The sequence below is a fragment of the Micropterus salmoides genome, unplaced genomic scaffold (assembly GCF_014851395.1).
Source record: "Micropterus salmoides isolate LMB-PRFRI ecotype aquatic unplaced genomic scaffold, ASM1485139v1 Ms_hic_scaffold_16, whole genome shotgun sequence".
NCBI lineage: Eukaryota > Metazoa > Chordata > Actinopteri > Centrarchiformes > Centrarchidae > Micropterus > Micropterus salmoides.
Genome location: NW_024040707.1, coordinates 7,632,052 through 7,744,344, shown reverse-complemented (window position 1 = coordinate 7,744,344; position 112,293 = coordinate 7,632,052). Strand labels below are relative to the sequence as shown.

At 39.6% G+C, this 112,293-nt stretch overlaps 5 protein-coding genes and 1 non-coding gene across 8 annotated transcripts; 3 read left to right on the top strand and 3 right to left on the bottom strand.

Moving 5' to 3' along the window:
* The first annotated feature begins 1,096 nt into the window (after positions 1 to 1,096).
* On the top strand, positions 1,097 to 17,252 carry hipk1a (homeodomain interacting protein kinase 1a). The gene is made up of 16 exons (XM_038721902.1): positions 1,097 to 1,136; positions 3,168 to 3,898; positions 4,842 to 5,215; positions 5,335 to 5,458; positions 6,240 to 6,359; positions 6,463 to 6,549; positions 6,702 to 6,883; positions 7,071 to 7,221; positions 8,462 to 8,666; positions 8,874 to 8,992; positions 11,990 to 12,138; positions 12,286 to 12,438; positions 12,794 to 12,964; positions 13,067 to 13,260; positions 13,451 to 13,581; positions 15,848 to 17,252. Exons 1-16 carry the CDS (start codon positions 1,097 to 1,099, stop codon positions 16,253 to 16,255), a joined length of 3,339 nt encoding a protein of 1,112 aa, XP_038577830.1. The 3' UTR covers positions 16,256 to 17,252.
* Positions 17,253 to 19,547: 2,295 nt separating this feature from the next.
* Positions 19,548 to 26,971, bottom strand: sdf4 (stromal cell derived factor 4). 2 transcript variants are annotated; one of them, XM_038721904.1, is made up of 7 exons: positions 26,787 to 26,971; positions 25,548 to 25,858; positions 23,614 to 23,750; positions 23,361 to 23,474; positions 23,088 to 23,246; positions 22,375 to 22,550; positions 19,548 to 21,108 (listed from the first exon to the last, which is right to left on the bottom strand). In XM_038721904.1, exons 2-7 carry the CDS (start codon positions 25,850 to 25,852, stop codon positions 20,932 to 20,934), a joined length of 1,068 nt encoding a protein of 355 aa, XP_038577832.1. In that variant the 5' UTR covers positions 25,853 to 25,858; positions 26,787 to 26,971; the 3' UTR covers positions 19,548 to 20,931. The 2 variants fall into 2 exon arrangements, with proteins under 2 accessions (XP_038577832.1, XP_038577831.1); XM_038721903.1 differs by having other exon boundaries at positions 26,682 to 26,970.
* A 1,794-nt stretch (positions 26,972 to 28,765) lies between these two features.
* On the top strand, positions 28,766 to 47,218 carry c1qtnf12 (C1q and TNF related 12). Of its 2 annotated transcripts, none has more exons than XM_038723477.1 (8): positions 28,766 to 29,930; positions 39,144 to 39,248; positions 39,349 to 39,460; positions 39,611 to 39,795; positions 41,849 to 41,957; positions 43,089 to 43,182; positions 45,230 to 45,308; positions 45,393 to 47,218. In XM_038723477.1, exons 1-8 carry the CDS (start codon positions 29,769 to 29,771, stop codon positions 45,489 to 45,491), a joined length of 945 nt encoding a protein of 314 aa, XP_038579405.1. In that variant the 5' UTR covers positions 28,766 to 29,768; the 3' UTR covers positions 45,492 to 47,218. The 2 variants fall into 2 exon arrangements, with proteins under 2 accessions (XP_038579405.1, XP_038579404.1); XM_038723476.1 differs by having other exon boundaries at positions 28,767 to 29,948.
* An 18,577-nt stretch (positions 47,219 to 65,795) lies between these two features.
* On the top strand, positions 65,796 to 71,049 carry olfml3a (olfactomedin-like 3a). Its single transcript, XM_038723754.1, has 3 exons — positions 65,796 to 66,093; positions 67,627 to 67,939; positions 69,917 to 71,049. The coding sequence occupies exons 1-3, from the start codon at positions 65,839 to 65,841 to the stop codon at positions 70,699 to 70,701; spliced, it is 1,353 nt and encodes a 450-aa protein (XP_038579682.1). The 5' UTR covers positions 65,796 to 65,838; the 3' UTR covers positions 70,702 to 71,049.
* Positions 71,050 to 75,305: 4,256 nt separating this feature from the next.
* syt6a (synaptotagmin VIa) lies at positions 75,306 to 111,494 on the bottom strand (the record flags this gene model as incomplete). Its single annotated transcript, XM_038721800.1, has 7 exons — positions 75,306 to 75,442; positions 77,087 to 77,237; positions 78,322 to 78,493; positions 79,458 to 79,578; positions 86,248 to 86,809; positions 87,953 to 88,343; positions 111,464 to 111,494. Coding segments are annotated over 7 exons (1,500 nt in total), but the record flags the coding sequence as incomplete, so codon positions are not given.
* trnar-ccu lies at positions 99,202 to 99,274 on the bottom strand. The gene has a single exon. It is a non-coding gene; the product is annotated as a tRNA-Arg (tRNA).
* Positions 111,495 to 112,293: the final 799 nt, after the last annotated feature.

Sequence of the window (112,293 nt, the reverse complement as noted above, 5' to 3'; positions counted from 1 at the left end):
TAGTTTTAACTACTTTATATAAGCTCCAGTTAGGAAGTTTAGTGCAGTGGTTCCCAACTTAGGGGTGGAGCCTTCTCTAAAGGGTCACAACAAAAATATGTGTGGTTGTGAGATGATTATTGGGGGAGGAGAGAAGAAAAAGTTCAGCTGGACAAATTTGCATTCATATCTTTGGACATTTCTCTAATGTTTGCAGTCTTTTGTGAAATGTTGGATGATTTTACTTCTTTGAGCGTCACACAGTTATTCAAATGAAACCATCTGAGAGGTTTAGAGGGGGAAACACATCTGAAACGTGGCAAAGGGGCCCAAACTAGATACAGCCTTTTTGTAAGGGCTCACAACAACAAAGTTGGGAATCACTGATTTAATCAATTTATTGTATATTATAAAATCTTAATATAAACATAAATAGTACTAATAATTACACCTGCTTAACAAATAAATGTAACGTTAGTGGAGTCACGAGTTGCTACAACTTTCCTTCTGAAATGTAGTTAAGTTAGAAGTTTTAAAGTAACTGTGTAAAGTATAACGTTAGTGTAAAGAAATACTGCAGTAAATTACAAGCACCCTACTTGAAGTTACTTGCTGGTTACTTCAGCTGCAGATATTATCGATTCTAATTTGTAAAAATATATATACGGTGGTGCAACATACTGAAACCATGAAGACGATGTTTGGCTCCATCACTGCGGTTCTCTGTATTCATCCATGGCGACCAACGATCAGCGGCGCCGTTGACGTCTGTCACGTCCGGTCACGTCTCGACTTTACGTCGGCAGGGTAGGAAGTACGCCGAGCAGACAGTCCGTGATGATCTGGTGATGATGGAGCTCTGTCGAGGCGACAGTGCTCGTTATGATGATATCTGACACTTCCAGTCACATTATGCATATTTCGTTAGCTTGAAACGCGATGTGACTGCGGATTCGAGTCAGACATGACTCGGATGCTTGTGGCCAGCTAGCTAGCTGTTAGCTTAGCCCTCATCCATCCTGCTACGGTGAGAGAGCTCCAGCGGGCAGCTAGCAGCTGAGCTGATCCGCCGCTGCAGCACCACACAGAGCCCGGCGAGAGGATGGGGAGGCCTTAAATGACAGATCGGCGACGGTGTGTTCAGTCATCAAATTCAGGTATTGTCATTCATGATTAGGTAACGCTAAGGTACTGTCAGACAGCAGCTACATTTATCGCAATGGCGTGCACAGACCCTTGAAGGGGCAGGGGCCAAAACCCCAAACCCTGACCCCAGTGTGTGATCTAGGTGGGGCATAGTTAGCATAGGTAGACAGGGCTGGTGGGAGCACACATATCAATAAAATGTCACAAGTTGATTATGTTGTCTGATAAGTCTGGTGGTATTATATTCTTTTATTATCATTAGTCTAGAGCTGGAACAACTAAGTTAGTTGATTAAACAATTAATGGACGAGTTGATTATAGAAAAATTTATTGGCAACTATTTTGATAATCAGTTGTTTCCGTCTTTACAAAACATCCATTCTGTGTGAGGAGTTTCTGTTTTTCTCTTTCCTATCGTTGTAAACTTATATATTTTGGTTTGTTGGTGAGACAAATCAAGCAGTGAGATGTCACAATGGTGGGTGTTTTTTCACTATGTTCTGATGTTTTAGATCAAAAGATTAATTGTAAAAATGTGATGAATCTTTAGTTGCAGCTCTCTGTCAGTCCATACCTTATTCCTCTGTGCCATGGACGGCCTTTGTTGACAGGAAAGTATTTTTTAAAAGCTTCAATGGCCCACATTGTTGCACTAGGTGAAATTTCCTTCATGATAATAAACGTGGGCACTGTAGTTTATTTTGATACAATCGCACACACACCGACCTACTGCTGTAAATACTCACCAGATCAGTGATTCCCAACTCCAACCACAGAGTATTTCTGAAGTTGTCAGGGGGTACATGGAAAGATTGTGGGATAGCTCTACTAATTTGACAAAATAGAAGTGATAAATACTACAGTGCCTAGCGCATATTTATATATTATTAATTTGGAAGTCTTTTAAAGATTTACATCTTAGGTAGGGTATTGGGAACTGGTACTGGTTTGGCTCAAAAGTTTGGCTTAGCAGCGAAATGCAACTCCTATATTTCCTGAGATTTTGGGCAAGGGAGGAGCACCTCTAACATGACGAAGCATCTACTACAGTGTGAATCTGAAGGAATACACCATTTTCAATGTGCTGCGGTCTCCCAGCTACGAAAACGCCCCAGAAACAGCTAATGCTAACAGTAGCAACATTTTACGCTCCGGTACAAAAACACAGCTGACATTCACTTTTTATACTGAAAGTAAACGATTGATGTCTACAAATTATTCCAATATATATTTTTCTTAGATGCTAGTCTGCAGAGACAACCCTATAGTACAGAAACTCCTTTCACTTTAACTATGAAGGGGAAGATGAGCAAGGAGAAAGTGGATGAATGTCACAGAACAGTGAAGAACCGAGATTCGATAAGAACCGGATTTGATAAGTAGAATCAGAATCAGAATCGATAAAATTGAAACGATACTAAACCCTATTTACATCCTTAAAAGGAACGAAATGGCTTAGGACTGAGATCCACACACAGGCTAGAGAAGTAAATATACTGAGAGATCGACTAACACATTGTTGGTTTTAGTCTTTTAATGGAATTTGTAATACCATAATACCAAAATACAGAATATTGCCAGTGTAATCCTTTATTATTGTAATCTGCAGCAATCTAGGCTAAACGGAACTTCTTCAGCCATGTAATGATTATTTAATTTGAAAGCCGTGAGGGGGAAGAAACTTTTTTTCATATAATTTTTATTATCGTTTCATCTGCAGATCATTTTTTTTAATTAATCAATTAAACTTCTGGTCTATAGAACATCAGAAAACAGTCAAAAATCACAATTTTGTACTACCTAAGGTTGTCGTCATCAAATCACTTGTGTTGTCAGTCGAAAACCTAAAAATATTCAGTTTACTTTACTGTTTTTGCTTAAAAATTACCTAAACGATGGTTGACTAATCAGTTCATCGACTAATCGATGCAGGTCTAGATCCAGTTTTCTATCATCAGTAATGACAAACTCTTAATTCCACGTGTGTCAACGTCTTAGATGTCCTATTGACGGTTGCTGCTGCTGTTTAATCTCATCCACAGACATGGCGTCGCAGCTCCAGGTGTTCTCCTCTCCCTCTGTGTCCTCCAGTGCCTACTCTCGTTCAAAGAGGCTCAAAGTGGAGAACCCTACATGGGATGTGTCCAACCAGCTAGGAGATAATGGTTACTACCAGCAGAGCCCCACCCAGGGAACTGCACCCTCCACTTCTGGCTCCAACTTCAACCCAGTGTACAACTCCAACCAGGTGCAACCGCCGACAGCCGGCTCCCGGGAGCAGACAGTGGTGCGGGCAGCAGACAGCACAGGTAGCCTTCGTGGACCTCCCTCCTCCTCTTCGTCCTCCTCTTCCAGCCGTCGTGTGAAGGATGCCGAGTCCTCCTCCCAGCCGTGCGACCTGTATCACAAGCAGTACAGCTTGAAGCGGAAGAGCGAGGAGGTGGACAGCAGCGACAGCGTCCAGATACTGGAGGAGCTCTCAGCGCCTGTGGTCTCAAACCGCACTGGTGGTGGAGGGGGAACCACCACAGCTCAGTCCATAGCACATTCCACTTCTACCACAAAGAGCAGCAACTCCCACAGCGAGGGCGACTACCAGCTGGTCCAGCATGAGATTCTGTGCTCGATGTCCAACAGCTACGAGGTTCTCGAGTTCCTGGGACGCGGCACCTTTGGCCAGGTGGCAAAATGCTGGAAGCGGGGCACAAACGAGATTGTGGCAATTAAAATCTTGAAGAACCATCCTTCTTATGCTCGGCAAGGTCAAATTGAAGTGAGTGTGTTGTGTTAAAAAGAATAAAAACTCCAGGGATGACATATTCCTTTATAACAGTAAACTTGGGCAGCGTAGTTTATTTTGACACAATCCCACATACACCACTCAATTATTCTTTAACCCTTAGCATCCAATTCCCATATTAACATCCATTAAACTGTAATTGTTTGGACATCCATAGGTGCAGTGCTAATTCAGCATGACGACTAATGGTGCAAATCTGACAAAATGTAAACAAACATAAGGCACAAAAAAGATCATGCCACATTCATGTCTTGTAGGAAGGATGGTAGAGATGGGAAAGATTGCCATGCTGTGATTTCAGAGTTGGTCTTGTGAGGATTAAAATACTGTACACTGACAAAATAACAACATTACATTGAAAATTGATGGTCTTTGGTTGTTTGGAGGCGTCCATATTTGTTTTCGTTTTTGCACTTCAGTATTAGTGTCATGTCAGATATATCTGAGCTTTCAGAAACATTTTGCCAGTTTTAATTACAACTTGGAACTTGACATTGCTCTCTAAATATCAGAATCTGCCATTGAAAAACCGACATCGGTCGACAGAACACAATTACACCAAATAGAAGTTGACAAAAACAATAGGATTGACACACATTAGTACTTTCATCAACTCTGGTTGTTTTTAAATGTGCTTTATAAATAATCTTGACTTGACAAAATCCATGAACTTTTCTCGTTTTGCATTGTAAGTACTTGTTTTAATACAGTACCAAGGTTTAGTATGCCAGCATGGCTGTTATATTCCCTGAGCACTGACACTCTCCTCTGTCCCTTCTGTCCAAACCTGTGGACATACAGGCAAAAAAACTCAAATCTATTTGATTTTAGCTGAGTGAAAAAAACAAAGGGTCTTCAGTATTATCCATTAATGAATATCATAATATCTTCGTCTTCCTCTCCCTCCTCCCTACAGGTGAGCATCCTTAGCAGGCTGAGCACAGAGAACGCCGATGAGTTCAACTTTGTCCGCTCATACGAGTGTTTCCAGCACAAGAACCACACGTGCCTTGTGTTTGAGATGCTGGAGCAGAACCTTTACGACTTCCTGAAGCACAGCAAGTTCAGCCCGCTGCTGCTCAAGTGTATACGACCTATTCTGCAGCAGGTCGCCACAGCACTGATGAAGCTGAAAAGCCTGGGACTGATCCACGCCGACCTGAAGCCTGAAAACATCATGTTAGTAGATCCTCTGAGGCAGCCGTACCGAGTGAAAGTCATTGATTTCGGCTCTGCCAGCCACGTGTCCAAAGCAGTTTGCTCCACCTATCTGCAGTCACGGTACTACAGGTGAGTACGTTAGCCTGGACTGTACAGAAAAGACTTTGGATAATGACATCGTTGTGTTTGTAACATGAAAATTACCTGCTGTGTGATCTTGTAATTTGGCAATTGTGATGTGCTTGCAGAGCTCCGGAGATCATTCTGGGACTTCCTTTCTGTGAAGCGATCGACATGTGGTCTTTGGGATGTGTCATTGCTGAGCTGTTCTTGGGATGGCCCCTTTATCCTGGTGCCTCAGAGTATGACCAGGTCAGCTGCACCACTGTCATATATATACTTATATACATACTCTGAAGTGACTCTTATTTTCTTTCTCAATAGGAAACGTTAATAAATCATTATACATTTAAACATATCACAAATATTTTTTTAAATGGAATAGTTTGACATTTTTGGGAACATGCTTAATTGCTCGTTTTCCAAAAGTTGGATGAGAAGATTGATACTTCTCTCATACCTGTCCCTTCCATATCTTCTTTTTCTGTGAATTTTTCTTTATTTTGCTAAATTCTTTTGTTTGATGTTATAATAAGCCATGTTAGGCCTCACATATTTCTTGACAGGTTGCGGTGACTTTCTGGAGTCTCTGTTGATTGGGCCTGGCTAGCTATTGCCCCGTTTCCAGTCATTATGCTAAGTTAAGCTAATGGGCTGCTGGCTGTAGCTTCATACTGAACAAACTAAAAAGAGAGTGGTATCAACCTTCTCATCTAACTCTCGGCAGGAAAGCGAATAAGCACATTTTCCAAAATGTTGAACTATTCCTTTAAATGGTGTTTTAGCACTTACTCTGTGAGTTCAGCGTGACAGTTTAGCTAAAATAATGACCTTTCACATTGTTTGCGTATCAATTTTGTATGCTTTTCACGTGGATTTAATGTGTAAATCAACAAGACCACATTCAGAGGCTGACAAAACCAGCCCTCAGGTGGTGTTAACTGTATAAACTACCAATATAGGTCACATGGTTTACATTTGTCTCAATCTAGCTGCTGACTTCTCTTATTTTTCTTCCAATTTTCTCTCTCAGATTCGTTACATTTCACAGACCCAGGGACTTCCAGCAGAGTACCTGCTGAGTGCAGGAACCAAGACCAGCCGTTTTTTCAACAGAGGCCCTGACTCGAGCTACCCCCTCTGGAGACTCAAAGTGAGTGACTCCGCAGTGACCGCACATCATTTCTGAGCCGTTCTGTCATAAGCAAATGTACAGTACATTTACTGAAGTCTTGTTGTGTTTTCTTTTTCTGCAGACACCTGCAGAGCATGAGGCGGAGATGGGCATCAAGTCAAAGGAGGCAAGAAAATACATCTTCAACTGTCTAGATGATATGATGCAGGTGAGGAATGAGCTGTTTAATTTCAGATCCTGCAGGTGACATTAATGTTGTGGCTTAACCCCACCCCGCCTCCTATGCACAGTACTTTCAATACTAACCACCTGGACCTTTCACACATTGGAGTTTGACGAACTTCCTGTTCCCCTCTGCAGGTGAACATGACGAATCTGGAGGGGACTGACATCTTGGCAGAGAAGGCAGACAGGCGGGAGTTCATAGACCTGCTAAAGAAGATGTTGACACTAGATGCGGACAAAAGGATCACGCCCATGAAGACACTGAACCACCCCTTTGTTACCATGACTCACCTGCTGCACTTCCCTCACAGCTCACAGTAAGCCAACAAGTTCAGGATTGTTCTGATGCTCAGCTGTAGAGGTTTTCAAAGATGATCAGTAGAGGTGTTACATTTATGTTTTTGTAGTTATGATCAGTTGAAATGAATACTGTGGTTTAGCATTGCACGCTAGTGCCCAGGATTCCACCTGTGCGCCTGTTTGATATTTTTTACTTTTTTGTAGTGTGAAGTCCTGCTTCCAAAATATGGATATATGCAAACGCAGATGCAGCGCCTTTGAGAACGGAAAAAATATGTTTGCTAGCAACAATACCCCAAGTGCAGCCACCAACCTCACTGTCACCTTCAGTAGCCAACTAAACCAGCACAATCAGGTGAGAACTTTTGCTCTAATCTGCTTCAGGGTCATTTTGTTTTTTATAACATTATTCTTGTTGATTCAGTTTTTACTTGGCAGGTTATGTCAGTTGCTTTATAAAGTTATGTCTCTGGGGCCTCATTTATCAACCGTGTGTACGCTGACACCATGTGCATGCTCTTTTCTACGCATAGAATCTGATTTCTTCTTGTGCTAGAGTGTGAGTTCCTGAACACGTGAATTTCCATTTTTATTTGAACTACAAGGTAAAAATGTATTTCAATTATTGCCTCTATTTTGGCTTGTCTCTAGTACTGCACCACTGAGCACTTGTGGCTGCATATGAAAGACACAGAGCTATTAGTGACATTCAATTGGATTAATCTGTATTACTTATGAAGTATTATGCTTTAGTACCTTTCATTTTGATTGATTTAACTAAACTGCATATATGTTTTTTTATGCTAAAAGTGCAACAATTAAAAAACAAATTAAAACAAATCTGTAATTGCAATAAAGTGGTACTACAGTTGACCATCACGTCAATTGAAATTATCTTCCCCCGTTCTGTATCTTATTTATCTTTGTACAAGCCACTTATGGAAATTTCAAATTTTAACAGTTTTGTTTAGTGAAATTTATTGTGAAAATATTACTGTAGTGATCTTGTTGTTTATAGATAATAAGCGCAACGTTACTTCAATGCATTTGACGAATCGTGCATACCGCAGCGCTCGCAGTCTAACTACATTTGTTCATAATAACTAATTATATAACAACAAATGTAGTGTGGAAATAGTGGGATACAAAATAAAACCATTGACAATGCAGCAACAAATATTAGACTTTTGTCCATAAGTTTGGCGTAAGATTGTGAAACTTTCCCAGACGCCTGCTCTTGGGTACAGTGTCTTAACCTTGTTGTCTGTGATGTTTTTTTGTCTCAGTCTTTCTTGGCTGCTACTTTTTTCCATGAAAACCTTCTTTGGTATTCAGGGGGCATTTCTGTGTGTCTGTCCACATGCAGGTGCAGCTGGATGTAGAACAGATGAGATTTATCATTGCTCATTGCATGAAGTTACCTGTGCATGTTTGATAAATACCAATTTTCTGGTTTGTACTGACAGTTCTTATGCACATATTTATAACTTAATCTACGGATGCTTTGTTGAATGAGGCCCCATGACTTTCTTGCTGAGCACAACTCATTCTTTCAGGCATTGAATACAGTATTTTCTGCATGCTGTGTCTTATAGATGGCCTCTGCAGGAGGCCAGTCCCTGTCCCTAAGCAGTAATGTCCCATTGCTGAACTACCAGCCTGGCCTCTACCAGCAGGCCACCATAAACATCCCTGGCTTAACCCAGCAGGGTGTACCCCTGCAGACCAGACCCACCCAGCTCTGCACCCAGACTGAGCCCTTCCAGCAAACACTCATAGTTTGCCCCCCCACCATCCAGGGTGAGAATGCAAGATGTTAGTGTCTATTGTCTGAAATTACCAGTTGTTCTCCAACCTGCAACAAAGGAAAGAAACATTTTACTGATATTTTACAGATAACTTTATAATCCATAAATGTCTATATCTATATTGTACATTTAGTATTTTGTATAGTATTATGTAATTGATTTTTAAATAATATAATATGCCTCCACCTTTTCCTAATAGGTCTTCAAACATCCAATAAGACCTCTGGTTATCCAGTGAGAATGGACAACTCAGTACCCTTAGTTCCTCAGAACCAGTCATCCCAGTCCCTTCACATCCAGCCCAGCATGCTGGCACAGGTAGGACCCCGCCGCTTCACCACTAGGGTTGGGCTTCAATGGATTTTATTGAATCTGATTCCAGGATTGAAACCACTCATTAAAATGATCAGCATCAGCAGTGGTGAATTGCAACCAAGTAAATTATATTTGTAATATTTAGTAAAGTACAATTTTGTGGTACTGGTATTTGTGTATTTCCATTTCCACTACATTTATCTGAAAGTTGTACCTACCTGTTACTTTACATATTAGTATTTTAAATAAACACTTGTTAAATACACTGTATTATTAAAGATTAAACCAGTGGTTCTCAACATTTTTGGTTTGGAACCAGTTATAGCCGTGTCTAGTTGGGGCCCTTTGTTAAGTTGCAGATTTAGTTATTTAGGAATTAAATAGAAAATAAAAACAAGATCAAACAGGACAGTAAAAGTTACAGTGCATGTAAGATATTAATCAAAAGTAAGAGGCAGCAGCAAAAACAAAATTCTTCCAGATTTATAGTGTATAAAAACTGAATGCTGCTTCTCCATGTCCAAAACCCAGATGACCTGAGAGATCTGGATGGTTCATAACATAGCAGAACATTAGAAATGTATATTGGCCCTGAAACATTCAGTTCTTTATAAACCAACAGTAATATTTTAAAATAAATTCTTTGTCAGACAGGAAAAGACCTCAGAACTGGAGTGATGTCATCCACCCTTGGTCTTAGTAAGGTTTCGAGTAGCAGCGTTCTGAATCAGCTGCAGCTGGCAGATTTTTTTGGGAGACCTGTAAAAAAAAAAGTCAGTCAAGTTGACTGAAGATAAGACAAAGGGACATTTTCCATCTGAACTTCTAAAATGGTTCTAAAGTCCAAAATATGAATACCAGTTTGTTTAGAAGAACTTGAATCACCTCATGACCCCTCATATTTATGGTGATTTGTCAGGTAAACCAGTGGAAAATGAAAAGCTGCTATCAGAACGTTTTGCGCATTGCTAATAAAAAAGACCAGAGAGAGAGATAAAAAGGTTTCAACCTCAATATTGATGACCCTCTGCAGCTGTGCTTTGGTTTGTGTACATGTTGTTGATGTTTGTTTGTTGTTTTATGCCAAAAACATGCTCTCCTTTCCCCTCTCTTCACAAATCTAAAGATCTCAATGATTCTGAAAATCAGTATTCTTGTTCTGGTCAGAAAACTCAAGTAACCTTTTTTTTTTAGGATTGAGTAACATAAAGCAGGTCTATTCCAAATGTTCCCTAAGTCTGTTTGGATATCTGAACACCTCCACTCCTTTCACCCTCCCCTGACACCTCCTCCCAGGCCTCCCTTCTGGTAAGCAGCTTGTACACCTCGGTGGCTGCAATGCCGCCTATGGGCTCTGTCCGGCGGCCAGTTTGCTGCAGGGGTGAAAGCCTATGTGGCTTGCAGTATCAGAACGTCTCCATGCTGGTAAAACTTCATCATCAAAACTGCCACCTTGGTTGAAATCTCTTCTTTCTTCGTTTGGTTTGTACTTTTACTCGCAGCTTTGTGGGCCAGATGCATAAAACTCTGAAGATTCACAACTAAAGCAGACAGAAACATGCAGACGCATACTTTGTCTGATTTGTAAGGCACATTCACCAAGTACACTTGGTCCTATTTTTATGAATCTCACATCCACTTCCCCCCACCCATTAATTAATGTAGAAACGCACTTAACATCAGTTTTCATAACGATACTTGTGCCTGCTCCACCACTAATTAGATCTGTCAATGAAAAGAAGAGTAATTAAACTGATTGTGTCACATCATTAGAAGGCCGTCAGGGAAATAATGGCTCAGATGTAATAAAAGTAATGATAAAACTCCTCATTCATAAGTTAAGTTTATAAATGTGCCTTAGAACACTTTGTAGACTGCAAAAATAAAAACAGTGAAATTGGCAAACACCCTCACTTTATAATTAATCTCATCATATCACCTGCTGCTATCTCAGCAAAAACTGTGTGCGCGCCTGATCTGTATTATGCATGAGGCTCATTATTCTTTTTATGAATATGGGATATGGTGTGTTGGCACCCCTTAGTGTCCCCTTTTTTCCCTCCCTAGGTGTTAAAACAAAAACATGTTCAATGCAAGTTCATTTTGGCTGTTACTGATGCTAATACTGTTTAGTTTACTCATATTTGACTAAAATACGTGATGCAGTGTCTAAATAACACTGTTTTATAAATTAATTTATACATAATTCCTTATATTTAATAGACAGACCATTAAAGAGAGTGGTATCAATCTTCTCATCCAACCCTCCAGCGCATAGGCATATTTCCCAAAATATCAGAATTCCTTTAAAAGCTTATTTGCCAAATGCTGACTTCCACACTGTAACCCCTAGTGACACAATTTTGTAAATATCAAAAATCAGAAGATTTTAGAAATTCAAGTTAAATAATCGGTCCAAAAGGATCATGAGTGTCACATATCCACTACGTGTAGAGCTTGTGCGCCTCCTTGTGGTAGATTCAAAAAAGACACCGGCAGACAGCAATTCACACTGCTCCTTTTCAACGCTTTAGACATGTCTGCTAATATGTTTTTATAACAAAATTTCAGGAGTCGTCGCTATCGCAGTGAGATCAGTGCTGATAACTTCGGTCATTTCCTTTTTCCAATATAACACATTCCTTTCAGTGTCAGGTTGGCTGACTGGTTTCTGACCCTCTCTGAAATGTGAAATGTTGTGTTTTACATGTCTTTTTATGAAGCTTTGGTTGGTATTTACTCTCCTTTAGCACATGTCCTTCTGAGCAGTAACACATACACAGGAATACGTCTGGAAACCAGTTGCAGATGGTGGCCATGCTCCGTCATCTGGAGTTTGGTTCAGCTGTCAGTATGTCAGGGCTTAATTTTAATGCGACATCTGCTGGATGGAAAATAATCCCTGGCACCTATTCTACTATGGTCAATAGACTGCTATGTCTCTACTGAAGTTTCTGAAGGACACTTTTAACGTGTTTATGTATGTGTGTGTGCATACAGCAAGGTTGGCCAGCAGGCACACAGCAGATCCTCATCCCTTCCACGTGGCAGCAGATGCCAGGCATGGCCATCCACAACCCTGGGCAGGCTGTAGTGCCCGACTCACCCGTGGGAGCCTCTGTCTCCGACAGTCAAGCCTCTGGCTGGAGGTGAGTAACAGGACTCTTCTTTTCATTTACATTTAAAACCAAAGCTTCATTATAATTCTGGAATGTAATAGAAAGTTTAGTAAATGTAGTCATACAGAAGTGATGCGGTTTAAATAAGCAAGTTACATTGGTTTGTCCTTTTCATAGGGGTCGTCATGGAAGCCAGTATGATGGCGTCAGCCAGCAGGACTCTGGTGTTGGCCGTCACGCTGCCTCCCAAAGCCACAACTCGGGGGCAGCACAGTCAAGAGCCCAACAGGGCAAGAGGTCAAAGGCTCGACATGCTGAGAGCAGAGCCAGGTATCCTGTCAGACAGTCACATTATTATTAACATGTTGTTGGGGGGCCGGTCGTACTTAGTTGAGTTGGTTATTTCATCCCTGGTTTCTCCACGCACCTCCAAGACAGTAGGCCTGCAGCGATTTTCATTAAACCATTAATCTTCTGTCAGTAAATAGTGAAAAATACTATTACTTACAGTCATACAGTCTGTTATTGGTTATTTGAAAGAAGTACATGCTATAAAGAAAACAAATAGCTGGCAGGCTACTTTTGTTTCCATTTCTCAGCACGAAGACGTATCAATTTTTAAAATATTGAAAGAGATTTATTATTTGCAATAAAGGCAGTGATGGAGCATCTCTCCCCCTTCCAGGCCTGTATCGTCAGTGCTGTCTGCCACCACTGTGGTCCAAAACACTCCAGCTTTTGCTGGTGACCAGTCTCAACCCATCATCATCTCTGACACACCTAGTCCTGCTGTCAGCATCATCACCATCCACAGCGACTCTGAAGATGAGGATGACAGGAAGTTCCCTGCATCCTGGTGAGCTCATTTGCTGTCTCTAGAATTTGCATTTTCACACTTTGAGTGACATTGAGGTCTTATTCTGCTGAAATTGTGATTGGCTCTTATTTTCTCTTGCAGCTCTGGAACTAGCCAAAGGACCAACGTGATCAGCTGTGTGACGGTACATGACTCCCATGACTCTGACTCCTCCACCAGCAGCCCCCTGAGCCCCAAGACCACATCACAGCCCACCAAGTCTCTGGCCATCATAATGCCCTCTGTGAAGAGCCAGCCAGGGGAGAGCACAACCCATAAGGCTCCAGCAGCTTCAGGTCCTCGAACCACACTGAATCCACATTTAATTCGATCCAGCCATGTATATTAATCTCTAGTCTTTAAATATATTAAGTGGATCCAGCACTCAGTTTGACAGGTTAAACTGAAATGACACAAATCCATTTTTCTTCAAGCTGCTGTCTCTTCTTAGTGCTCACAGTTTACTGTCTGGTTTTGCACTGGTAGATCAAGCTACAAGTGGCTCTGGAAAGTCAAAGAAGAGTTCAACTCAGCAGTCCAGTCGCCCAGGAGATCCCAACACTGATCGCAATCAACGGGCTGCATCTAGCAGATCTCAGCCTCTTAACCTGAGTCAGGTAACATATTTCCAATAGAGCTAATGTCTGCTCCCAAGGTGAATCCATAGAGAGTCTGGTTCTGTCCCAATACTCGACTTGTATAATATATTTCCAAATATTGCCACAGCACCGAAGTGCCCATTAAGACTGCAAGTGTGTCAAGTTGAGCTCAGGCGCTTTATTGGTAAAAAAACAAATAAAAAACTAGGATTTTTATTACAAGTCTCATTAAAGAATAAACATTTTGCATATTAGATCATTTAACTATTGACTGTTATGATTTCTGCCATACTTGCCTACTCTTAACAGCCAACCATTTCCATAATTTTCAAAGGTCATAGAGTACAGCACAGCGCTGCTCTCTTGGTTTTATTTTGATTAGCCAGCGCCTTTCTGACTGTCAAACAGAGAACCATTATTTGGTATGCTTACATTAGCTAGACAACCTCCTGGAGTGGTATTCAGAGCCAAGTATATCTCACCATTCACAATGGTCTACTGCGCCAACAGTCCAGTTATTGGCGGTAGTGCACATATAGGCTGGTTTTAGGACCGACAGACATGAAGTTTAAGTTTGTGACATGTTGGATTCCTCATGAATATTATTAATCATGTGCAAACACTACAGGGTTATGTCAAAATATCCAATGATGGTAAATGTGTCCCACTGAGCTCTGATAACCTTCTACACACTTGGAGTCTTAACGAAATACGTTACAGTCTGTATAATAGAGGATGACATAGCCTCCGGGTCTGTAAAGTGAAGCGAATGCGAAGTGCCTGAAACCTGCAGTCTTTCTAATGTCCAGCAGGGGTCGACTCCACTGGTTGCAAAAAGTCAGATTGCAGACATCTATGACAAAATTAACTTACTTCTTAGTTGATTCATTAGCTTGGTAAACACTGAGGTATGTTCTCAGTCGCTAGTTTCAAGTCTTCTTCAATACAGCATGATGTTCATTTAGTAAATTATGCCATTAAAGGGGAAAATAGACAACGCAGGGTATGCTTGAGGGCATGGCCGCCTTGTGGTTGATAAGTCGCTACCACCGCAACACAACACAAATCGCAGTGTGTATTCAGGTCATGAAAGTTTTAAACATTTTAGTCACGTAAAAAATGGCTTGTTTAGCTTTCGGTTGTACTAAAAGACACTCTAGCCAGCTGTTCATTTTTTCCAGTAAGTAATTTGGTTTTATGCATAAACTGTATATAAGAAGTGGACGTAGTCATCGTGACGTCACCTGCTGTTTTGTGGACTGCCGTTTTAAAGCCTCGAGTTTGGCCAATGGGGCGCTGCCATATTGATTTTTTGCAACCAGCGGCACCAGACGTGACTATATTTGGACGAGACGATGGAGCTAACGGTCGTTTGTGGAGCTAGCTAGCTTGCTGAGCTAGGTGCATCTGGAATTCACGTTAATGTAATTTTAACAGGGTTGACAATTTTGTCTAGCGAACAAGAGTCTTCAAACTAAATGTACTCACCAGAGAAAGTGAACAGCCAACTCTTAATACGCTTTTTCAACGGCGCTGGTTACATTTACACAGTGCCGTGGTTGGGAGTCACTCAAGCCTGATTGACAGGTCGACATGGTAACGGCTTGTCAATCATAGATAATCCTGCCCTGAAGCGTACTCTGTTTTATGGTCTATTTTCCTCTAAATGGGACCATAATTTACTAAATGAACATCATGTTGTATTAGAGAAGACTTGAAACTAGAGATTAAGACCATAAACCCATCAGGAAAGTGATTACTGAGGTAATAAATCAGGTGAGAAATAGGGTCATTTTACCATTATTTCTTATGGAACCAAACTTTTTTCAACCAGAAGATTCGCCCCCTGCTGGCCGTTCGATAGAATGCAGGTTTAAGGGACTTGCGCGTTCGCCTCATGTCTCTGACCGAAACCTTTCCGCTTGGTTTTAAGCATGTTTCTTGCTAGAATCCCACATAAATTCACAGTTAAGTGAATTACAGATGCACCTTGCTAACCAGGCTTGCTAGTGCTAGCTGATAACTTGGCGTGTTCAGATTGTCAGTCAGATCCAACACTTGCTCCTACCCAGCTACAGCCTCTCGTCCAAATATGGTCACTTCTGGCTCCAGACAAAACAAGATGGTGACAACCTAAATGCCAAACTCAAGGCTCTTTGAACGGTAGTGCACAAACCATTGGGTGACATCATGGTGGCTACGTCAATAATTTTATGCTATTCACAAATACTGCAAGAGTATTGTGATGAACCCTGATTTTGTAGAGGCCAATGTTCTGTTTCAGGTACAGCAGTCTGTGCTGTCATCATCCCAGGACCAAACAGGAAGTAGTAGTTCCCTGAGGCGGCAGCCCACATACCCACCTCCCGTCACCTCTCACTCATCCTACAATGCCATCTTCAGCTCAACCCCAAACCTGTACGCTTACCCGGCATCTGCTGCCCTGGCCTCTGTGTCCCAAGCTGTCGACCAGATGCAAGGTGGCTCGTCCCGCCACAGCAGGGCGAGCGGCACTTACTCTTCCCTGGCACTGCTCCAGAAGAACGGCAGCCTGGCACTGGGAGGGCCTGCTCCGGGACAATATGGCAACCACCCCCAACAACAGCAGCAGCAGCAGCAGCTGGGAGGGCAGCCTTTCCACCACTCCAGTGCTACCTACCAGCGAAAACTCAACCAGTATCCCTACCTGTAAAGACCGATGGCTGATTGAGACTGTAGCTCTGCATGAAGCCCAAATGGAGACCGAAACTAGAGGGGAGCACAAGCTCATCACAGGTGGCTGTGATTACATTCGTTTTCAACTCAACTTTTAACTTTCCTTTACTGTCCAATCCATATTTCATAATAATCAGAGAAACAGAATGTGTTTATATTTTAATCATGGTCCATTTTTTTTTTTTTTTTATAAATTCCAACTTTGGGGGTGGTTGCATTACATATGGTATGTAAACGACAACAAACAGTGCAGTCTGTAAGTATCTAAACAGTAACATTTCTGTTGGCACTGTACTACACATTGTAAAATTAAATAATAAGTATGAGGTTAAAGTGCCAACTTTCACCTTTATTTTAGGGGGTTTACATCCATGTTAGTTCTGACTGATCGATCTTATTTTCATCATTATCAAGCGATCAATAAGAAAACTTTTTATTTGGGGACGGATTCCAAAATCAGGTATTAAAATGGTCCCAAGGGCTAAAGACAGTAGTATTTATCCTCTTTCCTGCTCTGTGTGAGGGGTGAGCTCCTACACACAGATTACTGTAAGTGCAATAAAACCTTCACAAAGTTAAAAAAGCCAATACTTCATCAATACTAGTAATAGCTTATAATATATAATATATAATTAATACTAATAGCTGTTTTAAGTCAGCAGTCTGTCATCCTCTGTCACTGGGTTTTACACGAGCACAGTGTGCTAGCTCAGCTTATATGGAATTGTTACTAAAACTAAGACGAAAGCTGACTGTAGTCTGTTTAGCAGAGTTCTCCCTGTGCGTTAAAATTTGATAAAGTCTTGTAAACCTAACTGCTGGCTGAGACAAACCAGCCCCTCCTGACAGGAGGAGTCACAGTAGCAAAGGACAGGAGGAAGGACTGATGTTTTTTTTTTTTTTTTTTCTTAACTTCACTCAGTATTTTGATGTCAGGAATGTGATTTATTTTACGGACTATATATATATATATATATATATATATATATATATATAGTTATATAGTTATATATATATATATATATAGTGACTTTGCCGTTGTAAACTTTACTTTTGCTGCTGTAGAAACATTGTTATATTTTAAATATTCAGTACTGTTCTGAAGTTAAAAGACAACTAGTCTGACATAGGAACTAATAAGTACACTTCAATATTTGTTTATTTATTGCAAGTCATATCACAATGACACAAGTCATAGCACAATATTGAACAATGTTATCGCACATTTTCCTCATTATGCAGGCCTAATCATCCAATGAAATCAGTAGAAATTGTAGCTCTTTTTATATGAAGTCCCCAAATAAAGTTACTTACAGACTGCGACTTCAAGTTGATGTTTAACAAAACCTCTTGTTTTTTTGAGAAATGTGTGAAACTGGATCTTGCTGCTTTCTATTATCATTAAAAATAATTGGTTAAAAGTTGCATTTACATATACGCAATCGCCTTACTCCTTTAGGCCAATGTCTTATTTATAAGAATATAAGTTAGATAAATATGTTGTATGTTTCATTTATGAATGTACTGTGTGTGTTATCTGTATTATGGGGGGGGGGGGGGGGGGGGGAGTAAGACATGTACTGTATAATGTGTCACTGTGTTGTACAAATGTTTTCCTATTTTGTTTTAGTACTGGCCATTGACTTGATTATATTTATATGTTCAGTATGTTGAATGATGCAGTACGTAAAGTAGAGTAGGGTGTGGTTTTTAGAGGGGACTGTCATGTTTTTTACAGTTTTAAAATTATTCTTAAGGTTGCATGTGTCTGACATGGAGTAGCATTCAAGACAGGTTTGTAAACTGCAGCTTCAACTGATTTTCAGTGTTGATTGCAGAAGGATTATTAATGTTATCTTTGATTTGTACAACAAACACTTTAATGATATTGGGAAATGTAAAAGCGCTTGTCTTGTGAAGTGATGTTTGTGAAGTAAAGCGTGCACATCAAATCTGATTGAGTATCACTATCATGTAAAAAGCCATTCAGATTGCAATTTTAAAATTCACAGTAATTTGTTTGAATTGTGAATAGTCAAATCCGACAAAGATGATAATTTTAATGAATTGATGTTTAGTATGTAATTGCTTCTAAACAAATCATTGGTTTGGTGAAATGATGGTTGTTCTTACAATCCTGCTGTGTTGTGAAGTGCTACATTACATAGAACACACAATGAACCTTAACCCGTATCTACGCAATAAAATCTTACCAAAACAGAATTTGGGACCAATTCATTATTGAAACTAAAGTGTTTTCAAATTAACCAATTCCACAATCTCATATACACTCGAATTACATCTAGAATACAGGAGTGTATTGATTCAACGTACTTCTGCACCTACTGACTATTATCAATTAATCTGTCAATTACTTTCTCAATTGGTCTAAAAAAAAATAAAAAATAAAAACCTCTACAAAATGTTTTTTTGGCATTTTTGCTAAAATTACTTTAATGCCAATACATTTTTGTCTATGGATTAATCAACTAATCTGCAAATGGTTGCAGCTGTAGATTTAGAGAATCAACAGTACTTGAAAGAACAGATGACGAAAGAGCTACTATAGACAGATGTGATAAATAAATATCAATGTGCATCACAATGAATGTAGCTTTAATACTATTGGATGGACTGTCATCAAACTTTGTACAAACATATTGTCCACAGTGGATTAATCATAATTGATTTGGGGATCCCACGACTTTTCCTCTAGTGCCAGCATGAAGTTGTTAGTAAAATGTCTCCACTTGGATAGGTTGCCATTAAATTTTGTACAATTAACATTAATGTTCCCATAATGACGACTTATATAGCTTTGATAATCCACCTGACCACCATCAGGTCAAATGTTTGTTTCAAATGTCTAATTCTTTGCTAATTAGCAAACGTTCGAATGCTAACACACTAAAGGGGGTGGAGCATGGTGAACATTAAAACCTGCTAAACATCACCATGTTTGTATCATCTTTGTAGGCATGCTGAAATTAGCATTTAGCTACAAACGCCGAAGTACAGCCACACACGGCCATATCTTGCCATGCTAAGATATCTGCCATAAATTGATCCGTTCTGACTTCTTAAATTTGAATATTTGCCAGTTTCCTTACACTTATGTGATAGTAAATTTAATATATTTGGGTTTTGGACTGTTTGTACATACAAAACAAGCAACTTGAGGTAATTTTTCACTTGATGTGAGTGATTGGTGACAAAAAGTAATCTTTACTTGCAGCCCTAAAAATTACTCAGCACTAATGAAATCCAGGTGCTATTTTCATTGATAAGAAATATTTATTGTTTACCAGTTTATTTGCAATATATTTTATAAAGCTGCGTCACATTCGGTTTTCATAAATCTTATTTTACAATCCACACAGGACCCGAAGACAGATGCTGGTTAGCAGGATCTGAACACACCACAGGTTCTTCAAAAACTTAACAAAATGGAGGAATGTAATGCTGTTGTTTGTCCATGCATGCAACAGATTTGACACGATGAAGAATGAACTATCCATCCTTTGTTAGCCAAGACAAGGAAACAAAGACCAGTCTCCTACTGTAAGAGCAGCTTGTTGTACAGCAATGAAGCAAAAATAAGTACACACCTCTGTGATGTTCAAAGATGCAGCTGATCCAAATTATATTGGTCAAATAAATAAATTCATCTGTATCCACCATACAAACAAGAGCATGAATTAAATTGTTTTTAGTCAAGAACAAAACAATAGGCCTTTACCGCAAGAGACCGTTTGACCTGACACACACAGGTGAAACTAATCGTGTTAATATCGTTAATGTTATCAGCGACACCTGTGCTTTCCCGTCAGCAAGTCAAAATGGCTGCTTTGAAATAGGCACATTCTTTCATTCAAGCACAATCTCTTTTTATTACTCCAACAATAAATTATTAATTAAAGTAGGATTACTGAACATTACTGAGGCAGTTTTTAAAAGTTATACTTCTATTTATTTTTACACAATCAATACCCTGTTTATAAGTAGAAGGACGGATACTATCTAATATGGAAACTAGTGGAAATGTACATCAATAATGACAAATCATCTTTTGAATTCAGATAAGTATTTTTGTGTGTCACCAATAAACTCTGTTTATAATATCTCTATAAAGGTTGTTCCTTTCAGCATCATTATATTAATTGTTTTCAGCTTGTCTCTCTGACAGAAGCACTGGTGCGTGAAAATGAATATTTACACTGTATACAGACTCGGCAGCTAAAAACAAGAGATCCTGCAGAACAAATAGCTCGCCTAGCTGTGCAGTCTCTCTCACCACTGCGCCAGGAATGGAAAATCTAGTCAGGGTTAAAATTCCTCATATACACACATTTCACAATATAACACAAATTTGGAGTTGGTGCTGCACCTCGAATTTACGTGAAAGCCCAACATTTAAAAGTTCATACAGTTCAATGGCACACAGAAGGCAGACCTTGTTAACATTGATAGCTGCCAGACAGACCGGGCTGAAGGGAGGATGTATTCATTTTAGACAGCGGTGAAAGAGGCTGTTGAGGCTAGGCTTTTAAACATAACATTGCACACTAGATCATCCTGTTATTGCACCCCCCCCCCCCAAAGGCTTGTCCCTGAAGCAGATTTAGGATGAGAGTGGGAAGGATGTATATTTCTTCAGAACTCCTCGTGAACATTTCTGGCGTAATCCATGAGCTTGCTGCCCGTGAAGTATTCGCTATACTTGAGAATCTCGTCCAGCTCCAAATTGTGATTCTGGTTTTCATCTGCAACGGCAATCATCTGCTTGGCCTCGTTCAGAGCGTTGTGCTCATTCATCGGGTCCATGTACTCCTGTACGTCACACAAGACGACAATAAAATATTTTAGTACAGTGGATACACAGTACTTCAGAAATACTGAATTGAAAACTTCAGACAAATCAAATATAAAGAATCAAGAGATATATACTGTAAAACTTTGCCGTGCATTTATACTTGTGCGTAGGTCTGTACGTCATTCTACAATTACACCCCCAAACGCTAGTCGGCAGTGGAGCCACAGCGTCCACTGTGTTGACTTTTGCCGGGCGAGCAGGCTAACTTCCGGTTTAGCCCTCCGCTAACAGGTATGGGGGTAAAATTGTATACGTGCTGCTGGTGTAGCTGTTTTAAATGTTAACATTCTGATAGTGAAACAAGTCATTTCGCTGGTTTGGCAGATAGTAATAGTTACTTCAAAACACGGGCACTTCCTGTCGGCTCAGAGGCATTGCAAGGCTACCCAGCCGACCAATCACAGAATTTACGGTCCGGGTCGCCTCGACGTGTAGTTACATTTTTGAGGAGGTGCACGTCAGGCTACGGCGTAGGTGACGGCGTAAGGTAGGGGGCTACGCAGAGGCTACGCCGTCGATTTGTCGCAGAAGTATAAATTGCACTTTATGCGCTTTTATTTTGAAGGCAGCAATGTAACGAAAACGACAACAGAGTACAGAATGTGAGAAGTGTGGCAGAAGTTAGTAGACAGAGAGCAATAGGCTTCACGACAGGATTCACAACTTGGATTGATTTTTATGAAAAGCTTTTCATTGGTGGACCCTTACAGACTAAAGGAATATAAATAAATCAAGGAAGGGACATATTCAGACTTAACGAGCGCTTCAAAGGTAACTGGAGTAGGGACTTTCTCCCCTTTTCATCTCTTGTACCATCAAGTTACACCGTAAATCGGTAGCAATTAGACTTTGGGGCTTGTTGTTTAATCTCGTTTTGTTAAATGAACAATTCAATTGTGGAGAATCTAACCGATCTAAGGATCTGTAGCATGTTCATACTGACATATTGATCATACGTTTAAACATTAATATTTGTATTAATGATCTCAGCAGCTTAGAAGCAGTTAAAGCTGGTGACCCTGCAGGGTTTGAGAGGTTATACATCCAAATAACTTATATAAAAACCAGACCAAGTGTTTAACTGTCAAAATGTGTTCCCACACCAGGCCAATAAACGGGGTAGGCGGCTATTTGGGACTCGGCTATTAATTGAAGGTTTACGGTATGTATATTTTATAAAACAAGGACCAACCAAACAGGAACGTTGATTTTTCATTACTCACCTCCAGTTCCTCCATGGTTACAATTCCGTCACGGTCTGAATCAATGACTTCTTCAAACTCCTTCTTCCTCTCTCGAACCCAGTCGTCATCGATGTCTTGAGCCTGCTGGTTCTCCACGGTGCCCACGGGCAAAGAGATAAACTCCGAAAGTGTCAGTTTCTTATCGCCATCCTGGTCTGCAAACAAAGCACAATGAACATCTGATTTCTACCCTGTTATTTGTTTACATTTTCACAATTGGCCACATCACAGAGCAATGCTTATTCAAATACACATGGGCATTGATGTAAGCTACAACATTTAGCATGTCAATTATAACTTTATACAGTGTTCTGTAAATATCTGTACATTCATGCTGCGATAACCAATATTCTTATATTAACGACGGACCAAATCACTGTGTGTTTTGGTTTTTCAGCCTTTATTGTTTTGGTTCACTTTCACTGCTCTCATCAGCAGCAGGAGACAGTTGTTTCATCAACATAAAAGCATTTAGCAGCTAAAGAGATATTTCCCTCAGGAGTTACAGGATAGTCAATATTGGACAGAACATGACTCTTCACGCTAATGCCATATGTACAGCATATAATATAAACTACATATAAGTTGGTTAAAAGTTTGTTTCCTGCTGTCTTTGAGTGGCCAGAACAAAAACAAAAAAAACCCCGACAGGTTTACAGTCATTCTTCTGAAATTAGGTGAGTAAAATGTACCTAAGTCGCGCACAATCTCCTTGACCATGTATTTGAGCATGCCTCTGCTGTGCTCAGGATGAAGGAAAGACAGGAACTCCTGCTCATTCAGCAGCTGGTCAGCTGGGGGGTTGTCAGCCTGAAACCAGCGGTCCTTCAGGCTTTCTAAAACCTCCTGAGCTGCAATGATGAAGCCAAGAGTACACTCAATTATATTGTTACCTTGACAGAACTACACATCTGCAGCACATACTATATTCTTTTAAAGATTTCAACTTATTGTTGTATACTTACTTTCCTCGTCCAGTTTCAGATCTTCATTATTCTTTATTTTCTCAGCAATTTCCTTTTCATTGAAACCTTTGCTGGCCAGAAATTTGACTCTGTATTCATCCCATGTCACGTGACCTACGCACAAAGCAAGAATTGAGAATCTGGGTTCTGACTAAACAGAAAATAGTAAATTAGTTTAAGACACAGTGTTGAGACATGGCCCACACAGGCCAAACGCCAAACATAAGTGGATGCGGACTTCCTCTATTCTCACCGTCACCGTCTGGGTCAACAGCACGGAAACTGTTCTTGTTCTCCACCATGGCTTCCTGAAAGTGCTCATCTGTCTTCTCCATAATCCAGCGCTGCATCTCCTTGGCACTAACGCTCCTATCCTTGTTGATGTCAACTCTGTGTGGGGAGAATTAAAAAAAGAATGAGTTGATAACTGACCATCACCACTGACATTGCTCTGTTGAACTAATGCTAATTATACACTATCAGCTGTAACAATGAATATGATGCATTATCTGTCTGGCTTGTGTCCAATCGGGTGCTTTTGTTTAAACTTGCCAAGCAGTAATAACTTCAACACTGATATTTCTTTACCCATTTAAGGTAAAATTAAGGCAAGAATAGTGAGGATTTTTCAAGTACTCTACTTCCTGAAAATGAAATGTGTCAAGTCAGGGAGAAAAATTGCCTTGTACAGCAACTGTCTACTATGCACAGTGGCTGAATGTACTACATTTACTCTAATACTATGATTAAGTACAAATTTCAGATATCTGTAAGATATCTTTATTTTTAATAACACTTATACTCCACCACATTTCAGAGTGCAATATATTACTTTTGATTCCAAGACAATTATTTGAAAACTATAAATACTAGTCAGTTTTAAGTTAAGATTTTACATACGAAACATATGAAGAACTTTTACTACTCAATAAATCTATAAAAAAAGTTAGCTTAAACGATAAGTCAATTGATCAATTAAGTGAAATTTGCTGTGAATATCTGCTGGAGCTGGTTCACTATTAATTTTACAATCCGTATCAATCTGTATATCAGTTACCAACCGGCTGCAGTAGCTGCAACATATTCCCCCGGGGCAACTGTGCCCATCAAAATTACTTATTGTGAAAGGCGAGATGCTGCAGGAAGATGCCAGAGGAAACATGAGTTGGAGAGGAGTTTGTTGTGTTGGAGTAACATTAGGAAATAAAGTCTGGCTAGCAGTTCCTCAATGTATACAACAAACTCCTCTCCCTCTTTTCCACCGGCGTTTCCTGCAACAACTCGCCTTACACAAGACTTCGAAAATTGTCCTTGAGCGAAACTGTTAACAGAAGTCACTTGTAGGGATCCTTTCCATGATGTTGTTAGAAACCTCGTGTAACTCGTATAACAGTCTGAGCCTGTCACTGGGTAAAAGAAGCACTTTTTGTGGATGAAATTCTGATGGGCACAATTGCCCTGAATGAATATATTACAGACAATGTAGGCAATTCACAGCTGCCAGCTGAAGCCACCTACTGCACGGATTCCAAAGGTTTTTGTACCTACTAGTAATTTCAACGCCAAAATGTGAAAATAGGGCCCGTGTTTAAATATACCCATATCTTGCTTTAAGTCATTTCTCATGCAAAAAAACATTTCATGGTTTCAGGTTGCTCAAATGGGACAATTTGTTGCTTTACATTTTCCTAACACTAATTGTGTACTTTTACATAAAAAACACTTTCAATGTAGGACTTTTATTTGTAATGGAGTATTTTTACAGTATCGTATTAGTACTTTTGAAGTAAAGATTCTGAATACTTCTTCACCACCACTGACTATGCAAATAAATAATTCATATATATTGCCTCATGTCTGTTCTTAAGTGAAAGTTTTTTTTCAATATCTGAATTCTGTCTTCTACAATGAGGAAAACGGCTTACAGTAAATAATACCGAGGTTTTTAAATACATTTACAATACTTTTTCTCATTCTGTGTGTTTTAGCAGTACCATGTTGTTGTGACACCCCAAAAGCACATTTAAACCCTACACACCTTCAGCTCCTCATAACAGCGATATGTCACCTCTCTTTGCTAGTCTAATGTTAAAACATTTAGCATTTATAGTCCTGCAGCTGCACTAGGACTGTTCGAAAATACTGTAACTCCTGATGGAGATTCAAACAATGAAAAGCATGTCTTACTTGGTGAAAATGTCGATAAGCTTCTTCCTGTTCCTCCTTGGCTCCGAGTCCTCATCGAACTCCTCCATCTCTTTACCCAGGAATACCTCCTGATGGAAGTCCTTATTGAGGTGGCCATCCATCTCCATCTTCACTCCATTCAGGTGGTCTGGGGGAAGAATCTCGTTCTCGTCCTTGCTCGGTGGAGTCTTATCTTTAGAGGCTGACATGTTAGCTGGCCGTGCATCCATGATGTGGAGCAGGACATAGAGAAGCAGAGACACAGCCAGGAGGTTTCTGCGCCACAATTTTCTCCAAACACCCATGACTTCCTATAGAAGGGTAAATGCAAAAGACTAGTTATGGGAGCTAGCTGAAATAAACAAGGCATCAACCAAAGTTAGCTAAAGCAAGATAATGTTGATGTTCATCATCAAGCTGCCTCAACTTTAATGCGGCGTTCAAGTCATATCGGATTTTCCATAATGGCAACATGCCCACCGACAAATCCGGTTCCCGTCAACCTCATTAATGGCATAACGTTACTTATGTGAAGGACTCAAGATGAGGGAATATTTGTAGGATAAAAACTTCGTATTAGATTTAACAAAAGCCTTTAACAACAAGGACAAATGGCAGTCAGAAACAAAATGACTCATGTAAATCCACACGTTAGCTATCAAACATAGTAGAAACTTCGAGCTAACGTTATATCTACTGGAGTTGGTAACTTAACTTACATTGTTAATTTAAAAACCATGAATAAAACACAGTAGTAGTTAAAGACGTGAACTTTTCTATGCTGTTGTAATTAGATGCTGAACGCAAACGTTACACAACTTAACGCTTATCACGATAACTTAGCTGTCAAGCCTTTGTAACCTTATCGTCATTTCTGTTTACATTATCCACTTTAATATGATTTACCAGCTCTAAAACGCGTTCATCTAAAGGGGTCTCAACGTAAATAACGGCTAACGTTAGCTCGTGAATTTAGCCTAGTCACGGCATTTGAATCATTTGATAACACCGCAGTTGACTATGCTAGCTGAGTGGCTAACACAAACAGGCTAATGAAACATTATAGACTACAGCTATCTGGTATAAGTAATAGTCTAAATACAAGTAGGACAATGATCGCAGAGAACGACCAACCTGTCAGGCAAGACGACTAAAAAACGACGCAGTGAGGAAGTCCAAACGACTTTGGAAATGTGAGATGTGCTAGCTGGCTAATGTTAGATGGATTTCCTAACAGACCTGCGATGGTTCCAGTCAGGCAAGCTGTCAGATTCCAGTTCCTGTACACGTGGCTTCCCCACAACACCCCCACTTCAAATGTGGGACGGCTCAGTCTGCAACACAAATGAAAGTGCTTGGAAAGTCCTGATGTTCTCAGTTGGTGTAACACTCAAGTTGTCAACTGAAGTGGTTGCTGACCAGCTGCTAACATTGCTGTGATAAAACCTGTTTAACTAACCGAAATCACAAGTAGAACTTCCGCTCAGCACTTTCAAGATAAACCCATCATTGACTAAAGTGTATTATTATAATTTCTAGACTTCATATGAGTAATAATCTTGCAGACTGGAGCCTATTGCTACAGGTAAACAGTTTCAGGTTCCTGGGAATCAGCATCACAGAGAACCTGACATGCTCATCTCACATATCCATGATGGTGAAGAAAGCTCAAAAATCACTGTAACAATAGAAAGCATCCTGACTGAAAACATCAGTGACTGGCATGGGATGTGCACGGCCCAGGACCTGAGGGCTCTGCAGCGGGCGATTAAAACTGTGCAGAAGATCATTAGTAACCATCTCCCGAGCATCAGTGATATCGGTGAGGTGAGGTGAGGTGCCCTTGCAGAGCCCAAAGGATACTAAAGGACAGTACCCACCCAGCCACAGCCTGTTCACCCTGCTGCCTTCTGGGAAGAGCTGTAAAAGGATATCTGCAGTAGTCTATTTTGTGGGGGGAAAAACTTTTTTTTTCCTAGTTTTATTACAACACATGCCAGATGAATTTATCCATTTTATTTTATAGGCCAAATTACCCAATTTCCTGTTTCCATCTGGCGAACATGACGCTGCTGCTGCTATCTGCTATGCTTTCAGACAGAAGTGCCAGGCAGCAGATACAGCAACTAAAACACCAATGGAGCCATGTAACACCAAAATCTGTGACCTATCAGATTCTGTGACCAAAACCCAAACGACGATGTTTTCCTAACCATAACCAAGTACTTTTAGTACTTAAACCCAACCAAGTACTTTTAGTACCTAAACCTAACCAAGAACTTTTGGTGCCTAAACCCAACCAAACTGCAGCTGCTTCACATCGTCAACAAAGCCTCTGGTGCTTAACTTCCCATTGGGGTCACAGAATCTGATAGGTCACACATTTTTGTGTCACACCGGAAAGGTGGTAGTTGGTTGGTTGTACTGCACCCTGCTGCCTCTGGGTGGCACTGTGATAACATGTAATAATATCAAGTAGGACAGCAAATCAGCCTAAAAATGCTACATGTGAAGTTAAAAACAAAAGCTGGTAGGCACTCATGTAGGCAACATGTTATTTATCCTAGTAGGAGCATGAGAGGGCTGAATTCCTTTTAGACAAATGAGCTGATTGTAGGAATACCCAGAGTAACAATTTGTTCACATCAGGTATATGTTATTTACTGAAACCTGCAAGTTGCACTACTTGAAATTTAAGTATTGCTTCTCAAAAAGACATCCAGAAAAGTGAGACATTTTGCCGAACATCAACACAGAATAAAGCAAATAACTATGCACTGTGGTATATTGCACAGTCAGAATTCTCTGGCAGGTTTTCAAGCAACAGACTACACAAGATTATGCCTTAAGGTCACAAAAAAGTGCATTTCTATTTCTTGGATCTAAACACAGGGCTTTGCTAGAGTAGGCTAATACTGAGCCAAAATGACAGACACTCTCAGACAGATACACGACTTTATGAACATCACACACAGACACACACACACACACACACACACACACACACATGAAACACAAAACATATCTGCCAAAGAACCTCTTCAGCTTGAGCATTTCATCTATGAGATAAAACAGAGCTGAATAAGCTAGTAAGGCTGCCAATAGGGGCAAGCAAGAAGAAAACAGTGAGAGAGACAGGGAGTGGGAGTGGGACAGAAAATGAAGCGGGAGGGAGAAAGCGTGATGATAAAACTCCTCTGTGAGCCCTCCTGTAAGCTCAGTCAGAGTAAAGGAACAACCGAGAGCAGAGGGGCAGGGAGTGCAACAGAGCAGGCAAAAAAAGGACCTATACCACACAACTGCTCTCTGATGTGAAACTTGCACGTGGCTTTGGATGTGATGTTTTGTTGGGAGAGTTAGTAGGGAGCACCTGAGCTGTGTCAGACAAGCAGAAGAGCACACTGCTACCTGTGTTTTACGTTTTGTGATAGCGGTGAGGATCCAGTTTGTATTTTTAAGGAGAAAAGAAGAAGGGCTGGGCAAAGATCAAAACTGGACCTCATCCATCTCCTCTTGGGCTGCATCCCTGCGGGTGCGTTGTGTGCAGACAGACAGACAGACAGGCTGATTTGAACACTGAATTGCTTCATTTGATGAAAGCCCAACTTTTGTGGATCTTGCAGCTTTTCCAGCCACCACACAACTTCTCTGGAGCCTGGATCCACTGCTCAGTGTGAGAAACAGCAGGAGCGAGCAGGGGAAAAAGAGAATATAGCCATCCATCTCTAGCCTCCACAGCCCACCCTCAGCTTTGAACGCCCCTCCTCTCTGCCTCTTCTTTTGCCCCCTGTACTCCCCTCATCCCCTCTCTACACCTCACCCCCCAACAGAGCAGAAAGCGTGAAAAATCTCACTAATGGGTTTATTTGCTGTCAGATCTGCGCCGATCTGTCATTCCCTTGGACTATTCTGCTTGACACATTTCATAGTTGAGTAAGCCTCCTGGCTTTCTGGCTAGAGTTAACAGTGCCGCTGCAACGTTGTGCTGGCTAAGAGCTCATCAAGAGGAGAGCAGCGGCAGCAGCAGTCAGTCTGACAGTCTTTTGGACAGGGAGTCCCTGAAGCTGCATTCCTCTGGTCTCCTTCTCCCTGTTAGGACTTTGTGTCTGTGAGCCTTCTGGGCATCCTCAGCTTCTGTCTAATTACACTGCGGGTCTCCTCCGCAGAAGATTCAGGCTGTTTCTGCAGAGCTTCTGGTGCTGATTGAAAAATAGTGTGAAGATGTGGTGTGGGGCTGGGCCTCTGGCCGTGGTGGCTGCAGTGTTTTGGACGCAGTTTGTCCTTATGGATGGGGTAGATGCCAAGAAGGAGAGAAAGAGGCCAAAGGAGGCCATCCCACAACACACAGAGACCATCAATGCTACTATCTCCAACAGTGAAGAGGTCGGTGGAAGCATCAAGGTAGTGGCTAAAACTATTTTTAATATTTAAGTTTGTTGGACATTTTATATAGACAATCTATTATGAGCTATTTCCTTATGATGATATTATATAGAGAAAAATAGTAGTGCAGATTAAAATTTGAAGTCAACCTGCAGATATGTAAGATATGTGCGGATTTCTTGTCAGCACAGGCAATGTGCACGGCAAATAAAGTGTGGCAAAAGCAAACGCTAGGACACGACAGGTGTGCCCTTCTGGGTCAAGCTTCAGACATCGAGACGGATCAAAACGTGCAAAACCCTAAATGGATGACTTCCGGAGGTATGCCAGGAATGTGTACATCTTAAAGGCTGATCAATGCATAAATTAGTGCACGCTGCGGGTGTCTGCCACCAATTTTCCAGCCAATGTGAACAAATCAGGATGTTGTGAAGTTTCATGTATCAGGCAGAAGGAGATATGCTATTTATAAACACTCTGCAGCAGGAAATTAAGCTATAAACAATGAAACATTTAAAGTTTCCATTTGCTAGAGAGAGTTGTTACTATGACAACAAGTTTTTTTTTTTAAATCTACAACTTAAGACCAACATTGTTTTCATAAGAAACGTACAACTCCAGCAAAACTGCATTACAGTGGTACAATTCCATTTTCAGGGGCAGCGGTTGGCCCTTGACTCTGTTATTTATTGGTGTATTGCTGGTGTTGCATATTTGTGCAGGTTTCCAACAGGCTATTTGTTTTGCTTTCAGCCCACCCATTATGTTGGCATTCTCATATAACTCTCACTGCCCTATATACCAGCCTTCAGCTCTTACCAGCAGCCAGTCTCTGGAATCCTAACCGTAACCTTCACCCCCCTCCCCTCCTTGAAACCAAGCAGTGAGGTCTCCTTTGTATCTTTAAGGACACATTGTATGTGGTTGTGGCCTGCTGGTGTTTATTTGACTTGGTTTGCCCTTTAAAAGCAGAGGCTATGAAGGATGACCTTGTGTCAACCCTCGAGCCTGCTGAAGATTACACCCCACTGGGATTTCACTCCTCTGTCAAATCCCACAGGGAGCCGGGTGTCTTCACAAACACGGTTTCCCCTGAGGTCCCTTATAGGCCCACAGCCATGATGTAACTCCTGGGAAAGTTAGGTGCGCAGATATTTAAAGACCTATGGCGATGTTATTCCCAGCCCATTGATTCTGTCATTCACAGGCCTAGTCTGACTCCGCTGTGTCTGGGACATCCGATAGGGGCGGTGCGGCCCCGAAAACTGGGGCAGCATGCCGTGTAAGCCCCTCACAAAGCCCCATAGAAAGGGTCCTGAAAGAGAACACCTCGGTGAGGATTAGCCCCTTGTGCCTCCCTCTCTTACATTCTTTTCATCTCATCTCCCACAATCAGAGGTTAATGACATAATCACTCTTAAGACGCAGTGTTATGCCAGATAGTGTCTTTGCCAAACATTGTCACCTCTGATGAGAACCTGAGCTTTAAGCTTGACATCTGTGGAAGTGGATGCATTCAAGGTTGCATTTGTTGGTGCCACCTTATCCGGGTTTCTGTTTAAGAAAAAAAAAAGCATGCCACACACCATGAAAAGTAGTTGCTTTTCTTGGGTAGTTTGTAAGTTTATCCTATTACACATCTGTTAGGTCCCAGAGAAAACAACATGTCCATTGGAGCTGTCTTGGCAAGTAATTTGTGTTCTCAAACAAGCCAAACATTTACACTCTACATTTACATGTTTTTCCCTTGTGCCCAGTGGAAACAGTTCTTATGATGGCATTCACTTTCTATCTGACCAATCCCGTGTGTGGGCTGTTGGCAGCATGCAGTTGTACACTGCATTCCTCGGGAGATTTTCCATTTGAAAGTGATCACAATAGTGAGGTGTGGAGTTGTGCTGTGAGTGGAATTTTTTTAATGAGATGAGAACTGAAGTACATTTCAAACAACTGTGATCTCTGTGAACCATTACGCTGTACAATTTTAGAGCAAAATGTCAAAGGTACATGTATGTAAGCCTTATTGCTCTCCACTCTAAAGAAGAGAGGAATCTGTCATTGTTGAGAGCAGTGAGGGATCTATGATGGCCGTAATTGAGGGAGTCAAGTCAAACATCACGCCCGGCGTGTTGAGTAATGGCTGGGTTTAGCCCGAAGCGAGGGTTTTTGTTTCCTCTCTCTCATCCCCAGTGATGATTAATGTAGCAGTGTGTGGGACCTTTTGGATCAGCCTTCGCGTAAAAGAAAAGGCTGAGTCCCACAGGAAACAGCGCCACTGTGAGAGCACACACCTTTCATGCACTACTGTGTTAACTACCTATAGTCTGTGTTTCGTGAACTCTACCATAGAGGGACATAGAGGGACTGTTTTTAATGGATTTTGTTTAATTTATAATAGCTTCAGATTGATGCCAGATTTATAGAAATCCCTTAATCTTGCCTGATTCTTATCATGTGCTGGTCATGTTACCGAAACCTTGATTTACACTTTACAGTACATTGGTCAACTATGGCTTCAAGGAAAAACAACTACAGTGCTGATTAGTCAACATAAGATAGCCATTGTATTTCGTTATTGACAATAGAGAATGGCATTTCAGATTTATCTTGCAAATGAATGATGGTATTTCATGCATTGTATTGCATAAGAAAATCACAATCACACTGCATTAGAGAGTGTTGCTATTGGTAAATAATACTGTTAAACTTTCCTCTGTGGCAGTCAGATTAAAGGGATAGTTCAATAAACAATAATAATTACAATCAAAGGAGTAGTTGGACATTTTGGAAAATACACTTTTAACTTTCTTGCCGGGAGTTCATAACACTCTCTTATCTGGTAAATATGAATCTACAGTAAGGAGATGGTTAGCTTAGCTTAGCATAAAGACTGTAAACGGGAAACACCTAGCCTGGCACTGTCCAACTGTATAAGAAATAAAGAAAAATATTACGTGTTGGATGGATACTGTTACCTTCACATAGAGGTTAGCTGTTTCCAGTTATTATGCTAAGTTAAGCTAACCATCTGCTGCTAGCTTCATATTTATCGTACAGACACGAAAGGGATACCAATCTTCTCATCTAACTCTTGGCAAGAAAGCAAAGATGTATGTATTTCCCAAAATGTTGTTTTTTGGCACCTTAACAGTTTTCCAGTTTCAGTTAATACCCTCTACCCCTATCATATCCCATTGTCTTTCTCCAACTACTTAAGTAGTTGATAACCTTAAGTTGTAACCCAACACGAAAGGGTCAAATTAGTTGCATAATAAAAGTAAAGAAAGGGGAAAAAAGATCCATTTATAGTATGTACTTATGTAACATAATTCAGACCCACAAATGAATCATATAAAAGGAGGAGGATCTAATGACTTCTTACCTGAAACGTTCTGAAATGTCAAACCATGGGGCAAATCTGTGTGCCTGAGATGGAACTGGATCACTGGTGCTTTTCAACAGCTCATTTTACCTACCACAGGGAAAATGAGCACTCACTCCCATTTCAAAGCTATAATTCAAACACAAAACAGATGTGACACTGTGCTCTAGCTTATATTGCCTTTTATATCAAACGGAAGCCCAGATTGTCTCTAGTGTTTTCTTAAGCATAAACACAAATTTATTCACTTTCTCCCACACAGAATAAATGCATACACACCCTTGTTGGGACAACAGTGAAGTTAATATCAGACCACGTTCAGCTATCATTATATAATAACTATGTTTCATTTACACCTCCAAATGGTGTTCTTTCATCGTTTGTTGAACTAATAGCAGCATCCTCATAGTGTGATAGAGTAATTATGTTTAGCACATAGTGCTTGGCAATTGAGTAATAACACAGTGAGAAGAGAACATAGTCAACATTGCATGCCTAACTGTATTTAGCTCTTCGGCGATAAATCCTCAAGTCAATCTGTTTCTGTGAAGTGCAGCGGTGGGGAACACGGGGGTGGATGCATGACAAATGGGATGCACGCAGGTTACCAGGATCCCCCCATACCACAAAGCCTGGGGATCCCTGCCTCCCGGGGTGGGATCGGCCCAGCGTTGGGCCCGTCCACCCATGCATGGATGACTGCATAGGGAGCAGTACAGGGATGTAAAAACAAGGGATTATAGAAGACTCTCCATCATCCTGTCCAACCTTAAACCTGCCTGTGCAACATTTTTTATCAGCGGCAAAAAAATGTCTTGTCCTCTAGTGTGTATGAACAGGTAGAATAACAGATAACACATAAAAGAAAACAAGATAAGTTCAGCTGTACACATGGAAGAATTCAGGAGCTGGAGTGGAGTTTCAGTATCTGGTTGCAGCCTCAGAGACATGTTTTAACAGTTGTGTTTGTGTTTTTGGTGGCATGCAGCCCCAGGGAAATATTTTCCCGTTTTTATTGCTTCAAATAAATTCAACCTAATTTTCCCCAAACTATGTGACAAACACACTTAAACAGTACATGTACAAAAATTATTCATGCTTACTCAATCATTATTCTCTGGGTAATAAAATCTCATGAGACCTCTGTGAATGATAACAACGAGCACAACTGATTGAACAATTGATCCAAAAACTCCAAACTCACTGTGCTGGAGGTTAATAAAACAAACTCTATTCGCTTTTAGCACCATTCATATACTGTACAGTAAGTACAATTTCGAGGTATTTGTTTCCATTTTATGCTACTGTACACTTAAACTTCTTTACATTTCAGAGGCAAATTGAGTATGTTTTACTGAACTACATTTACTTGACAGGTTACTTTCCAGATTAAGATTTGTAATAAAAGATATATAATATGCTAATAAAATACAACACATTGTTAGAGATTAAACAAGTGCTTCCCAACATTTTCGGCAGGTGACCCCTTATAAAAAGCCTAGTTGGGGTCCCTTGTCATGTTTTCAGATGTCTACGCGCTTGCAGTTTCACCAAAGAGACATTTCTCCTCTAAACATCTCAGATGGTTTAATTTTAATAACCGTTCAAGGTCCAAAGCAGTAAAATTAACTTGCATTGCAAAACTTTGTTTTTTCTTTCCCCTGTGCCAATAATCATCTCACAACCCCTCAAAAGTCTGTAAAGGGGCCCTACCCCTAGGTTGGGAACAACTGGACTAAACTACCTAACAGTATAAAAAGAAGTTAGCTTGCCAGGACTTTCACCCAGGAGACCAAAAGTCTACATTCACCTCTTTTTTAACTTACGTGCGTAACTTAACTTATGTAACCAACATGGTTATTTTAACAGAAACCATGACCGTTTTATAAATCTAACCAAGTAGTTTTGGTGCCTAAACCTAACCAACCTGTAGCCGTTTCACAACGTTAACGAAGTGTTTATTATTGTTATCATAATGATGAAGGTCAGCTGACTGTGACGAAATGTTTCTCAGCTAGCTTTATTTTGAAAGTCTGACCAGATTTTGCATATTTGTTATTGCTAACTTGTCCACACAGAACTGCACGTGCAAAACCGACACTAGAAGGGTATCTACAGCATCATAGTTTAAAGCGTAGGGCCACTGACCAAGCGCCTACATTGGACGAGTTGGGAGTGAGAACGTGTTGGTTTACAAAAAGATGCATCAGTGTTAACAATGTCATATTTCACTCAGAGCAAGTTCTTACTTTTATTCCTTAAATACATTTTGCTGATACTTTGATAATACTTGTACTTGGAATCTTGACGTTGTCATTTTGGTAGTTTCACTTACTTGGATATGAGTAATTCTTTCAAACCCTTGACACAATGTGTCCCATTCTTTAGATCTGAGCCGATGTAAGGTGTCATGAGTTAGAGCCCCATCAATGAGGATAAACACTGTCTAGAAGATTTAAAGTTTCTCACATTTAGACAGAATACCTGAGACATTCTCTTGGTCTGTGCTGGAAAGGCGTGCGCTCACACCTGCTGACAGATGAGGCCACTTTGAGGTGCTCACACATCAGCAATGATCAAAGCCAGATACCCGGTGTTCTTCATCAACTCTCAGACTGATACCTGGATCTGCTCCCTCCCCACTTTGTTCACGAGCTGTACGTGCTGATACAGAGCTATGTGAGGGAATCCATGGTTTATTTTACGCCACAGTCAATAGCAGCGAGTGAGAGATTGAACGCCTCTGACAGGTTTTTCTGTGTCATCAAGCAATATGGTTTTCATGTCTGCATGTGCGGAGTCTTTGATGTTCTCAGTCAAAACAGAGACTCACCTGCATACAATGAATCAGGTTTTTTTGGGGGGCAAGTTGTTTGAGCCATCCCAGCTGTCATTCTATAGTGCATGTTGTGCTCTGACACTACAGATGCTTAAAATAAAAACACAATATGTGAGTTGAGCATTCCTTAAGCTGATGATTAAATTATTTATACTAAATTTGCTGTTATTTTTTTAGCTCAGAAATGAAGGTAATAATTACCTTGGTCATAGCCTTTCTTCCTTGAGCACAGAAAACCCTTGAGGGCAAGTTTTTAATAGCTTAATTACATTGGCGTGTGTTAAAGAGGATAACAAGCTCGGAGTATGGCTGATTTCCTGGCAATGATATGCTGTATTTTTTATTGTTATGTAGGGTATGCCTGAGATGTGTAATTATAAGTCACACGTGTGGGCCAACTTGCACTGTTTCATATCACTGGAAAAGAAAGACAATGATCTGTGACACAGATATAAACACAAGAACAAATGTTAAGCTTTGACGTTTTTTGGAATTCCAAACTTGCTCTCATAATCAAGTGGGTGTCTTTTAAATCGTATTGAGCTGTCTAAGACAGTCTGAGGTGATGATTCACAGTTTTACAATCAATCCCAGTGGAAATATACTCAAAGTGCCATAGGCAGGGAATACTAGTACAACCCCAGCACCATCGCAACCCCCGGTCGTCAACATGTTAATATTTGTTCAAGCTTACACAACTGGTATGTTAAAGTGATAGTTGCCTGTACGGTAAATATAAAGCTACAGCCAGAAGCCAGTTAGCTTAGCTTTGCATAAAGACTTAAAGTGCTGTTAGGCAGATTTTCTTATTTTTGGACAGGCTGCCTGTTTCCAGTCTTTATGCCAAGCTAAGCTTACTGGCTGCTACCCGTAGCTACTGTATATTGAACAGACCAATATGAGAGTGGTATCAATCTTCTCATCTAAGTCTTTGTAAGAAAGTGAATAAGTGGCTTTTAACACATTTAACAGCTAAAGAGCCAGATATTTCCATCAGGAGTTGGTGGAGACCAAAACCAGAGCTAAAAGAGAGTGAATGTAGGAATTATATTCATCACATGGCCAGAAACACGACTCCAAATGAATGATAATGTTACTCTGTAACTGCCGGATGTATAAATAAGCAACCTGTGAATCTTGTGTTCACACCTTTGTACAAAGTTGTTGCAGGTTTAAGTGTCTCACAAAAATCTCCAAACTCTTCCTATAAAGCTTACAAAACTGGTATGTTAATGAATGTGAAAAATTTACATGGCGAAGGAAAAAGCAGTTTATTAAACAGGCTCCCAGTCTTACAAACAGTATTGGGTCGTGTAAAAGTATTCTTGTCTTGACCAAATCAGTCTTGCTTTTATCTATTTCCAAGCCTCAAAATCACAACAAAAACACAGAACGATCCAACATGCAGCCGGCACAGTGCCTATTAAGTTGTTTATTTTGTCTGCTGTCAGAGAGAAGAGAAAGTCACAGAGAAAGAGAGAGAGACTGCTGCAACTCAAAAACTGTTTTTATTCCAGTATATTGAAAAGACAAACAAGGAGTTACTTTGTTGCGGTGGAACTAGAGGCAAGTATTTGACAGTGAAGAAAGGGCCATGTTGGTTTTGCAGATAAGTGATCCGTATCCCGCTGCCAAACCTAAACAAATTCCATTTCAGGCAGCTCACCTCCATGGCTCGTCTTTATCTCCTCTTCTATCTTAACTGAAGGCACTTGACATTTGGGGAAGGGTTAGGTTAAGATTCAAGCTCTCTGTAATTGGAATTCGCAAAGCCTCACATTATACAAAAATGAAAACACATCAGTAGAAGCACTGTGCATAAAAGTTTTGCTTCCAGAGGTCTTCTTGGATTTGTTTTTGAGTGTTGAGTGTTTTTCTTATCTCCCTAACAAATCCCAGTCTTCTATACAGTCATTTATAATAAATTAGTAATTTTAGATAAGAAGATTGCGCATTAGAAAACAGACCAACAATCTTAAATCATAACTCGCCCTGGTGTACATACTGTATATACATTTGTTGCCTTGTTTATTAAATTTTCCATCATTACATTACTCATGCGAGCAGTATTAATAAAAGAAAATACTACTATGTCTTTTGGTGAGGGAGAAAGTGTTGACCATTTTGACATGTTGTTATAAACTACAGTAATTGAGGTCTGCAATCCACAGAATCTACATCACACGTACACGGGCAGACTCATTTTTCACCAGATTGCTCATGGAAATTTTCATGTGCTGAAAAAAAAATCACTTGACAAGGTTTGTTTACATTCATCCAAGGCTATTGGGCAAATAAGAACTGACGTGGCACCTGAGTGAATTCTATGGAATGAAAAAATAAGCATAAGGTGAACCTTTCGGGGGAGAATAGTGACTAAACATTGATGGTAAATTGAAAGGCCCTTCGAGGAATTGCAGTCGACTGGGCAGGAGACACAGAAAGAAAGAGGTTTCCCTGTGTGACCTTCCTTGGTGTCTGGCACCGTTTAATTGTATCTTAGGGCATAATTTTCCAGTTATGGTTTAAAGGAAGAAATAATGACTCACTGGATTTAGCTTCCTTTGCATTATGCCTCATTTGGGCAAAATTATTTAGAAATAAAATATATGACTAATCTGGTAAATAGCACTTTTTAAAAAGGCTATGATTACTGAATGAGAAACACAGTGTGGGGTTAAAGAAAATGTCTGTGAAAATCTTTCCTTGTTATTGTTCAATCTTGTTTTCCTATGGCAGGACATGTATATACAGTTCTTTTAATCCTGTCTTATTTATTCTATTATGCAATTTGTAAAGCACTTCGAACTGTATCTAAAATGTGCTATTTAAACAAATTATCTAACAGCTTGCCATCACTTCACCAAATCATTATTGATTACACTGTCATTTTCCTTGATATCTTCGATTTTATTGTATTGGTTAATACTCATGTTGGCCAATAATTCATGTGGGAAAAATCCTTTTTCCTGTGTCTTCATTTCTGCTGCAGATTTCTGACAACCAGAGAGTAGATCCATTGGGATCATGGATGGACTTTGTCAAAAGACCTGTTGGCAACTTCCCTGGAAAATGTCGCAAACGCAAACGACCCCTGGTAAACCCAGTTAATGGACTGTGTGTCTTACAGTTTAAAAAAAAAGTAGTATTTTCTTATTTACTACAGTAACTGGTTTTGTACATCTCTCCTCCACTAGCCAGGCCCACCTGGTCCTCCAGGTCCTCCTGGCCCACAGGGACCGCCTGGCTCTCCTGGGGCTGAAGTGACCCAGGAAGTTCTTCTCCAGGAATTTAAAGAGATGATTAAAGGTAGAAAACATCTTGATTTTCCAGCCTAGACACAATTCAGCTCCTCTTCAGGCTGCAAATTTCATGTTTTTTTGCGGAGACAACCTACAATTAAACATTTGGGTATGCATGTCCTTTTTTTTTGTAATGACCTGGGTGTGTTTCTGTCAGAGGCTACAGAGAGGAGAGCAGCAGCACTGGACAGACAAACCAGCCCCAGCCAGCTACCTACAGCTCTCCTCACCCTGGAGGGGATGACCTCCTACCGGCGAATAGAAGAGGCTTTCCACTGCAAGCTCAAGGGACCTGTGGTGGTCGACAAGAAGACTCTGGTGGAGCTCCAGAACTTTCAGACAGTATGTTTGTTTGAAACCAAGTAAATGTTTATGAACTGGATCAGCTTCGCTCCCTGTGCATGGCTGAAAAAGAAAAGTTTTGGCTAATCTTCCTTTGCATGGTTAGGCGCTTTGTTTCTGACCCATTTGCTTCTCTGTCTGAACTGTGTTTGAAAGAGCGAGTGTTTGGCAATCATCGCTTAGTTTGCATGTGGGGGAATTATGAGGGGATCATCCCCACATTGGTAACTGGCACTGGCAAGTCATGTACTGCCACTCTGAGACTCAGACTGGCTCTTTGGTTAAAAATATCAACTTTTTCAATTCTACACATCATTCTCTGGGCGGCATACAAAAGGCACTCTGTCTCTGACTTGGAATAAAGTGTGGAGAGGACAGAAATAGACACTGTTTGAAACAGCATGCTGTAGTGGAAGAACTATGTGGGATGGGCTGACAAGGCTGAAGGAGGGAGGATTAAGCTTTGCCGAACTATTGCTAAAACAGCGCTATGTTAAAATTGCGTTACAAGATATTTTACATGTTTTTGCAGAGTCAGAAGTAAAGAGAAAGACAATGAAGGATGACACAGGGATTGAAATGGGATCAGAATCCATGTTTAAGGGGCCTTAAAGCCTGGTCACACCAGAAAGTGGAACACTGAAATTTACCTGCACATATTAACGAAATATGTGGTTCTATAAGCATGGTGACATAGTGACAACTCTCAGGACTAGTAACTTTTGCTGGCAAACTAACTAATTAGCTAACTAACATGCTAGCCAGCCCGGGCTGCGCTAGTCAGCCACATTACTTCTTCTTTCCATTCGCTCTGTACTCTGCCGTTTACTCCTATTTTGTTCTCAGTATTGTGCATCATTTCATTCAATACAGAGTTACTGAAGAGGAAAAGAAGCTCTCCAAGCTAACAAAGCTAGCTAATTGTCTGTTCTATCTTGATTGCTAATCGGACTGCAAGTTCAGACATATTTTTACCAAAAGTGTTTGAAAACCAGTCCTTTATTGTGGAGAACTTTATACTCCAACAGAGCAGGGTTATATTAAAGTGGATAGTGCGGCACAGCTATAACTCTCCAGCTCTCCATTCCCTCAGCAGCTTGCTATTGATCAACGTAACAAATTTGGGGGCCTACGTTTAAAACGCAGACCTTTTGCTATGTTTGTACCTGCTGTCCGGACTGAAATGGCAAATTTGAAGACCTACAAGGGAGAAGTCTGAAAACACTGCCAACCCCATTTTTGTTTTAAAACTTTAGGATAGGTCTATTAGAGCAGACAGGTGAACTTTGACAGGTGAACTTCAAAAACGATGATGCTGACACTCACATTTGGCTTCCTGATGTGTCATGCAAAGCAAAAACACAATCCTACTGACAGTGTTTTTGTTTTGGTATTTTTATTAAAATATTGTGTACTGTGCAATTAACATTTATACACTTACTGTACTGCACATGTCGCCGTATATGCTTTGCAATGACTCCCAGTCTGTTTTCTGTCGCCGCAGTCGTTTTGTACTCCCGTTTTACGTTCAGTAGGCTAACAGTTCTTGTTACCTTGTTATCGGTCTTTGCAAAGAAATCTCTCTTTCGCCGATTCTTCTGCTACTGCGGTGTAGACAATCTGCTTCCTTTTTACACCAGCATGTGCATGCCCAGTGTACATGAATGGTTACTAGATGTGCATTTTCAGTCTTTTTTATATAGACGGAGATCTGTTCTGATACACAGCTAAAACACTGGTGTGGACAGAGATCGTTTTTGTTTTAAAATTCCGTTTTAAAACAAAAACGTAGTAGTGTGGATGTAGCCTAAGTCAGCGTTTTAAATGGTGTGACCAGACCTTTAGAAGTGCCCTTGAGCCATACTCAGACGCTGCTGTGCATCGGGGCCTTTGTTTTGAGCTTGTGGTGTACAATATATGTGCATTTCTTCTCAACACATCATCGCAGCATTATTGTTCGGACACCGCAAGCTCCTAGTGGTGGAGTACAATGGGGGACCATGGCATTGCTCTAAAATTTAAACATATTATTTACCTTTTTCTGTGCTTTCAGCCACCAGCTAAAGGAGCCTTCCTCAGAGGATCGGGAATGGATCAGTCTACTGGAAGATTCACAGCTCCCATCAGTGGGATCTACCAGTTCTCTGCTAATGTCCACATTGGTAAATCACAGTAACTGTCTTATATGGGGTACAAATTCCAAGGCCTAAAAAGTCTAAAAAAGTCACGGAAAAGTTCTGGGCTGCACCCCCCTTATTCACTGTTGCTACACCTGTGAAGCATTCTGTTCTCACACTATGTACATGAAGTTTACAATAAGTTGTCACTTGAAATTCTGATGAGTGAAAGATTAGTCAGCTTTGGGTCTTTAACTTTTAACAGAGGCAGACAAAAGCAGGCATCTCATTTTTAGCCGACGATTATCAGCTGTAGCTAATTAAGCCAACTTTAGCTCCATGAGTTAGTTCAAAACGCTGTGTCCGGCTTACTTTCTAATGTTTCTAGCTGACATGTATTAAAATGACAGTCCTATAAAAAGGGTCTTAAATATGCAGTTGATGGCTACACACATGCTTTTGTGATAAAAGACTGTGGCTAAAGCTACATGTCCCAGGTCAGCAAAAAGTCAGCATCTCACCAAGTGATCATTAGATAAGATAGATAAGACAAGATATGGAAATAATAGCATGGTTCTTGTATTGCAGTGTAGAACTAGCAATCCTTGTATTAAAAGTAGGATAAGGAAAAATGTGATATTATACTGTTATTTGGTTGTTATGTAACCCTGTTTGATGTTCATATATCAAACAGTATGTTTTCACTTTTATTCTAACAAGAGCATTTAGGATGAAGACTAACTCATGTGTTTTGCATATTTAACACTATCTCGGGTAACTTTGTCTGGGGTTGCTGGAGTGTAAACTTCCCCAAATCCAATAAAGAGCAGTACAGCACCACTAACAATAGCCTAAACTCTGATAGCATTCGGGGGTTTCACACATTGGGGAAATGCTACACAGTTGATGTGCAAATTTGTGAGTGCAGTACTACCAGGTAGGGTTATAACTGTAGGAAGCAAGCTAGTTTGCTGGACATGCAATTGCAGCTTATGTCAGAGTAGATGAACATACAGTGTAATCCATTCCTTACACTAGACAGGCCTGCTGTGTGTTGTTAAAGTTGGTAAACTGGGATTGGGCAGTCACTGTTCAGGGGAGGGGTTCTAGCGGGTGGTCATTTCAAGAGGAATATATTTTCTGTGAGCATATATATGTGATTGTGACTCCTTACAGACCACAATGAGGTGAAGAGGAGCAAGAGTCAGCTCAAGGCCAGGGATAACGTTCGGGTGCTGATCTGCATCGAATCACTCTGCCACAGATATACGTAGGTATTCTGTAGCATTTTACTGTTTACATGCTCATATCCTGGTTTTGGGTCTTATCCTGGTTTTGATCTTATTCGGGATGGAATACAAGAAACCTGGATAATTCACACCCCTGTATACATGCTTCTAACAGTATCCAAGTTTCAGTCTGTATGCATTTTTGTCTTGACTCCTCAACATCTCAGCCAGTATGTTCTATACCAACAGAGAGTGTTCAGAAACCTGAAGAAGGTTACATGCCACAGTATCTTGCTTTCTATTAGAGTACTCCAGGTAGCATATCCAGGTTTCTCAAAACAAGGAAAAAGTATTATCCAGGTGTCTGAAACCAGGATGTGACTTTTACATGTGCAGCATATAACTGGGATACTCCAAAAACCTGATCATAAATACCACTATTTATGTAAATGCACTGATTCTAAAATCTGCTGGAGAATTCATACCCTGAATCCAAATCACATAAATCTTACACTTTTTGATACTTTGATAGATTGCATCCATATGGTTTTCATTTGTTATGGCTATAACATGCTGTTATGCAGTTACACCACCAGTAATTGTTGATAAAATTGATCTTGGGAAGTAATTAATCTGACCGCAACAACCACATTCTTGACATATGTCTTTTGACAAATTGTTTACTTCCCCATGTAACAGTGATATTTTATTGTTGTTTAATGCTGCCTTAAGCTTCACCAGAATTTATGAGCCGTTAAAGGTGTTGTCTGTTACACTTTGTGTGGAACCAGTGTGGCATTTCCTGTATAAAAGCAGAGCAGGTCTTTTAAAGGAAATGTCCTCTCACTTAGAGCCCTCATTCCTAGGCCTAACTAATCTTTATAGACTCACCTTTGACACTTTAGGCAGCCTGTTATATTCAGCAGCAAAGCAGTGAAATGCCCTTGTTTGGGATGTGGGAGACAGATAATGAAGTATCTGATACAACGGGTCTACATGGCAAAGATTTACAAATCCAGTTGGGAAAGATTCTGGGTTCTTTCCAATATTTCAAAATTTCTATTTACATAAACTCAGTGAAAAACTGCTAAAATAAATTGCTCCCTAAAGTCTCTCCCGGACTTTTGCAGAGCTGCACAGCCTCCCTTCTAACTTGGTACAACGAGGGGAACGTATAAATAATATTATTATGATGGGTTACCTAACCCAAAAGAGTCCTTGGCTCTTGCTGTTCGAGCCAAAGCCCCAGTGAGTCTTGCCCTCCCACACATGAAAATGCAGAGAATGTGAAATGAGGCTCATTGTGATGGCAGTTGGAGTGAAGACAAATATGATTGATTTGCCATAAAAATGTAGCATTTTCCACTTAACAGGAGCCAGAGCTCTCACTGCGTGGTTAAAATGATATTAAAACCATCTATACAGACTCTTGAGAGCACTGAGTTGTTAAAGGCATTCAAGACATTTTGGGAAATAAGGAAATGTCCAGCACATGGTTAGCTTAGCTTAGTATAAAAACTGGAAACAGTGCGAAGCAGCTAGCCCGGCTCTGTCCAAAGGTAACAAAATCTGCCTACCAGCATCTATGAAGCTCACTAATTAGCACATTGTATATGTCCTTAGAGAAAAATATGTGTAAAAAGTGTAAAAAAGACACTTCACCTTTTACAGGTGTTGATGTGCCAAACTGTTGAGAGCTGAAGTGTAACCAGAACTCCCGGGTTCTGTTCCAAAAGTAAGAATATTTAATTTAAAATCCCAGTGACATTTGTAATAATGCAAATATGTAAAAAACTGTACTATTATGCAGATTTTGTTAACTGTAGACAGAGACAGGCTAATTGTTTCCCCAAGTCTCCTTTCTTTGTGCTAAGCTAATTTAGCTGGCTGCTGGTGATAGCTTCACATTTGTGCAGACATGAAGGTGGTATCAATCTTTTCATCAAACTTTAGGTAAGAAAGAAGAATCTATCTCTAAAATTAGGCATTTTGGTTTACTTTAATAGGTTCTTGAAGAATATAAATTTGACAAATATTGTTGAAAACACAAAATTTAATCAGATGTTTCCTTTTTTAATATGATTGTAGCTCAATGGAGATGATTGTTGGATTAGAAAGTAACAGCAAGATATTCACTGTCAGCGTGCAGGGGCTGCTGGAGCTACAGGTGAGCAGAACACTTAAGAGACACAAACAAAAATAAATGTTAGTGCAATCTGTCTGCATCACTATTGTATATTTTCTTCTGCAGGCCGGGCAGTACACCTCCATATTTGTGGATAATGCAGCAGGCGCTTCCATTACAATACAGAATGGATCAGATTTTATGGGCATGCTGCTTGGTGTATAGCCTCATACATGATATGGGCATTATCCAAGCCATCCACTGCTGCCGTTTTCTTTTTGTGTTTGTTACAATGGACTGCTTATGAGCACCACCGCACAGTACCAAACCACAGGGGAGGTTTGAAGGAAGGAAGTGAAGCTGACACTGACTTGACTGCTTGTCAGATGGTGAAAGGACAGTGTGAAGAACTTAAGGACTGAGTTCGTTTTTCACAGTGCACTGCGACTCCTCTGAGGAACTTGGGTGTCTGTTGCTTCACCAATAAAATAGGCCTGAAAATAAAACAGTGTAAAATATGTCTGTTTCAGTATGTTTTTCATGGTTGCTGAAGACCTTTGGGGGTAAACCAAATATCAATGTTTGTCATGTTTTCTGGATAGATGTGGGAACATGAAAAAGTAAAATGTTTTGTTTAATGTGACATGTTTATAGTTTTGTCTACATGATCTATGATGTACACACTCATGAACTATAGTTATTTTTTATCATGGATTAAATCTCACATTTATATATGTTATATGGTACATAGACTGTGAGTACACTGGACAATGGAAACACGTGCAAAAGTCATCATACAGCCTCTCAAGATCATGGAAATGTGATCTCCCACACATGAAATTACATGTTTTATAATATTTTAAAAAATTTTTTTATAAAACTATTACTGTATGATTGAGCCATGCTAGCGGCATGGCTCTGTTAGGCAATGTCAGTCATTCAGTCCACCACTTTGGTTCAGAGCGAAATATCTCAAAAACCATTTGATTGCCATGACATTTTGCAGAGTCATTTATGGTCACAAGAGAATGAATCCTACTGACTTTAGTGATCCACTCACTTTTCATCTAGCCTTACCATGAGGCTTAAGTGAAAGTTTTGTAATTTTGAAATAAATATAGCAAAAACTATTGGATCTTTTGCCATGAAATTTGGTATACACGGTCATGTTCCCCACAGGAAGAAATAAACCAATTAGCATGCTAACATCTGTTACAATGTTAGCAACACCCTAAATTAAGAAACATGGTAACCATTATACCTGCTAAATATGTTGGCATTGTCATTGTGAGCATGTTGGTATGCTGAAAACCATAGTATAGCTGTAGACTCTTGTGGCGTATTCACAGTAAAACGGAAAAACAAGGGTATTGTGCTGCACAATCGTCGGCTCAGTATTTACCACTCTGGGACTACCAGCGGAGCTCTGCAAAATGGCACCACCGTAGCTACAATGCTATTAGTGCTAGTACACTGCTACATTTCAGAAACTCAAACAGTATTTTTGTAACAAACAGCCAAGTGAATATCTGTTTGTCTGTTTTTAGGTAATTGTTATTGTACAGTTCTGGAAATTAAGAGACACAAGTATTTTGTTTTGTGTCAGACATCGGGATACATCCTTTGTAAGAGAGATGTAAGAGGATGATTTTTGATTAGCCTTAAGCCTATTTTTTGTTATCATTTATCATCTGTTATTTCCACTGTATTTTATAATTTTTTTGACATACTGATGTTTGTAATTTATCATAACTGATACACCAGTAACAATGGAAAGCAATGAAATTTGATGTGGTATTTATGTTTGAGGAAATGTATGAATTGCAAGTTGATTTAAACTCTTGTGGACTGTTGAAACCACAGATTTTTGCAAGAATATAATTATATCATTTTACCATATTTTATTACCCACACTATGCTGTAATTTGAAATTAAACTTTTTAAAAAATGTTTCCACTTGGTCTCTGCACATAACAATGATTGTAATAATGATGCTCATTAATTTAAACACCTTATGATCACTAGCCCGGGGGAGGGGAATTACATATATCAAAATTTCACTGAACTGCTATCAGCATTTCTTCTTCTTTCTATTGCAGTATCTTGGATTTTTTTTAAAGAAAACATCCTCTGGAGTTCATCAAAACCTAACATTTTTCTGCGGTATCATATGAATTGTAAACACCCAAATTACCCCAAATACCTTTTCAAACACTGGCAGACTGCCATATAAATTCATAACTGCAGTTATGTACCAGTAAAATATTACTAAAACATCTTGGTGTTTGAAATGAGACACTCTGCATGTCATTCAGGATCATGAGTCCAGGGAACTAAATCAAATGGCTAATTAAATTTTAATATCAGTTTTAATTAAAACTGAATAGCTGTTGTCCATCACCACACACTGCAGTCCATGAAATTAGACATTATTGCCGCTCTAATTATTATAAAATCTTTAATATCACTATATTGTTTCTTGGGTGGTCTCACAAAGCACTAATATGAAGGAATTTATTGCACAAATTGTTGTCCAGCCAGTACAATTAGCTTGTTAACATCATTGCATGAATGCCTTATAATAGAGGCTTCTCAAGGAAGCATTTCTGAGATGCCAAGTGTCACATACTGTACCCAAGGACCAACCACAAGAACGTTGCACCCACGTGCTATTTCAGCCACCTACTGTAACACACACTTCAGACAGGAATGGGCTGCTTGTTGAAAAGCACACCCAAATTTTGGAAAACAAACATTACTTTTTTATTTTTAAATGAACTGGCTAACATTTTAGGTACTGCTTAATATGTCTTCTGATTTCCCCACAGATTAATTTTCACATAAACTACCAGTCAAGAAAAATGTTTTGAAAATGACAAATGAAAATAAAGACGTTGAAAATAGCTCAGCCATAATATATAGTGTATGTTAGGTGACTGGGACTGCAAAAGCATGTTCATGTTCGTTCTTTTCATGAGCTGAAGTCTTTCAACATGCTTAACAGTGTGGGGATGACAGACGATATACGTTTACATAATATTTGCCTTTTCATTGCTCAAGAAGCAAGTAAATAGCACACACTTGTGAGTTTTGATTGTCTTATGTATTTTTCTTCTCCAAAATGTGTTTAATGACAGCTATGTGAGCATGCCGTAACGCATTCGCTGCCCTGCAGTGGAACATGGAGCCTGCCAAAGTGGTTGCGAAACCACCCTGCGCCACGACTCTGACAGGAATTTCCCATCGCCCCATTATCAGCATCAGACAAGCTGAGTGATTGCAATTACATCTGCCCAAATGCTAAGAGCAACTGCCTTTTCTCTTTTCCTTCATAGAAGTGAGGTATTATGAATGGCCCCATTGTGAATCTGTGAGGTTTCTGTCTGCCCTATAAACCAACATAGTTGGGCTGTGTAGCTTTAATGAGACCTTAATTATGAGATTCCTCTACCTTAGTGACTGACTCATTGGGTGACGGCTTTAAGCAAATCCCCCTGTGTACAGGCGTCCCTGAGACAAAGGGAGACTAGAACTATGTGACCATATAGTGACAACAACACACATTTTAATACCTTATACTTTGTCTACAAACTCACATCTCATATAAAGCAGGGAAGTTGATCCAAATCACTTCGAGTCAAGCATGTTTATGAGCGGTGACCATAGTTGGAGCCCAAATATGAAGACGATGTGACATTTTGGCGAGGAGCCAGCCACCGGCCTGGACCCCATGCATTCTGTCTTTCTTCTCTGTTTGTCAGCACTTCCAAACATGGCTACCTGCAGAGAGGAACAGACAGTCAGACTCTCTCTTAGGGATGCCAGGCTCCTGTATATTATGTTTTTAGCATGCCATGGATTTTTTCACAGCAGCCTAAGTTACTCCAAACAGAGCTGAGCAGTCCAAGTCCTGCTGATACCCAAGGCTGCCCTAAACAAACCAGTTGCTATGATACCGTCCCCTCTGTTCTCCAAGTAGAGAAGAAGATGAAAAACAAATGTAATGCATTGGAGCTCATTACTAGCTGATGTTCACGTTAATATTACATGTATTAGCTGTCCCAGTACCACTTTCTAATAAGGCACATTTTATAAAGGGTTTATAAACTGTAATTAATGGCCTTGTTCATGTTAAATGAATCATTTACTGGTGTTTTTATAGATACATTATAAGCAAAATCCTCCTCCAGCATGACACTTGCTTTGTCTTTTAGGCTAGCAGCTATATCAATATTTCTACTTTTAATGTTACCTTAACTCTTAGTTCACACCATAGACAGTTTAAAACATGGACTTATTGTCAGTGATGTTACCCATAGGTTTCTGAAGTGCTGTTGTGAAGCTCAGTCTTGGCAGTGCCTTACCAATGTCCTTGGCCTGACTCCGGCTTATTCAAGAGTTGGAGCTGAGTTCGGCCAAATGAAACCTGGTTTCTTAACCACCTAGCAGCTAGCCACCATGTCCTTTACTATGCATAACTTTAAGATTTTTATTTCATTGATATTTAATATAATAACAGGTGAGTTGTTTGTGTGGTAGCCTTACCTATTCAAAATAATAGCTGCATAATGACAAGACATCAAACTACTGTCATATTCTGTAATTATAAACTTCCACTTCATAAAATCATTCTATTATTTTGACTTAATCTCAGATGTTTAGCGATGTTTGCAGTGTTGCCAAAGTATTTCACTGTCTTTGCACACACATCACACACAGCAACATTATTACCTTCACAGCTAAAATACAGCCAGTTGTGACTGTTTTTACAGTCAGCCATAGTCAGTATTCAATCGCAGGAAATGTAAAAGGCTTCAGCGGCTCACTTCAAAGAAGCTCCATCACAGAGCCGTGACGCAAGCATGACTTTGACAGGCGGAAGGAAAAGTAGTTCCTATCAACCCAGTAGCCTATTATTAGACCATCCTGGTGACAATAAGATACTTATGATAAAACACTCACTCACTCCAAATTATTGACTTTAGATATCGATCCTTATATATGAGTATTCATCCTAGAGCAGGAAATGTTGGTATCAGAAATATCGATACTTTAGGATCAATCTGCACATCACTAGCTTCAACCCATTTTAAGACTTTCCCTCCATTTGTGCAAAATGCACCTTGTAGCTCCACTTGCACTTTCATCAGGAACACAGAACACCTTAGAAAATAGGTTTGAAATTTAAAGGCTACTTAGCCATTTAAATGTGTAATTTCACTAGCAAGGACCTTGCTAGTTTCTTGCCAGAGGTTGGTCCTGCTCCCAAACCTCAGCTCCAATTAAAGGTACCCAAATCAAATCACAGGAATCCTGCTAGTCAGAAATTGAACTATTAAGATGTTGGAGCATTAAAACAGATGTTTCAATTACAAGACACAGGTGGGGAAAAGTTGGCAAAATTGCTTTAGCTAAAGTCTTATCCAGCTAGCCTTAACTAACCAGAGTGCCCTTACTGTAACTTGGTTTTTGCTCTGTTTTGCTGTTCCTGCAAAAAAAACAACAACATGTGATTCTGGTCCTGAATCAGTTTTGACCAAATATGCAGTCACTGTATTTTGGCTTTGTTTGGCAGAACAGAATCTATCTGCGAATAGGAGTAATATTCAGGTACAGCTATAAGTAACGTTATTACAGTAACGTTACTGTAATAATATTACTTTTCTCAGTAACTAGTAGTGTAACTAATTACTTTTCTAAAATAGTAATATTATTACTAAGGAAAGTAACTTACTGGACGCACCATCCTTGATATGAATTCATGAATTCATGCAGCTCAGCGGTACCAGACTTTTGTTGTTCATGTCCGCTGATAGCCAGAACTAAAGGAAGAATGGAGAACGAGAGGCGTTCTTTCCACGGCTGTAAGTAGCTACTGCCATTACCGTGTCACAGATGCAAAGAACATTGTCCTCTAGTGTAAGCTTTCAACCGCGAACATTTCTACATCTGATTTATTGAAGCATCTGCAGAAGCAGCACAGCAACGTGAAACTTACAGAAAGAAACTCAGCAGTTACTGTCACTGATGCTTGGACTCCTCAGGAGAGAGTGGTGTTAATGTAACGTTTTGTAACTACTGAATACTGCTCTTATAAATAGGCTACATGTGCAGAAAAACCGCTGTTTAAAAAGTCGGGATTTACTTGCCGGTGGTGTTAAGAAACAGGCCTAGACTACATACTTTGTAAAAAACACACTCCTTGCTGCTGGTGAATATGATATTAGTTAAAAAGTCAGGAGAGACACTTTGTTTGGGGGGGAATGGGGATGGCAATAAAAGTAATGTTTCCCATAATTAGTAATTAATTATCAATGCTCACTGCCACAAATTGATTTTCAATTTTTTTTTACTAGGTGTAGGCTATTTAAAATCATCTTTGATTGTATTTATTCCTGCAGCACCTCATCTCACTCCCTCTCTCTCTCTCTCTCTCTCTCTTGAACACCGCTGCACAAACCTATCCAAAGTTAGGTGCCTTCATTCTGTGGGAAACAGTGGAAAGTTATATAGTAAGGTAACGAGTAACGTAACTAGTTACTTTTATCACCCAGTAATAACTAAAGTAATAGTATTACTTTTTTAAGGAGTAATAAGTAACTAGTAATATATTACAATTCCTGAGTAACTTGCCCAACACTGTTGGTGTGTGATTAATGCTGCATTTCATTGCTCAGCTGCCACCTCATTTACTTGTCACTGCTTTAAATTGAATCTACCTGGGTTATGTTTTGCCTCTACATGATTTGTTGTTTTGCTCAGTTACTTAATTATTGCCTACAAGAAGACAAAGAAAACAAAAAGAGATCACATCTTTATACCTGCAGGATATTATTGTAATTTACCTGTGCAAATTGAGTGCCATGACCACTTTTCTATAGCCCATGCAAACTGAATGTGTCATATCTTCCTCTGAGTAATCTTGCATTAATGGTGTCTGGGCGAGAATAACTTCAAAAACAGACAGCAGCTATGTAAGTATTTTAAGCAATTTAGTTCTCAAATTGCAGCTGTCAAGCACATTTGGGGCTTCCCTCAGTCATGCACAGGCCTTAAAAATGTTGTGCCTCATGTCTCTGTCATGTCTACATCTCTGCACCTTTACAGGTTCACTCAGCAATCTGCACCCCCCCTCCCCAACACACACGCACATGCTCTTGTGTTACAATATTTGTGGGGACATGTCATTGACACTAATCAAACAATGTACAAAGTGCTTCACAAAAGACACACAGAAAGAGAGATGACATATACCACCGTCTACATGTATAAACTTAACCTATGCCCTACTCCTACCCCTAACCTTAACTTAATCCTTACCCTAAAACTAACTCTTAACCCTCAACAACCCTTTAAACTTGTGGGGTCCAGCATTTTGGTCCCAACAAAGCTGTTTGGATCCCACAAGTATAGTGGAATCCCGTTTTTTGGGCCCCACAAATATAGTAAATAAATAGACACACACACACGCACACACACACACAGTCTCACACACACACCTCACAGCATGGACAGGCAGCAGGAAAGAGACTGGTTTAGTTGGAGTGGAGACGGTGGGTTTTAATGACATAGTATCTCTCAGAACCTTGTTCCCATAATTATGCTCTTTCTGACGTGGATCTGTCATTGGCATTGATTGTTTGTCCTGATGCCCACCTCCTTGGGGAGAAAAGTGTGTGAGTGTAGAGGAGAGGGGGGCGCTGGATGTTTGGATCCCCTCAAGCTGGACAGGTTGCATTCAGGAGCCCATCGGAGACCCAAACTGGAGCCATTGGTGAGATTGGTATCGTGTTAATGGCTCCACAGGCTCCAAGATACATAGCAGCAAAACCATAAGAGGCACTGGAATGTGGAGTGCCCTTGAATCATTGTCATAATTAGGGACAATTGCACATGTAGACCCAAGACCTATTGTGCCCATTTGGAACCTGTTTTTGTCTCATACCTCACTGCACTGCATGTGTCTGGGTATTTGTGTGTGTTAAAGGAACAGTAATTGAACATTCTGGGAAGTTACTTCCATTTTTTGACATAATCATTAGCTGAGTTTTTGAACTACAGTTCCAATCAATACAATATTGCCATGGAAAATATCACGATACTATGCTGTATCGATTTTACCCCCCCACCCCAAGTAAAAAGCAAATATGATGTGTGACTGTGCATCACTAACAGTGGTCTGTGCCTGGTGCCTTGTTTTTTTCCCCATATTTGTTCACATTTTGTGAAATTAAAAGTACGGCAAGTTAGCTTTGCACTTACGAATGTACAGACAACTATTACTGTACTACTTTGATACTGAGGAAAACTTAAATACGTGATTATTTTATGCAAATTCTGGAGTTATAAGGAGAGTCTTTTTCTACTGTTTTGAAGCGAATTTATGGATTTTTTATTCAAGATTGACATCTGAGGTGATGATATCCTTGTGGAGTCAAGTTTAGTGTACAAGTGTAACATGTCTGTGTTGAGATTTAAATGATGAATTATGACTCCAAAAAGGAATACCATTTTTGGCGCAAATTGCAGCAATTGCGGCAATTAAAGTATTTAGCATCTCTCTTAGCATCCGATTAAGCTAAATGTTTTCAAGTACATTACAGTGACATGTGTGTCACAGCCTCTGCTGCAGCTCAAACTGCTTACCGTGTTGATAAGTTCACCAAATCAGCCAAACTACAATAACCAACTTCCTGATGTTGCACCTGTCTCTTTCACCTCTTGCAGTACCTTTGCCTCACATCTATCCCTTCGTACCCCCACTGCAACTCTCCTGCACCCAGGGTAGTCGTGTCTTCACAATTTGAAAACCTCTGGCTTAAATAAACAAGATATAACACCTTAATTAGAGGTGCAGGTTGGCTAATTGTATTAACTTTGGCCAGAACCAGGTTAACTATTTCCCCCTTAAGCTAAACTAAGTTATCTAAGTGATATCATGCAGAAACAAAAGCTGTATCACTCTTCTTGTCTAACTGTTGGCAAGTAAGCTAATAAATGCTGTTGAAAAGTGTTGAACTATTCCTTTAAAACAGTTGTTTATATTTAGTCAAGCCTCCAGTTATAGCAGAATGTTCCCTGGCTTCGTTATGCAACAGCAGCACTAAGCTCAGTTGTCATGAAAAACATGTCAGACATCCAGTGTAATACATGCCACTCTGTATGACAGATGATTAGACCTGAAATAGCACTATTGACATAAATATGGGCAAATATCCCTCATTATCTTTTCCCCCTACTGATAACAGAGGATGGAGTTGGGGGTGCAGGTGAGGCGACTCAGGCATGAGGCTCCTGGGAATAAAAACAGCAGACCTGGTCTGATCATGGGCCGGTAGCCCATGTCTGAGGGTGTGGTGAGTCTGAGGTTGATGATCTGGATAAGATAAGTCCTTGCAGTGATATGGGTGAGTTCAGAGATTGAGCATGGAAGGCTGCAGGGTCCCTGAGGGATGGAGCAGGCAGTAGTATACATTATTAGAGTCACTGCTACTTGGGTAAAAAAAAATATTTACACAACAACTGCTTTTATGACGTATTTTTACTTGATCTAACTAAAGCACTTGATCTAGTCAGCATTATCTTCTGAATGATAAACTTTATTTTATTGGCACGTCTGTATCTCCTTTGCTTTGATTTCATAAATTTTCAGTTTTCATAACAGTAAACAGTGTCTTCTGTTAAATGGCAACAAATCCAATTTAGTTGACATAGAGAAAGGTGTCCCCCAAGGATCAATTATTGGGCCGCTATTATTTACTATATTCAAAAACAATCTTCTGTCAGTCTGCTGAGTGTAGTACGCAGCTGTAAGTGGAAGACACAATGAATTATTCATGAGAATATTATATTAATTAAATCCAGACCCTCTGAAACACCTCAGTCAGTGTCACATCGGCCTTTTCTCAGTCTGCAGGGAGAGCCAGTGTGGTATTTCATTACTCAAATCAAGACTGTCAAACGATTGTGTATATCCTGGCGGAGACTGATCCAGTTGGCTCATAAATGCCCAGGCTTCTGCCATCCATTTGTTCACGTGTGATCTCATATATCACACTTGTCACTCCTAGGCAGCTATAATCTCCCAGAAGCTTTTAGTAGAAATCCTGCTGACAGTGTTATTTGAAATGCGCTGTGATTATTCATTATAGAGTTTACACATATGTGGGAAGATCTCTAAAGATGAAGATACACAGAACAACTCTAAGGACAAAAATAACTTCAAAGTTCTTACATGGAAATAAGAAAATATGTATTTTCACTGTCTTTCAGTTTTTTGCCTGTTGCTGGGACTGTTGCTCATCGACATTACCTAAAAAGCTGGTGTATTACCATCTTAAGACGCAGGGATATAATGAGATGGCTTGTGGGATGAGGCATTCAGTATGAAAGGATAAACAGAAAACAGCAGTGTACTTTCACACAGTTCACAGACTGAAAACTATAATCTTGTAAATCCTGTCAAAATCCCAGGGATGTATGTTTCACTAGGAAATATACACACTTGATATACGTACCTTCTGTCTATCACTGCTATGTGATTACACCCATAAATACATTTGAATGAGAAAGAGCATCTCTAGATGTTTTGGCAGGGCAATAAAACCGTGAAAAAAGTAATATTTGTGGACGTAACTCTTCTGCTTTGAGACAGGTTTACAGTCTCGTGCTGGCAGGATGGATTCCTGAAATAAACTTTCCAGACTCAGGGAGTGAAAACAACTCCCTTTCTTTTGTGAGGGAGACGAGGCTCGACCCGATATTCATCAGTGGGGATAACCTCTGACCCCAGAATCATATGACGCTGAGTGCTGGAGATCCCGGTGCAGCCAGACAGTCTGTCTGAGACGCCATCTCTCTCTCTCTCTCTTCCCAACACATTATCTCCCTCTCTTTCTCCCTACCTCCCATTTTTTCCCCCATCCCTCACCTTTCTTGCCGGTTTAGGAACTTATTAGAATGTGGAGGGGTGCCGAATCTTTTTAAAAACGCAAGGCCCTCCACAGAGTTATAAATTTTTTTTTTTTTTTGGACAATTCATTTGATCATAAATATCTAGAAGAGGCTAAGCACAAATATTTTAAGAGGGTTTCCACCAGTTTAAACCATAGTGTTTTAATGACAATTTAAAAAAAAAAGATTAATTAATACAAATTTCTCGCCGATGGACTCACCTCTTCTGTCGAGCACTTATGGAAAATGATGTAAGTTAAAGGCACCCAAAAACTGAAATACTGAATAAACAATGATATATGTTTTTTGTTAAATACAAAATTAAAAATGTATCTAAACATATGGAGTGACAGCTTGGTGTCATCTCAGGTGGTCAAATAGCAATGATTTGAGAAAGTCTAACAAAGCATCTGTATTTGTTGCACAAGGTGCCCTTAAACGTCCTTATGAGTCGCCTTGGGCTTTACAGAAACCCAAAACAAGATGTTTACCTAAACCTTGCACAGATGTTTTGATGCCTAAACCTAACCAAAACCATGATCTTTTACTATACCTAGTAGTGTTTGAAGACCACATATTAAAATAGCGTTTGATATGGACCGGATTTATGATAAGGTTTTCTTATTTCTGGAGCAGAAAGTGGAAATTTCAGTTTAATATTGATTCTCTAAAGCAAAGCACAACTTTAACTCCATCATTTTAAACTATTCCTAACCTTTTTTAATAAAATTCTTTTGCAATAAATCTTGAAAGGGAAAGCTGAAATTAAATATAAATTAGATGAAAAAAACAAAAGAAAAAGCACTCCCAAGAAATGAGACCACTTTCATTTCCCCTTTTCAGACCCCATCTCCCCCAAAAATGTTAGTACAGTCCCTTACTTTGCCCCCATTTTAAATATTGCTGACATGTATTTCTATGTCTTATGAAACCATATAAATTTGTTTTTATGAGATTTGGAAAATTTGAAATCTAAGAGAAATATCAGTGTCTCCGCTATGACAGCCCCCTCTTTCTCTCACTACCCCTCAGATACCAGCGTGCAGACAAGACGGTGGGCTCTCACTGCCCCAAACAATTACCATTAGGTAGGCCATGACAGAGCTTTTCCACACTGTGCAACAGACTGAAACAGCTGCTGACAAGCCCATCTCTCCCGAGCTTTGCTCCAGTCTGCCACGATGCTCTGACTGTGACACTGGTTTTCGGATAAAGTACTCTCAGGACATACCTCAAGATGCCGGCTTGATAAACAAATACCTAATGGGCTTCCTACAAGATTTGATTTAATTTAACCGAGTTCCAGGAACTGCTAAATTGTTTCCATCTTGCAGGACCGTACTGTAGCTAATTGTAGCTGCTTATCAGTGTTATCACAGGTTTTAACCTTAACATAATGCAATAGATGTCATGGTTGATTTATTGGAGTTTTTTTTATATGAGTCGTGCTGTAATTACAGAGCAACTATGGATAAATCTCAGGGTAGGATGCGTTCATACTTTCACTAATCCAGACATGGAGCCGCTAAACATGTAATTACCTTACAAAAGAAGTATGCCCCATTTACATGTACTCAGATCATTCAACAAAACGTAAGGGCAGATTATGTGGTGATTTTCACAAAGATAACGACTGGGATCTGGTGTTTATGCACTAATTAGTGTTGGAGTATGTTGCGCAGAGCCTACAATGAACTTGAGCAATTATAACTGTAATTTAATGTTCTCGTCTGCACTATTACCTCATTTATAATGCTCTGGTGTTAACAGTAAATATATGTCCTCATGATGTATGGTAGCAAAACATGATGGTTTATTTTGATGAAAAGGGGGCTTGCAGGTGGGTTGCAAGTGGATGCATCAAGTTGCCCCCTCATCCCCCACCTCCCTTTGCTTACAGGAAGAGAAGGCCAAGCCCCATGCATACATTTCTGTTCACTTCATAATTTGGCAACTGTAGTGTTTGAGGCATTTCACTCAAGTGAATCATGTGGAGCCATGTGCCAAAGAGGAGTTGGGTTTGAGTGCCGCTGTGTTCAGAATGAGGCGGAGAGCATGAGATGACATGTTTTGCTGGTATAGAGGATATGGGAGATACTCGTGTAATGAGTGCTTTGTGAGATAATGGTATGCACAAGCCCGCCTCCTGCTATGTTTCCTCACTCAGCTCCAGAGGCAGAAACAGCAACAAGAACAATGCCGAAACATGTCATGTAGACAGGCTCGGGACGCACACGCATGTGGTGCTTGAGGAGTGGTTGGCGGAGTGAATAGGCAATGTAATCAGATTTCTACATGGCACACCATTGTGTGGGGCTTCTGCAAGTCCCCATGTCACCTGTGGACCTTTGCGGTTCACATTTAGCACATTTATTTTCCCACTTGCCTCTCCTTTACATGTTAAAAGATAAGTTTACTATTTTTTATGTCTGAAACAGTGCAGAAACAAATGTTGTTCATACTGGACATCAAAAAGTCGCTTTCTGAGATGCTTCCAATGGAAGGGAAAAAATCCACTGTCCTCGTTCTGTGCAACAATATCTTCCAATGTTTAGTTGAAGGCAAGCAGGCTTTAGAAGTCTGAGTTACACAAATCATGAAAGTATCTTCCAAAGTTACTGTTCTTTCAGTACCATATTCCCTCTTTGTGTTACTCTGCCGTGGCTCAGCATGGGAACATTGTCCAGGGAAACACAAAGAGGGAATTCTGCATTAAAAAGTAGACAATAGCTTTGGAAGATAACCACTTCATTTGTTTAAATCAGGCTGCTGAAGCCTCATGTTAACTTACTGCGATATCCTTTGGCCACTTGGGGGCAGCGGAAACATCAACACTGCCGCATCATAACCTTTGAAGTTGCTATGGCCAACTTGTTAGCCAACAGTCGCTTTTTTACACATCCAGGAGTTACGGAGCAACATTATTATTCATTTAGGGTGGTATTCCTGGCCACCTGGTGAATGTTCAATATTTTTTTCTGTATTACTGCTGTTTTTGGTCTCTACCAACTACTGAGAGAAATATATGAGGGCTTTTTCACTGAAAACAGCTGCCTGCTAACGCTACAGTGTTGCAAGTTGCAACAATGAACTGAAAGTTGCTATAAAGTTCAGTAAAGCTGAGGGGAGGCCTTTCACATTGTTTTCTCATTGTCATTTGATGCATTGCTATTTTAGCTGCTTTAAAATAAACATTAAAATATATTTTTGCGCAGAATGAGGACTGTGGAATTTGTCCTCCACCTCTTTCATTGAAAGCACATTAGGAAGCGATATTTTAATGTCTAAGATGAACAGGACTAATTATTACAGTAGGCAAAAACAATGTGCATTTGGGCATGTGAGTTCTGTTTAAGACAGACCTGAAAAAAAGAAACATCCATTAAACCAATTGACTGCCTGGCTGTGACAGAGAACTTGTATTGGTGGATGCTCAGACATGCATGTGTGTGTAACATCAAGCTGCAGCACAGCAGAGAATAGGGTCTAGACCGAGGAGCAGTATGGCTAACAGCTGTGTGCTCCTGTCCAGGGACAACTGGCTGTGATGGCATTTCCTTGGATATTCTCTCACATACTGTGTCTTTATTTCCAGCGGTCAAGCTCCCATGCAGCACCCACCATGGATAAATGCAGCTTTTGTCAAGAGTTTTTACCCCTCTGAGCAGCTGTCCACAGCCCCTCAGGCGCTCTTCTGCTCAGCAACCCAAGCAAGTGCATGTCGCCTGTCAGGGCAGCGAGAAATGAACATTCGAGTTGAGAGACAGTGTTCATTATAGAGCACAGCCAAATTTAGGTATATTGAAAAGAAGCCCCTGTATGCAATGAATTAAAACAAGACACACCTGTGTACTGTGCCTACTTTATATGTGCACTTAATGCATACCTCATTGAAATCTGGCTTGGATACACCTAACACCTCAAACCATTTCACAATTCCTGGTAGTGATATGACTCACTGATGTGCTGTGGATGTTCCCAAAAGTTGGTTTGTAGTCACACTAAGCTGTTAGCTTTCCAAGATTATATGGCAAACAACACAAACATCGAGATCCAGCGCTGCTTTGACCGTAAATAGAATTAACTTGCATGGGCCTTTCATTTTACGGCAAAGTCTTCCAATAAATAGAAAAAAAGAGTTGATTATAGGCTACAAAGGTAGACGGTAGACTTGGGATGCAGAAAAATGTGTCTCTCAGCGGCTGATTAAATACAGGAGATGAAATTTTGAAGCCAGGCAGAGCAAGTGTGTCACTAATAAGGCCTTGACTGTTACCTGGACTGACAGCCAGAGAATGGGAAGAGAAGGACTGGCTCCACACTGCTCAGTCAGCCAGAAAGCCCCCAAACGTCAGGGCTAACGCAGGTCAAGTGATTTGGCGCCTCGGGTGTATTAAAGCTATTTACAAGGGACTAAAGGATTTACGTTGCTTCACCCATTCGGTCTGCGATTTTATACGACCTGGCACTGGGCTGCTAAGTTTTCTCTCAATCAATACGAAAGGGTAATAAAGAATGTTGCCTTTACGGGTGTTTGGCTTTTTGTTTAGTTGCAGAGGAAAGAGGTTTTTATGGGTGGCTCCTGACGCCTGGTGTGAAGGCAAACACACACAAGATTACATGAGATTCTCTGCACTCACACACACACACTCACGCACAAACACACAAAAACATATATGCACGCATGCTCACACACACAAATTCATCATCACAATCAAAGTTAGAAAGCTACCACACTTGAAGTTTTAAAAGCATTTTAAAATTTAGAAAACATTTTACTTTAACCCCACTTATTTGCATTCATAGACAGCTTATAAGCATTTAAAATGCTATATGCTATGCTATGCTATAATGTAATTGTAAGAAGTTTAAAGGGTTTATTTATGTGTTTGTCAATGCCTGTAACTCCTCTTATGAGCACCTGTAGGAATGACAATCTAGTAAAACACAGTTATAATAACATAAAATATGTCTTAATCTCTCTCTATGTATATTTGTGATATTCCACTTAGTCTATTTATATAAACCATTTTATACAGTCTATGTATTTTAATGATTACTTTTAAAACTTTAAGTACATTTTGGTGATGATACTTTTATACTTTTTGTTGCTCCTAGATCTCAGTACTTCTTCCATCGCTGTTCACCACTGACTTTTTCACATAAAGATATATGCTGCCATCTTGTGGATAACTTGCAAGGTAACCATAGTGTAAGTAGCTTTTGATTTTGAGGTACTTATACTCAAGGGTGTTACTTTGTGTCAAAAAGTGGTGGGGACATAAGGGCTCAGATTAGGGGTGTGATGATACACTGTGAGAAGTGACGATGCACGAGAAGATGAGAAGATTTTTTCTGCTCCAATTTATGGTGGCAATGTCTGTATTTATATAAAGTCAAACAAAAAATTCAGCTGGCAGGTGACAATTCATAAACAGAATTTAATGCAGTGATCAGCTGCATGTTTTAGCTTAAGTTACTTTTTTTGGACAATGCACATTTGAGCATTTTCATTTGTTAGATACCTTTTTTGGTGCAAGCTATTATACAGAACACTTTAAAAAATGCTTTCAAAAAGTGATGGGGACAAAATCAGCTATTTAAAAAAGTGGTGGGGACATGGGGTCCCCAGTGTCAATGCCACCTATGCTTATACTTTATTTTAAGTGTTTAAATGTTCTGTTTTATTGTACACCAACTCTGAGCTGAAAAGATGTGAGGCTGCAATATGCAGATGTTTAGTAGAACATAATGAATCCTGAATGATGTTTTGCCCCTTTGATCACATCACATTACTCAATGGTGCAATTAAGACTGTAATTAATAATAGATTAACAATCCAGTGGCAGACAGTATGAGACACTTGCTTTAAATGAATTTAGCAAAATAGAAAAAGAGCATAAAACTGTAATTACTCACATCAATCAAAAATGTGATTGAACAAAACCTCTGGGGCATAAACACACACACACAGATTTTTCAGCCATTGGCCTGTCAATGCCCTCGCCTGCCAGCTCCAGACAGGCAATGTGTTCCAGATTAGATCAAACTCCAGGTTGCCCATTTCGATTCTAAAAGCAGCTGTACGACACTCTGTTACCATGACGACACTCAGTCTGGTCTGAGGTCTGCAGACATAAAAATAGACAGGGAGGTTGTGGTTCAGTTCAGGACTTGCTGAGATGATAGTGGGCAGCAGACAATCAAAAAAAGAGCATGATTACACCACAGCCATTAGGCGGCTGGAGTATCTGGCATGGTGCACTGGCCCTTAATCAAACTATGATGATAAACAAGCAAACCTTGAACCCAAACTTTTCTGACGTTTTGGTTTGTGTCTGCAGCCTTCACGGTTCATAGTTCGATTGTTGTGACAGGGGTGAAACAGGGGCACCTGAGTCAAAAAAAGTTGCCTTAATTCAGATCATGGATAGATTACTGAAAAGGCCTCTGGACCAGAACCTCTGCATGAAGTCAATCAAACAACTACAAAGAGACACAAAAGGACAACAAAGAGATGTAAAGCGACCGCAAAGAGAAGCAAAATGATCATAAGGTGATGTGAAATAACCACAAACACATGCAAAACAACCACAAAGAGATGGAAAGCGACCAAAAGAGACACAAAACAGCCTCAAAGACATGCAAAATTACCACAAAGGGATGTAAAATGACAACAAAGAGACGCAAACCGACCATAAAGAGACATAAAATAACCACAAACACATGCAAAACAACCACAAAGAGATGCAAAATGAACACAAAGATGTAAAAAGACCACAAAGATGTGAACTACAAAAAAGAGACGCAAAACAACCACAAAAAGTTGCAAAATGCAGCTGTCTAATTTGTTATTGTTTTATGTCTCTGTGAGTGCGGGCGTGTTGCTTCTACATAAACGGTATAATACTGTAACAGCAGTTATATATAGATCTTTTCTACTTTAACGGGTAAAATGCGTAACAATTTTGCCTCTCATTCACATACACACTCACACTGATAGCAGTGGAGCCGTCATGCAAGACACTGGTCTGTCTACCGGGAGCAACTCGGGGTTCAGTGCTTTGCTTGAACCGCTCTATCTCCTGAGCTAGAGCTTTTCCATGTCTGTGTCCAGGGGCCCGTTGTCTCATAATCTGATAGTGTCTGCAGGCTATGGATTTACAAATAGCAGCTGTTTATTGATATTAGCTGATATTAGGACATTTAAAGTTGTTTATTTAGCATGAATTCATTACTCTAAATAAATAATGTAACCATTAATAATGTACAATTTCTCATTGCCAAGAGCCAGTGCATCCCCCCATCCCTCCATTTAAAGGTTTCTAAACCTGGGCCTGGAATGAAAGGTCATGTGTTGACAGGCAAATGTGATTGCCTGTGTAATCAAAACCTCATGCACTGTTGCTCGAATCAGAGCAATGCAGTCTCAATCTCCTTCCAAGTAGCAATGAAGTGTTATTGACTAGCTGTCAATGTGGAAGGAGAGCTATATGCTCGAACCAATGAGGCAGATCAACCGTGGGAGTTCAGCCATACAGGTCTGACTGTTGTTTAATGGTGCAAATTTGCAACTGAAATTTTTGTCTCTTAACTTTTAACTGCGGTTTTGTGCAACAGTTATCTTCAGATTGGTTCAGCATCTTGATATTAGTTCTGCTGACACAGTCTCTGTTTTTACATCTCAACAAAAAAACAACCTTTATTAAAAAACACTTCCTTCACAGTATTTTGGAATTTTATCTGTTTTTTTTTTTTTTTTTTTTTTCTCTTTTTATTTATTAGCAGCATTTATATAGCAGCATTTGGAAAACTTTTATATAAATAAAGTATTTTATATTACAAAATTGTAGTGGTAAGTACTTTTTCCAGGAGAGATGTGGATAGTTACACTTTAAAATACAGGCAAATTACAGTAGAAGTTTTTTGTACGAAATACTGATACATCAGTGAGGTACAAGGAAAGAAGTAAATAATTACAGGGTACAGACCAACATGCTTAGTGAAAAGTTAGTTAGTGTTTATTTCTGTGTCATGCCCAGCATTTGAAACCCAGCTATTTATCAAAAATATAAAACATTAACCTTTCAATCCACATATACAAAAATCAGTAACAACATTAAATGTACTTATATACTATATATACTATTTTTTCATATCTGAACAACCAACTCAGTTTTTGTGCATCATCCACATTTTTAATATCAGTTTCTGTTTTTATCTTACAAACAACGTAATGGACAGTTCTCAGTAAAAAGAGCAATAGAAAACAAAATGGATATGTCAAATCTACATATCCTTTTTACAATAGTTATGTCATGACCTACTAGACCTTAAAACATAAGAGAAACAAAAATGCTACCCATTCCTACAGATCCCAGGGCTGCTAAAGTTACATGCAAAATGCTATTTACAATTTTCTATGCCACAGTAGGCAGACAGGCGGGAAGCCGAGCGAGTAAAGCCTGCAGGAGCCGCGGCAAGTCAACCTTTAAGCCTGTGGCCTGAACCAATCAGCTTCCTGGAATTAACTATAGACTTACCTATAGAGCCACCACAGCTGGTTCACCAGAGAGAGCGATCCACAAGCACACACAGATGGATTTAAAGCTCATAATATAAACAAATATAAAAAACACAATGTCACTGTGTGTATAGACTTTGTGCTGTATGCTGTTAAAAAATACAATAAAGTTTCAAACTAATTTCACTGCAATTTTTATGCCGATAATTCACCTATTTCAAGTACCACACTACAGTACAGATTTTAGGTACTTATATAATTACCTCAATATATAAATTTTTACTTCAATACAATAACTTGACAGGTTAAGTTCCTTCACAAATTTGAATTTTTGCATTCAAAACGTACAAAGAGCTTATCAAATACTGTAGCGTCCCTCAATAAGAAGCTATCAGATGCTATGTCACCCAGTCCGTTACAATATGATGTTTTGTTATAAACTACCCAAAAGTCAGTTGCAATATTATATAGTACAGATATATAGATGTAACAGTTAGTTGATTAACTGATTTGTTATGATTCGTTAACTGATTCGTTCAAAATGAGCTCCAAGTCAACCAACTACAGTGAAATCCTGCTTTAACAATAATGCGTGAATAATAATACTCTAATGATATAATACATAACAGTATAATAGTCACAGGAGCCATTTTTCTGCATGGAGTACTTTTACTTTTAATACTTTTAGTACATTTTCCTGATTATACTTACATATTTTTACTTATTAAGATTTTCAACGCAGGGCTTTTTCTTGCAACAGAGTATTTTTTACAGTCTGATATTAGTACCTTTACTTAAGTAAATGATCTGAATACTTCTTTTAACACTGATTGATAAAACTGTTTGGTTGTGTTCTGTCGGCGCTATAATCCCGGCTTACATGCCCGAGACTGTGTGTACAACACGTACAACAAGCACAAATGCACAAAGTGAGTGGAGCACATTCACTTTTCGAGGACAGAGAGGGGTAAGAGGCACAAGGCTCCTCCCTGAGAGTTTGTGAAAACATTCCAGCAAAGTGAGTGCGGTCAAAGAATTGGAAACTCACAGAGTGGCCTCTTACTCCCTCTATCCTCCTCACCTTTTTTTTTGTACATGTACTTACACTGTATACAAGTGCTTATAGGTTGTGTGAAGCTCTTAGGACGATTCTGCAGGGGAACACATCAAGGTGGGAAACCTGAGGAATCCTTTAAAATCTGCACAAATAAACTCTGCTGTCCCATTGATCGGCTCACAATGAAGCTGGTGTTTGTCCTCCTTGTATCCACTGCCTGGACTTTCACTGGAGCCCAGTATTACTACCAGGGGCTGATGGATTATCTGGAGAACAGGTTGTTGGCTATTGAGGTAAGAAGCAATACCCCTTTAAATGACTGATGATTAGTCAATATACTGTAGTTTTTGATGTGTTAAGTGAAGACACAGATCACTCTGAAGTCAACAATTTGAACAACCAGTTGATATGTCTGAGTTCCTTATGGCCTCGTCCTACTCTTTTCATATGAATTTAACGTTAACTAATACAGTCCAATTAATGCAATCTCTTCCCAGCTCATCAACTTTGCAGGGGCCTCTGGGGGAGTATCAGTTGATGCATGCAGCACACAGTTTCTGTCCGACATTACAATTTATTCTGGCTTTAAGACAATGACACATCAGTAATGAGTACAAGCTCAACCTTTGCTGCCATGGCACCAAACATCCCAACCTCCTAATAGAAAGATGTGTTCTTCAAAGGTAAAATTATGCTGTATTACAACAAAGTGCCTGGGGGAAGGATTTAAATTACTGAGAGTTCAGTATTGTGTTTTCAAGGGATGTTATGATACAGCAAAGTTTTTGTAAGGGGAGACTTTTGTTGGCTTAAGGTGCGTGTGATAGGAAATGCAAGAGGATTACGTCTGGTAATCTCAGTGAACTATCATTTAAATAATTCTTTTGATGTATTCTTTTGGGGTACATTTTCAGTGTCTTCAACCGTGTGGCTGCAAGGCAAAAATGACAATCTTGTAACTGTTATCTGCATGAAATGAATTGTCTATTTACAGCTAAATCCTGCTCTTGTGTGCTCTCCTGTGGCTTCCCCCCAGTCTCAATTCCAATATGCTGGTTCAACATCTGCATTGATGTGAACATTTCATCTGCAAGTTTTCATTGAAGTTTCATTTCCATTTGAGCACAGGCCCACAGGAAGCAAAGGAATAAAATGAAACAGAGGCGGAGGAGACAGTGGAGAAGCAGTCAGTTATTACGTCTGGCTCTGAATAATTTACCTGTCACTCTGACTGTGTCGATCACTGAGAAACCCAGTGCTTTTGTAATGGTGATAATGCTTTGATTGAAACAGCAACATTTTACTATCTAAGTTTTACTATGGAAGGCAACAAGACTAAAGGTCTACAACCATGCTAGTGGCTCTGTGAGGTTGTAGCTACTTATTAGGCACGGAGGTGATATGAGCTAAATGCCAATAGCAGTACAAGTACAATAGATATCACGTTCACCCCCTTGGTTTGGTGTGTTAACATCCTAACATTTGGTAATTAGCACTAAACACAGAGGCAGTTAGATGTAAATCAGAGTTGTTTTTGTGTCCACCTGATGAATTTAATTCCAATATTCACCTTCTTTAGCTCTGTTTTTGATCTCCACCAACTCCCGAGGGTCTCTTTAGCTGCTAAATGTTCCACTCAGTTCACCAGCTAGTCTCTAACTGTCTGTGTCTGCTGTACAGTGGGTTTTTAGGATACTAGAAAGGTCAGAGGATCACTACATTCAGCAAGCTTCATCCTCTGGAGATTGTGGCTTAAGTAGAAACCAGAAAAAAACTCATCTTACAGTTTATTTAAACACTTGTTTTGCTCTGCCAATGTCTGGTAGGACCGCATGCAGTTGTGGCATGATCAGTCCCATCGCTACCACAGAGAGCTGCAGGATTTCAAAAAGCTGACTGTTGTGGCCATGGATGGGCTGAGGAACGAGCACAGCATGCTATTCAAAGACCTTGAAGGAGCTGCAGTCCGAGTGGACAGGGTGGAGCGAGAGATGGACTATGTGGAAACCCAGACTTCCCCTCGGGCCTGTGCGAATAAGGCAGATAAGGTGGTGGAGCAGGGAGCCTGGGGGCTGGAGGAGAGCAGAGGAGAGGAAGAGGAGGAAGAAGACTGGGAGGAGCTACACTCCAGAGTCTCTGGTGAGCTGCAGGGAAGTACATGCACGTTTCAGCCAAACATCCTCCTCAGGATGGCTGCATTTGATCTTTCAGTTTTATTAATGATAGAGCCCTGGCACAGTCAGAGGAATTAGGATATATAGATTGCATGTTCTATAGTTAGTTCTATAGTATAGTTCCCCTTTGCAGAGTTGCTGTCTTGGAAAAGGCATGCCACTAGAAAATGGAAAACAAACACTGTGCTGTTACAAGTCATTTAACGAAGTGATTTGAGTCTGTGGGCAGTCATGTTTTCCAGGAGAAATGTGGGTTGCTGCAACTCATTTATTTCAGCAGCGCTACTCCCCTGTTTTTGCCGTTTGAGCACAGTGTTTGTCTTCATAATCTTCAGGTCCCAAGGCGTGCTGCTACAAACAACACTGAGATGGAACTGCTGCAGTAATTTACTTGGGTAATACAGGGACTTAAAACCATTTTAAAGCACAATGCGGAAATTTAGGAAATCACATAATTCCAGGAAACACACCAGTCTTTATATTGGCAGATTTCACTGAATATGCACATTACGTTAAACATCAAATTTTGTTTGCTCTTAACTGGTTCCAAAAGCTAAATCCTTTTGGGACCATTTAATCCAGACTCTTTATACAAATATTGATTTCTTTACTAATCTTGCTGACTTAATTAGACAATCAATAACATACATTCAAGAATTATGTAGTAATATGATAAATGCTCTGCTCAGAACCACAATGCTAGTCATGCACTACATAATCAAGGGAGATTTCACTCATTCAGGCGTTTTAATGCAAAGCGAATGTCAGTACAATGCAGAGCAAAGGCTTCTCTCATAGTTTCTGTGTTTAAAACCTCCTGTGAAATCTGGAGCTGTGTCTCTGCAGAGAGGAGGGACAGGAAGCTGCCCTGAAGCTGCACTGTTACTCTCCAAGCTCATGAGCTCTGCACACAGTGAGCCATTGTGGATGTTTGTGAAGTGACCCAAAATGAACTTTGCTGCATTGTAGGGACCCATTTCAGATTTGTGAGCATAATGTTAATTTCGCCCCAGGACACATCAGGGGGACATCCTTTGTTTGTGTATTTTACTGAAAGCATTTTTATTAATCTTCTTTTACAGAAAGCATCGTAATGCTGTCTGTGTGCTGCACTAATACTTCCTCTCATTATGAGTCTGTGTGTCCAATTTCCCCCTGACTGGTTTGCATTTACCTTAATTCGGAGAGCCAGATATTGACTGCGGCAGGCTGCTTGATGTTTTCTAAATGTTAGGTTGCAAATACACATTTCAGCTAAGGAATGTCACTTTACTGAAACATGCTAATGGAAATAATTATGGCAGCTGGGGATAGAAGTCTTAAATAATTTATTATAATTATATTAACTTAACACCTGTGAAATATCTTTAGATATTTAGATGTGTAATGTTTCACACCACAGACATGTAACCCGAGGTGCAGCATCTGGATGCAGCCACATACAGTTTTCCCATTTTGTTTTCCCTCAAGATGCTTTAAAACGCCTGAAAACTTGTTTGGAATCTTTAGTAATTCTCTATAGTATTAAATATGCATGCATGAATAAACAAAAACCAAAGTTAAAGTTAAAGCCAGATTTGATTGACAGTGGCCTGGCAGCATGGCAACTGTCATTACATTTAGGTTCAATGTTGTTAAATTTTGCTCCATGTTGTTGTTGTTGCACCATTACCTCTAAAGTCAGCCGCATATAAGTGTTATCTTTGGAAAGTTGCTAATGAAACTCATTGAATTGAGAGTAATGTTATGTGGGTTGAGGCCAATTTTCTTAATCGGCTTCTTACCACGAGTGATGTGGTTCTACATGAACATATTCTGCCAAAATAACAACAGTTTTGGTTATTTGAGAGAAGGAAATGTGACTATGTGACAAAGTAAAGCACGAGTGCAGTTAACAGTCAGTGGTGAACATGGTTATTTCTTCAATTCTCTCTTGCTACAGACTGCGTGGAAATCATCTCTGGCATCAGATCAGTGAAGATCCTGAAGAGAGTGGGCAGTCCCAAGGGCATGTGGACAAGAGACCCCAGATCTTCCAAGGTTTACGTCTTTAATGGGACATCGGGAGACAGGATCTACCAGTTCAACTCTGTACGTGACTTTTCCCGCTCTGCTGGTGTCAACAACAGCAGACAGATCATGCTTCCCTCCGAGTGGAGGGGCCCAAGCAGTGCTGTTTATAACGGTTATTTGTACTACATAAAGCAAGAGGCTGATACAGACGTGCAGGTGGTCAGATATGACCTGCTGAGAGGCTCGGTGACAGACACTGCAATGTTCCCTGTGGAGAGCCACGCTACTGTTTACAACCTCAACCCAGAGACTGTCGCCGACCTCGCAGCAGATGACGAGGGCCTCTGGCTCCTCTACGCCACAAGCGACAGTGAACCAAACATCAACCTCGCAAAGATGGACCCTGCCACGCTTGATATAGAAAATATCTGGGACACCCAGTGCCCACGGGAGAACGCAGAGGCAGCTTTTGTAGTCTGTGGCACTGTCTATGTTGTTTACAACACCCGCCTGGCCAGCCGGTCCCGGGTTCAGTGCGTGTTTGACGTTAACGACATGGTGATCAGTGAGGAGGCTCCCCTGCTCTACTTTCCCAGGCGGTACGGAGCCCATGCCAGTCTGAAATACAACCCAGAGGAGAAACAGCTCTATGGCTGGGACGATGGCTACCAAATCATTTACAGACTGACCATGAAGAGGAAACTCCTGGTTTGACAGCTGGGATGTGGTGTCATGTTTTCAAAGGCAAGGATAAAAAATAGGAGCAGTAGCCTACATTAGTCAAAGTCTTTCAGTAGCCTGCAGACTCTTCACTCATGGTAGCTTTAATAAAGATCACCCACATCACAAATTTTTAAGCAAATTAATTAGCTTTTGAACTATTATTTATTAATTGGATCCTTTCCTTATGTGTGTAATAAACATAATCAAAAGAAAAACATGAAAATACCACTCAGTTTATTAGGGGTTGTCATACTTACTGCTATGCATTGTGTGTGTCCTGCCCTCATTTAATTTGACCACCTGATTTAGACGAAAACTCACTTCCTTTGTTCCCATTCCCACTTGTTAGGCCACCGGCTGAGTTGTCAATATAAGCTGTGTGTTGCCACCACAACAAAATTCACAGCACAGACCCCAATTTGCACAAGTCTTTTAATCAAAGAATAGAAAATCATGTCACAGAACTGATAACACGTCACATCCCATGGGAGAAAAAAAAACAACTCTTTTCTGCTGTTGATTTTCAGACTTGTCCAAACAAAAGAATGACAATTTGTAGCGGAAATACTTTATGCTATTTCTGTTTACTTTAGTACACACTGGGTCACTCGTTTTTGTGAGTCTTGATGATGATCTAAAATCTAAAAGGAACTTATATTAGACTTTTTGTCTTAAGTAACAACTGTTGATATCAATCACCAGAACATTTTCTCAAACATTTCTATTATTACAAATACAAAATGTTCAATAAAAAATTGGAAATTCAGTGCTATCATAACAGTTGGAAGGGATACAAGATCATATCAAGAAACGTTACAATATTAGGCAAACTAGAAGGGCTTGAAACAGTCCATAAACTGAGGCAATTGATTTAACAGGTTTCTTCTAAAACATACCACGTTGTCAGAGAAATATATGACCATTTTAAAGCACATGTTTAAAAAAATGAAGAACAGAAACTATGTTATTATTCAAGCACTTGTTTCAAATTTTACACTAAAATAAGAGATTGGAAATCTATCATTAATACCTTTAGTCTAGAGAGGATTTTCATCATCACAACAACTGTGTGAATGAGAGCAAATTTCAAACAGTCACATTTGTGGAGGGGTGTTGATGCTATGGTGAATACGTCAAGAATGGACAATAAAGCTCTGACTCATTCTCGCTACAGCAAGTGCCAATTAGAGAAATGCTACTGCTCTGTAGACGCTGACCTGTCCACCCATCAGCTGCCCCCGCGCTGTTTGGAGGGACTAAACAGCTCGCTCTGGGTAACAGTACCCATGACGGAAATGGCTAAAACAGATCCAGATAGGCCTGCTGAATGCATCTGCTCATGTCTTGATGTCTGGCCCCCATTTTTTAAACTCTGTGATTTATGGCATGTTCGTTGTACTGTAGCCTGAAACTGAGTCCTGCTGCTTGTCCTCTATTGCTGAATGAGGCACCAGCAGTCTAGACCAGTCTAAGTCACTGCCAAGAACATTATTGCATATCAGATTAAAATTGCTGTGGGCTGCTGTTCAGATAATGCGGATGCTATTCAATCAATTTTCCTCATATCGAAAAGAAATGATCGGAACAAGCCTCACCAAATATGATCTGTGAATGTTTCCTGGCAGTTTTCCTGCCTGATATAAAACTGACTCCATAGCTTAACATTTCCTGACCCAAATGTACTGATGGTATCTGTGCATGCCAATTACAGCACAACAAAACTTCTTCTACTAGAGGATAAACCTGAAACTGAAAGCAGCGGGGAAGAAAACTGCCACAATGTCATGATAGCTTATGTATGGATATTTTCATTGTTTAGAAATAAAGCAACTTGCTGGAAACCAGTAAAACTATTGTCCATCCTTGGATTTTCAAAATAGTTTTACACACATAGACTATTGGCTCTGTCAAGCTAATATAACACTGCAGTGAGAACCATTAATGGTAGCTGTTATAGCGTGAACCCAAACTACACAAAGTCAGCTTTTGTAGGCAGTGAAAAACGAGTGAAAATTCAAAGAAGCGTTTCGGCTGAGGTGAATCGATCATGACGTTCACGAGACATGTGACTTTGCTCCACTAAAAAGACAAAAGATTTCAGCAGACAATGAGATTCCTCAAATTAATACATGAAACACACAATCATGCCATATTTCCATCATGTTTTCAACATGTTTTTTTGCCCTTTTTGAGATTTGACTGGTGCCATTCTGCAATGATTTATAGCACCTGACTGGAAAGCGTTCCAGTTGTTTTTCTCAAAGTACTAACTTCTAAGGTAATAGAAATAAGGTAGTGGATGGAAACATTCATTTCCATTGTGTTTTGTCAATTTTGTGAAAATTTGTACTATGTTTGGATGGACTCCTGGCCAGTAATAGTATGAGCTGTCTCACTGTAAGTAAGTGTTCTTCCTCACCAGCTTCTGTGCAAAATTATCCACCAGCTTGTAAAAATCCAGGGCTCTGACCAGAATGCTCCATGTTAATAGCTAATTATGTACTCTGAGCTGAAAGGAAGGTTTCCTTCTTGGGATATAGAACATTTTCCATGCAGTACGTTTGCAATTTGTGCATTGTATGGCCCAAAAACTACGTACATGTCCAGATGATCTCCTCATAAGCTCTCAGTCATTAGTCACATATTCTACCGCCGTGTGCATGTGCATCTCAATGCTCAATGCTTGGAAACCCATCTATTACTAAGTCAAAACTACTACTACTGGAGGGTATATTACCACTAAATTTATATTTTTTTCTCACGACAAAGCAATATGGGACCCTCCATTACATAATATTTTAAAAATAAAACCATAGGTGCATTAATGTGTTTCACCAATTACAGAACCAGTTATAGGACAGTGATCCAAGCTGGAGTTTTGTGCATATTTTATCTGGCTAAGTTATTGTAAAGTGAGCAAATACTATGCAGGGGCCCATTAAAGGAATTACACAAATGCAAAGGAAAGTGATATAACAGCTGTGCTGTAGTCTTTTCTTGATCACATCAAATAATATAATATATATAAAAAAATAATCCATTTACCACATGTTGCAGATCAAGCGTCTGGATGGCAAATGCAAAGACATGGTCTCCCTGTACAACAGTATGATCAATGACAGGATAAACATCAATAAAGTTGCATGTTACTTAGTTCAAAAGACAAATAATTTCACCAATTTCAGAGTTTAGGTTTTTCTCAATCACCACCAACAAGACTACATATATTCAAAATGTCAGTAATTTTTCTTTATCGATACGTATCTTTGTAGATTTTCTGGTTTTCTGTTTAGAGAAACAAAACATACATAAAGTAACCTGCAGACGGCTACACATGAAACTATACACATCCACCAAAAACCTGTTCAGAAAACGAACAAGAGGATACAAAGAAGTGGTTTTCAAAAAGTGTTTTTGTGAAGCACAGCATTTGTGTGAGTTTTCATTTTGGAAGAAAGGTTTGCGAACATCAAATGGAGAAGAAGGTGGTGGTGGTGGTGGTGGTGGTGGGTGGGGGGGGGGGTGTAAAATGTGCTCATAATTTCCCTGTTTACAGAAACCTCCAGAGCTCCCTTGACAAAAAGCTTGGTTCTATTTTGTTACTGTCTTTTTCAAAATATTGTCCTTTGGCTTGGTTTTTGGTTAGTGTGTTCAATAAGCCACTTGTGCCTTTGTCAGGTAATTTTAATTCTTCTTCTATCGAAAATTGATAGAGATAGAAAACAAGAATTTTTTTAGCAGTTATAACACTGCAGCCCAATTTGATCTCATGTGAATGCTAATACTCCTGTTTTTTCTTCTTCTTTCTACACAAAACCTCTTGTCTTGGCTGATTGTGAAAACACACTAAAGCTGCAATTTTCCAAGCTGAGAATATTTCAGTTTCAGCCTAATCCAACCTCTCCTCAATAAGTCAATAATTGCTTATGTTATTGATGAAACTGGAAGTACAGCAAACTCAGCTGCAGCTTTGAAATTTATTTCACTTTTACTATACACAAACAATAACAACTAATGGAGCGGTTTTACATCTAATAGTTCCAAAATGCTACAGTTCAGTATTGTTTTTATGGTAATACAGCACTGTGAAATTCAATAAGAGAGAGAGCTGTAGAGTTTTGAAATTGCCTCAGATCCCGTTAAAGATCGTCTCTTTTTCTACCCCAGCTGAGTCTTCAGCTTCCCTTTTTGAAACTTCCGCCGATCTCAGGGAGCGATATCCAACTGAGTTTTTCCATCAAAGAGCCTCTACCAGCACAAAGCTGAATCTTCAGCTATTTGGAAAGTCTCCTGTGAGGACACCAAGCTCACCTCAGCTCGGTCAGCTCAATATTAGAACTCTGCAGACTAGAGGTCCAGCAAATCTCTTCTGATGACAACAAAGGCAGCACTGGGTCATCACAACACCCACATTTCAAATCAGTGACCCTAAAACTTTAACCCGAAAAGACAGCGCTTCACACAACTAACTGACTGACGGTGGTCTTAGATCAGTTCTTGGGAGTGCTCTGGGACTAGACTTGAGGAAGGGAGGGACGGAGAGAGAAAGAGAGAGGGAGATACAGTGGGGTTGTGTTTCTCCTCAATCAGACAGACAGGAAGTGGATCAGCAGGAGGGAGGAAACCCCCTTCTGGGCTGGTGGGTCACAGGTGGCTCTGTTCAGGGACTAGCAGGGGGCCTGGGTGAGGGGCAGGAACCTTGGCTGTCAAAGCTGGCTGTCCTCGCCTTCCACTGCAGGACACACAGACACAAGGAAATGATTCATAGCAAATTTTTACAGCATGTCACTCTCATGTTACTTTCAACGCAGGGCAAATATCTGTATAGAGAGGAGTATCAGTGTTCCAGGAATATAAGAGCAATGTGGGGTTTTTTTGTTTTGTGACCAGCCTTTCCATTTATTTCATTTTCCCATTAAGTTTGGTGAGGATGTAGGAAAATAACAAGGAACATGGGCTCAATCATTATTATCTGACAAGATAAAAATATATAACAAAAATGATAAAATATTACATTCACATACGGTGTGAATGTTACGTGTTAATGTGACTGTGAATGGTTGATTGTCTCTATATGTCAGCCGCGTGATGAACTGGCGACCTGTAGTTATAGATGATGGATGGAAAATAAAATATATAATATAATATGCTATAATACAAAATAATAATAAATATATGTACAGTATACAGTACATATATTCTAAAAATTGAATGTAATAAAAAATAAAATGTAATAAAACAATGTTGACACACAAAAAAAATAACTTTAATGGATTTTGCCTGTTTGGAGGATAGTCATGCTTTATGCTATGAATGCACAATCCCCATAATGCTTTGGGGGATGTAAACATGAAGTTTATTGCCATGGAATCAGTGAGTTACGCTGGAGACCTATTTTAGCCGAGATATTTGTCAGTTCCCATTTGCAAATGCACACATGGATCTACAGACAACTATCAATGGATAACTGTAATAGGCTACTGAAGAAAACAGGCAGTTTCTAGACTCATAACGAGGTCTTTTTTCGGTTATCTTTATGCGGATTCATGCAAGAATTATATCTTCAGAAAGAATAACTGTGCATTCATGTGGTGTCAGAATAAGAAAGATTTTAGATTGATAAGAAATTATTTCCCTACTGGGAAAATTTACATGAACTCCCCCTGAAGTTGGAAAAACAAGTGGGAAAGTTTAAGAAAATATTGGTACAGTTTGGTCGAGTTGTTGTCACATACATGTAGAAACATGGCAGACAAAATGGTTGATGGTTATAAACTTTTGAAACAAGATGGTTTGTTTGCTATCCATGTAGAGTGGCCTAGATGTCTCTGTGTTGTTTATACGCTCTGAAATTGCTAACCCAACAACTCTTTGTAGTAGTGTCCATGTTGTTTCCACATGGAAACAAGAAGCACACTTGGGAAATGGGACTATCCGAGGAGCCTGTGAATGCACAATAAGTCACACAACATTGAAATATGTGTATCATGTCTGTGTGTTCACATTGACTGAGTTATGATTCTGAGAAGGAGTCCGATTTTTCACGCAAGTATATTAATTGCCTCTATGAGCTGTTTGTCAGCCAATGTGAACTGCTGACAGTGTCAGTAAGCGGGCCAAATACACAAATTACCACCAGCTGTTTTCAGAACACCTGCTTGTATCTGTCCCTTTAACCTCATGTAGTATTTGTTGCCTCATGTCTCCCTCTATAACCCCACCCCCAATCCCCTCAAACTCTCCCCTCACAGTGCCCTAGAGCAAAGGTTTCAAATTGTGGGAGTGGAGAATTTCCAGTTAAGCCCCCGATTCCTCATTCTAAATCATGAACATGTACAGAATAATCCTTGAAAAATGACTCCACCCTCAAACCTACCTCCTTCTCAGATTTCTTGGACTCCAGCAGGGGGTGCCAGTGTGCAATGGGCTTGCGTGGGTAAGCCAGCATTTCGTTCCAGTGGTCCCTGCCAAGTCCCTCGGCATGGCACCCAACCCTCATCACACCAATGATCTCATTATGACCTACCCTGTGGGAGCACACACATAATGCATAAAGTCTGACTTAACACGACATCTCATACATGAAATTGTTGCTGATAATTGCAAAAGGGGCATTTTGTAAAGAAAGGAGATGCAAATCTGAATCTGGATGTCCTGCTGATCGATACAGCGAATCTGCAGCTGATGATACAAGAACTGACTAACCTCTGGAAGGCCTTCAAAGGAAATCTTTGCTGCATTAACATTGTCTGAAGTGTAAATGAAAGCAGTTTTTTCTTGACATAATCCCTGGATTATTAGCACAACCTGATTCAATTCTAGCATGAGAGCAGAAAGTAAAGAAAACACAAGGGACTAAGTTTCGAGTTAGTATCTGCTCCTTTTACGCAGAAAAAAAAAGCATACACACTCTGACCTTTAACACACATGTTCTCATTCTGTCAGCTGTCGGCACTGCATTCCCCTTTTCTCTTTCCTGTGATAGCTTCACATACTGTAAACATAAAGGTACTGCTGTACACTGCTCTTTTTCTGAAGAACTACAATTTGACTGACTCTAATATAAAAATGAGGATTACTCAAAATGATTGTATTTTCATTATAATTTGTGTCTTATGACACAATCTATAAAAGTCTATATGATTTTTCCACAAAAATGAACTCATTTAAAATTACACCTTTTCCTTCTCCCTAATTGAAAAATCCAGACTTTATTAATATGCATCATAAATTCTCATTTAAAATTTTTAACTTTCAGGCACAAGATGTCTCCCACTTCTCAGTGTATGCACGCCAGAGGTTTCCAGTTTCACACTTTTGAAGTTGCATATTGGATCATGATTGGCTCCAAACTAAATCAAATACAATCACACTCTTATGTACACATCCAAAACTCAGATTTAAGATGAGTTCAGAGAGACTTTCCCTCTTCAGCAGATTCATTTGCATTCACAAACAAACTTCTCAAACTCTACACATACATCATTCTGCACACTGAAGGTCAAACATCCAAGTTAAGTTACAATAAGACTTCAACATTTTATTTTTTGTCCTGATCTGTTGGTTTCTAGCACACTCAGTCGTGATGCTAAATTAGATGTTTGTACGTACAAATCGTAGTCCATGACAGATATGTGCAGGCTGACATGGTCCATACTGTCTGGCGGGATGTCAAAGATGATGGCCTCATTGTAGGTGGGATTTAGCGTGTTCTTTTTTATGGTCGTCTTCTTCTTTTTCAAGCGTCTCCCGTCACATATGAGTGACACTTTGACATAGGGATCTAATCAGTGAGAGGAAAAGAGGAAGACAATGCTGATAATTACATATCCTCAATGTGTGGATGCTCTCCTAGTTATCCATCTTATTTAGGGAACTGCCAGAGCAATAATTAGCATGAAGAGCATGCTTCTGGGATTATTAAGGGAGCGGAGCTTTTACAATGTTTGCCAAAACATCTTCAAAGATGTCCGTGAAAATACAGCCATCAATGGCCTATTTCATTATCCAGTGTGTGTTTTTTTTGGTTTCTATTTATGCATGAAGGCAACCCTGGAGGATCTGGCTTCAGTAATATGCATAAAAGTAGATAAGTCAACGTCTTTTGTAAAGATAGAGGACGATGGGCCATAGATAGCTTAACCAGCATGACTGAGAAAGCTTCCTGATGAATGCTGATTTCAATCATCATCCGTCAGTGGCAAATCACCTCATATTATTTATACTCATACATTATGCCACATTTTAGTCAGATGTAAGCTGCCCTAAATCTATAAATGACAAACAAGAGTGCTTGCTTTGCAACCCATCATGCTTGAAGGCACAATTTGGTAGTTTACGATGCACAGATTGAAATAATGGCAGACAGCTAAAATCGTGAAATGTCATTAAACATTGGAGGAAAAATGCCACATTCACTCCAAATTACACCTGAACCCTGGCATTTAATGCACAATAAATGTCACATTTTACAAGTGGTATCAGTGTTATAGCAAAACATGGAATGGGAAAGTGGAACAGCAATCTATTAAAATAAACAGACCACATGCAACTATTTGCTGACAATGTCTTAATATTGCAAGTGTTGAATATTAATAACTGCTGAAATAAGCGGAACACAGCTGAGATGGCTCTCCACTGTTTGTTCACTTTATCTAAAACGCTTACGATTGGATATTCACAGCGGGATCATTCATTTTAAGCCATTGCAGCTGTAAGTGAATCACACAAACACACACACAACACACCTGAGTATCCAGTGATGTCCATAGCCTTGAGGTTCCTGCACTTGATGACAGTAAGTGTGAGTCTGCCCGCGGTGGGCAAGTAACATAGTGAGAACATGATCTCCCCAAGGTCAACACTTTCCTGTGAGAATACAAATAAGCATAAAATCTATTTCAGTTTCATATTTACATTCAACACTGATTGACTGAGTCAGACTGATGTACAGTAAGTGTTTCATACTCAAGGTCTGTTTTTAGGATCAATGTTATATTTTATTCATAGTATGCTCTTTGTAACTGCCAGAGCCTGTAGTCAGTGAAGCAGAAGATGAACCCAAAAATGACTTTATTTAATGTACTACTGTGTTATTTGTTACCATTCTTAACTTATATCATTGTAAAAACATGGTTGTATGGTGGCCTCACATTCACACAAGTAACTAGATAATTAGAGCACATAACGGTGTATAAAATAAGTAATTTGATGAAAAATAATGCATCATCTTTGCGTTATCTGCTTGTTGTTTGGAAACTGCAGCAGCGTTTTTAGATCAGGTACAGGAGGGATGCAGGTTAGATAATGAGTTGTATTGCTGTCATTTTGTACAATAGGAAAATACACGAGGTAAACTTAAATAAGTTGTCTGACATTTTAGGAAAATGTGCTTCTTGCAGAAGAAGACTGACACCACTCTCATGTCTGTGCATTAACTATGGAGCTAGAGACAGGAGATGATTACCTTAGCTTAGCTTAGCATAGCTTAGCTTAGTGTTGGCAATAAAAGCGGGGGGGAAAACAGCAAGCCTGGCTTTGTCAAGTGGTCAATACACCAGCACCTCTAAAGGCCTTATCACACTATTAAGGGTTTTAATAAAAAGGGAAAAAGCTTCCTGAGCTAAAAAGCTTGTTGGTAGTGTAACTCTCTGCAAAAAATTGCTCCTTTGAGAAGCAGTTCATACTTTGAATTGCTTCCTCTATTTTGGACTCTCTGTTCCCTTATGGCTTTGCTCAGTTAAAGCCCAAACATGAGGTGCCACGTTGTCATCCAACTTTTGGGAAGAAAGCGAATAAGCATATTTGTGCAACAGCATTTCTTGATGACGAAATTGTAAAGTTGTAAGAACAAATATGAATCACAAATAATGTGGACTAGGAAAGTAAAAAAAATGTTTAATGTTAAATGTGCCACAGGTGTTACCACCAACAGCTTGGAGTTATTAAAGTAATTAAGTTCAAGTTCTTGAGGTTATTTAGCTGTCAGTATTTCGCTGAAATTATGACTGACCTCCCGATCAAATCTTTCATGTAGAAAAAAAAGAGAGTGCTGCACTGGGTCACAAACGATGGTACTGGTAAAACTGCAGTAAAAAAAACAGGTGCTCTTCAGGGAAAGGGTCCAGTAGTTGAATAAAAAATATCAGAACAATGACTGTCTAGTGTATTATTAGTGGAAGTTCATGGTTGGCACTCTGATTGTGAATGTTAAAAATCCTCATGAATAACCAATGCTATTAGTGCACTGCATACACGTGCAGAGGGGACGTGATGGGTGCTTGAGCACCTGCCCTTTTACCCTTTGATGCCCAAAGTGCCATTTTGTCAATGAAAAATTTAATTTATTTATTTATTTTTAAATTTGTAAAGGCCCTTTTGTGAAGGCCTGCCGAATCAAACTATTGGTAAAATGAATGAATAATAATTTCGCAGTAAATTAAAATGACCCACATTATGACCTTTCACCTGATGACCTCATCGTGACGAGCCCTCCCGTTCAGACACCTTGAGTGATTCAGCAGCACCGCTTACAGGACACCTGCGTTTCCGCCGGGTAAGAGGGGTTTGCCGCTTTTTGTGGGTTGTTGGATGTATTTTAGAAGAAAGACGCAAAGAGAGCATGCACAGTTGAAGTGTATATTACTGTGTGTCGCCTGTAGAAGTAACGTTGGCTGACGTCTAACACTATGCCGACAGCTAACATAACTTCTACAGACAGATAAACAAAGGTGCTCTGTTCACTTCATTGTTTGAGGGAGTAAAGTTTCACGGGCGTCGAAAGGAGACGTCTGATCTTTTTTATGTAATTTGACTAGAAACCTTTCACTTACAGTAACTTAATAAAAACGTAGTGTGACTTAAAATAATTATACCAACATTGGTAAAACAGGTTTAAATAATGACACTTACTCCTGCAACTTATAGCTTACTTATCAGCCCTTTTTTAAAACGATCATTTAATTCAGAACTGTATTGGAAGAGATTTAGCCTACATTTTAACTGTGTTTACAACAGCAAACCTACTATATAAACTAAATAACTGGAAATACATATATTAATGTCAGTGTCAATGTAAAATGAATAATATTCCTGTCATCAAAGTAAAGAGTGAAGAAGAAATGGCCCTATTAGATTTCAGACAAAGGTATGAAATGTTAATGTGAAAGGTAAATGCTGTCATGGTTATTATGGGCCAATAGAATGAACACACACATATTAGTTTATTTATTTAGATTTATGATTAGACATATAGTCAATCAAAATCCAAATACTGTATATCTCAGATTAACAATGCAATAAATAAATTCAATACCAAAATATTGCCTATAGACACACCCCCACACACACCTGTCTATAGATTTGTCTCACTCTTACCCCTGCCTTGGCTAACCTCGTCCTTTCTCACAGTACTGTTTCCTAGTCAGATTATTTCCCACACTTTTTTGAATCTGGTATCTTATTTCCTCTACCTGCAGCTCTCGGTGTGCAGCAGTCTCTGTGAGCATCTCCCTCTTATTTTCTCGTAGCAGTCAGCCTTGGCAGCAGCTGCAGCACTACAGCAGGTCAGTCATAGTGAGCCAGTTCCTAACACTGTCAGCAATCTTTACATTTTGTCATGGTCACATATTTGTTTAATCAGCTAATATATCTCCTATGTTTGTTATAATATATCTAGTCACAGATCACCACCAGTAGTGTCAGCAGCAACAAGAACAGCAGCAGTAACAGCAACAGCAACTGTTGCCTGTAAGTTATATCAGCCCACAGTGTTTTAAAGCAAGAGCTGGGTATTCCCTGTGTTTCTTTCTCAAAACTGTGTCACAGCATTTGCTGATGTATCAATATAGAAGCATCAGTATATGCACATCAGCAAGGAGTACATAACGATCTATTTCTGTATCGATATTTTGAGAACAGCCCTATTTAAATCCTTGTTCCATGTGCCCCTTTTATACTTTGAGCACCTGTCCTTCCAAAGGCCCTGGTACACTGGACAGTTTTTTGGGGCTTTTTATTTTTTACCGAACAGCAAATTTCAATATTCTCACTGCAATCCAAAAACACCAATTCTGATCACATTTCCAGATGATCGTCATCAAGACAGTAAATTAAAACAAAACAGAGAGGACATTACATTTCCAGCTCCGTAACGTCAACATAATGTAGTTCAATTATCCACATAATCGACGAGTGAACGAGTAAAAAAAATTTTTTTTAGGGACTTGTATCACCAAGTTCCCTCGTATAAGAATGTTTTCTATACTCTAATGTACTTCTGAGATGAAGCTTTCCAAGCACAACCAGTCCACCCACCAAAATATTAGCTTTGACTTGTATAGAAACTGTCCTGTGAGAGTCCATACTGAGCTAATGAGAGTCCTGTTATCTGCCTCATGGTGGTTCTTAGCCCCATCCTATAAACAGTATTAAGGTCACACAGACCTCTAATCTCTCTGAATGAGCTTGGTGAGAACCCCGCTGATTGGCAAATCTCAACACGTCGGACTGAGAGCTTCAGTCTTAGCATTTCTTCACACATACAGCTGCGATTTGGCTTTCTCTGCTGTGCAAGTGAGGGATTTCATTTGAAGGGTGTGAAGGTTCAGCCTAATGTGAGAGCACAGCAGAAATGTCAAGTGTTGTAAACGCATGAAGTGACATTTTGATTGTCCTTTTAGTAACACGGGCTGTTTTGGTGCTAGTCAGTATCATGTGTAGGCTACTGCATTAATCTTTTTTTTTTGCCACGGTAGCAACAAAGCTCCAGGGACAGCAATGTTATTCTGTTGATTGGTCTTTAGGTCAGTCCACCACTTTGGTCCACTCTGAAATATCTTATATAACGACTATTTGATGGATTGCCATGAAATTTTTTACAGAGGATGAAGCACACTGACCCAACCCCCTCACTTTTTCTCCAGCACCTTTTCACTTATCCAGTGAAACATCTACCAGATGGATTGGCACAACATTTTGTACAGACGTTCATGGTTTCAAGATAGTGCATCTTAATGATTTTGGTGATCCCCTGACTTTTTCTCTAGCACCACCACAAGGTTGACATTTTTGGCTTTTAGTCAAGTATCTCAACAACTATTAGATCCTTGAGGTGCATTGATATTTGGTACATGGACATTTGTGTCCCCTTCAGGACGAATTGTATTAAATGTGGTGATCCTTAAACCTTCATAGCGCCATCATCGGGACAAAATATAAATGTGTCTAATACTTTGATTGATTTTATTGTTTGCAAAATTACATTCCCATCAGCCTCAGCTGTACTTTGTGTTTAGTGCTAAATAACCAATGAGCATTTAGCATGCTAATATTAAGACAACTAAAACAGCGATCATTTGTAGTTTTGACTGGAATGTCATGCCAACTATTGGATATATTGCCAAGATGTTTGAGACAGATATTCTTGTGTCAGGATGAAGTGTAATAACTTTGCTGATCTCCTGAGTTATCCTTATGCCAGAATTTATCTCTTTCCAACACTTTAGTACTAATTTGCAAATTTTACTATGACAACACACCAAACTAAGATGGTTAACGTAAACCTTACACCTGCTAAACATCAGCATGTTAGTATTTTCACTGTGAGCATGTTAGCATGTTGACATTAGCATTTGGCTCTAGCACCGCCGTCACAGAGCTACTAGCATGGCTGTAAACTCTTACTCTGCTTTAAAAATTCTTTGTCAAGTTACTTATCAGTCCTTTACCACATGATAAATAATTCCCAGATTCACATTGAACACCATAGACTGTAAAGGTGAACACACATGAAGAATAATCTGAGTCAATAAGGCTACTGGTCTCCTCAAGACTCTTTTATCTTAGTAACGCTTGTAAGTTGGTGTTATTGATGAATATCTCACCTTGATCTACTGTATGACCCTTCCCTTCCACCCTCTGCTCAATACTGGCATCTCTTCCACTCATTAAGCTGCACAGTGTCTCTACATTACACCACTTTATGTTTGTTTTTTGTTTCTACTGAACCCCGCCATCTGTGCATTCTTTATGTTGCCAATCTTGAATTTAATGTGAGCAAGGGGTTTTGTCATAAAATCATTTGGTTGTTCAATAAAGTTTGTGTGCCAAGGAGAGGGCTGCCTGATATTCTGCCTCCTAAGCAATAACACGGGCTCAAGTTCAACAACTGGGTGGGTGCGTGGGGGTGGGGGAGCTGTCAGATATAAGGGCTCTGTGGAGGTGATCAAGTGATGAGAGCTCTAAGGTGCCACATTGACAGAAACAACACTAGCTGAAAATGGACCCCGGAAATCCTCATCAAGTAACAAAGCCAACAGAAAAATAATTGGATGAGTAAGCTATGGGTTAGAAATTTCCTTTTATGTTTGAGATAGTAACACCTCGTAACTACAACAATTACACATTATTTAGTTTCATAACAATTGTGTTTTTATAGAGTAAAAAATGCAAATATGTATCTAATTCTTAATGATGTATTTGCTACTATAAACTATTAAATAATTTTATTCCCATTACAAAGCTGTAGCCAGGATTTAATTCCCTCAATGAAAATATTGACTAGACACTAAATCCTTTTTTATTGTTTGGATTTTATATTTTTCATATTTTAAGTCACTAAATTATATTTTTATTTACATATTAATTCCCTACATGAAGATGCTGACATGCTGCATTTTCTTTACACTGAGAAGTGTAAAGAAAATGTGGCCTTAAAGTAGCAAACAAATTTGAAATTTTGGGCCCTATTTTAACAGCAAAAGCGCAAAGTGGTAAGTCTTGGTTGCATGGACTGTGTGGGCGTCTCCAAGCACACCTGCTCATGTACCTGCAGCAGTGCAAAATTCAAAAAGGCTAGTTGAACTGGAATATAGATCAGACGGTGTGGTGATTAGTAAATTCACTCTCAACAACTGCTCAACAAATGAGATTGCTCCTTGAAGCTGAGCAGACATTCTTCCTTTTCATTAATCTTGTTAGTTGTCTTAACTCACGCATATTTTAATTAGCCTTTCTGCACAGACAGAACTTTATGCTCACACTGTACCGACCAATTAACCGTCCATGACGTGAAACTCACACTCAGCGTGAGCACATGACCTTTGGTCGTGTTTTGCCCAGTGACTCCTTATTTCCTATACAGTTTTACAAACAAGACGGCTGCGTTCTCAGCAACTAAAATTAATATGGGAAATCGGACCCTGGAACTGCTCAAACTGCAAGACAGCCGACCAAAACTTCAAGAAATCCGTCTGATTGTCCAACAGCAGAACGTTGATCGTTAAGCCAATTAATCAGGCGTTGTGATCAGCTGCACGTCAAAAAAAGTGATTCTAAAATTAGTTGGAGACAACCAATTTTGGGCTAAAATCTGGCCTAACGTGTACCGTGTCTGCCCAAATTAAAGCGTGAAGATTGTAATTTATACTTCAGCTCACCAGTATATGTCAAACATAGGTCATATAAAATATAAGCATCTCTATACAATCAGTCATTTGACACTGACTGTTGAAGAAAGAGAAAAAGATAGATTCTTACACTGGTGGCATATTGGATGTCCTTCCATATGTTCGTCTCCCTGGAGAGGTCTGATGTTTCAAACAAGTTTTCCAGCACCACTTCCCCGATCATGTCATGCCGTGAAAACCGGTCAAAGTCAAAGACACTCATATGGAGCTTCCTGACTGCAAGCTCATCGTAAGGCACAGGAAACTGGAAGCTCTCGCTGAATGTGGGGTTGAGTGTCTTCCGGTGGACGCGAGTCTGGAACTTCTTGCGATCAGGCAGCAGGTAGACCTTCACGTAAGGGTCAGATGTGCCACATAAGTCCTTGGCAGGTAGGTCTACTGCCTTGAGGATGTTGACGATGAGTGCCTCGTTTTCATAGTCGTACTTCAGAGAGAAGTTAATCGTGCCACAGTTTTGGCTGCTGCCCTTCTTGGACGAATCCTCTGATTCCGGGGTCTTCTGTTGGTAGAGCTCTGGCTGGATGCGCCCTATGCTGGTGGGCTTTTCATCTCTGTCGACCATATAGTCATTTCCCAGGTCAAGACTGCCTACCTGCATCTGCCTGGGCAGGTGTCGTTTGAATGAATTGTGTCTGCAGGGACAGGAAAGACAGGAAGTAAGAAAGAGTGACAGGGAATGAATGGCTTGTGGTTTGAGTTAAAGAACTATTAGTGAAGACGAGCAAGGAAACTCCGGGCAGTTTCAAAATCGAGGGCCCAGACACACCGAACTGACCTCAAAAACTAGCACTAACAAAGACTGACTGATTGTGTCACCTCAGGTCTTCTTTTAAAGTTGAAATTAATCAAAGACAGCAGCCAACAGCTAGCTGAGTTCTTTCCTGTGTGAGAGGAAATAACTAGTGTCCTGTGGCCTGTATTTATATTGTTTATAAAAATAGGATCAAAACCCTAGAAAGCAGGCCTACTATTCTCATGCTACTGTCACTCTTGTAACATGCATGGAATGCCAATTATGAATACGTCTTAATTGACACGAGTTTTTCTTTTCTTTGCTTTGCACTGGGATTGTCTAGTCAATAAGATACAATAAGAGTTGTAGGTAAAATAAAAAGATAAAAGTCAAGTCAAGATAAAACTGCACTAAATGCACGAAATAAAAACAAAACAAAGTGACATGCCAATGAGGACCCAGGGCTGAACAACAATTTGCTGTCTCAGGTCTCTAAATGGACATTAGTTTTAGTCAAAGAACGAATAGATGTATTTTTAAAAGATATGGACTACTGATGTGCACTTATTAACATGGTGAAAACGTGCAATTCTGCTAGTATTGCTAAAGCCAATCTTTTTTTCTCCCCTCTATTCCATTAATTCTCGTGAAGAAGCCATCACATATAATTAGCCTTACCATAATGACCTGCACAGAGGTGCCTCTGGGGCAGTGAGGAACACGATCCACAGTATTTATTACAATTAACTTTGTAGATAGCAAATTGCTTAGACAGAGAATTTCTACATTCATTAGCGATATATTAAGGGTATTTTGGTGTCTTCTCTCTGAAAATATAGTGTGTATTTTTCCTATTTACACTTTTTTCTTAATTTCATGTTGGATTAATGGACCTTCTGTATCACATGATATTGTGTCTTGAACCTCTGTCTATGAGTGCATGCTTGGTTGTATGTACCCCTAAGCATATTTAGACATGAATAACCACATCGCAGTATTGTGTATTATCAGTTTTACATACACACGTGTGTATATGACTAACCGAGTGGAGGAAGCCGGCTCAGTGGTTTGCCTCTGCATGCGTTGCGTGCGGCGCAGGAAGTGCTCCCTCATGGAGAGCTGTACATCGGTGGGGATGTCGGGAGATGTACGGCTTATCTTCACTGCCGCCTCCAGGAAACCCATCGAGCCCATGGGGTCCTTCACCTTCTCTGTCGCCATGGTGACTGGTGACTGCTGGGGACTGGGCAGCAGTAGAGGCGGCTGTTGCGGGCAGTGCTCTGGGCCACAGGATGGAGTGAGGGATGGACTGGGGAAGTGTGCCTTAGTTCGCCAAGGCTCACAGCACAGCTTCCAGGAGATGAATGTAAGAAGGCCCAGCAGAGCCAGGCCACAGACCACAAACACACCGAGCAGGAGGCCAAAAGTAGCGTCTGGTGGCGAGCCGCGGGGACCAGAAACAGAGGATCACACAATATGGACAAACAGATGGTGATTACAAGGGTGAGAGGAGAGAGAGAGAGGGAGACAGTCTATTAGGACATGATTTTTCAAACGATCTCAGTAGATTTTATATAAGACTAAGGACAGCCAGCCAAGTATACTGGGAGATGTGCCTTATAAATATTAGAGTAACCTCCATTAGTCTTCAGTTCAGCCAAGGGATATGGAAAGAATATTAATGTAAGCAGAATGTGAGTATGGTATGCACTCATGCACATACACATATACACACATCATTTTCTTTGACATTAGACTCGGTAAAAGTAATTACAGTCTAACAAATGACATAAGTGATGAATATAATTTATAGGCATTTGAAAAAAAATACACCTAGGAATAGAACCAAAGTGTCAAAATCCTTCCTGTTGGATTTTTATCATGAAACAGATAAAAGGAGCCAGGCACAGTCAAACTCGTTTATTTTCCAGTATTCTGAATATGCTTCCTGGGGAACAAGCGGCATACAAAGACCTGGAGACGCACCAAGAATGCTGACAAGCACTCTGCAAGGATTCATAGAGACTGAGGGGAAAGAGAAACACAGAAAACATACAGTATCTCCGGCTTTTGCCTTTGGGACCCTTGCCAGAGTCACTGCATTCTTGATTTAAAGTAATTATATTTCACCACCAGACACTGTGAATGTTTTCCACACTTTTCAACCGTAATTTCATTTATTCTGAAATTTTTGCTCGAGTGCTCTTTTCAGCAGGCCCTGATTACTTGGACTTATGTACAATAACTCATGCTGAGGAGTGTCTCGGTGGCCTCTCAGAGCATCCCTGAACTCCCGTCTAAGCATAACACCCCGGAGATAGCAGGGAGGTGTTGCAAGGCACACTAGCTCTTTTGTAATATTTACCTGGCTCAACCTTTCCTCACTTGAACAAAAATATGAGCATCAGCAAGCGCTGAAATCTGCAGGTGAAGTTGTTGATTGGGGTACAATGTACTTATGTGAATATTCCATTATGCATGTTACTCTGTACTACTCCACTACATATCTGAGGGAAATATTGTACTTTTTATTTTACTGCATTTATCTGACAGCTATGGCTGCCAGTTATTTTACAGATAAGAAAAATAATAAATGTAATTTAAAATAATACAATTAAATAAAAACATATGATAAGCTTTCAAAAAAAGTGTATAATTGAGGCCTAAATTGATGTCTATGACATGTTTGTAGTTCCACCAAAGAGACATTTCCCCTCTACACTTCTCAGATTGTGTTCTCAGCAAGGTTTAACTATGTTATATACTCTTAGGTAGTTTAATCTGTAGCAATGCATCATATTTTATAAAGTCAACACATGTATTGTGTATAAAAGTAACTATAGCTATCTGATCTAGTTCTGAGATGTAGTGGAGTTGAAGTATAAACTAAAATCCACCACTGGTCTTTGATGTCAAATTGTATAAAATTTCAAAATACCTCAGTTGCATGAATAGTAAAATGACACACTAAATATTGTATGTTTAAACTATCCTTAGATGACCAAAAGGCTATAAAAAAATGTTAAAAAAAAGAGAACATTTTCTACTTTTTTGCACAAATTAAGAACTGTCAGGTTCAAAATTTTAACTTAATGGAGTGTCCACAAAGCCAGATTTATAGCTTAGCCAAGCGGTGGACAGGATTTCAAGTCTGGAGGATTTATGCCTGAGGAGGATTTCTCAGCTGTCCACAGCCCTGGCCTCTCCATGTCATTTGAAATTTCACACAGCTCTCCACAAAGCTTCGTCTTGACTGGACTGTCGCTCGCAGAGTCTTCAGTCGCCATCACAGCAAATTGAAGCAGACCATGCACTGCACTGAAATACGAACGCCCTGTGGTGACATCTTCTGCTGCAAAATGCGTTGACATGTCATAAATGTGTATTTGAGTATGTAACTTGTTTTACTTTTTCCACTACAGCAGCGGCCTTCAAAGTGAAGTATCCACTGAAGGTTTTTTTTTTTTTAAGTCTGACACTGTGGGGCCACACCAGACAACATTGAGAAAGTCCCATACCCCAAATGTCCATGGGACATTCTGAGGCTGAAAAAAGTACATGTATAGTGTAACATCAAACAAATTTATATTAATGGGTTTTGTCAAATATTTCATTCTTCTTTGTACTTTGATTTGGTAGGTACTACTTTTTAGTCTATATTTGTTTACATTATCGCAAACTGGCACCATTAAAACTAGAACCTGAACTAAACTAAATTAGCCATTAGCAGTTGCTGTTTGCAATGTGTCCATGGATGTAAACGAACTATCACTGGATTACTTTAATACTAAATCCATGTTTAAATGTTTTAAATGTGATATGCTTTTTACTATGTCACCACTATGGCAGTATCTGGCCCATCAATGACAAAAAATGTGTTTTGTAGGTATTATTTAAAAGTTTGTAATTTGGAAAAGCATTTTAAAATGTTGATGACTCATTCTGAATCTGCACTTGTTGTATTAATTTAGCATCCAATCAAAAGATTCTCAATATAATGCTACTGAAGCATAGTGTTTTTGGGACCAGGCACCACAGTTATTGGTGAAACTGGATCATATTTGATGGAGAAATATTAGAAATATGGAGAAAATATTTTCTAGTTTTCTCTCTGATGTCCCCCCGCTGCTCTGCCTCAACTCTGTGATTCACAGTTTCCTGATGGACACACAACTAACTTTAGCAACAATTAAAGATAAAACTGTACAACTGTAAAGGTGTTTACACCGTTATTCAAGCACTGGAACTTTTCAGGACAGGGGCTTCTTGATGGATAGCTTTAGTCTTTGCTAAACCGCTAACTGTAGTCTATCGGCCTGTCTCTATGGCTAGTTAATGTTAGCTTGATCGGTTAACGTTAGCTGTGCTGCTAGCTGTTCTATTAGCTCACTCAGCCCCGGGGCGCCATGAGCCAAACCCGGTTTTCTGTCGATTTATGCTAAATATTGAGATGTGCTACTTAGCAGTTCTGCACATACGCATGACCCATGGTCTGTTTCCACGGCCATAAATCTGTGCAACCTTGCTGTTGGGCATGCTGTCAAAACAATGGTTGATTTATCTGCAATATCAAAAAAATCAGAATACGCTAACGCTGATATCTTAAATAAAGATGGCATATTCTTGTATTTCAACATGCTCCCCATCTCCTTACAGTACACATGGAGTGAGTAGTGGTGCCATATAAAATGATTCTTTAGTGAGAGCATTATTTGATAGGTAAGAATACGCTACCCCTGAAAGAATGTTATAATATAATCAAAATACAGAAGATGTCATAATACTTTGAGAGTTATACCTTTATGGGATTGGAAATGGGAACACATACGGTAGCATTTTTCGATAGGGCAAAGCGACTCGATAGACTCTGCTATTGATTTGAGCAAGAAAACGGCTGAAACAAACAGTACAGACAATCTGTGACTGCACAGTATGAATTGTTTCAATTGTTTTCTTTGCCCCACACTGATGCAGAAATACATTTGATTATCATACTGCATTATTATATTGAAATAAATCCATGTCAGAAACATTTAAACTTTTAAGTATAGTAGCCTCATTAATGTCTGTTATTATCACACACATCAGTGACATGAAAACTGAAGAGATTTAAGATATGCTACTATTGTCATTATTTAAATGTGCTTCATCAGGATGATTGAATCAAATATTGATTTATTGATTAGACATGTTTTTGATATTTATTTTGGATAAATTGGTATGTTAATCGAGAATTGGCAACTTTTCTTTCTTTAGAATAGGAAAAATTTGTTGTTAGATTAATCGACTAATTGAAGAAAATTATAATTAATTAATCGACTTGAAAATTAATCGTTAATTACAGCCCTAATTTACTTACATTCACTTACTTACTTACGATGGTTTCTCTGATACTTACTGCACCTGGATCGGAATCATGCACCTGTCACCAGTTTATGTCCATGTGATAAGGAAAAGTGTTAACGCTGAAATGCGGCCAACTTCTCAGTATTAGCTTCTAGTGTTTTTAGAATATGAGACATACTGTAGGCAGAAAGCTGATGATGCAGTGATAGTGAGAGAGCACAGAGAGAGCCTGCCATGAACGTTAGAGAAATAGAGAGTGATGGAAAAGCCATTGTTCTTCCTCTCCAGACAGATGGGTAATGAAGCAGAGCAGTTTGAACATATAACTCCGTCCGGACACAACCTCCCCTGACAGCATGAGACTAGACTGACCTCAGGGTTTAGCGCACTATTAATGATCACACCCACACCATAGAGGAGTGGAATATCAAATATCATTTTCCTGCAGTCAATCAAAAGGGTCTTTTCGGATCCTTTAATGTTGAACACACCTTTCATAATCAATACTTCAGACGCTGAATCAATCTCGCCACGAATCTCCTTCAGCTCAGTTTTAGGGCAGGTGTAAAGGGCAAGGAAGAGGGGCACCACTTTGTGAAAGACAGGTATTTCATTTTTTAAAAACTAAACTTTCAGGTATTATTCTCTGAGCTGGGTTACTTGCGTGAACGCAGTGACAGCTCCAGCTCTAAAACCGTTGTGGCATGCTTACCCTTTTCCCACAAGCTGAACCACATCGAGCTCTGCAGTAAGCAACCGGTGGCTGCTCTCCCCGCTGCCACTTTGCATGTTTCAGTAAGATCTATGTTTGATTCACCGTTGGACTTCATGAGTGAGTTTCTTATTCATGCACCAACAAGGCTTGGCTAGATATTATCAGGTGTTTCTAAGGATGCACAAATTTAATCAAGGTTTGTTTTGAAGTAGAGTCAGAGAGCAAAGTGAAGCCTTAGGGCTTTTCTGTCGTTCTTTTTTTTTTCTTCAAGCGCTTTCAAATCTAACCTGGTTTCCATAGTAACCCAGTCATTAGAGAGAATATGCGCTTTCTCTGCTGTTACAAATTGACTCATCTTCAGCAGGAAAAGTCCACTCCGTTGAAGATAATACACACAGGTCATAAAGATGTCAAAACGCTGTTTGCGGTGAGTAAGTTCCTTCACACAAGCTGCAGTCTGCAGTGTGATGGGGACACTATAGGCTTGGTGCACTAAGGTGGAGGCAGTGATTTTATTGACATATAAGGGACTGTATGAAAATTATTCATTATACAGAGGGTTAAGTAATTGGTCTTTTTGCTGTAGTATATATTTTTTTCAGTCTTAGTTTTGAAAAAAACACAATACATTGGATCTTTATGTGTATAATTGATTACTCGTTATACAGTCCAGTACTCCGTATCACTAAAAGAATCAGTGCCAGTATACAGTACTGGAAGAGGGGACTACAGCTGCCTGCAAAACCCCACATACAACATTTCACGATCGCATTTAGAACAACACAACATATCTGCTAATCTGTCAACATAAACAACATTTAGTTTTCTTATACATTGATTCTAATTTTTTCCAGTATGTTTGTGCCAGAACAGACCGGAGGGTACTTAATCTATGCTGTAAAGTGATACTAATTTCTTTCTACACCATGCTGATGTTAAAAAATGTAACGCATGAAGGGGTTATGTTAGAACGAACAGTTAACTTTATAAGTTTACTTATAATACTGTACTATAATACTTGGGTCAACTATACTTCTACCCATGCTGCTCCTTTATTTCCATGTCTTCTACATGGATCCTCAACTGGTGAGAATGCTGGCTTTTTTCCTGACACATGTAGCTCAGTCTTTTAGCGCAATATCACGTAGTGTGTGGCGATCATGTGGATATTTAAGAACGATATACATCTTTACTACGAATTAGCTTGAAATTAGCTAGCTAGTTACAGCTGGTTTAAAAAACAACAACTTTTAGTTGTTATTTCAGCTGACAAAACCCATCGGCTAGAAATAACAAGACTGCTTTTGTTTTTATTTACAAAAATTACAGTGAATTTCAAAGGTAAATCTGCCACCTTAACATTGTAGACCCTGTGGACTACTGTTTTGAAGTTTGGCATTTAGGCCATCTTGGGTTTTTGGAACAAGAAGTGACCATATTTGGACAAGATGTTTGAGCTGGAGCGGGATCATAGACTGTATATAAGAAGTGAGTCACTCAAGCCTGATTGACAGGTCGCCATGATAAGGACTTGTCAATCATAGATAATCCCGCCCTGAAGCACACTCTGCTTTATGGTCTATTTTCCTCTAAATGGGACCATAATTTACTTAATAAACATCATGTTGTATTGAAGAAGACATGAAACTAGAGACTGAGATCATAAACGCATCAGGAAAGTTTTTACTTACAATAAATCAGGTGAGAAGTAGGGTAATTTTACCATTATTTTTAATGGAACCAGACTTCTTTTTGCAACCAGAAGAGTCGCCCCCTGCTGGTTGTTCAATAGAATGCAGGTTTAAGGAACTTCCGCATTGGATTCGTGTCTCGGACCGGAAGCTTCCCGCTTAGGTGGGATACGCATCGCTACGCCTGACAGGTTGTAGTGACTTGTCAATCACAAGGTAGCCAAGCCCTGTAGCATACCCTGCTTTGTCTATTTTACTTAAAATAAGACCATAATTTACAAAAGGAACATCATGCTTTATTGAAGAAGACTTGAAACTAGCGAATGAGACCATAAACTCATTAGGAAAGTGTTTACTGAGGTAGTAAATCAAGTGAGAAGCAGGGTCATTTTGTCACTGAGTTCTATACAATGTGATTGTCTTAGTTTTGCAACCTGTGGAGTCACCCCCAGCTAGCCATTACGGCACTTCTGCCTTACGCTTCTCTTTTCAGACCCAGAGGGTCCCGCTTGGCAAGAACTGACTTCTTGACAAGCAGAGCAACATTAACTAAGGAGGCGGGGCTTAGGTCACCGTCAGTTGGTGGCTATATGATAATCATTGTTCCTTTAAGATATTTTGGTTTAAATTCTGAATCATGAATTCCATACTGAATTGTTTATCTGGTGTTGCAGTTTTATTTCAAGAGGAGGATCCAAAAAAATAAATAAATAACTGTTGACAGGGCCAATTGCTTTTTTAAAGTGAAACATAATATTCAGCACTCCAATAATTTCCATATAGTCCCTAACAATCCTCAGTGATCAATAGCAATAAAAGGACTGCTGTGTCTTTTACTGTCACCTCATTTACCTAAAGGCCAATGTGCTGGTGCCATCAATGCTTAAGCCTACAATTTTTATTTTTTTGCTTAGACTTTATTGATCCCACACTAGGGAAATTCACTTGTTACAGCAGCTCCAACACAACAGATAAGAAAATACACAATAACTCATGCTCTGCTTGTCACACATGACTTTGGATATTTCCTACCGAGTTAAAAGTTAACTTTCTGCCTCTTCAGATTAAATTTTTATTCCTTTTGACGGTAGAAATTGTTTGCCAAATTAATATTTATCTTCACAAAATGGTTGCTTATCACCCTCCAGCACCCGCAAACCCAAGTTAAAGTAATTTCAGCTCAAATATTAAGTGTAAGAGGATCATGTACAGTTGGCTTGTTATTAGTAGCTACAATTTGCAGAGAAAATTAAACTGGTTCGGGAAAAGTACACTATAAACAACGAGCAATGACATTTCATGAAGTGCATCGACTTTGCACAACTGATTTCAGCAGAAAATGTTCTTTGTAGTTAACTACAATCTCCTTAAATTGTAAATGTTTCCCAAACACACTTGTTTCAAAGCTGTCAGTAGTGGCTTTCCTGTCTTCTTTCCCTAAGGGGGGAAATAATACCCTCTAATCTTGATGTGGGTACCTCAGCCATTTTTGGATTTCTGTATCCCATGGTGTCTTTTTCAGAGCAATCGGAAAATCCCTTAATCCCTCAGATCCTCAAATCCTAAAGCCTGCAACATCCGAAGAGGAGTTTAGACCCCAGCAGATCAGCCGGAGGTGTGAAGATGTATTTCAGGCTGTGGAGAGAAACATTATACTTCAACATTACACCAAGATGGGAAAAGTTTATGGGAAATTCTCCAAATTACACTCAAAACAGTATGTCTTAGTAATTATCATCATACAATACTTAGACACTTACTAGTAATTATTGATTGCTTTAATTTTGAGTTCATCTATCTGTATAAATAGAAAATGTAAACAAGTTTTAATGACTGCAATGATGAGTAAACACTAGCAGGGATGGATAACAATGTTTCTTCCAGCTTTTTATTACAAAGTAAACATCCAGAGTTCTCAGCTATGCTGACAATAACGATAAAAGAGACAGGACCTGTAAATACACAATAGATAACCTTTTTCCCATTAAGTGAACTTTGCAGCCTTAAGCGAAAAAACAGAATATTGGGTAGTACGTCAAATGCATCAGTACAAAAGATTTGGGGGATGCACCTTCTTTGCAGTATCCGCCTAAAACCATTTGCCGTTGTTGTCATTCAGTCTGGTTGACAGTTCCACCCTGCAAGGCCAAGATATACTGTCAAGTGGAAATATGTTCAAATATTTTAAAGCAGGGTGCTGTTTTTTTCTGTCTCAGTTTTGCCAAAATATGTGACAGAGGTGTCTTGTCCAGGAAACTGCCAGGGTTTTCAGCTGTCCAAACTTAGTGACAGCTGAAGGATGTAGAATAATAAACATTCAGCTTTACTCATCCCCATAAATTTAAAATAAAGAGGACATAGACCTCAGATTAGTGCATGTATGATTTCTGAACATACAGTAACAGCTCCAAAAGGTGTTCAGAATCAAGCGTTGTTAATTCTGAATGCATTAGGTCTGGTGGAGAGATGAGAAGATCAATACTACTCTCATACATACTCTATACATATAACGCTATAGCCAGCTGCTGTTTAGCTTAGCTCAGCCCAAAGACTGGAATCAAGGAGAAACAGCTAGCTTGGCTTTATCTAACGGTAATAAAATCCACCTACCAACACCTTTAAAGCTTACTATTTAACACGTTCTATCTTGTTCCTTAAATCTGTACAAAACAAATGTGCTAATTCTTATGCTAAACTAAGATAACAAACTGCTGGCTGTAGATTTATGTTTCATAGACAGACATGAGAGTGATATAGAGCGCCATTTTAAAGGGACAGGATGTAGTTTTCAGCAGCCACTAGCCATGCAGTTTTTAGAATGCTATACCGGAGATTGCATCACACATGCTGGAAATTCAGGTAAACTTTTACTGCAATGTTATAGAAGGCTAATATTTTTATCAGCTTGACGTTGAACTTATCCGTTCTTGTTGCATGACGCCGTTACACTGACGGCATTTAGCCTATTTGATACATTGGTGTTAGCTCCCTGCCACTTTAACAGGAGGCTCAGCAGCATAGCTAAATGGATGATAATGAAACAGTTAGTGACCTAGACTGAAAATTATTAATGAGATTGTTGCCACACTTTATAACATTTAGACCACAGTAAGTAACATTACTGTAGTGAATGGGTCTTCCATGGTGTTGTTGTCCTGTGCCTTTATGTTGCATTATTGTATATTATGTGGGTCACATAAGTTACAGCAACTGAGATGGTAGAGAAGATGTGTACCTGTGTATCGTAAAACATCAATAAATCTAAATTGAGCTGGCTGCCCCTGTCTTGCATCACTATAAGCTAGTATAAACAAACCACTCCACGTTTGCTTTGTACCGTTACATCATTTCTTGTAGGCTTTGCAAATGATAAGCAACTGCTCGGCGTTAGCTGGCGAGTTAATGTTATCTAAGGTGTCACAAAATCACAATATATTTCACATGCTTTGCAGAAATGTAAGGTTTGTCGATTTCAAAACAAAGCGGAGGTCTCTCTGTGACTCGAGCCTTTCTGATGTTGACTGTGTTCCACCTGAAGTTGATCTGTTTCTCGTTTGGCCTGACTGGCTTCAGCACATAAAACTGTTTTGTTGGTTTTTATCCTTACTGAGTTTGTGCGAGCTCACCACGTGGGGAAAGAAACTATTGCCACAATGTCAAAGATAAGGACATTTTAACAAAAAAATCTACTTGCTGTAAACCAGTAAAATTACTGTTTAGAGCTATTCATATGTGGTATTTATCCTCATGTTCTGAATTTACAACACGCCACAACATCTGTTGGCTGCGGCTAGCTAACATGACACATGGGATTCCAGTAAAGCCTAGTTCACGCTACACGATTTTTAGCCAGATTTGCCAGTCAGTGAGATCGGCGACCGTCAGGCTGTGATCAGAGGAAAATCAGCGATTGATCGGCGGCCGTCAGTCATTATGTATGAACTACTCAACGATGCATCAAAACATATCAACACATCGTCTGCCAGATATCTAGGATGCCAAATATCTGGAGAAGTCAGCCAACTCGACATCCACATCCAGCCGATGAGAGCAGGCAGCTACTTTTTCACTGCAAAACACTTTTTACTGCTTCCCGCATGCGCTAATCCATTATCCCACCCATATCCTTTGTCTTTATAATTGCTATCTTTATAATAACAAACAGCTGTTTTGTGTGTAGGCTTGCGTCATTTCCCGTTTCACATTTCACGTGTGTTTTCTAGACAAAACGTGCTTTGGAAACCAGCGTCGGGTGACAGAGCTGCTGTCAGCTTGTGTAGTGTAGTACCCTCTGTCACGATCAGTCATGTAGTATGAACACCACAACGACTTCAAGATGGCAAGTTGTGTTGTGTAAACAGCACGGCCGGCGCTGAAAGTCGTGTAGTCTGCACGAGCCTTAAGGTAACGTCTTCAAATGACTTCTTTTGTCAGATCAAACATTTCAAAGTCAAAATTGTGACATAGCAGAGGATGGTTTCGATCCATCGACCTCTGGGTTAAGGGCCCAGCACGCTTCCGCTGCGCCACTCTGCTACACACCTCAGATGGGACTCGAACCCACAATCCCTGGCTTAGGAGGCCAGTGCCTTATCCATTAGGCCACTGAGGCAGCCGCACAGCTGGCACCACTATGTGCAAGCAGTGTTCACACTGTAATCCTTTGAGTCAATTTTCTATGGACAGGGATGGTAGCCTTTGTGTGAAGCAAAATAAGGGAATGTGCCTGCATGGGTTTAGCGCCTGTGTAATGATGTTCATTGTGTCCAACACTGCAGACTAATTGTTGTTCATTTGGTCTATAAAACGTGAAACATTTAGAAATGCCCATTTCCTAAAGCTCAGTTAACTGTCAAAGAGGACTAATAAAAACAGCAAATCTTCATATTTTAGAAGCTAGAACCTGTTGATCAACGTATAATTTAATCGACAAATCGAGTATGTTTCAAGAAATACACTTGGATGTTAAAGATGGAATTTCTCTAGAACTGATCAAGAAGCCACTGGACTTCTGTTTGCTCTCAGCAGTAAGTCTTTATAATTCCTGTTGGGTTATGTTTGTTCTTGAGAGCTCTATGTCATTAGCCAGATTTCCATCCAAATGTAACGCATGCTTTAACAGAGTTTCGAGAAAATCTACAAAAGAAAATGTGTATTAATAGATGTTTCCATCAAGTACCGTTGTCTGATTACTAAGAGTCGGTTTGTGGAGATAAAGAGCTGGTTCCAGAAATTGTCCAATCAACATCGATGAATTCTTTTGTGTATAGCATGCCCATGACAGTTTTCCAGAGCCTAAAGACTAGTTCACACTACACGATTTTTTACCCGATTTGCCGCTAGGCGAGAATCCGAAAACTGTGGTCGGGAGTAAATCAGTGGTTGATCGGCAGCCGCCAGTCATTATATGTGAACTACTCAACGAAGCATCAAAACGGCTCCCCGACACATTTCTGACACATTGCTGACGTCTGCCAGATATCTAACATGCCAAATATCTGGAGGAGTCGGCCGGCTCGACATCCACAACCAGCCAATGAGAGCATACAGCTACTTTTTTACTGCAAAACACTTTTTACTCACCTCCAGCTCTCTCTATAGCTCAGACAATCCCTGCTACCAGCATGTGCTAATCCATTATCCCACCCATATCCTTTTTCTTTATAATTGCTATCTTTATAACAAACAACAGCTGTCTCGTGTGTAGGTTTGCGTCATTTCCCGTTTCACGTGTGTTTTCTTGGCAAAACGTGGTTTGGAGACCAGCTCGTGTAGTGTGTGACCCCTGTCTCCTATCAATCACATAGTGTGAACGTCACAACGACTTCAAGACTCCTGTCACAAGACGGTAATTAGTGTAGTGTGAACAGCACGGAAATCGGCCGACACTGAATGTTTTCGCAGTCTGCACAAGCCTTTACAAATTGCTGCACAAAGTTAGCGCTTGAGGACTTCTGCGCTCCAAACAATCAACAGCAGCATGAGTTAAGACCACTTTTTATTGTGTATGTCATTACTGACTTTACTTTTTTAGTCTGAGAAGTTCATGATTCCTATTAAAGTATCTTTGACGTTAAGGAGTACTAAGGAGCATTACAGTTTTCAACTAACAGTAATGGAATGTGATCATCAGTCATATTGATTTATATTTACTTTTTAGAAAAAAATCTTTCGTCACATGGAAGGCTTGTACTCTAAACCTTCTGTTCCCACTGTCTGAGTTTTCTAATGGACTTCAGAGGGTTCATACAATGTGTCAGTGCTCACGCTCAATAATCCACCCAGGAATGACTCTCAGAAGCTGTTATTTTCTCCACAAGTGTGAAGTTAATCAAAGTGCAGTCTCTCTTCTCCTCTCTAATCCTCTAAACGGTTCAAAAACTGTTGTCATCTATCCAAGAAAGTTAAATATTAAATTCATTACAAAATTTAATATATTTTGGCCAGAGCACATTTTCTGTAGTGTCAAATGTCATTTGATTGCCGTGTTCTGTGGCCAATCAGAAGCCACAGGAGAGCGTTGCAGCGTGCCTGTGAGTGTCGAGTTCAGTCCAGTATTAGCATCTGGTCCTATCACACAATTAACCTGCTTGTTGACCAGGAGCCCCTTTCTCCGTCGCACAGCTTTCAGCATGCCAGGTTGCCTTTACTCATGGGGGCTGTTTCCAGAGAGCAAATATTGAAATAGATTACAGAGCTTCACAGGCCTGTTAAAAAGAAAATTAAAATTGCAAAAATAGAAAGATTTTGAGTGGTAGATGTTTACAGTTCAGTTTAGTGTGATTTATTGGCATGAATGTTTCTTGTTTGCAACAAAATCAAAAAAAGTGTATATTTAAAGATGACATAACAAGATTAAATTTAACGGTTATAAATTACAAAAAACAAAATGACAAACACAGATACAACGTAAACTACAAATTAAAGTGAACAAGATTTAGTGTAACAGTTGGCTGAGACACTCCCTGAGGTTGTGACACAGGGTCACATACTTGAAGACTAGGTTTGCTGTATGTCCTTCTAGGATTATTCTTAATTTATTGTTATCTTCAAGTTCTTTAAAATCTGCTTTTATATTTATCACATTTCAGGAAAAAAAAGTGTCTCTGTTTCCACCCCACTTACACTGTTGCATTTCTGTTGTCATTTCTGTTACTAATGAGAGATATAGGCTACTACTACATTAGCAATTAAAATACTGTACATTGTGACTTTCCGGAGGTAATCCTCAAATGAACATTGATTTATAAGACTATGGCACTAAATTGTACCGTCTAAACCATCTAATTTTTAAAACGCAGTAACTGATCACATTTAACAGGATTTTCAGACTTAAAAATCAAACATTTGCACCACCTTCCGATCGATGAAGAATGTGATTTATTGTACATAAAAAAAGATTTTAAAAAGTATATAAAGACATACAGAATTTAAAACATTTAATGGTAAATGTGGGATATGTTGTATATGTAACAAATACAGAATATTGCCTGCCTTATCTTTTAGAATATAGAACAGGACATGTTCTGTGCAATTTATGTTTTCCTTATTATTGGAAGCATATATATACAGAATATGTCCTTATATACCAAGTACATGTTGTGAAAACTATTCCTGCTGATAATGTTATATAATCACTACTTTTAACCCTTTTTAGACATAGAATATGTAACGGCGCTGGCTTCTATCTGTTATCTGTAGTAATGGCTTTTTGACATTTAGATATACTGTAGGTATTTGCAGACATGAAGAGGACAAAAATTGGCACCTGGTGCTTAAAATCAAGCAGTGTAATTGCTAGAGATGTTCTTGCAAACCAGTTTCACGTTGGTTGCATTAATATCCATGTGTGTTAAACCTAGTTCTTTGTTTCTTGTATACAAACACTACTGGATGTGCGCGCATTCAGGGTGGCAAAACCAACATGGTCTCATGAGATATACGTACCTCTGACTACATTTTTGCAGCGCCACATTTACATACCCTCAGGTACATTTTGCCACAGTTTTGAGAAACAAATGTCCACTGGGGATGCTAAAGAGAAGGACTGTACTGGAACACTACGATCACATTAGAGATGGGCTGTAGTTGACTTTTTGATTTTTATTATTAAAAAGGCCTAATCCTCAGCTTTTATACTTTTATATAAATATACTATTTTACAGTAGTGAACATGTGTATGTACTGTCACACCCAGCTCTTGGGTAACAAAAACGGGAGACACATGGGTAAACTAAATAACAAATTGATATATTCTCTTTAGTACCCGAGAGTATGTAATTGTGGCGCTGCAAAAATGTAGTCAGAAGTACATATATCCCATGAGACCAGGTTGGGCAGTCAGAAGACTATATTCAACCATTGCAATCAACGTACATTTTGCACTGTTTGTAAATTCTGGTTGACTCAATAATAAACTTCATTTCAGAGTTGGATCTGTTTTATATTTATTATTATCTAGATTATTTTTACAACATGTGTGTATTTGCAGCAGGTCAGCTGCACTGAATCTTATATTGTTCAAGTCAGCTGTTAGCCAGAAAGCTAAAGGAAGAATGGAGAACGAGTGAGAGACATTCTTTCCACAGCTGTAAGTATTGCCATTATTGTGTCACAGTCTTATGATGCAAAGAACATTGTTGTCCGTTGTAAACTCTGTGTGACCAGCAAAATGCTTTCAACTGCAAACAATTCTACACCTGATTTATTGCATCTACTAAAGCAGCACAGAAACGTGAAACTTGTACAAAGAAACTCTGACCGCTATTGCCAGGAGAGAGCGGCGTTAAGTAATGTTTTGTGTTTTGTAAAGTGTTGTTCAAAAAGTCGGGAGAGACTTGCTTTATTTTTTTTTTCATTTCAGCCGCTGGCGTTAAGAAATGTTATATTGTAAAAAAATATACTAATTTCTCCTGGTATGAATATGCTATTAGTTAAAAAGTCGGGAGAGACTTGTTTTATTTTTTTTATCTTAGCCAGTGGCATTAAGAAATGTTATATTATAAAAACTATACTCATGCTGTTGTTATGAATATGCTATTAGTTAAAAAGTCGGGAGAGACTTGCTAAAGGCAACATGCCATTGCCCAGCCACCTGACGTATGGTACATCTGCATCCTACCTGATCCATCATCCTCCACAGCCTTGTCTCACAGTCATCCTGTTGCTCGCATAGCGAGTTATAAATATTATATCCAATATGAAGTCTTATGATTTGTTTTATATGAGATGTGGAGGAATAGAATATCATAAACCAGCCTGGGTTAGAATCTCTATAATACAAGAACTCATGAGACCAGCGGAGCAGGTGGACTGCATGATGTTATCAAGTAATAAAGGCTGACAATTTACGACATTACAAGGGTGGAGAACCTTTATCGGTTTGGCCCATGCTTCCTGTATGGCACTACATGGAGGTTTTCATTTCCAGAGGTATCCCAATAAAGCTAACAGGATGCAATATGGCTCCTGTAAAAATAGCTTAAGCTCATTTTCAGTCTCAGTAATTTTCATCACCAGGGATTTTAAATGGATGTGCTACATCCATTACAGAAAGAAGTTTTAAGCGCCTGGTATTGCACGATGAAAGCTTTTGCTCTGCTCAAAAGGCTTCATTGCTCTGAAATATTGCATTGTTAATCATGCTGAATAAATATGACTTGCAGCTAGGTTGTCGTGTGTATAGAGAGGGCATGAGTGATGCGGAGGGAATGGGAAGACACTATAACTTCTTAATGTCTCTGATTAGGTTTAGGAAGAATATGTGTGAGAAATATAATTGAAATGGAAATATGTTTTGGCACATTCTTAAAAGCCTATTAAAATGTTTGATTGTTTACCAGAGGCTGCGAGGGCAATGGATATTTAATAGAGTTTGTTTAAAAGACAGAGTTGGGCAATAAAAATGTGTACATTACACAATGTTAATATGTTTTATTATTGTTGGTGGTAGGAGAAGTAGTATTTGGAAGGAATAGTTAGACATTTAATTTTTAAATGTATCTGAAGAGAGACAAGCTGTTGCTAACCATTATGTTAAGCTAAGCTATTCGGCTGTGTCTTCATATATCCTGTACAGATATGAGAGTTTGACATAGTTCGACATTTTAGGAAATACACTTGTTCACTGATACAACTCATGTCTGTACGCCAAGTATGAAGCTACCGCAAGCAGCTAACTTGGCTTAAAGACTGGAAGCAGGGGGCAACAGCTAGCCTGGCTCAGTCCAAAGGTAACTAAATCTGCCCACCAGCACCTCTAAAACTCACAAATTAAAGGGAGAGTAAGTGATTCTGCCATTCATTTGTAATTTTAAAAGCCCTCCTAGGGACAGGCATTGGAAATTAGCAGTAGCTATACAGTACATGCTGGAACATTGTTGTACAATTATCTATATTTATAGCATCTGTCAAATAAACATTATAAAAAACAAAAAAACAAATTCACCCCTTCCTTGAGTGCTCCCTCAGAAGCTCCATCCCAAATTTAAAATCTGTGAGGTTTCTCCAGTTTTGAAATGCCTTCGGCCTTGCCTGGTCATATAACTTTCTTCAGTTTATAGTCTCTAGACCTGTTCCTCTTTGGCTGTTTCTCAGTCTTATTCACATTGCCTGGAGTCCAGCATGTTTGAATGTTCCGGTGTATAGAACTCTCTCTACCACTGCTCCTGTGCACCAGCAATAGCACCACCTGATTGGCTGGAACAATGTTGTGGGGAAGGTCTACACCACTTTCTTTGTTTTCCATTTGCAAAGCCAGGGGTGTCCAGGAAAAACTGGATTCTTTACTTCAGTTTCTGCTGGTTTTCTGGCAACCGACCCACTGCCTTTTGATTCCTTTGTCCAGCAGATAAACCCCCGTAAAACCATAAAATTGTCATCTTTGCACAAGATAAAACGTGTCAATTAGTGAGCTTTTAAACCTGCTGGTACACAGATTTTTTTTAACCTTTAGACAGAGCCAGCTGTTTCCCCCTGCCTCCAGTCTTTATGCTAACTAAGCTAAGCTAACCGGCTGCTGACAGTGGCTTTATTTTTCTTGTTTGGACACGATTGAAATCAATCTTCTTATCTGACTCTCAGCAGGAAAGTGATATTGCAAATGTCAAACTATTCCTTTAACAGGTAACATCTTTAATGCATGTGTTATTCAGGCTTCATTTTTACATTTCTCACATCTACCCCAAGTTTAGCGCTCAAGGACCCATCTATTTATGCTCTGTAAACCCCTCATACAGTAACAAATGCAGCCACTTCAGATTTCTTTGGTGGGGCAGGACCTTGGTTTGACCTGACCTTCGGCCTTGGGGCCCTGACTGATGGCAGTAAACAACAAGTCAGCATGAGGAAATGATGCATCCATCACTCTGACTCTGTTGAATCAACCGAGGCCTGACATTTGGAACCCACATGCTCAGAAGCCAGTCGTCTCATGATGCATTATGGCTCAGCTGATAACAAGAAAAATGGCAAGCACAAAGTGTTCCATCATGAGGGGAGCGTTATCGGGTTAAAAGGAACCCTAGCTTAGAAGTACAGTGCATTATTGTTTAAAACTGAAACATCTACTGCTCTACACTTACAGAGAGGCAATGAATTAATCATTGATTAATATAGTTTCCCATATTTTCTGTGAGAGTTCTTTATATGGTTAGTTCAATTCAAACAAAAACCCATTAATTAGCATTTTTCTATCCTGTAAAACATTCTGGGACGTAACCTTTTTATATACAGTCTATGGAGGTAACGCAGAAACTGTCCTAATAGACTTTTTGGGAAGAAACCTAAACTTACTCTACTATACTCTTCTATATCCCAGACAAAAACAGAGTTAAACAGTGCCTTTAGGGTGTTTTGGTATTATATCTGCTGGTGGTGTTTGGGAAGGGATCACGGTGTGCTATAACAACATCAGGTTGTGAGGAAAGCTTTGGTAGCTTCAATGTGAGTTACAGTAAGAAGCCTGAACCTTAATAAGATAAAGGCTTTTAAGCTTGCTGCCACTCATGACTGTCTGGGATTATTTATTTAATTTATATCCTTTCATGTTTAGATAGAAAGTGCAATTATGAAGCAATTTAATCAATATTTTGTTGAGAAGCTATATGAAAACGTTAGGGGTTCATGAGATGCATGGTTAAGAAGAACAAAACAAATAACTTAAATTTGATTTCATAAATTTAAATTCTTATTTCTAGGTGTTTGATGAGATTTCGTGCCACGAGATCTTGAGATTTTAAAACATGGCGATATTTCTTGTTGAGGTGAAAAGCTGTCTCATGATATCAGCATGATGGAGCGTGAGGGTGAAACTAGCCCACGCCACTATTAAATCGTTTGTGTGTGGCAGCATTTTTGGTACCTGTTGGAAACAATAAATGACAACAGACTGAAAGACAAGATTTGAACAACATGTAAGCAACATTTTAAAATACACCAGCATTGTTTTGCATTTTGTAACTTTCAGTTCAGTTTGACTATTTTTCCAGTCATCATTTAAGATTTATTAAAAATAGTGTTAAAATATTGTGTCATGGTTCTCGTGAATCCAATATCGTGTATCCTCTGGTCTTGTGACCTAAGTGTATCGTCACCAGAGACAGTGACTCGAGTTTGAGACTCGGACTCGAGTTACACTTAAGTCGCACACACGGTGACTTCAAACTTGACTTGAGACTCGTCCTCAAAGGACTTAAGACTTGACTAGGACTCGAGGTACGGGACTCGTGAACAATGCATGCTGTTATTCCCCTCTCCGCGTTACCTATAACCTACCTACGTAACATACTATGTATCTGCTGCGCACGGCCAGTGTTGGGCAAGTTACTCAGAAATTGTAACATATTACTAGTTACTTATCCCTAAAAAAGTAATAATATTAGTTATTATTTATTATTTACTAGTTACGTTACTCATGACGTTATTATATTACTTTCACGACCAACCCCCGCCCACTCAACAAAGCAGTGTCTCCCAACTTTTTAATCATATTCAAAACAGCAGAGAGGAGTGTTTCTTAATGCCACCCGCTGAAATAAAAAATAAAGCAAGTAAATCCTGACTTTTGAACTACTGTTTTTCATGTAGCCTATTTATAAGAGCAGTTTTCAGTGTTTTTACAAAACATTATGGTACTTAACGCCACTCTCTCCTGACGAGTCCAAACAACAATGGCAGTAGTGGCCGGAGTTTCTTTCTATAAGTTTCACGATGCTGTTCTGTTTTAGTAGATGCTTCACTAAATTAAATGTAGAATTGTTTGTAGTTGCTGGTCGCACAAAGTTTACAATGGACGACAATGTAGTAACGCAGCGTTACTTGGTTTAATAACTGGAATAATATTACTGTTTTGGATAAGTAATCAGTTACACTACAAGTTACTGGTTTGTTATGTAAAGATGAATGAGCGTTTGTTTACTTGCCAAAGTTGTGGTAGTCGATTAACATAATCATTTACGTCCTGCTAGCTGCCATCACGTTAATTATTGATACTGACTAGCTGCAAACAGGTTACAGGTTTATTGTTGATCATGCGACGTTACAGTTTTATTTAGTTAACGTTACACTGGGTTTAAAAGTCTGGCGATGTGTTGACTTACAGTAGTTAATAAGCTGTCATTAATTGCATTGCACATTACATGGTTGTGCTCTGTAAGTTGAAAAACAGGTTATATTTACAGAATCCCTTATAGCTTTGTAGTGTTCTAGCCTGGATTGAACGTAGCAGGTGATACAACATTCATTATAACAACGGATGACTTGAGACTTGACTTGGACTCTAGCTCAGAGACTTGTGAGCATCTCTGGTCACCCCTATTTATTTCCAGTCTGTTTAGAGGTCAAAATTTGTGACTTCATGACTTCTGATGCTTCACGTTTGGGGAAAAAACTGATGATTGATACTGAATTAATTAATCAATTCATCAAAAATAATTGATATTTGATTCCCAAGACAGCTTGGTTAAAAAAAAATTATGTTTTTATTTCACTCAGTATCATACCTTAAAGGGTGTAGGCCTTTCACCAGATGTTATGTCACAGCTCTCTGACATTAATTAACCCTGTCCTCATTTTTTTCTTTTAGCTGTGAGGGGAAATGGCGTTTGGCTGTGCTACAACTACTGAAGCCATAGAAGTTAAAATAAAAACAAAAGAGTGAAAATAATATAAATTCTACTTTATCATTCAGGAAATATCAACTAAGTAAGTCGCAGATTATTCTGACGTGTTACTGAATACAGCGTAACACCAGCAGTAGGATGAGGCAGAGAGCTCCTCATTCTCAAGTTATGAAAACTGTCAGTTTTTACTTACTAATCCTAACCCTAATGTGATGGACATTAAATACATTTTAAAGCAAGACACTTGTTGAAGGTAAAGCTCAAAGGGGACTGTGCTTATGCTGTAGCAGCTCCTAAACTGTGGAAAAATCTACCTCTGCCCATTAGACAGGCTTCTTCACTGTCTGTTTTTAAGTCTCTTCTTAAAACCCACCTCTTTTCCTTTTTTGAATGTATTTATTTTATTGTTTTATGCATCATGTGAGCTATGTATTTAGTGTCTTTTGTTTATTTTTCTGTACAGCACTTTGTGTCCACTTTGGTGTTTAAAGTGCTCTATAATTAAGTTTGATTGATTGATTGATTGGTGAGTATCCTTTGGTGATGCTGGTGACAACGATGTGTTTGTGCCTACATATACAGATTGCAGATGCCAGAAAATCTAAGTGTGATTGTAAATTAAAGATTTGATAAGGGATCAGTAGGCCAAATCCTGGTATTTTAACAACTTGGAACCAGACCCAAAATGGAACCGGCTATTACCCATCCCTACTTGCTAAACAGCCATTTGCATTTCAGTAGCAGCTTATCCCTGCATAGCTTTTTCTCTCTCTAACAATTCAGAGATGCAACATTTGGTCACATCAAACACAGAATTCTCCCTTTCTCTCAGGTGCTTTATTTAACATTCGCTTCTTGTGCTTCCATTGTTAAGTGGAGCAATCATTGTCAGCAAAGCATATCCCCTTGTTTACAAGAGCAATATTGTTTCCCCTCATGGACGACTAGGGCTGGGGTATTGATCCAGGCCACAGGACTGTCAAAATTCAGCCCAATTTTATATTGTATTGAAACAAATTGTTCCTGGTGGGCACCCTCACAGAGCACAGCATTATCTCACCCATCCTGCAGCCGTGCATTCCCAGCTGTGTGCTTTACCAGAATTATCACACCTCTGCGCACTATTGTTCACACACTAAGCTCCCGCACAGGGACATTTAACAGTCCAGGCTTTGTGAGTGACATTTTAACAAGAAGTCATAAAACATGTCACAGGAGAGAGGAAAGAAGACAAATGCCAGAATCCCTGAATCCACTCACAAAGAAAAGCAAACGACCCCTGCGGCTATCCTGATCACACACAATCATGTCAATACCGCTCAGTACACACACACACACACACACACACACACACACACACACACACACGCAGGCACTCAGGCACATGCGCTTTGTAACCATGTAAATCTGCACACATCCAGAGCAGAGACACATCCATAAACACACACACACAGCCTGCCAGGAAGGGCCACCGGGGTCCAGTCATGGCAGGAGCCAGTAGAAAACTGATAAGGCTGGCTGGATTTGTTTAATTCAGCCTTCTCCCAAAGCTGCTACTGCTGGAGGGGGAGGAAAAAAATATGACTGCACTGTGGGAACAGGTGATGGGAGGCAGGGGAACCAAGTGAATCGCAGAGACGAACATAACCACTGACAGGATTAACACTCGGCTCGACATAACGTAACAGTTGTACAATTTTGTATCATACGTTTCCAACAATGCTTTTTGATAAATTCAAGGCAGGAATCATTGCTTCTTAAATCATCTGAAGTACTTTGAATCCTAAGCGACAACATGGCAATCGGCAATGATGGCAATGATCAGAATGCAATTTCCTCACACTCGGGCTGACATGAGGCACAGGGTATCCTGTTGTATCTCTCCTCCTATTAGCCTCACCGCTCTGGCGCTTCATCAAAGTGTCATGATGCACGTTGATCAAACCCAGCAAGAGCGAGGAGGGGAAAAAAGTGACATAAGCATGTGCGAACAGAAGCAGACAGAGATGCAAATAGTAAACAGGCACGTACACACAAAGCAGTGACCTGACCTAACATTTTACACCATGCAGCCGATTACATCTCTTCACCTCTGCCAGACAGGTGGAGTATGAAGCATAAAGCTTTAGTTCAGTTGTTGTTCAATAATTGATAAAAGCTGTGGAAAGGACAAGTCAATTTCTCACCAGGGTTCAGACAGCAATATAATGGGCAGAGGTGTGTAAGACAGAGGCGGAAAGTGCAGCTGCAGACATCCACTCTAATCAAATATTAACATGGTGCTTCATAAATGATAGAGAAGAGTATGATATACTCGGGAAAGGCTGCCAAAAAAAAGAGAAGTAGTTTTATATCAGCATGTATTATTCAAAAGTAAATACACACTGTTAGTCAAAGATTACCAGTTGAGATGTTACAACAGTATTAATGACTGATTAACAAATAATAAAAGCCACTGCTGCATCTGTCTCATCTGCATCTGAGAGCGATGCGCCGTGTGTCTCACCCTCTCACATCCCACAACAAACTGACAACCTGCAACCTGCTTCAGAGCACCTCAGCAGCAGTGATATCAAACCAGAGAAATCAATCATCAAAAGCGAACAAAGAAGACAAAAAAGACGCACAAGGCATCCGATTTGACCCACTGATTCAATCTGCTGTGACAGCTATGTACTCACCAGTGTCTCTCACTTTTCCTTTCTTGATCTCTCACTCTCCTCTCTCTCTCACTTCTCCCTTCCTGTTTCTCTTTTTCTCTCTGTGTCTCTTTTTCCCCCACCCTTACGCTCTCCTCCCGATCCTCTCCCTTGCTTGCTCCTGAACAGAATGAGCCTCCACCGCACTCAGGAACCCTGTTTCTATGGCAGTGTGAGCAAGCAAGCAAGTCAGCAGGATACTGTAGTGCAAATGTCTAGGGGCAGGTCCCTCACTCAGCCCAGCGAACAGTCAAACAAGCTCAATAGCCTCTCACTTCAATCTTGTTGTGCTAAAACACCGCAAGCCACTTCAACTTCTGTTGCGGAAAGCATTGTTGAGACTAAACATGCCGTGAAAGGGCAAGGAAAAGAGAAACCTACTAAGGAAATATTTCTTGGCTCTCTAAAAACACAGGCAATGCAGCAAAAGAAGCATGCATAAGTTTGGGAGCATGAATAACCATGAAGGCATCCTCATAAATATCAAAGCTTTTCTTTGAATAGATGTCCAGATAACACATTCAAAGAGTTGTTTTTATTTTTTATTTTTTATTTTTACATAGAATGAGATTAGGCAAATGCGTCATGAGGGATCAAAAGGGATCCTTTTTTGATGAGCAACACATACAAGCCTTGGCTTTGTTCTGTGTCAAGAGAGAGCGCCGTAAGCTGCTGTGATGGAACACATGTACCTCCATGTACTGCATCAAGAGGCATACACCATTTATTTAATAAGCATGGGAAAAATTGCACCTCACACTGCAGTTCTGGCCGTGGTCATGCGACATTGCAGCACAATCAGTACAATCTTC

Excerpts from the sequence above, each read along its gene's own strand:
- c1qtnf12 (XM_038723476.1), top strand. The coding sequence starts at position 29,769 with ATGTGGTGTGGGGCTGGGCCTCTGGCCGTGGTGGCTGCAGTGTTTTGG. Across the intron at positions 39,796-41,848 it reads AGCTCCAGAACTTTCAGACA|CCACCAGCTAAAGGAGCCTT; the intron begins GTATGTTTGTTT and ends CTGTGCTTTCAG. Across the intron at positions 41,958-43,088 it reads CTCTGCTAATGTCCACATTG|ACCACAATGAGGTGAAGAGG; the intron begins GTAAATCACAGT and ends GACTCCTTACAG.
- olfml3a (XM_038723754.1), top strand. The coding sequence starts at position 65,839 with ATGTACTTACACTGTATACAAGTGCTTATAGGTTGTGTGAAGCTCTTA. Across the intron at positions 66,094-67,626 it reads ACAGGTTGTTGGCTATTGAG|GACCGCATGCAGTTGTGGCA; the intron begins GTAAGAAGCAAT and ends AATGTCTGGTAG. Across the intron at positions 67,940-69,916 it reads GCTACACTCCAGAGTCTCTG|ACTGCGTGGAAATCATCTCT; the intron begins GTGAGCTGCAGG and ends CTCTTGCTACAG.
- sdf4 (XM_038721904.1), bottom strand. The coding sequence starts at position 25,852 with ATGGGTGTTTGGAGAAAATTGTGGCGCAGAAACCTCCTGGCTGTGTCT. Across the intron at positions 23,475-23,613 it reads TGTTGACCCAGACGGTGACG|GTCACGTGACATGGGATGAA; the intron begins GTGAGAATAGAG and ends CTTTGTGCGTAG. Across the intron at positions 22,551-23,087 it reads GGAGATTGTGCGCGACTTAG|ACCAGGATGGCGATAAGAAA; the intron begins GTACATTTTACT and ends CTTTGTTTGCAG.
- hipk1a (XM_038721902.1), top strand. The coding sequence starts at position 1,097 with ATGACAGATCGGCGACGGTGTGTTCAGTCATCAAATTCAG. Across the intron at positions 6,884-7,070 it reads CACTTCCCTCACAGCTCACA|TGTGAAGTCCTGCTTCCAAA; the intron begins GTAAGCCAACAA and ends ACTTTTTTGTAG. Across the intron at positions 8,993-11,989 it reads AGCCCAGCATGCTGGCACAG|CAAGGTTGGCCAGCAGGCAC; the intron begins GTAGGACCCCGC and ends GTGTGCATACAG.